The sequence below is a fragment of the Acipenser ruthenus genome, chromosome 28 (assembly GCF_902713425.1).
Source record: "Acipenser ruthenus chromosome 28, fAciRut3.2 maternal haplotype, whole genome shotgun sequence".
In the NCBI taxonomy this organism is placed as follows: Eukaryota; Metazoa; Chordata; class Actinopteri; order Acipenseriformes; family Acipenseridae; genus Acipenser; species Acipenser ruthenus.
This window is the reverse complement of record NC_081216.1, coordinates 6,070,199-6,191,298: the sequence shown is the minus strand read 5'-3', so window position 1 is coordinate 6,191,298 and position 121,100 is coordinate 6,070,199. Positions and strand designations below refer to the sequence as shown.

Genomic DNA, 121,100 nt, shown 5'->3' with positions numbered 1-121,100 from the left:
TCAGTAATATGCTGAGGTGAAATTACCTATTTTTCTGAGAATAAGGCATGGAAACACCCTGTTCCTTTGTAAATAACCCTGCATCTACAGTGAAGTTTCCATGTAGCAGGAGCATAGACATGTTCTTCATCTTGGGGTGCAAAGACAGACTGTCACACTAGAGAGCAGCAAGCAACTTCACCATTCAGGTAAGTTGGCATGAGGTACATATTTTTCTGTTTTCCAGTTTTGATTTTATATAATTAAATACTGTGGGCTAGTTGGAATTTAATGTTGTCTATAGAAAATATGCATGATTTATTATTTCTTCACTCCACACACAGAGTGAACTCCCAGTCTCCATGTTAAGGAGGCTGTGTGGTCCAGTGGTTAAAGAAAAGGGCTTGTAACCAGGAGGTCCCCGGTTCAAATCCCACCTCAGCCACTGACTCATTGTGTGACCCTGAGCAAGTCATTTAACCTCCTTGTGCTCCGTCTTTCGGGTGAGACGTAATTGTAAGTGACTCTGCAGCTGATGCATAGTTCACACACCCTAGTCTCTCTCTCTGTAAGTCGCCTTGGATAAAGGCGTCTGCTAAATAAACTAATAATAATGAAATTTGATATGGTAAACATTATCTATCAAATATGCAATTCTTGAGTCAGAAAAGCCGATCTCTTTCCCAGAGATCCTTGATATAATCCTTTTTTGGCACCAGTTAATGTCCCTGCTCCATAACCCCCCACCTCTTCCTGGAGTATCAATGTCCAAATTTCTCCTGTGTATACTTGGGTAAGGACTCGGTTAGTATTGGCGTTTACGTACTTATATTTTTTGGTTTTGTTTGTGTAAAAAAGCTCCCCACATTCATGATCTGGCTGTGATTGATGTTGGCCCTCGCGGCAGAGGTGGCTGTGCCTATACAGAATGATGGGAGGGGGGGGGTAGAGTCGAGGAGGGAGGCCTGCTCTGGAGGCGAGGGTGGAGAGGTGGGTTGAGAATCAGTGACGAGTGAGAGGAATCAAGAAGCGGGGAAACTAGAAGCAGAAGAAACTGAATTCGGAGCTTCTGAGGAGACCGAAGAAGGCTGAGAGGCAGATGATCTCCATAGGTAGATCCCTGTAGGGGAGAAGTGGCCTTTCTGAAGAGTAGAATGAGCAAATGGAGAATGTCCTTTGATCTAAGACAGGCGGGAAGGTGAGGCAGAGGGAAAGCTCTTAAGAATCCCACAGAGGGTCAGACGAACTGCTGGTATGGAAAGAATCCCTAGCGTGGACGATGAAAGGCAGGATCCGGTTTTGATTGAAGGAATAGAATGAATCCGATTCTGGGCACAGAAGGTTGAAAACACTGACCAAGCTATAGAATATGAAGCTCTTGAAGAGACGAGGGTTACAGACATGAAATGCTGAGCAGATTGAAGGAGGTTACTGAGAGTAGGATTTAGTCAGATAGCAGCTGGTGAAGCCGGGGAGTCTGGAGGGGTTGGGGAAGCAGACGGGACCAGCTGATGGAACTTGGATACTGAAAGTAGAGGCAGAAGGGGAGCTGAAACTGAGGGCTGAGGTGGCAGCTGGAGCTGAATGAACATATGTAATCGAATGCTGGGGAAGCTCAGCACCCTTTGCGCTCCGTTTTCTGGAAACGAGGGCAGAGATGAGATGTCGACCATCCTATGTGTTAGTTAATACGGGATTGATCAGCGGTTTGCTACTATCATGTCTGCTTGAAATGGAGAGATTTGGGTTTCACAACTCCAGTCATTCTCCTAGTACTGTAACTCCTTAACTCCTTAACCTTTCCCCTTCATTTGCATGACGTCGGGTGAAAAGCCCGGTTTACTCGAGTAAAATAAACTGAGCGAATGGAAACTGTGGCGGAGTGTCCCGCCCCTATGTATTATTATTTGTATTTTTGTTTGCGGCGCGGATAAAAGCGCCGCGTCTTTTACTATATAGTTAAAAACCCTGTGAGGATGCATGGCTGATCAGCTACTGATTATTTAACTAGCTGACAGTCATGCATTATTATTATTATTATTATTATTATTATTATTATTATTATTATTATTATTATTTATTTCTTAGCAGACGCCCTTATCCAGGGCGACTTACAATTGTTACAACATATCACATTATACATTATTTCACATTATACAGATATCACATTATATTTTACATACAATTACCCATTTATACAGTTGGGTTTTTACTGGAGCAATCTAGGTAAAGTACCTTGCTCAAGGGTACAACAGCAGTGTCCCCCACTGGGGAATTGAACCCACAACCCTCCGGTCAAGAGTACTACTCCACACTGCTGCCATGCACTCATGCATCCTTACCAAACGCGTGCAGACTCTGGCCGAGGGATAATAAGATAATTAACTACTAGTTAATCCCTCGGCCAGAGTATATAAACCTGCAGCTCTGTGCACTCGTGGTGGGGTGTACAGAGGAGAGTACGGGGAGCGGAGAGAGCGAGCAACATTGGAAAAACAATTGCTAAAACGTGCTGGATTGTCCAGCACGACACTTACTTGTTTGTTTGTTTATTCGTTTGGCCCTCGTGCCCTTTTGTTTGGTGTTTTGTTAAACCTTTTGTTTTTGTTTTGTTTATTAAATACACTGAGTGCACTAGCACTCAGCTTCAACCGCCCATCCATTGTTTTGGTGTCAGTTACTTCCTGGTCCGTGACGTCATCCACTTCACCACTGCGAGCCAGACTGCCACAGAAACCCAAAAAAGTATTTTACACAAGACATTTTTCTCGAACTAAAAAAAAAAGCACATGGAAACTTGTGGCAAAGTGCCCCGCCCCTGTGTGCATTTGTGTGTTCTGTGTATGTATGTTGCGTGCGTATGTTAATGTTGGTGTATAGTCATTGGTACACGGGATATAAACGGGTCTGTGTTTCACGTATATTTAAAAAGTGTAGATTTGTATTTAGGCACGAGGAGAGCACAAATCACTTCACGTGCTGGTTAAATGTAATATGTGAGCACGGGGTTGCACAGAATTAATTCACGTGCTGGGATTCAAGTGAATAATTAATTAGTAATTGAATCCCAGCACAATAGTATATATAGAGACACGTAGCATGCACTCGTAGTTAGGTGTTCGGTGAGTGGAGAACGGGATTGGAGACGGAGGTAAAGAGAATAGTAATAATAATAATAATAGTTAGAGTATCTGCTCACCGTGTTTGTTTGTCTGTGTAGTCCGTTTTGTTTGTCTTTTTATTTTGGCGTGTAGTGCCGTGTCCCAGTGTTTTTGTCTGTTCCAACCTTTTATTTTCTGTGCTGTTAATTATTAAATGCTGAGCGCGATCACGCGCTCAGCTTAAACAAACCACATCTCTCTGTTTATTTACTTCCTGCTTCTGGTCTGACACCACCCACTCCGGCCGTCTTTGCCACACGTGGTGTCCTGCGTGGGATCGACAGCGCCTCCAGGACTCAGGCCAGAGCAGGAACCGCAGTTTTGGATTTAAAAAAAAAAAAAAAATAATAAAAAAAAAAAAATGGCAGAAGACGCCATCAAAGTGCGGGACTGGATGCTGGAAAATGCTGGGCTGGAGGCCCAGTCTATACCAGTAGTCGTCCAGTTCCTGCAGTTTATGGACAGAGAGCGATGGGAGGCATATGCAAGGGAACAGACTGTAAGCACCTGGGAGGAAGGTGTGGGGTTGGTCCTCAGCTACCTGGAGGCAATTATAAGTGGAACAGCAGCCCAGGTAGCAGGTCCACCAGCAGAGGAAGAGTACCTGCTGTCCCCATCTCCACCAGCAGAGGGTGAGTACCTGCTGTCCCCATCTCCACCAGCAGAGGGTGAATGCCTGCTGGTTTTGCCTCCACAGCCCAAGTGGGAGGAGCCCGAATGTCCTACGCCTGAGTGGGAGGAGCCCGAACGTCCTACGCCTGAGTGGGAGGAGCCCGAACGTCCTACGCCTGAGTGGGAGGAGCCCGAACGTCCTACGCCTGAGTGGGAGGAGCCCGAACGTCCTACGCCTGAGTGGGAGGAGCCCGAACGTCCTACGCCTGAGTGGGAGGAGCCCGAACGTCCTACGCCTGAGTGGGGGGAGCCCGAACGTCCACAGCCCAACAGGGAGGAGTCGGTGCGTCCACAGCCCAACAGGGAGGAGTCGGGGCGTCCACAGCCCAACAGGGAGGAGTCGGGGCGTCCACAGCCCAACAGGGAGGAGTCGGTGCGTCCACAGCCCGAAGAGAGGGAAGTCGGGGCTTCCACAGCCCTAGGACCCAAGCTGCCAGCAGAGGGTGAATACCTGCTGGTCCCACCTCCACCGGCAGAGGGTGAATGCCTGCTGGTTCCACCTCCACCGCAGTGGGAGGACTGCTTGCCCCTCCCACCTCCACCAGCAGAGGGTGAATACCTGCTGGTTCCACCTTCACCGCAGTGGGAGGACTGCTGGCCCCTCCCACCTCCACCAGCAGAGGGTGAATACCTGCTGGTTCCACCACCGCCAGGAGCAGAGGAGCTGGAGCTGCCTCTGCCTCCACCACCGCCAGGAGCAGAGGAGCTGGAGCTGCCTCTGCCTCCACCACCGCCAGGAGCAGAGGAGCTGGAGCTGCCTCTGCCTCCACCACCTCCAGGAGCAGAGGAGCAGGAGCTGCCTCTGCCTCCGCCACCACCACCGCAAGGAGCAGAGGAGCAGGAGCTGCCTCTGCCTCCGCCACCACCACCGCAAGGAGCAGAGGAGCAGGAGCTGCCTCTGCCTCCGCCACCACCACCGCAAGGAGCAGAGGAGCTGGAGCTGCCTCTGCCTCCACCACCGCCAGGAGCAGAGGAGCTGGAGCTGCCTCTGCCTCCGCCACCGCCCGGAGCAGAGGAGCAGGAGCTGCCTCTGCTGCCCGTACCTCCGCAGGGAGTATGGTGGCCGGAGCCCCAGAAAGGGGAGCTGCCGGCCACGAAGAAGGGGGAGGAGGTCTGGAGACCACTTTCCCCAGCAGCAGTTTCGCTGCAGGAGTTCTTGTGGCCGGAGCCCCACAGGAGGGAGCTGCCGGCTACGAAGGAGGGGGAGGTCGGGGGACCACCTGCCCCCGCAGCTTTTTCGCTGCAGGACGGGACCAGCATGCTGTCAGCCGTGCCACTACCGGCAGGGGAGCTGACAGCATTGCCAGCCATGGGCCTACTGAAGCCTCCCTTCCCAGCCCGAGACTTTGTCCTGGACTGCTGGATTTTTAAGGGGGGAGGTGGCCGTTGAGGCCATGTGTGCTGCGCACAAGGGGGGGTATATGTGGCAAAGTGCCCCGCCCCTGTGTGCATTTGTGTGTTCTGTGTATGTATGTTGCGTGCGTATGTTAATGTTGGTGTATAGTCATTGGTACACGGGATATAAACGGGTCTGTGTTTCACGTATATTTAAAAAGTGTAGATTTGTATTTAGGCACGAGGAGAGCACAAATCACTTCACGTGCTGGTTAAATGTAATATGTGAGCACGGGGTTGCAAGGAATTAATTCACGTGCTGGGATTCAAGTGAATAATTAATTAGTAATTGAATCCCAGCACAATAGTATATATAGAGACACGTAGCATGCACTCGTAGTTAGGTGTTCGGTGAGTGGAGAACGGGATTGGAGTCGGAGGTAAAGAGAATAGTAATAATAATAATAATAGTTAGAGTATCTGCTCACCGTGTTTGTTTGTCTGTGTAGTCCGTTTTGTTTGTCTTTTTATTTTGGCGTGTAGTGCCGTGTCCCAGTGTTTTTGTCTGTTCCAACCTTTTATTTTCTGTGCTGTTAATTATTAAATGCTGAGCGCGATCACGCGCTCAGCTTAAACAAACCACATCTCTCTGTTTATTTACTTCCTGCTTCTGGTCTGACACCACCCACTCCGGCCGTCTTTGTGACAAAACTCCACCAATGTTGATTCGAAATTAGCCAACTAACATATATTTCCGTTTGGGTGAGCGACAATAATATAGTATAAAAAAATGTGTGTTTGAAACTATCCATGGAGCCAAGCCGTGCTACTGACCTCACACACAACGAAAGACAGTTATTATTAATTAACTCAGTTAGCCAAACAAATGGTGTTCAAAAAGTAATAGACCAATGGTACAGCTGTATCTTGTATCACTATATTTTGTAACTATATTTAGGAATTTCTTTACTTTCTTTACATTTTACTGATTATTCCGACTTACTAAAGTTCAATTAGTTCTGCTGAAGGGGGAAAAAAAGGGGGTTTTAAAAATATGATATAGCAAAGATATCCCATTTAAGGATAGTTGTTGTTTTTTGTTTGGGTGCTTAAAAATAAAGGCTGCGTGAGCGCACGAGAGCCACAGTTGTATGTGGTACAGCTGTACAGTCTTTTATTTGACTGTTTTTGTAAATAAGTTTAGAATTGTTTTATTTTCCCCATTTGTTTTCTTTATATTAAGATAATAAAGAAAATCCTTATCGCTGCCCCTGGTCCAGCTTGGCTTAGAGCCATATTGTGACAAGCAGGCATCCCCGGGCGATGGCGAACTGGTTCCCCTGGCGTTGCAGGCTCGGTAGCCCTAGGCGGTGCAGTCTCGGGCAATATGCAATATACGTTTACAATACTGTAAAGACATACCTATACATACTGTAGTTAATGGCTGATGAATGAATTTGGGTGCAGCTGCTATTGCTAGATGTGCTTAAAAAGTAGATTGTATTATCCTCTGTATTTCTCAATTTGAATGTACAGAACAATTTACTGTAAAAGTATAAATGTATTCACAAATCCCGAATAATTTCTAACAGAGGCACTGCAGAGAGAGGCAGACAGCTTAAAGAATGAAAAATATTTGGCTGAAATACATGCAAGCAGGCATCTCTTGTATCAAAATTCATATTTTTATTAGTAAAATTAAACACAACCCATCAAACAAGTTAAACTCTCAAAATAAGTAAAATCAGTAATAACAATGCAATTCAGTTCCTTTAGCTGGTAGGCAATAGCCACTGGGGATGAGTTAATCTTCAGTTTTAACATTCTCAGCACACCAAATTACTTGTAATGAAGAGCATTACAGGATCCTGGAAATGCATGTAGACCAATAAAAATGATGACCAGCCGACACTGCAAAATCATTGTGAAGTTTGATATATGCAGGTAGCCTATCAGATAATCTGCAAATTATATATACAGTACAGTTTACTTACTTTTTTTACAACATGTGCAGTATATTTATGCAGTAAGGGAATAGAGTCTCATATATTATGGGCAGACTAATGTTGAAACATAGTAAAATTCCCAGTAACAGCCTAGGGTACAGTGAATACAGTAGTACTGAAATTGATGCTTAGGGTATTTTAAAGTTATTTTATCCTTCCATCATTACTGTTTAAACTACAATTCCTTGGTTTCTAAATATTATACTTCATTTTAGTCTTAGACTCTTTAGAATCACTGCAGTAATAGGGTGTTACATGCTGCTGTCGGTGCTAAGAGTCAGTCAGTTTTAGAAGCTACCTGCTTTTCTGATGTCATAACCCTGCTGCAGAAACATATTTCAAAGCGTATTTTTATAGAACATGTCATTTCTATTTTTTAAAAGTTTTCTACTTGCATCATTATTTCTACTTTATAGATCAAATGTTTATTGGGAAAATAGCTATTAAAAGGAACTGTACTGTATCATAAGTTAACAACCACAAATTATATACAAGTTCAGATTTTAAACATTGGGAAATAAACATGAATAAAATGTATTAAGAACATACAAAAGTTTACAAATGAGAGGAAACCATTTGGCCCATCTAAACTTGTCCCACTCCTAGTAGCTGGTTGACCTCTGAACTTTACCAAGTTGGGTCTTAAAGGATCCAGATGTTTCTGCCTCAGCATTACTAGGTAGCCCATTCCATATCCTCACCACACTCTGTGTGAAAAAGTGTCTCCTTCCCTCTGTCCTAAGTCTATCTCTGCTTAATTTCTAACAGTGTCCTCTGGTCCTGGTTTCTGTACTGTGCTTAAAGTATTGGTTTGGGTTAACTATGTCAACTGCTTTTTAGATTTTAAAGACTTCAGTCATGTCCTCCCTGGTTCTTTGTTCCAGGCTAAATAGATTAAGTTATTCAGCCTTTCTTCATCGCTCAGTCCTTTAAGTCCTGGGATTAGTCTGGTTTTATGACTCATAATGGTGGAGTGGACAGAGCCTAAAAAGTCAAGGGGTGCCCTACTTAAATACCTTCAGATGAGAACAATTATAACAATAATAATAATAATAAAAAAACATGTTTTAAACTAAATTGATTAAAGATATCTATTCTAAAACGTTATGCTGTTCATATTTTTTGTTTGGAAGACTTTTATACAGTGATATTTTTAACTCGGTTTAAGAAAATGTTTTTTAACTTGGCTGCCGTATGCAATTAAATGAGAACATATTTAGTATTGCAGTTGCATCGCTGTCTTCTGTCTTGAGGCGGTATTCAATTGCAGGAACAAGGAATGATAACCAAGGCTTTAGAAGCAGAACTAGGAGGCTGTGTGGTCCAGTGGTTAAAGAAAAGGGCTTTTAATCAGGAGGTCCCCGGTTCAAATCCCACCTCAGCCACTGACATTGTGTGACCCTGAGCAAGTCACTTAACCTCCTTGTGCTCCGTCTTTCAGGTGCGACGTAATTGTAAGTGACTCTGCAGCTGATGCATTGTTCACACACCCTAGTCTCTGTAAGTCGCCTTGGATAAAGGCGTCTGCTAAATAAACTAATAATAACTCTTCCTTCTAGTGAACATCCTCATTAGTGGCCAATATTCAGAATGCTAGTGTAATAGCCTAGGGTATGCAATCTTTTATTGTTGGAGGGAGTTTATTGCAGCTCATTTATTTATAATTGTGAAGTATGTGAAGTATATCGACAATGCATATGCTTTCCCTGATTTGTTTACAACTACCTGTACATCTATCTGTACAGCAAAGGTAACAAACCTTCTACTGTGCACAGTATGCTAAAACGTGGCTAGTCCTAGATAAGGCTCAAGCAGTGAATCTCTTTTTAGTTCTTTCTTTAGTCTCCTAGTTCTTTCTGCAGCAGTGGATGGCTGTGTAAATGAAAAGGTGCATTATTCTCACAGGATCCCTTTCAACGGAAATACAGGTTTTTAAAATTAGTTTAGCAATTTGCAAGTGGTCATGCAAATCTATACAAGCTTTCTAAACATTGGTATATTTGAATAAAAAAAACAGTAATATACCAATAATTAGTAAAAGCACAATACTGATTTGTAAAACATGCTTTGAGAGTGAAAACTAATAATACTTTGCCACAAACTAAGGCATCTACTCCTGCAACAGACACACATTGCCACCAGCAAACTCTAAATTAATTGGAAAGTGCCAATTTAAGATGGAATGAAACTACACAATATAGTGAAAAAAACCTATACAAGAAAAATGAAACTGTACAATACAAGAGAAAAATCTAATGATTCAAAGAGACTGCTAAACTGATCCATGTGATCCCTGAATCTGTGTCAACCTGAAAGGTTAAAATGATAAATTCAACAGCTTGTGTCTCATCTACCATGAATGGACAACATCATATCCTTAACCTACTTAACTAAGAGACAATTCTACCATCGGATGTTATTTGTGAGGGAGAGAGCTGAAGCCCTCGAGCCCCTCTGTTCATGTCTCTGTCTCTCCCTCAACTTCTGCAGCAATTGGAGAAAACAATATTGATATTTAGGTGTGTATCTGAGGAGCAGAATAAAAATAATCAATCTGTATGAAACTGTGGGATTGCTCACACATGCTTTTTGATCATCATTGACACTGAGCCTTTATAGTTGCCTGATTTGAAGTATGGACCTTTAATCGGAAAAGACTAGGTGAGTCCTGATGAACAGGCATGCCTAAGAAGAGAATCCTATGTTTTAGTATTTTGCAGTTAAGTAAATCAACCCCTGCATTAGAATCTTATAGCATCTGCATGCCTTGGGTTATAGTCGAATGCAGGGTGTAGACATTGTGTGTGTTTGTGTCCAATGGAAACCTCTATTAACCCGTGGAAGTACATCTTTTATATATAGTTCTAATAAAAAAATGTTCTCGCTAAAAGACTGGAGCACTCAATGGATATTGCACATGTAAAAGATGTGTGTGTATGTCATTGTTTCAACAATGCATTTTCAGCCCATTCTATTCATACACATTTTCGCTCTGCCTCTGCTATGCTGGATTGGTGTTGCTAGTGGTAACTCTCTCTGTCTCTCTCTCTCTCTCTCTGTCTCTCGGGGTAAGAGCTGGGTCTGGTGGGATGGCCATGTCTCCCAGTCTGCACTGGGGTGCAGTTATAAGGAGATATCTGAAGAGACTTGAAGCTGCTGTCCGTTCAATGGCTTTTTCACACTGCGACGGCCTGCATCAGCGCGCCTGTATGGTTGATTCCTCAAATCTGCAAACGAGATTTAAACTAATTAACACAAACGATGGCAATTGAAGATTTGCGATTCATTTTGTTTTGGTGAAAGGGTCCAAATTAATAGGGCTGTGATGAAGTACCAGTAGAGGTTTGTTCTTGTTTAGTTTTTTGTTTTTAAATATGAGTAATTGTGTTTTATGATCATTTTTACCCCATTTACAGGTGCAATTAGGGTTAAGCCTATTTTCAAAAAATCCTTGGGCTTGTAGAGAGTATAAATAATATAAAATAATGCTGAATGTTCTGGTAATGGTATTAATGAATACATAAAAAAAACTGTTTGAAATGATATGGAATTAATGAGTATACCCAAAAGTTGCCCGTATTGAAATGGGGTCAAGAGGCTTTTATTATGAATTCACAAGAAATGCAGCATCTTAACTGTGACATAAATTACTAATGAAACTGAAAGGTGTTCACCACATATTGACAAGCAGTCACTTTTAATTTCCATTTTTCATTTTAAAATGTTGAAACTGGTAACTCTTATATTCTGCATTTTAATTTTCTTCTTTAACAAGGCAAAATATAATTACTTCTCCATAAAATAAACAGATGGTAAATGGAACCAATTGAGAAAAACAAAATTATTAAAAGATAAAGTGACGTCAGCTGGAGAGAGATGAAACCCCTCCTGAATGTTACCTAGAGAAAGGCACTGGCCGTGCTACGTCACTGAAGGGAGCGTCACACAAGAGGCGTGAAGAGCGCTTGCCAGTACGTGCCGTGAAGGGGACCGTCTTTAAAGCTGAGCGAAATCAGGACAGTGAGCAACAGCAAGAGAGTGAGGGAAGGGACAGGAAACAAGGAACGTACACGGTAATGATATAAAGAGCTGAGATAATGGGAGATCAAATTAAATGTGAAGGAAATAGGGGAATCCAAAAAGCATGACGGAGACAGGCAGAGGGGGAGATGAAGGAGGAGTGAAGGAAAATGGCAAATAGAAAAATGGGTCAAAGGGAGGAAGTGATAAGAAAAGAAGAATGTGTGAGAGAGGGAGAGAAAAGTGAGAAACAATAAACACAGAACCCTTATACAATCAAGCAGTTCACAGTAAGAAAATGACAACAGAATTGGCAGAGTCACTTCTAAAATAGGCAGGGGGCCTATTTTTGGCGTAAATCTCAATATATATATATATTTTTTTTTTTTAATGAAAAATATAAAAATGTGATTTTGCTATTTTTAATTCCAGAGCATTATCAGGTACTAAGCTCTGAAAACCAGGCCCTTAGTGTGATGCAGGGGAAATGGGGAGCTGAAGCAATACAGTTCTCAATCTGTCATTTACCCACTGCACGTGTTTCTTCCTATGGTGTGCAGGTATTCTGCCCCGTGAACCAACCTAATAAAGTTTAGCACTCCTGCCAATGAAACTGAGCTCCCCTGCACCCAGCCCTTCGATAGACCCTTACCAGTGATGATGTCCTCGATGGCCCCGTCCTTCCCCTCTCTCATCAGGGGCTCCTTCACCTGCCGCTTCTTGAGCTCTGCAATCAGGTCCATCTGCTGGAGCTTCACCTTGGGAGGCTGCAACAGGCATGAGACAGGACAGGTCAGGTGTGTCAGGCTTGTTTCTACTGTGAGCTATGAGTGGCAACTACACTTCATTTAGTCACTCTCAGAAAATCAGACACTGCAGTGCGTACCTTCTGTGTGGACTCTTCCTTCTTGTCAGCGGTGGGGGGAACCTCGCCTCCTTCACTGGGCAGGGCTTCCTGCTTCTTTCGCAGCTCGATATCCTGTTCTGCTTGCTGGGGAAATCACAAAGAAAAGTCACAATATAACTCTCCGGTAAACTGGTAAACTAAATGTTCAAAATAATATATAGGGGGTCATTTTGATGGTAGTGTAATAGGGAGAGTCAATATTATATTATTTCTTCACTAGGTGTCACTATCCTAATATTGTAATCATAAGTAGTCATTAGTGAGTGATACTAAGATACATGTGTGTAACGGGGGGAGATCTGTGCTGACTATCTGGCACATGCGTGGTACTGCAGGAAGAGGGCAGCAGTCTCATAAGATCCGCCTGTCAGTCATTGCGATGACACGGAGAGGTGGGGAAGAGGGTGTGTTGGCTTTCCCTCTCTCTGAGAGACGGGCCTTGGGAGATTGCTCGGCCCATAAGAACTGCGCTTGGTTGTGCATTTGGGTGGTCATGATTGGAAACACACAGAGACACTGGCTGAGAAGGCCAGTGGTTGGAGCGAGCGACCAAAACAGGCAAGCACAGCTGAGGAAGACAGCCAGCAATAAATAAATAATTTCATTAAAATCTATTGTTACGTACCCGAGGGGATGTGTGTAGTGATAGGTGAACCTTGGCCACCCCAGTGTGTAATGCATAACAACGTAGGACCGAGATCCTGAGCTGACCGGCTTAGCGGCAGTGGGGGCACTGCGTAAGCAGCACCTTTATTTTGTAGTTTTATTACTGTGTTTTATTTTCATTTTGCCTTTTCATTATTATTTTGAGCACCTGTGAGTGCGCCAGTTTGTTTTACTGTTTACCAGTATTGTTATTCCTGTGGTCCTGTATACCATTGCTGGTACTCAGGCCACGGACAACAGTGCGGGCTAAAAGAAAACGTCAAAAATAATAAAACTGGGCACCAGTGTGGTGTTTTCAAATGAAACTTCTGTCTCCCGTGTGTGTCAGTGAATTGCCCACCACCCTTCCACAGAGAGATTGAATACCTACTGTAATTAAAGGCTGAAGTTCTGGTTGAAAAAAGGGAAGAAATGTCACCATTGCTATTGTTTGGTTATCGTTACTGGGCTGTATTCTGGTAATCGCTTGTTATCCAATGCCTTAGTCTAAGAAAATGTACACCTCCTTCCTAACACCTTGTTGGGACATTTTTCTACTCCACAGGAGTTATATTTAAGAGTAAGAACCCTGTAGAAGCAAACTCCCATCTTCCAGTAGTTTGGTTTTGGTAATTGTTATACTGAGATGCGGTTAAAAGCTCTAGAGCCACAAATGCAGACAAGCCTGGCTCTTTTGCATAGTGGTTTAGTCGCTCGATTACGGTGTGCACAGTCACTGGTCCTGCTACATTTATAGTAAGTCAAATGTTTTTATCTCAATTTTTATTTCAACCAAATATTGTGGGTTTTTTTTGTTTTTTTTTAACAAAACAAAGCATCCCCAGTGGCACGCTGTAATGTGAATTTTAGTGTGTGTGTGTGTGTATATATATATATATATATATATATATATATTACATACATACATACATATATATACATATATATATATATATATATATATATATATATATATATATATATATATATATATATATATATATATAGCTCCAAATTGTATAAACTTTGGATAGAATGTTTCCAGATTGGGACCTCTACTGCCGGAGTTATTAATGGTACCATCGTAGATACCAATTGAAGAAGTAGCGCAGGTGGTAGTAGATATTATAAACAGATGATGTCAAATTACAATTTGTATATCCTGATGGCGTATGTAGGTCACGGTGATTTACGCGTAGCATGCATTGTACTAGGTATGCTACATGGAAAATGCAAAAAAAAAAAAATATATATATATATATTGTTATAAAGCTTGCATTGTGCGCTTGAAAAAAAAAAAAAAGTTATTATTTCTGAGCTGTTACTAACTTCAAACACTACTGACATGGAAAACATCCAATTTTAAGAGGGCTAACCAGGAAACACTCCCTTATAGCATGATGCCCTTATATTTTGGGGGGAAATTCCCCTTTAAGTCCAGATGTGTCCTTGCAGCAATGTGACAGTGAAAAGTACATTGTGTTTTTTCTCTCTTACCTTGTAAGCCTTAATGAATCGTACAATCACAGGGAAAAAAACTGAGGGCGGAGTTGTTTTGGGATTCTCCCCAAAATATTCCACTAAAGACTCGTATGCCTCCTGCAGGGAAGAAAAATAATATCAATTAAATGGAGGGGGTGGGGGTGGTCACTATTGTAAAACCCTGCAGAATGTGTCCCACAGTATTAAGTACAGGGATCCCCACCTGGCCAGTTTTGCTGTCTGCCTGCAGTGTGTCCAGGACCTTGCTGTTTTTCTTCAAGAACTCCTTCAGCACAACATTGTCATCCTGTACCATGAACTCCTTCCGGGTTAACTCCATCCCACGCTGCAGGGAGCGAACATCCTGCATTACACTATCCAGGGACACTGCGGGGAGACAGAACCACATGGAGAGAGTGAGGTGTACTATCCCACGCTGCAGGGAGCGAACGTCCTGCACTACACTATACGGGGACACTGCGGGGAGACAGAACCACGTGGAAAGAGTGACGTGTACACAGGAGGGGGGGGGAATACAAACCAAGAAGAGAATGAGAAGTAACAAGCTTTAAGAGTGAGGGAGGAAAAGAGGAGAAAGGTAGAGGGAAATATAAGACATTAGAGAATGAGAGGTAACAGGGGCTTTAGGATTGGGGGAGGTACAGTATAGAGGAGAGAAGAAAATGGAAGAGATGGAAAATATAAGGGATGGGGATAAAGACAATACGAGTGAATGGGAGAGAGAATGAGGTAGGGATATAAAGAGTAGTGGGGTTCCAAAAAATAGAGTTAAACGTCCCCACGTGTTGCTACAACTGTTTAAATAACATACCTGGAACTTTTTTTTTATTTTCATTGTTAAAACCCTGACAACTTTTTACACGTATAACTTTAAAGTCTGTTTCAAAGCTTTTTTCAAAACGACCACTCTAATGCAGCGATAAAAACAAAATGGTTTAATAGATCAATTTAAAAAAATATTCAGCGAAAAAAGGCACTTCACAGAGCGTTTAAAAGGGACCAAAAACAAAGTACACAGAAAGAGTACTTGGAACTGCAAACACAAGTCAAAAAGGAAGTTAGAAAGGCCAAGAGAGAGATAGAAATCAATATTGCTAAGGGGGCTAAAACCAATTCCAAAATGTTTTTCCAATATTGTAACAGCAAGAGAACATTCAAAGAGGAGGTTAAATGTCTAAGAGACACAAATGGCAAAATCATAGACGAAGAAAAAAAATATAGCAAATATAATAAATGATTACTTTTCACAAGTTTTTATAAAGGAGAATACGGACAACATGCCCCACATGTCGACCTGTTCCTATCCAGTTTTAAATAACTTTAGCATTACAGAGGCAGAAGTGTTAAAGGGACTAGGAGCTCTTAAAATAAACAAATCCCCTGGGCCGGATGAGATCCCCCCAATAGTACTCAAAGAAATGAAAGAAGTTATTTACAAACCGCTAACTAAGATCATGCAACAGTCTCTTGACACAGGGGCTGTACCGACACACTGGAAACTTGCAAACGTAATACCGATCCACAAAAAGGGAGACAAAACCGAACCAGGACCAATAAGCCTGACTTCTATTAGATGGAAACTATAACTATAAAAATTACCTATATAGTAACAATATCCTGGGAGACAGTCAACATGGTTTTAGGAAAGGGAGATCGTGTCTAACTAACCTGCTTGATTATTTTGAGGATGCAAAATCGACAATGGATAATTGCAAAGCATACAACATGGTTTATTTAGATTTCCAGAATGCTTTTGACAAAGTCCCACATAAAAGATTAATTCTCAAACTGAACGCAGTAGGGATTCAAGGAAATGCATGCACATGGATTAGGGAGTGGTTAACATGTAGAAAACAGAAAGTACTGATTAGAGGAGAAACCTCAAAATGGAGCGAGGTAACCAGTGGAGTACCACAGGGATCAGTATTAGGTCCTCTGCTATTCCTAATCTACATTAATGATTTAGATTCTGGTATAGTGAGCAAACTTGTTAAATTTGCAGACGACACAAAAATAGGAGGAGTGGCAAACACTGTTGCAGCAGTAAAGGTCATTCAAAATGATCTAGACAGCATTCAGAACTGGGCAGACACATGGCAAATGACATTTAATAGAGAAAAGTGTAAGGTACTGCAAGCAGACAATAAAAATGTGCATTATAAATATCATATGGGAGATACTGAAATTGAAGAAGGAATCTATGAAAAAGACCTAGGAGTTTATGTTGACTCGGAAATGTCTTCATCTAGACAATGTGGGCAAGCTATAAAAAAGACCAACAAGATGCTCGGATATATTGTGAAAAGTGTTGAATTTAAATCAAGGGAAGTAATGTTAAAACTTTACAATGCATTAGTAAGACCTCACCTAGAATATTGTGTTCAGTTCTGGTCACCTCGTTACAAAAAGGATATTGCTGCTCTAGAAAGAGTGCAAAGAAGAGCAACCAGAATTATCCCGGGTTTAAAAGGCATGTCGTATGCAGACAGGCTAAAAGAATTGAATCTATTCAGTCTTGAACAAAGAAGACTACGCGGCGATCTGATTCAATCATTCAAAATCCTAAAAGGTATAGACAATGTCGACTCAGGGGACTTTTTTGACCTGAAAAAAGAAACAAGGACCAGGGGTCACAAATGGAGATTAGATAAAGGGGCATTCAGAACAGAAAATAGGAGGCACTTTTTTACACAGAGAATTGTGAGGGTCTGGAACCAACTCCCCAGTAATGTTGTTGAAGCCGACACCCTGGGATCCTTCAAGAAGCTGCTTGATGAGATTCTGGGATCAATAAGCTACTAACAACCAAACGAGCAAGATGGGCCGAATGGCCTCCTCTCGTTTGTAAACCTTCTTATGTTCTTATGTGTTACTTGTAGCCAACCGTACGCTGCACATGTTTTTATGTACAGTTAAAAATGATTTATTTCTGTAAAGTGTGTGCAGTATATGTAAGGTACTGTATAGTATCATAATGTGTTAATGCGGCACCATGATCTGTTTTGTGTACTAAGTAGGTTAAGGTAAAAGAAAATGCGCTAACATTGTTTAGTTTCAATTTAACATATTTTTTTGTTGTTTTTTAAGCATTATGTGTAATGCAGCAGCATGATTTGTTTTGTGTTATCAGTAGCCTATACACCAAAGTAAAAAGAAAATACACTAAATTATTCATTTGATTTTACTACTGTGCTGTACAGCTTCAGCCGAAAGTTTTGCATCACCTGGAATTGTAGGATTGAGACATAATTAAAAAACAATATGAACATAATTTTGATCTCTTATTTAACGTCATGTAACCAAAGAAATTACAAAATGATAAGCCACAATTCTGTGCTTGTCCTAGTAGGCAATATTTACAATTTTATTAGCTTACTAACTTACTAGCATTGTATTCTAATAAAAAAACTTCTTCATTTACTGGTGACAAAGAGACAACATCTTTCAAAGTGTAGAAAGCCATTATCTTTCAGAAAAAAAGGTGTTTGGAGTATTAAAGACAAAGATTTCCTGTAAACATTTATTAATCTTCTGCAACTGGAACTGTTACAAATGATCAAAGTGAATTACATTTGTAGTAAATAGTTGCAATATGCTAATACTTCTTTATTTTAAGGGGGGGGGGAGAACCACTTAATACCTTCAACCTGAATGCAAGCATTATATATACATTTTCAGATTATATATCATGTTTGCTAAATTACTAAAGGTTTAAAGGGCTGGTGGTCTTGTTCCAAATACTTAATGGGGCTCTCACTGTTATTTATCACAAACATCTTTCTCTTCTGTGTGAAAGCAGTGTCAGCACAATCATATTTATAAGCTTTGAGTTGTCAGCAGTAACTGAAAGCCTTTTACCGATGCTCTCTGTCTGTGCTTCGAGAAGCTGAAAGGGGCTCTTTACCTGCTGCCGCCTTGTCCACAAAGTGCAGCTCTGTGTGGAAGCTGCTCAGCTCTGGGTACTTCTCCTGGATGATGTTCACGATGAAGTGCAACAACGTCTGCTTGCGGTCCGTTGACTTTGTATCCAGCAGCTAGGTGGGGAAACCAAGATTACAACATTACAGTACTTCAGGACAAACCACCAGGACAGAGAGATTGTAATAAATGCTATATATTTGCAGATGTTATACATGGCACATGCCACTCCTGTATGTACAACTGAAATGTTTCTATCCTAGAACTTTATAAACATGGTGCATTGGGCCCCTGACTAACTAGGCTCTAAAACAGCACAGCTACTATTGTTAAAGATAATCCCTGTTTACTCAGAACCCCTCACTGTGCTCCTTACCAGGTCGAGACTCTGTAACCGGAAGCCATATGCTGCCCCTCTCTTGCTGCTGTTCATGTAGTTGCCGAAAGCCAGGATAATCTGAAATGGAAAGGCATAATTTCACGTTAGGTGTATGAAAAGGATGAGTGTCTGTGTTTTACAGCACTAAAATACATATCAGCTGAAATATATACAGGGTATATTGTAAATTGTTATAGGGTGATTGTACAGGGCTAGCAATCACATTTTAAGAAAGACATCTTGTCTCCTCTCTTATTCCTTCAGTTGTCTTCCCCAGTGGTTAGACATGGTTATTCTTCTTCTGTGTGAAATGCTCTGTTTGCACCTGTTTTAATATTGTCATCTTCCGCCAGTGTGGAACTATTTGTCCAGATCATCTTTTTAATATTCAAAACTTGAACCTGTCATCACCTGTGGCTTGCTTATGTTTGAATTTATTTATTTAATTACATGTGCACTTTGTAAAACAAGCAGTGCCACTAAAAAGATAAAGGTGGACAAATGTGTAGGGCTGGAGACAAGCCGTTCCAGCCTACAGGAGGTGACCCCGGTATAGTTTCTGCAGAGCCCTGTTCAAGAATAATTCTACACCTAACTATTCAGGCAGTTTTAAAGTTTTGCTAAGTGCATGGTCAAGTCGAACACCGACATCTGGAATTGGAAATTGGAAAAAAAAGGGATTGCACTAAAGCTTACCTCAAGGATTTTTTTTAGTTTGGCAGAAGATTTGATGGACATAGATGCAGCAATAATAGCATTGAGGTGCTGAAAGGAATGGGAAAAGGTAAGTTACAGTGCACTGCATATTCTTTAAACTTAACTGCATTGTTAAGAATGTGATAATGCAGGGCCGCCCCTTAATAACGCTATAGTCAGAAGCCACAGTCATGAAACCGTGCCATTTGTGTTCCACCTCATAACAAGAATGAAAGTGCAGTGGCATTATGGGGCAAATGAGAACCACAATCATTCTGCTTTATACCTGGTTCTGCCTATAAAGGGGCAGCCCTGTACATATTTAAGATGCAGAATTCAAATATGAACCTGACTCACAGGTTTGAGCAGCTGCACCGTGTCGCTGAAGTTGCCCATGAAGGTGAGGATGTTGATGTGCTCAGAGAGTCGGGGGATCTTGCTGAACCGCACCATGAACTGGTCCTCCTCAGAGAGCTCGTCCAGGGGCTTCCTGTCCCGCTCGTACTTACTGATCAGCTTCTGCTCATACTCCGTGGGGATGAAGCGAGCCAGCAGCTCCAGGAAATCCAGGCTAAGACACTGCATGTTGAACCTGGGGACCGGACGCAGAGACACTAGCACTCTGGGGACGGCACTGAGGCAATGCAACAAATTCTGATTCTTCCACTTCAGAAATTCCAATTTTTCAGTATTTATTCATTAAATACTTCAGATTTAATATGCAATATTTCAACCCTAACTTTTTCTTTTTTTTTTACCTTTTGTATATTACCACTCATTTTTCCACAATAACTTCTTACCATGCAGTTTCTATAAATCATTGAATTGGGAATTTTATAAATATGTAATAGATTTTTTAAAACTTATATTTTGAATATGGTTTGTTTTAAGGACCACGTCTTGTACAATAGATTTTATTTTGTATCCCCCAAACTTTCTTCACAGTATAATAATTACAAAAGAGCAATCCACCAGGCCTAGAAAGCAACAAGCTCTAATTGTACCAAAGAAAAACTACCAGTGATAGCTGTCAATTAGTGCCTAACTTAAAGCATTACTGACAAAAAAAAATAAAATTAAAATGTGTTGGAAGCGTACGTTTCAATGGCAGTGCAGATCTCTGGCACGTTGAGCCCGGCCTTGCGAAGCGTTATGGCCAAGTTCTTGGCCCGGTTGGATTCAATGAGCGTCACTTTGCTGGGTGCCTTCTGGACAGCCTTGACCTTGATGGTGCTGATGTTAAGAGAGGGGCCCTGAGCCTTTGTCTTGAACTCCTCCTCAAACGCATCCATGTTCAGCTCCTGTTGATGAGGACACAGCAAGCAGAAAGTGAGCACAGTGCACCTCGACAGTTCATTATTCGTTAATTAATGATGAATCCATGATGATGATACAGTACAAGTCCTATATTTTACTGTATGAAGTCCTAATTCACTGTAATGGCTGTCTTCATTTGAAGCCCATCTTTTTACTGGTATCATAATTTAAATAGAGCAGATGGGGTCAGATTGACAATGATTTATCACCTAGACTGCAATAATCACCTAATTCACCCTTTCACAATTCATGCATAGAAAACTTAATGACACATATAATTGCCAGATATATGGGCAGACACCAGCATCTCATTTCTTAGCAGACGCCCTTAGCCAGGGCGACTTACAATTGTTACAAGATATCACATTATTTTTACATACAATTACCCATTTATACAGTTGGGTTTTTACTGGAGCAATCTAGGTAAAGTACCTTGCTCAAGGGTACAGCAGCAGTGTCCCCCACCTGGTATTGAACCCACGACCCTCCGGTCAAGTCCAGAGCCCTAACCACTACTCCACACTGCTGCCCACAGTTCTGATTGAGTGACAGTTTTCTAAGCATTATTTAAAAAATATATTGTAGCACTAGTCTGGTTGAAGCACTATGGTTAACCAAGCAAAAAACCCATTCGCATTTCCACTCAGGGAATGCAGTACTGAGCAAAATCTTGTGGCAGGGGTCTTTTTAGCAAGGGCTGGAGTTGCTTACTCTCACCTGTAATGTACTGTATTTAAATTACATTTATTGATTCTTCTGGCAGACACGAACCTGGTCATAAAAATGTATATTGTATGTGTATATTGTAAAATGAAAACATACAAAATACAAATACGGTATTCCAGTATAATAAACAAAAACAAATAACTTGAGTTATAAAACTCTCTGAGTTTCTCAGCTCTGGGAAATGATTCTATTAGAAAGCGACTGCATTAAACATAGACGATCTTTGGTAACCATAAGAGTTCTTCTGTTTAAATCTCAAGGACTGGCACGGGGCAGTGAGACCTTGCCAGTTAACTCCTTTAACACTCCCTACTGGCTTTGGACTCTCTGTGCTCGACACAGCTCCCGGCTGGAGCATGCAGCTCTACTTTCTATAGTCGCAATTTGGGTGCACATTGGACCAGATTCTCAAAGCTATTTACTCCAAATCGTCATTGGTGCAAGAAATACCAATTTCAATTTTAAAATGAACAATAATCAACTTCCACTTCCTCACAAGCCTAGAAAAAGTCTGAGTTGTTTGAGTTGTTTTTTGTTTTGGTACATTAACAGTATGTGGTGCGTCTTTTTTTCCTGAAAAGACAATTAGCATTGGAAACAGACCAGTGTGACAACTATACATCCAAATCTTAGTGCTCTATTAGTATTGCCTTTTCCACATGGAAATATATTAACATAATGCACTATAATAATAATAATAATAATAATAATAATAATAATAATAATAATAATAATAATAATAATAATAATAATATCTGATTATTTTACCCCTAAGATGTGCTCATCATCAATCTCATTGAAGATGGTTCCTGTTACTTGGTTGGGTTTCAGAGCCACCCAGTTCAACAGCGGCATGCGGGACTTGGTCTTGATGGGCTTCTTAGACTTCACTGGAAATGAAGGTGTCATATACATATGATATGAGACTCCAGGCTTAACTTCCAACCATTACTAACAAAACAGAATCAATCTACAAATCCATGCCAGCATCACCACATGAGCACCCAGACATAGACGTAGAGACAGAGCTTCCTCAATCTATTACTCATGACCACCCTTGGTTCTAGACAGGCAGAGACCTTTTATAGTTTTTTGTAAATATCAGATATCGCAAATTTGAAAATAAATAACATTTTTAAACCAATACTTATTTATCTTTTTTCGAATTATTTTATCCCTGATTTTCTACCCAATTTAGAAAGTCCAACTACGTTGCCTCACAGCCGCAAATCCCCACACAGCACAGGAGAGCTGAAGGTCAAGGGACATGAACTTCTGCTCACCTGACTGCATGACTCACCCTGCAAACCACATATCTGTGCTTTTACTAGGTGAGCCACTCGGGGACCCCATTTTTAATAACCCTCATTCTTGTTAGAGCCCAAGTCCAATTTTTACAAAAAACTCAAATTTACAATGATTAAATTCAATGATTTCATCCTGTGCTTGAGAGTTAGATGCATGCATTTAGGGTCACTAGCTCACAGTCGTTTTTTGCTTTAAACTAATAAAAAGTCAATTTGTTTATCGTTCATGCAGAAATGTTAGAAAGAAGATAACAGTAAATTGATACACTGGCATGGCCACCAGGGGTTTACTACAATAAAACAAATAAAAAAAGTCACACTAAATATCTTTACTGATGTTAAAAAGAAATTTCCAAAACATTGCTTTACATTTACACGTAGTACTTTCGTTTTCTGCTGCCGTGGTCATTAATCAACTGGGACATTGCTTTCAATTTCATTTAACTTCCTAGTAGCTGTTGTTGTTTGTGTCTTAGAAGGCATCAATTATATTGTAAACGATGGTGGCTAAAAATACAGACATCGTTTAAATCATTGAAAGATGGAGACTGACACAACCCACATCTCTGACAGGATGTGCAAGTCTCCTAATTGTATTTATTATTTGATAAGTTAGACAGTTTTGGTCCTCATTTAATATTTAAACACTGCCAATCAGAAAGTATTATGCACTATAGACAATGGAAGATAATTAGAAATATAGAAAAAAACCACTGTTATGTTTAAAGGAATCCCAGCTATACAGAGCACAAGGGGCTTTGAGGGGAGATCATGCAACACACCAGAAAGGAAGGACACTTATCCCAGCTATACAGAGCACAGGGGGCTTTGAGGGGAGATCATGCAACACACCAGAAGGGGAGGATCCTTGCACAAGAGGTGGGAACACAATCAAACAATTTCACCTCCCTTAAGCACTTTAACCCTTTAGATCAGGGGTGTCCAATCCTGGTCCAGGAAGGTCGGTGTCCCTCCTGGTTTTTGTTCCAACTATGTCCTAAATTACTTAATTGGACCAATTATTACCAATTATTGTTCTAATTAAGTCATTTAGGGCACAGTTGGAACAAAAACCAGGAGGGACACCCCTGCTTTAGACACATAATCCAGCACTGAGGACATTCAGGTGATCCAAATAATAGAATAACCAGCAAACATGCCCCCCCTACCCCTAGGACTGTAAAACAATTAAGGCAATTAACAATTAACTGAAACCTATTCAAGAATATTTGTCAAATATGGGGGTAGAATTCCAAATACCTGTACCAAAAAAATTTGTTTTCATCAAAAGATATATTGTTTTAGAATATTGTAATAGAACACTATTTATCTTCAAATTGCCTTTGGATACTACATTTTTCTAACTGGGTGGATAAAACTCTCTTTCAAGTGTTTTTGTATCACTTGCACCCAACATTTTTTATTCAACTCATTATTAAAAGAGTAATGTATTAAATAATAAACAAACAGATTTATCAAGAAAAACAAAGATATTCAAGTACTGTACGTTAAGGACACATTAAAACAGGACCACCTAATTCAATGTCCAGTGTTCTGGGTGCAATGGAACATAAAGGTATATTTAGGTATTTTGCAAATTTGTTTTTCTTCAATTGTATTTTTAGACCTGCTATAAAGGCATTGTTTCGCTTGAAATGGGAATGTGAAATGTGAATGTACTGTACCCCTTCCCCTTTCTCACCCAGGTTACCTTGGCAGTGCTCTGTGTGGTCAGGGTCTGTGCTGGTCTCAGTCTGAGCAGAGACCCCAGGCTCAACTCTCAAGCACAGCGCTGCTAAAGACCGTCCATCTGGTTAATATTAACCTCAACATTTCCACAATCAGAACAAATACACACACAGGCTTATATGTAACTACAATAAAGCAGCTTTTTCTTAGGCAGATGTAATAATCGGTTGTGCAGATGGGTGGATTGTGTAGAAAAGTATCCAGCTTGCAGACAGAGATGTTTGACAGACATAATATAGATAATAATAAACAGATTAGTTAAACAAATAATAAGAAGACCATCTAGCAGCCCAGGTATGGACAAGTCATCTGCCATTTGTGAGCAGTTGTATGGGCGAACTTGAGCACATGAGCAACAAACTGTCGTAACTATGCCATTTCCAAGTCAAAATTCAAGTGACACCACTGATATACATAAAAATCCAATTAATTTTGTTTATATACACCTTTGTAGCCTGGAGAAGCGTGTCTAACACAACACGTAACTGTACTTTACCTGAAGCAGATTGTGAATCTGTGCTGCCACTCAAAAATCCACCTGGAGGAGGAGGGGGAGGGGCCGGTCCATTGGCTCCACCTAGAGGTGGGGGAGGGGGAGGGGCAGGAGTGCTAGCTCCACCCAGAGGAGGGGCCATTGGTGGACCTGGGAGAGGAGGAGGTGGGGGAGGGGCCAGGGGTGGTGTTTGATGGGAAGGGGTCTCCTCTGAGCCAGGCAGGGGTGGAGGAGGTGGAGGAGGTGGGAGGGGCACTGATGTGGATGAGGTGGGAGCTACGTGGGGAGGTTGTGTGGAATGGTCTCCAGCTAGTGGGGGGGGAGGAGGAGGGGGAGGGGGAGGAGGAGGAGGAGCTGAGGTAGGCACCAGAGGGCTGCTGAATTCCTCTGATACAGCCTGTGAAGCTGGCTCGAGTGGTGGACCTGTGTAGAAACAATTTGTTCTTTTAAAAATTGATCATTTAAATGGATCCTTTTTATTATTATCAATTAGTCATTTAGCAGACACTTTAATCCAAAGCGATTTACAGAGACTAGGTAGTGAATTATGCATCACAACTGCTGCTGTAGAGTTACTTACAATAAGGCCTCGGTTTTACGTCTCATCCGAAGGATGGAGCACTAGGAGGTTAAGTGTCACACACAGTTAGTCAGTAGCGGAGCTGGGATTGAACCAGGAACCTCCTGGTAACAAGCCCCTTTCTTTAACCACTATTATCTTCCAATTATTATATTACCTATATAATATCCTATTTTACCTGTTCAGTATGATTCTCTATTGTTTTCTACTTTATTATTTGACATGCTTACTAACTATTCCATCAAAAATTGTTTCTGAAAAGGCTAGTATTTTAACTTCGTGCCGTGCAGTCCGTGAAGCTGTATGCACTCAACCCTGCAGCATTTAAATGCTTCCCCACTTCTCTTGAGACAATTGTAACTTTTTTGGATTACTTGGTTAAAGTCTATTGATGATTATTATTTAAAAAACAAATTGTGGCACTGTCAGAAGGCATGGAATCTGCTACATAGCCTCTTATCTCAGACAGAACAACAGACAATATAAATGTAGTGCTTATATCAGTGTTACAGTACATGGGCCTTCTATTAGCACTACTGAGACGTGTAACCCAAAAGCAATATTAGCTATTACACTAAAACATGAGGTGGTGACTATTTGTTTTATTACAACCCTGAAATCCCATGATATAAACACTCCCTTTCAGAAGCAGCAGACTATCAGAGACAGGAAACAAAGCTACTCCACTTTTACAGCACTATTTTCCCACTAAAAATGTGTTTTACCTCACCAGCCTTGGCAGTTACCATAGCAGAAAAAACAAAAGGAGTAATAAAAAGGAAAAAATAACCCAACCAGTCTTTCTACATTGGTAGCATACAGAAAACATTTGGGTACCACTGCATGTGTGCAGAAAACAGCACAATATTTGGCTTATTTTTTAATAGGGATGATGGATATTTGTGTTGTTTGCTGACCCTTATAAAAGTTTAATTTTGTAAATTTGCACTGTGATTTTACAGTTTGGTTTTCCCACAGTTATACGAAGCATTATAGTTTACCATGGTTTGACATGTTTTTTTTATATATATATATGCTTTTACTCTCTGGGCTTTACAAGGATTTAACTGTGCTTTATTACACTGCTTTTACTGGGTTTCATTGGGGTTAAAAGGACAATAAATTAGCAGAATATATCATAGGCCAAGATAGCAGAATGTCCAAAATCTTCTGGACACAGACTCAAAAACCTTCCAGAAATTCTAAACCTTTCGGAACCAAATAATTATACATTTATAATTAACAAAAAACTAAAGTTATAAGCTAGGCTTAATACTTCTATTCGATTACTAATCTGATAAACATTTGATTAACTCAGCAAAAAATAGCTAAGAGGGGAGTTTCCGGCAGCAGCTGATGCTGATGCTGACATGAGAATGTTCCTGTCGGGTTCCAAAAAATTACAGCTGGAAGAAAATCTTTGGGTCTCGACCAAATCCTTCAGTGCAAACTGTGCACAGGTGCAGTTATTCTGCAGTCCTGTTATCGGCTATCAATGAGATGTAGTAGTGATAGTAACCTGTGTGTGCTGCAGGGGGCGCTTGGATGATGGTGATGGGGATGACCTCAATGGCCAGCTCTCCCTGTGTGCTACTGCTCATGCGGAGGAGGCCCTGGTCCTGCAGCTCTGCCAGTCTCTGCTTCAGCTCTGAAGAGTCCTGCTTCACCCGCTCCCTGTCCACCTCCTGCTGCTTCAGCATGCTCACCTGCGCCGCAGACTCCCGCAAACTCTCCTGGGCTCAACACAGAACAGCTTCCCAGTTAGAGAAAGACTGAGAACAGCTCTCCAGTTAAAGAGAAAGGCTGAGAACAGCTCCCCAGTTAAAGAGGAAGGCTGAGAACAGCTCCCTAGTTATAGAGACAGACTGAGAGCAGCTCTCCAGTTAAAGAGCAACACTGGGAACAGCTCCCCAGTTAAAGAGGCTGAGAACAGCTCCATTATTATTTCAATTGTTTATTCTGGGAAGAAACATGTTGATGTTTTACACATTGATATTAAGTGTGTCTTAACTAGTAAGCATTTATAGAACACAATAAGCATTTGCCATTCATAAATGAATTACTCTTTGCTTCTTGTTTAGTTTTGCTCAATGCCTGTATTATATTACTATGTAGTATATGCACATGCATATTTTAAGTTGTATTTGAAGGCCGAGATATAAAATGGGTTGCTCAAAGAGCAGTTCTAGAAGAATATGTCACAGGGTGACTGAAATGCCACTCATGCAGCCCTTTTATAAGCACTTTTATTTTGAGCAAGTTTCTAGATAATGTACAGATGTGCTCAAATTTGTTGGTACCCCTCCACAAAAAATGAAGAATGCACAATTTTCTCTGAAATAACTTGAAACTGACAAAAGTAATTGGCATCCACCATTGTTTATTCCATATTTAATAGAAATCAGACTTTGCTTTTGATTTTTTATTCAACATAATATTGTAAATAATAAAACAAATGAAAATGGCAAGGACAAAAATGATGGGACCGCTAACCTAATATTTTGTTGCACAACCTTGCACAAGAGGCAATCACTGCAATCCAACGTTTTCTGTAGCTCTCAATGAGACTTCTGCACCTGTTAACAGGTAGTTTGGCCCACTCTTCCTAAGCAAACTGCTCCAGCTGTCTCAGGTTTGATGGGTGCCTTCTCCAGACTGCAAGTTTCAGCTCTTTCCATAGATGTTCGATAGGATTCAGATCAGGACTCATAGAAGGCCACTTCAGAATAGTCCAATGTTTTGTTCTTATCCATTCTTGGGTGCTTTTAGCTGTGTGTTTTGGGTCATTATCCTGTTGGAGGACCCATGACCTGCGACTGAGACAGAGCTTTCTGACACTGGGCAGTACGTTTCGCTCCAGAATGCCTTGATAGTCTTGAGGTTTCATTGTACCCTGCACAGATTCAAGGCACCCTGTGCCAGGCGCAGCAAAGCAGCCCCAAAACATAACCGAGCCTCCTCCATGTTTCACTGTAGGTATGGTGTTCTTTTCTTTGAAAGCTTCATTTTTTCGTCTGTGAACATAGAGCTGATGTGACTTGCCAAAAAGCTCCAGTTTTGACTCATCTGTCCAAAGGACATTCTCCCAGAAGGATTGTGGCTTGACAATATGCATTTTAGCAAATTCCAGTCTGGCTTTTTTATGTTTTTCTTTCAAAAGTGGAGTCCTCCTGGGTCTTCTTCCATGGAGCCCACTTTCGCTCAAAAAACGACTGATGGTGCGATCAGAAACTGACGCACCTTCACCTTGGAGTTCAGCTTGTATCTCTTTGGCAGTTATCCTTGGTTCTTTTTCTACCATTTGCACTATCCTTCAATTCAATCTGGGGTCGATTTTCCTCTTGCGGCCGCGCCCAGGGAGGCTGGCTACAGTTCCATGGACCTTAAACTTCTTAATAATATTTGCAACTGTTGTCACAGGAACATCAAGCTGCTTGGAGATGGTCTTGTAGCCTTTACCTTTACCATGCTTGTCTATTATTTTCTTTCTGATCTCCTCAGACAACTCTCTCCTTTGCTTTCTCTGGTCCATGTTCAGTGTGGTGCACACAATGATACCAAACAGCACAGTGACTACTTTTCTCCATTTAAATAGGCTGAATTGACTGATTACAAGATTGGAGACATGTGTGATACAAATTAAAGAAACTAATTAGTTTGAAATATCACTATAATCCAATTATTTATTATCTTTTCTAAGGGGTACCAACAAATGTGTCCAGACCGTTTTAGATCTTTGTACAATAAGCAATAATTCAACTCTTTTCACAGCTTCTTTGCTTTATTCTATGCCATACCAAAGGCATGCAAGTATACATGATAAAATAGCTTTTAATTTCATCACTTTTCAGGAGGAATGAAGCATTATTTCAATGAGCTATAAGGGTACCAACAAATTTGAGCACGTCTGTATGTTTTTTCTCACTTTTTGATTTATACTATATTGGAGCACTTTTTATAATTGTATGTTTTATTATTATTATTATTATTATTATTATTATTATTATTATTATTATTATTATTATTATTATTTGCATTTTTGATTTTGCACGTTTTGCTTTGTCACGAAGAGTTTAGGCACGGGCTGTATGAGTTGGGCTAGATGTGGTGAGCGTGAGGCTTTTGGTAGGTGCAGTTTTGCTGTCATTACTTACGAGCCAGGGTTAGACTCGAGGGTGAACGCAGGTGAACGCCGTCTACTCACTTCCACCCACTTTTTTTTTTTGGGGGGGGGGGGGGGGCGTGTGAGTGCAATTTTTCATTACGATTTTTTTTAACAAAAATCAATGAATAAAATATCAAATACTATATGAAGTGCACCCTCCACCATAAATAACTTCAAATTGCATCGATTTTCCGTGCTGCCTTCTGTATGAGTCTTGACAAAGTGAACACGCCCCCCCCCACACCAATAAGAAATAGAACAGTCCAACTTTTATCTTTGTCAACAACCGTAAATCCGCCATCGTGTATTTTATGAACGTTAGAATATTTAACTGTTACGACCATTAATATACGATGAAGAGGAGGAGTATAGAAGATTTTTTTGTTCCTGCCGGTAAGACGATAGTCGATAGTAACACAATCATATGCTTTTTTGTATATTTTGTAAGGCACAGTTAAAGTTATCAATTTTATACAACAGGCCTATTACTAAGACTTTTTTAGTAATTTGTGATTTGCATAGCAGGATTTAGGGGAATTTAACAGTAAGAGGTTTTTTTTTTTTTTTTTTTTTTTTTTTTTATGTAGCAAGAAATATTGGTGTGTCCTCGTCCCTGTATTATTAATTGTGTTCTTTTGAGAACTGAATATTGTATTTGGGAGGATTTTTTTTTTGGTATATTGTGTTCTGTATTCTGTCAAAGGATAACAGTATTTTTTGTTTTACTCTTGTCTCAACACTGCTTTTAACATTATGTGGTAATAGAATTACCTCTGTTCTCACTTTACAGTTAACTTGTATGACATACTTACCAAACCAAACAGTAAAATAATAGATTTTTTTTTTTAACGTTTACCAGTTCCATAGTAATCATTATTGTTCAAATTATTCCATGTTGGTGTATTGGATCAGATATAGCTTGCATTTTTAACCACCATGTGACGTAGTCGGCTACAATTGTTGGGTGTGAACCGTGACACCCTGGTGGCATATGAACTTTGGAAGTTAGAATATTCTGGGAGGCCAACCACAAAACGTCAAGGGAGTTGAAGGTGTACCGATTCAAAATATCTAAAGAGGTAACTTTGAAGTGAGGGAAAGCCAAGCGTTCCATGTGCCATACAGCTCAGCAAAGAGACAGCTGTGAGAAAAGGGAACATTTCTGTTACATCAAAAAAGCAGAAGATTGCAGTTGCAGTTTGCCAAAAAGCATAAGAGCTCATTTATTGTCAAGTGAAACCAAGATCTCAGAGGAGAGGAGTTACACGTATGCCATGAGTGAGACACTCTGTGGCTGGTTCTGTCACAGTTCTAGCATGATACTGATCACACGCACACTGCTAACTCAGCAGCACAGATTCCACCGGATTTAGAAAATGATTTAGCAATGCTTACTTTGAGACCTAGAAACTAGACTGCATCCAGCGTCTTTTTATTTGGTCCAATGCTTCTTGGCCACTTTGAGTAATTAGAATCATCCAAACGGGTGGATAATTAGCAACAAAGAATAGTCAATAGTAAAAAATCTAAAACTTTAACAAATAATCTTTGTCAGATGTTTGAAACAATTGCTTAAAAATAGTATTTTAAAGCAGGATAAAATAACTTCAGACTGAGTTCTGAAAGAAACAACCCTAGGTATAGAGCATTGATGTCTTCTGTCCTCTAATTCAATGTAAAGCCAGCTGAATAGCCACTTCAAATGATATGTTTAGAAACACAAGATGGATAAAGAAATGGTCTATTGAAAGGTGTGAGTAGTCCTGTATTTGTCAGTTTGTCTTGTGTATAAACTGTGATAGCTTTCTGTTTCTGTAGCCCCTGAGTTTTTGGTATTGGATCAAGCTGGCGGTACCCCTTGTAACTGTGTATAGTTAACATATGTTGCAGGGCAGGCCCTTCTCTGTATCGTCAGGGGTTGAGCTTCTCTGGAGCAGTTGCTGCTGCCTAATTTTCCCAGTCAGCAGCAATCACCTCATCAAGCCCCTTCCTTTTAAAACCAGCAGATCTCCATAGCAAGTCAGTTTCACCTGGAGCTCTGCACGTTGTTCAAAGTGTTGATCTGCACTAATTCTCCTGGTTGCTGTCCTGAAACCACCACCAAGTATGGGACAAGTGATACAGGAAGCTGGACAGGGCTGTGTATACTGGCTGGAACTTCCAGTGCTACAGGAAGCCAGACAGGACTGTGTATACTGGCTTGAACTTCCAGTGCTACAGAAAGCCAGACATGTATGTATCTCTTACTGTATTTACTGTAAATATACACTGGATAGCCTTATATGCTGCCCCAAAGCAGTTTATTCCTGGCGCCCAACCTCAGCTTTGTAGATAAGTGTATTGTATAAAAGCCCCTGTATATTGTTGCTGTAGGCAGGTTTGCTTGGTGACTGTGTTTCTCTCCTCACCCTCAGCACCTCCACCTCCTTCATGGCCTGGATCAGCTGCTTCTCCAGCTCTGCCATCTTCTCCATTGACACACTCTCACTGTCCTGCAGCTTCTCTGACAGCTGGGAGGGAGGGAAACCAACACGTCAGGAAGCAGCTTTTCAAACATTCAATAAAGAAATGCTCACTTGTGACCTTCTTGTATGCAAATTGATAACTGTGACACTTAAGGAATTCAGCAGTGTTTCACAAAAAATAGTGCCATCTATTATAGTTGTAAGTTCAAATTAGGTATTTATTTTGCTTATTTTGATTTAGTTTTTGTAAAAATGAAATGATAACAGGCCTTCGAAGGTCTGGCCCAGTTGTTACAGTCAGGTACCATTATAAGTCAGTAGGTGTTAGTTTTCACTAGGCACAGATTATCATCACTTGTATGCACTGCATCCCAAAAATGACTAGATTATAATATAAACACTGTTCTGTGACCACATTTCCCAAAGGCTGTTATGTTTCCCAATTAAAATAAATAAATACATAAATAAATGGAACACCTTATACGTGGATTATAAGTGACATAAATGTGGAGTGAATGTAGAGAAATATTGTGAATTCAATTAACCCACCTTCATAAATGTGTGTTTGTTGCTTAGTTAACACATTACATTAAGTGTCTCTACTGTGTATTTACATAGCACAGTAATCTGTCGTGTATCCGCCCGTCCGTATCTGCCCTAACCGTTTATCCGTCATGATCAACCTCTTCAGCAACAATAGTTTGTTATTCAACAGAGAAGATTAGTTCAGATGTTGTAGATCCTACGAAAGTTTTCCTACACTGTGTTGTATGTGTTCCGTGCGCTGCCATCGCTGGTAGTGTCATGTGAGCTGTTCAGTAAATAAATCCTGTTTGCCTGTGGGGCGTATCAACTTCAACCTCCGTCTCGATCTCCAGCTTGTCATTCAGCAGCGAATGCACACACCCACACAGCAGACGGCTATGGTACAAGCATTAATACCCAGTATCTTTCTAAACAAGGGATTTAGGGGGATCTCCCTAATAAAAGCTGAATCTCAAAACCATTTGTGTGAATCTCAAAACCATTTGTGTGAATATAGTAATTGTTACAGCTGTGTATAATAGTATTTAAAACAGGATTCATTTATCTGACTTTTTACATATCAACCTTTACTCTGGTCCTACCGCAGTTGGATACGCGACGGTTTACTGTAGTTACTTAGTAAATACATGTGTACTTATACATAATTACAATGTTACTATGCATAGTTACAATGTACTTTATGTGTAAATCTTTTTGCACGATATAACCCTAACCCATCTCTAACCCTAACCCTAACCCTTTTCTGATACAATTGTCTACTTATATATCATACAAAAAGATGTACACATTAAGTACATTGTAAGTATGCCTAACAACATTGTAATTATGTGTAAGTACGCATGTATTTACCATGTAACTACTATGTAAGTGCACAGTAATTAGAGACACTCAATGCTTGCTCTGGGTATTGCAGGTCATTCACACATAGTACAGTCTGAAGCTGCAGGTGGTGCTGTTGTGTTTCTGGTACCTGTGTATTGAAGTCCTGCAGCTCCTCCATGTGCTCCAGCAGGGCATTCTTGGTCTCCGCATCCTCCAGCAGCGCCCCCACATCAAACACATTGTCCAGGTATGCCTGGATCTGCACCAGCAGCTTGTCACTCTCTGTGTGCTTCAGCTTCTGTTGAGAGACCAGTGCAAGCATTTATTACACTGCAACCACATTGCCCTTGCCCCCCCCCACGATGTGTAGTATTGGAATGTATTACACTGCAACCACATTGCCCCCCCCCCCACCACCCACTGTGCATACCATTGGCTTTCCAATTGGTTTTGGGGCTAGTGGCAGAACGTGCACCCCCTACAGGCAATCACATCACTGCATTCTCTAGACAGGATACAAAGATGGCAGTGCCGATAAATTTGACACATTTTTTTAAATTAAAAAGAAAACTCAAATCATTGCAGGCAGCACAGTGACCCAGTGTCCCTGCCCCTGCTGGTTTGATAAGCTAAATTGTCAAGTATTTTTTCTTTAGAGTCAGTTAGGTGAGTAATAGGAACTAGTCTCAAACCAGAAAACGTACAGTGCTAGATCCTCACCCTTACAAAAGGTAAATCTGCATGGCAGTTCCCCAGGCTTTAGTTCAGTTTATATGATTTTCCTTGTTTGTTAATGTGCTTTTCCATATCTCTCTGCCTTACAGTGCTTACCTATGCTTTCACTATGCTTTATTTACTTTGCTATGCTTTTACTTTGGGAAACTTTTAAAGCTAGTCCAAATCATCATTTGAGCAATTTTTTCAGAAAGGAAAAACGCAACCAATAGAGAAACCAAAATAGAAATAAATAATTTTGGAATTTGTAAGTACACTGTATTTATTTTCTGTAATGTTTTTCTTTTTGTTTATTTTACCTTTCAAAAAAAGCTAATGACCATTTGGAGTAAAAATCTTTTAGAGTTAGCCTTTTATTTTCCCTTCAACACATGTTTCCCATTGTCGTAAGAATTAATTGTTTTTAATGGGCCTGTTGATACGATTCGGCTCCTCTGTAGGAGGTCAGCTCAGGAAACAGGAAATACTGAAGCTGACACCATAAACATTGGGCAAAATCATTCGTCGCTAAATGTGAAGAAAACCCCAACAGATTGGGATCTGTTTTCAAACAAACAGAACCCATATGAACTGAGCTCACCTCCAGGTACTCATCCAGCCCGTGCTGACTGAACTGGTACTGTAGATGCACCCGGAAGTTCATGTTTTCCACAGAATGGACCACGATGTTGATGAACTGCATGCAGGCCACCTGGGGAGGAGACAGCAGACTAGGAAACTGAATCAACGTGGTGCTGCAGAGCAGGGATGTCCAATCACGGTCCTGGAGGTCCATTCCACTCCAGGTTTAACAGGTACAATGAGATACATTACTACAGTAGGATGTGGATGGAGGTTATATTGGTTCAATTAAACAATTCAAAACAGGGTTGGAACAAAGAGCAGGATTGGAAGGGACAACTTTGTTCATCCCTGCAGCATAGCTACTGTAGGACTGACACAGTAGGCAAATTAAATAGTCCAGTTTCTCCTAGCAGAAAGTAGACCCTGCAAGCATCCAACCGCTTTTCAAACTTTTTTTTAGATCTGCTATAATTATAATTTAATCCTGGGGCTTGCATTATTGTGTCTGTTTTTTTTGAGGTTTGTAATATGCAATAGATTTAATTGGATTATTGTTTTGTAATGTATGAAACTGTGCCACTCCCTTCCAGGGTCATTTTGGAAGCACTTTGCCATGTTCATTAAAGAGTAATAGCAGGGATCCGAAAAATATAGTTACATGTCCTACAACTGTGTAACTAATGTATCTGTTATTTTTCTTTTCATTGTTAACATCCTGACAACTTTTTACACTTATAACTTTAAAGTCTGTTTCAAAGCTCTTTTCAAAATGTCTGCTCTAGTGCACTGGGGTTTGAGATTTGTCCTCTAAACCAGTGGTCTGCAAACTTTTTATATGACGGCCCCTTTTCTTAGCAGACATTTTGTTGCGTTACCCGTTTGACAATGTGGGCAATAATCCTTACACTATCAGTGCACTAGAGCGGCCATTTTGAAATGAGCTTTGAAAAAGACTTTAAAGTTATAAGTGTAAAAAGTTGTCAGGATGTTAACAATGAAAATAAAAATTACAGATAAATTAAACAGTTGTAGTAACACATGGGGATGTATAATGCTATCTTTTTCGGAGCACCGCTACTTACTCTGACCATACCTCACTATTTACAGTGCTTACCTATGCTTTGTTACACTTTACTATGGTAAACTAAGGTAAACTTTTAAAAGGGCATAAAAACAATTGAAACTGTTTACTTACAGTACATGAGTTTTGTTGGCAAAATGTCATCTTGTGGCAATGGCTTGTGTGGTAGCTAGTAGTGAAGGACCTGCCATGGGTGTATAGTGATGGCTGTCCAGTTTATGAACACTCACCATAAAGTCGATGTTGCTGTCCTCATTACGAAAGTACTCCATCAGCTTCTCGAATCGGTTCTTCTCACCACACACCTGCCAAGACACAGACAGAGATGGACAGATGCACAGCTGCTTATAGGCAGCCCCGGGCCTTATACCGGCTTGAACTCCTGGCAGCAAGATTTAACAGCTGCTTGCTTACTTAAACCAGTGCACTCACAGTTTGGTTTGCTGTTTGGTTCACTGGTTAAAGAAACAGGCTTGTAACCAGGAGGTCCCCAGTTCAAATGCCAACTCTGTCACTGACTCATTGTGTGACCCTCAGCAAGTCACTTAACCTCCTTGTGCTCTGTCTTTTAGGTAAGTGACTCTGCAACTGATGCATACACACACCCTAGTCTCTGTAAGATGCCTTAGATAAAGGAGTCTGCTAAATAAACAAATAACAATAATGATAATAATAATCACCACTTTAAGCATGTTGGGTAACTACATAAGAAAGTTTACATTTGAGAGGAGGCCATTCAGTCATCTTGCTCGTTTGGTTGTTAGTAGCTTATTGATCCCAGAATCTCATCAAGCAGCTTCTTGAAGGACCCCAGGGTGTCAGCTTCAACAACATTACTGGGGAGTTGGTTCCAGACCTTCACAATTCTCTGTGTAAAAAAGTGCCTCCTATTTTCTGTTCTGAATGCCCCTTTATCTAATCTCCATTTGTGACCCCTGGTCCTTGTTTCTTTTTTCAGGTAAAAAAAGTCACTTGGGTTGACATTGTCAATACCTTTTACCATTTTGAATGCTTGAATCAGATCGCCGCAGAGTCTTCTTTTTTTAAGATTGAATAGTTTTAGTGTTAAACTGCTTTTTGTTTGTATTGGTGCTGTGATTTCTGATTTAAACTGCTTTAAACACAGTGTTTTCAGTGTCAGCTTTCACTGACGTTGCAGTCAATCCACTCTGCTTGGAAAACAAAAGCTTCAGATTTATCCTGAGTTGCTATACCACAATTTGCCACAAGGTGGCATTTTGCCTGCATTTAGATCTCTTGGTAGCGCTTCGCATGCTTTATTACTACCAATATGAATCTTGTTTGAAAATGTATTTTAAGTGAAGTGCACTAACTTTGAACCGTAATACCTTAATAATGAAGCTCTTTTTTTTTTTTTTTTTTACTGTTTTTGTACATGTTGAATGAGGTCTAATAGCAAAATGTCAGGGTCCTATTAAGTGATTTAAAATATGGCAGGATTTAGATTTGCCACAGTTTAGATCAATTGAATTGACCCCATACTATAGTCTTAACAAAAGAAGACAAACCATAAGCAGGCAATGATGCAGCGGGTTGTGTTTACTTTAAAGACATGCTATTGTTAGTGTTTTAGTCAATCCTTTGTGGCAAAGTCATAGAAGGCGCTATATAAATTATAGGAGGTTGGGGCTGAAACCTCCGGCCTAGAATAATTTATATATATTGGGATTTTAAAGTTTTTTGTTGTTAATTTGGTCTACCCACCACTACTGGCCATTAGTCTTGGAAAGACAGACATTGAGTGGATTCTAGAAGCTTCTGAGACAGCCTCTCATGATTGGTTTGGGGAACAGGATGTTCCACCTCTTAGAGAAAGAAGCTGTCATAACCCAGGAAGGGGGAAGTAACAAGGAAGGATCCTGGACGTAGACAACTTGAAGAATACTCTGTATTGGTCTTTAAATCACCAAATTACTTACAATTGCATCAATTTGTTAAGACCTTTTGAAAGCACGTTTTAATGATTTATAGGATGAGGAGAGAAAGGGTATTCTGTACCCGCATTACCCTCTTTTGATTTAAATGAAAATCAAATTAAGCACAGGTACAGGCTCGGTAGCCACATAATTCTTGAGCTGCTGTCTGAATTAAAAGATGACCTGGAGTCTGTCACCCAGAGAAGCCATGCTATCCATGCAGTGGGCAAACTATTGTCCACCCTGCATTATCATGCCTCTGGGTCCTTGCAGGGGACTGTAGCAGCTGTTGCTGGCATTTCCCAGTCTGCTTTTTCTCGTGCGTTGCCAGTTGTGCTCAATGCATTTTTGAGGCAAACGCCCAAATACCTATTTTTCCCTAAAAGCAGGGTGTACTTACAAGCCTTACAAGACTAGAGACTAAAAATCACCCTCTGTGACGGTCGCCACAGTCTTGAATCCTCAATATAGCAAGTGCAACACTTTGGATACTCAAAAGCATTGCATCACCACAGATGACTTATGGTCTTTGATCTTTTTTGCAATTTAAACTTGAATATCTCCAGGAGTTCTCAAAAGCCCAAGATAAAACTTGAAGAGTACTTTATTATATATTATATTTAATAATGTCTCCACAAAGCTAACACACACTGTAATTTAATGTGAAACTAAATCCAAAGAACCTATTTTGTGCTGCCAGTATGTCCCCACCCTGCCTACTCAGTAAAAGTAATGCCCAATAACCCCCCTTCCCTCCCTACATCCTTATTTTCAGCTTGCCTCCTCACACTAAATAATGCAGACTTGTCGCCTGCCTGCTGTAGCCCAGCACAATACCCCAGAGTGCCTGTCTCCACTTACTGAAACTCAGCCCATGCTGCCGAAACCTGAGCCCTGCATTGGCACCCACCCATGCTACCAACTGCAGGCTATCCACCCTGCACTGGGGTTGACAATCCTGTCTCTTTTGGAATATGACTGTCGTCTTGTGATAATAAAAAAAATAGGTGATCAAAAATAGTTTAAGAACAATCACCTCAAATATGCAAACCATCTCAAATCACTCAAACATTCCCAAATGAACCATTTTTTCCAAGAGCGTCTATTCTTATATGTGTTATGGGCAAATCCCGAAACTGGGCAATCTGTGGATTGCCCGTGCAGAGTCTAAAATTAATCTCAAAGATCTTTCATTTTATGTTTTCAAGGGACAGAGACAGAGCTACGATTGAAGAGCTTGTTTGACCCGCCTACCTGAGTAGTGTCATTCACTCACTCATCTCATTCATAAAAACTACACAGGAAGTCCGGTTTCAGAAAATAGGCATATATTAAATGAATTTTAAAAAGTGTTTTTATTGATGACATTACGATATAAATTTTTTAATGAGACATAAGATGACTTTATTTTAAACAAATGATTAAAATCTAGATATGTACATACACTCTGTCATGCCGTGGCAGTACGCTCTCTAACTCTCAGATTGCTTATCATAAACACTGTCAAATGTGAATCAGCTAATCATTCATGTTCTACCCAGTAACTGCATCCATCTCTCTGATTGGACATTATTATTATTATTATTATTATTATTATTATTATTATTATTATTATTATTATTATTATTATTATTATTATTATTATGTTATTAATAATACTGTCCTTTTTTTACACAAGTGTTATTATTTATGAGGGTTGGGGTTTCTCATGTTAATTCCTTGTTCCGAAGGTCTGCTTGTCACTCAAACAGGAATGAAAGAACAGAGGGAGTGATTTGGACTGCCAAAGCCCGAAATAAGTTATTTTTATTTTCAGTCTTCGCCCAAAGTCAACAGGCAATTCACGAATAGCCCGCATTTCAGGCTTTACCAGTAACACATGCATAGCATCAAATCTGGGCATTTCCTTACTCTTGCTGTCCTGTTGACATGGTGGTACATTGTCTAGTCCTTCCTAGACCCTAGCACAATGCACCAACTAAAAGGGGTGTAACGACTCATCATGTATCAATGAATCACAATACTTCTTTACGTGCTATACTGTATCATAATAGAGGTATGTATCGTTTGTATTGTGCTGCAAGACCAAAAGCACATTACTTATTGTAGTTCCCCACTAGCTTCTTGACTGAAGAGCAAGTGTGAGCAACTCATTTAATTGTTGTCTGTCATTAAATGCTAATTTGATCTTATTATGTATCATACAAGTAGCCTATCAGGACCATCACATGTATCGTGACACATTATAGCCTGACCCACATATTGTGCCGCGTATCTTATCGTTACATTTGTGTATCGTTACACCCCTACCAACTAAGAAGGAATATTTGGGTAGTTTAATCTGTTTGAATGTGCTGCATTATATTCCATGTGATGTTTCTTTGTACCCGTTTAAAACAGGATCGTATTTGAAATGAATAGTGTGCTACAATGTAAAGACTGAAGCATTCAAAGATGCCTGCTGTGCAACACTCTGGGAATCTAATACAATCTGAAAGCTGGCTGCTTGCCACATGTGTAATTGGATTGAAAAGAATCAATTAATTTGTTAGTCCTTCCAGGATTCTGCGATTTGCAGAAAAAATCATGGAATTTGCTCTCTTTCGCAGAATTTTCTATTTTTTGCAAAACAAACCTGAAAATGCAAACATTTGCTCCCTACTATCACTGTACATGTCACTAGAGCGCATATACACTATTTGTATAGTGAGAAGTGTGGCAGGGTTTCAGTGCAGTCTTGGACAGATTCCTAAGGCCATCAGTGAGCTCCGGAAACAAATCGAAATTAGCACTGAATATAATGGCAAAAGATAGGGAACAAATGCAAAATGCACCATCATCGCTTCTGTTAAAACGGCAGAAGACTGTGACAACAACCATGGATAGACAAACCATGACTACTGAAGAACTAAATAAGGTAAGATTATTATTATTATATACCCCTTTCCCATTCATTTGCATGACATCGGGTGAAAAGCCCGGTTTACTCGAGTAAAATAAACAGAGCGAAAGGAAACCCAAAAAAGCATTTTACACAAGACATTTTTCTCGAGCAAATGTCTCGAGTTAAAAAAAAACTCCACCACTGTGGCCTTGGTCAAAGAAACAAAAAAGCTAGTTTATCAGCCAATCAGTGTCGCCTGTCACTCTTTCCAAACTATTTCTATGTGCTGTCTTGATGTGGAAGCCTTGTACACATTTATAAAACTGTGCATTTGTAAAATGTGCCAATGCTAATTTGAATCCCAGTGCACCACTACAATCTTAGTCTGCTAGGCAAATGTTGTTGTTGTTGTTGTTGTTATAGTCATATGTTTTGGCCATAACTGTACTTAACTTATTTAAGAATTGTTATGTTTTATGTATATTTTAAAAATGGCATCCAATAGTCAGTGCTGTAAGAGTTAAAAAAAGAAACTCTCTTTGCTTTATTGTATGTGTTTTTCTTCTTTGAGTTCCATAAAATATGGCAAACATGTTTGTTCTGTGTTTTTAACCAACTGTGATTTACTTTTTCTGTGGGGACTAATTTGTACAACCCACTCATTAACAGCCTGTGTGAGGTTACATACAGTTTAAATCAATAACAGCCTGTGTGAGGTTACATACAGTTTATATGTAGGATTTAAAACTCCCAGCTTTCAAGCTATCCCTTCCAGCATGAGTTTAACATTTTAAACTATAATGGAATTCCTAGGTAAATACAGCATAAACAAAATAATTCCAGTAAATAAAATATGTATTGTAATAATTCTCACATTTTCTTATTTTGGTAAAGGTATTTTTCATTTTTTTTAATGGTATAGTGTTCTCCGCTATTAATGAAAAAGTATTGATTGCCACACTTCTGAGATACTATATTCTACCACAAGAGATATTTCCTGCAATTTGCTCATAAAGGAAAATATAAGCCAATTAGCCTTTGCTCTGATGACTTTGAGAGCGTACACAAGCCCAGGACTGAATAGCAGAATTGAGGTCTGCTATAGAATGCATATCTGTGGGAGAGGAAGTGGCTGGTGAATGTATATTAATGTATGTATGAATGTACGCAACCCGCCCTCATGAAAAATCCACACCTGCTCAGTTCCACAGGGAAAAACAGTTGTGTGTTCGGGAGAAGGGAAAGAAGTCGGTGGCTTGGTATTAGCTAGCAGAGTGTCTCTGCAGGAAAGCCCCTCCAGTCCTGGTGCTGCCACTGTGCATGCCTGGGGAACAGCTGGGATAACAGCAGTGGGAGGTCAGCCTGCCCCACTGGGAGAATAACCACACTGACACAGTGAGGAATGGCTAGAATCTTAACCATCTCATTCTTGACATGTATTAAGCCGGGTCCACACCTGAGCGATCAGTTGTGCAACCAAATCGCTCTCGAAATCGCACAACTTAATCGCCAGCAATGTGTGTAGTTTTATTTAGTTTATTTTTTTGGCCATTATGCTGACCCTGCCGGTGCTTTTGGTTGTTTCCTTCAGTCTGTCATTATCTTTAGTAAACTGTGGCTTAACTAATTACCGATGAAGAACTGGCTGTTATAGTCCTCTCATCTGTAGTTATTTTAAATGCATTAAAAGCAGAAGCAAAGCCATGTAAATGCTGGACAAGACATTGGCTGAGGCATCATCAGAAACACGGGGCATATAGTTGCCATCTTTTTAAATATACCGCCTCTTTACCACAGGAAAGTAAACAACAGGAGATTGTAACAACCAATCATATTTCGAAAACCGTGCATGTGATAAACAACGTCACTACAAATCACTCAGCAGATCACTTGAAAGTAGAGCTTGCCTCTACTGTAAGCAACCAGTTGTGCAACTGCTTGCAACTGGTTGCAGAAACATCCACATATAAACGATTCAGCTGCACGCCACCAAGTTGCTCAACTGATCACTCAGGTGTGGACCCTGCTTTAGTTTTAGCACCAAGACTGGCCTAGTACCAAGACCATAGGACTGTGAGGCATTGTGTCTCAGAGGGTCTGGGCAGGGAATGTAGCTTGTGAAAGCTTAAAAGCTGTGTGGTCCAGGTGCAAAGTTTGCATTTCAAATGCACCTACTCGCAAAAGGTTAATTTGGAGCAAAAACTGTTTGTGGTGTATATATACACTACATAGCTCCTTGCGCATTGTGTCCTATCTAGTTCAAGGTTGCTGTAGCACTTGTCTTTTGCTTGTCACAATACACTGCACACATCTGCAGGCTCAATTCATCACGACTAGAGTTGTTTTTTTCCCTGAACCCGTCTTCCCTTGTACAAAGTGCAATCACCTTTTTTGAGTGAAAGGTATATGTGGCAGAGATGTCCCCAATAATGCGATCCAAGTCATTATTTTATTACTATAACATCTAAAAAAAGCTCTGCAAATGTCTGATATTCTTTGAGCGCTGGATGCAGAAGCAGCTATCTTGTTTGATTATGTGGTATTTACAGTATGTGGTGCCGGGGCTATCTGTTTTCATGAGATACGCCCCTTTTTTTCGTCTTCTCTCGGCTCCTATCATTCTCACTCGGCCATTGAATGGTTTTCTCTGCTTTTTCCGGAGAAAAAACTATTAGAGACCTGTTTTTTTACGTCTTTTTGATGATGTTGGACAGGGTCCGACATTGGACCGGAAAGGGTTAAAAAAAAAGGTTATTTTTTGAAAATAGTAAAGAAGTATGGTTTCTTGGACACTCACCTCCTTGAGGTTATCGAAGGCAGACAGAATAATGTCGTGTCCTCCTCGCACCAGACACACCGCCGCAAGGAGCTCCAGCACCAGTGCTTTTGTCCTAAAGGAAAGAAAACAAAGGTAAACCATCTGCAGACTAGAAGACCTCACAGAGTTAACCTTAACCAATACTCTAAATAAAGTACAGAAACCAGGACCAGAGGGCACTGCTGGAAACCAAATGGAGACGAAAGGACGCTTCATGCAGAGTGGGGAGTGGGGGCTATGGAATGGGCTTTCTAGTCCTGTTGTTGAGACAGAATCACTTGGATCATTTAGGAGCCAACTTCACAATGTTTTGAGATCAGTCAGCTACAAGGAACTGGATTTTAGATGGGCTAAATGGTCTCCTTTCTTATGTTCTTATGTTTTTATAAGCACATATCACTGATAAGAACTGTGGACATAATGAACCTTTGTTGAATGTTTTCATGTTGTATTGCAAAACCAAACCAAGACAAAAACTGAATGAAGTAATGAAGATGCACTCTGATCAGAATGTGAGGACAATATTTAATGGCCTTTCCCCTCCTTGTATCGAGTTTCTCCACTTATGCACCCACTCAAAACTGGCACTCAGTCAAAGCTGACCTGTTGCAAGTTCCTGGAATAAGACTTCTGTTCTAAGCACCCAAACCTGGACTCCATTTCTCATCACATCAGACTCAAACTCGGTCTCACATTGTTGAATTTGCTCACTGACCTGGCGTTCCTGTTGTTGAGGCTCAGCGTAATCTCATTCACACAGCGTGGGTGGGTCATCACCAGGGTAAACCCTGACTGGGGAAGGGGAGAGAGCACATTCTTACTGCTTAGTAGTTGCACCCAAAATCCCCAAATGAGGTGATGTTCATAAAAATCATTAGAGGTAAGAAAACATATTTTAATGCCTTGGTTACTTAGAGTGACTAGACATCCCAGTTTGAGCTGGACCATCCCCTTTTCCCATCAGCTATCCTGGTGGTCCAACATTTTCCCCAAAACTTAAAAAAGTCTAGGTTTCCAGTGGTGCCAGATAGCACCCCTTACATTAATTACGTAAATAATTGGCAATCATAATGGTTCTAGTATAATATTTTTCATATAGGTTACTATACTAAATATAAAGTATGCAAAATGATAGAAATTAAATGTAAAATCACAATACATAAGTTATGACAAAGGGAAGGTGCAGTGTTTGAGCAGCCGTCAAGGGTTTTTTTGTTTGCTAGTTTAGTGTGAAAATACTAATAGTGGCAAATATTCAAATAAGAATAAAAATAAAACCTGCGTTCCTGTTCTGAGGTTTAGAAATCTTGTCACTTGTCATAGCTAGTGTGCCAAGAAATTAAGTTTAGTATCGTGGATTTATCAGGGTGTGTAATTTAGGTAATTTTTGTGTTCCCATCTTGTTTGGTGCCAGTATATGCCACAGCATATGTAGATACACCTCAGATATGTAGGCTATTCTAACTAGAACCCAAGGCTGCTGCCCCTCCATTGGCAGGGTTGTACCTGGTAGTTCATGATGGCACGCAGGCACATGATGCAGACGTGGACGTCATCCTTTTGGCTGACAATGCGAGAGTTGCGCAGGGCCTTCCTGTTGTGCATTGAGTTAATCCTGCAGGGGGAGTAGGAGGAGGAGGTGACACGTCAAAACTGAGCTATATTAAACACACCTGAGCTGCATTCCACTGCACTCTGTTGGCATCGGGGCGGGGATTCAAATGGAATTTTTGAATACTCTTTGCATTTCCAAGAAAGTCTTATGAGTATAATTTGAATAGCATGTAAAATAACAGACACAAATTCGTAATTCAATTCCTATTCCATTTACACTGAAGCAGATTATCAGGACTACACCAGACAGAAGATGGTTCTGAAAGCCATTAACCCAAACTAATATTAGATTGTGAGAGTTCAATAATTACTGGACACAGCTGAGTGTACAAGGAAATAACACCAACTCTGTATCAGTTTCATTCAATGGAAGCTGAGTTTAAAAAGCCTTATGACATACCAATTCTGTACTGAGTTGGTATAGTGTAGGGTATACTGACTTGGAATCCCTATAGAAGTACACTGGGTAATCTGTGACACTGTTAATTAAAGATTAAAGTATATATAGTCAATTTGCATTAAGACAAACTCGGATTAAACACATTTGCTGATACTATGAATTCTCTACATGGTCCCAGCCAAATTTAGCAGTCACTTACTGTAAATTACTTCTTATAATACAAATTCATTTAACACAAATTTCCTGTTTGTGTGAATTATTTTGGAGCCCATCCAGGGAAGGAAAATGTGAATAAAACAACCTGATCTAGTTCAAACAGATGAGTGTAAAGAATATTGGAAAATGTATTAACTTGCATCCAGCAGATTAGCACCTCTATACTATATTTTAGTGCTATTTTGGGACTACTGTTCTTACGATGCACTGTGTCTTTCTTATTCATCAATATAACTTCCATGGCACATAAAAATGATTGCCCAGTGCAAAACAACATGCATTATCCTTGCAGACAAAAGTAAAGGTGTCAAAAGCGGAGTATAATGCACCACCATACATAAAAAATAAAGATGTTGCTATAGATTTCGACATTCCTGCAAACACTTTCTCAACCATTCTGAAAAACTGGAATATAACAGCACAGGCATAGGATGTGGATGCAAGTCATCAGTGTTTCCGATTTTCTCAATACCCTGATGTTGAGTACGCCTGTAAAATGGAGCATGCCGATTTCAAATTGCAATGTATACTTTTTTGTTTTTTAAATTTAGTCGTTGCCAATGATTTTTACCCCAGTTTTCTCCCCAGTTTGGAATCGCCAATTGTGTTATTATTAATCCTGGTTCACCGCTGCAACTCGAGAAACGGAGGCTGAAACATGTGTTCTCCGAAACGTGTTCCTGCCAAGCCGTCATTTTTCGCACTGCGGATCCACAGTGAAGCCACCAGACCTATAGTGCCGGAGGACAACACAGATCTGAATGGCTCCACTGCAGACCCGCAGGCACCCTATCAGCCACAGGAGTCACTTGTGCGCGGTGTACCGTAGATTGCCCTGTCGACATAAGCCCTCCCTACCTGGGTGGCGCTCGGTCAATTTTGCGCTGCACCCTGGGAACCCCTGGTCACAGTCGGCAATGACACAGCCTGGCTTCGAACCTGCAATCTCTAAGCTATAGGGCACATCCTGCACTCCACGCGGAGCCCCTTTACTAGATGCGCCACTCTAATGTATACTTTTTAAAAGTTCACATTGAACTGTATTTTCAATAAAATAAGCAGTACTTTTAAATGTATAATACTTTTCATTGTACTGTAATTGAAATTTGATTTCAATGTTAGTGTAACGTCAATAAAAACTGACAGTATGCATTTGGCTTAGACTACTGATAATAAGAACTACTGATAAGACAATTATTTTTGCCAGTCCCTTGAAATTAATATTAATGAGAGTTGACTGTTTTTGGTTTACATATCTCTGTATGTACCAACTGTGTCCTTTCATACCAACAGAAACAAGTATTTTAGCCAAATATGTGTGTTTTCCACTGTTATAAATAATATTAATATTAAGTCATGTTTTTAGAAGCCATAGATTACACTGTAAATATGCGTTGCATGTTTGTTATTGTTCATGTACAGTAAGTACCTGGGCAAAGCATTTATTCTGAGAAAACCCAAAAGTTCACAGCAATTTCAGAATTCGCTCTAGAGACGCACACACACAGTATGCATGGCTTTGGGTGGGTCAGCCTTTGATGGAGATGTTCCACCCTTCACCACAGAACAGAGATGCAATATTATGTAGGAAATATTGTGAAAAGGAAACCAGTTTCAATTACTACCATTTACTATAAAGCGTTACTAGATTCTTACACTTTTAGAGAAAAGTGTAAGGTACTACATGCAGGCAATAACAATGTGCATTATAAATATCATATGGGAGATACAGAAATTGAAGAAGGAATCTATGAAAAAGACCTAGGAGTTTATGTTGACTCAGAAATGTCTTCATCTAGACAATGTGGGGAAGCTATAAAAAAATACCAACAAGATGCTCGGATATATTGTGAAAAGTGTTGAATTTAAATCAAGGGAAGTAATGTTAAAACTTTACAATGCATTAGTAAGACCTCATCTAGAATATTGTGTTCAGTTCTGGTCACCTCGTTACAAAAAGGATATTGCTGCTCTAGAAAGAGTGCAAAGAAGAGCAACCAGAATTATCCCCGGTTTAAAAGGCATGTCGTATGCAGACAGGCTAAAAGAACTGAATCTATTCAGTCTTGAACAAAGAAGACTACGCGGTGATCTGATTCAAGCATTCAAAATTCTAAAAGGCATTGACAGTGTCGACCCAGGGGACTTTTTCGACTTGAAAAAAGAAACAAGGACCAGGGGTCACAAATGGAGATTAGATAAAGGGGCATTCAGAATAGAAAATAGAAGGCACTTTTTTACACAGAGAAGGGTCTGGAACCAACTCCCCAGTAATGTTGTTGAAGCTGACACCCTGGGATCCTTCAAGAAGCTGCCTGATGAGATTCTGGGATCAATAAGCTGCTAACAATCAAACGAGAAAGATGGGCTGAATGGCCTCCTCTTTGTAAACTTTCTTATGTTCTTATGTTCTTATGTTCTTTTAGTTTTGACTGTCTACAACAGATAAACACAGAAATCTCTCACAAAAACATGTATCAAAATACAACAAAATACAATCCCCACTGTAAGTTGCCCAAAAGAATGTTTTAATTTAAAATCCCATTGGGTTAGTAGTATACATTTAAAAGGTTTGGGTTGTCTGCTAAGCCATTTAGCAACAATTATATTTAACAATATAATGGAATGCATTGTTCCTAGTTCAGAAGACATCTGTTCTTTCAAACTTTCAGGGGTTTCTGTGTTTGTTTTCTTATACTCACCATGTACCCATCCAAATGAAGCATTATAAAGTAGAAAGTAGAGTTATGGATACATGTACTATAGTCACACAGGCCTGGATTAAATTATATACAGAACACAGGCATTATATAGCAGTGTTACAGCACCATTAAAATACATTGGTCGTTCTGTTTTTGTATTTAAATGAATGGTAGATAGACTCCAAAATGTTATCTGGTAAGAAAAATATTCACACAGGAACACCAAATATGAAAAAGTTATTAAATGCCAGTGCAGCCAGGTTTCTACCTACAGCCTGCCTGTTCAGTTTTGACAGACCGAGCCAGTTCTTATTAACCAGGTGCAGCTCATCCAGATGTTGTGGTGAGGGCCTGTGACTGTCAGAGAGGGACCTCAGCAAATAGGACTGGTAGGCTACCAGAATACTATTAAAGTTGCCCAGCCATGTGGCGAATGCACTGGCTGAATAGGCATGCTTGAGGATCACCCCGAGACCCAGGACTGTTTGTCGGGGCAAATAGCATCCTTGGACAGGAGCGTTAAATTTGGCGCCTGTACCAGGGAGGCAATTGAAGCCTCTACTGGCAGAAATTGGGACAGGCCCAGCTTCTCAGCATTGTGCACCCTATATAGGGTGTCCATAGACCAGGAAACAGCAGGAGCTGTAGCTGGATGACCCCAGGACAACTAGATCTCAAAAGGATAGTCCGGGTGCACTGGTGGGGACACGGGAGAGGTGGTAGGCTTGTCATCAAAGATGCACAACCTTGTCTCACCTTCTATAGGCCAGGGCACTTGCAAGACTGCAGTGGCCCTCTTGATCAGTGGTAGAAGCTCTGACAGGTAGAGCAGGGGATGTGCTGTCTGACTTCACATCCTGAAACGGGAACACCAGCTCCTGTTCGCCCTCCTCCTCAGAGGCGGCAATGGACAGCATGTCATCCTGCTGCTAATCTGCGCTCATAGCACTCGTAGCCCCCTGAGACCCCAAGGGGACAGGCGGGGCAGGCGGCGCCAAACGTTCATGCAGTAACTCTGCGAGCTGCTCCAAGCCCGCCGATCACTTGGAATGGCGACTCTTTTTCCTCTTCCTTGGAGAAGAAGGAGAAGCAGAGAAAGATGAGGAAGACCGTGAGGATGGCTTCCTGCGTGGGATACTTTCCCGGGTGGGAGGATGCAGCCACCTCTCTAACAGAGGGTGATTGGGAAGAGCACTGTGCAGGAGTGAGGGATGCAGAGTGCTCTGTAGAGCTGCGGGAGAGACGTTTCTCCAGCGTGGTTCACCAGTGCCTCCTTTGCATGCTCTGGCCCCAGGCAGGAAGAGCTTCTGCCGTGTTTGTCCTCAACAGGCAGACTGGCCTTACATGTCTCACAAGGATAAAACACAGTCATTATGCAGGTAGAAAAGCAGTGTACAGTAACACTGTACAGGTGCTGCCTCAGTCTGCTTAAAGACAGCAACACGGCTGTTCAAGACCCGAACAAGACCGGAACAGTACAGGTTCACCAGTTCGCAGTTACTGTGGGTAGCACTGTACAGGGATGCCCACCTGTGCAAGCTACTGGCAAAGCCACTCAGTCAGTACTCAAATGAGACTGCTTGTTAGGCTAAACTAACAGCCCTCATAATGGTGATGCAGAGCTGTCAAAACAGCATCATGATGCTGTGGGAGGGATTGCAAGCAACCACAGCCGAAGCAGCCTCTTGGTCCTGCGCAGCGCTGCTGAACCCAGCAGCTGCTCTCACTACACATGTGCCGCAGCACGCATTGCAGGCAAGCCTGCGCTTAATCTCTAAAATTACAGAAAAATACAACGAGAAAAGAAAATATTTCTCTCATATAAAATACAGTAATAACAATTACTTTAATTATACAAACCGTCTCGTTATTTTGGCCGAAGCCAAAACGAGAATAAAATAACTCCAGCCAGAGCTATTGCAGTCTGGGGAGAGAGCACAAAGCCAGCCGACTTACACTGCTTGATCCCTGGGAAGGGGCGACTCAAGCTGTCGGCTTCACGCGGGGTACAAGGCCACAGTGGGATGTAAGAAACAACAGGCTGTACTGCACAATATATGTGTAATACATTTTTAAAAAAACTATTACAGCGTAATAAATTATCACATAAATTATGTAAAATACAACAATTTGCAAAAAATATACAGTCATAAGCAACAAGTACTTATGCAATAGGCTCCTGTCAGGTCAGTTCTTTAAAGGGCGTTGAGGTCTGTGACCGCAGTGTTTTTATGTCCTCGGGGACGGGCCATGACGAGCAGCTTTGATATATCTTATTCAGGTTTCGGGTCTTTAAGAGGTAAATACCCATTCAGTAATGATTACATTTCGTACTTGAAAGGGAACAATATCTGTAGATGTGATAGGCTCTCATGCCCTGACTCACCTGACAGTGAGGAGCCGGGTGGATTTGGACGAGCTGTGGGTGGGGGAATTGCCGGCTCTCTTGCTCAGGTCTTCAACTGATCTGTCCAGCGGCTTCCCCTTTTCAGGAGTCAGGCTGCCGTTATCCACACTCTCAATGTCATACCTGCAGAGACACGCAGGAAAATAAAAAAAACAGAGTATACAGAACACACGTTTGCAATTTCTTTTTAAAGTGATTGTATCTAATCAGATAAAATACATTTTATCTGATTAGCACTTCCTTTAGCTAAATACTTCTCAAATGTATAATTTTGAATGTAATACAAACACATTTTAATTTTAAAACATCATATCTGGGACTACAATAGTCTAAAGAAAGTTCTCAGTTTCCATGCCTTACTCTCAGGAAATATGTTACGCTTGCATTTCCTAAGTCATTTCACCCCAGAAGTGTCTTCTGGGTCAAAGCATGTTACTGGCTGAAAGCATATTAGTATATAGGGGAAGCAGCTGAAGTGCATAACTAGAAAGATTTAGGCAATTATTTTGTTATCGACAATCAGTTAAACTGGGAGATGTGTCCCAGCTTAAACTTTGGGGGTCACCCTAAGTGTCGGCAATCAGCTGACAAGGCTGACAAGACCACACAAGACCACACAAGAGGAGGTTTCTCAGGGGAGGCTAGGGAGGCAGCGCCTCCCCATTTTTAAAGTGTCTTCTGGGTCAAAGCATGTTACTGGCTGAAAGCATATTAGTATATAGGGGAAGCAGCTGAAGTGCATAACTAGAAAGATTTAGGCAATTATTTTGTTATCGACAATCAGTTAAACTGGGAGATGTGTCCCAGCTTAAACTTTGGGGGTCACCCTAAGTGTCGGCAATCAGCTGACAAGGCTGACAAGACCACACAAGACCACACAAGAGGAGGTTTCTCAGGGGAGGCTAGGGAGGCAGCGCCTCCCCATTTTTAAATATATATAAATATATAATATTTATATATATATGTGACAGGATTGAAAGGAGTCCCTGTCGTATTTCGCCCTCCCGACCACCGGCAGTGTTGTGTAGGGTTGACCGTGATTGGGTCAGGAGGCTGAACTCTGACCATACAGGAAGTTCCGGCCATCTTGGACCAAGGTGGAACCATGCGGCCATCAGGTCCCATCATTGCAATCAGCTGTGCTGTTCTCGTCGATTGGCTGAGACTTGGCAGTATTTAAGCAGTATGGTTTTGCCATTCGGCTCCTTGTCCTGAACTGAAAACACGCGCTGTGCTTTGTTGTTTTGTTTTATTAAACTGCTGTAATTCACAGAAGCTTGAAACTTTGGGAAACTTTGGTGGATTTGACGCAGTGAGGAAAGCCCAGGACAAGCCAGTAATCCGTGGAAGGGAGCCAAGAGGCGGTGAGAGGAAACCCACTGAAGTAGCACGGAGAAACCCAGTGCTTCCTTTGTTGTTGTTTTGTAACAAGACATTTTTGTTTATTCTTTTTATTTTGAAACCTGAGTTTACCATTGCTGGTATTCCAGGTGGTTTTCTTGTTTATTTTCTGCAATGCTGGACTGTTCTATTTTTTGTGTGTTAAAATAAAATCCTGCCTGTTACCATTGATGGTACAGGGCTCCAAGGACTAAACGACACTTCCGGCTCCTGTGTGCTGTCATTTCTGGTCCTTCCCTAAAGCTCACAATAGTAATATATAAATTGACCACAAAACGTATAGTACAATTAATAATACAAGTATAAGTCTCTGTGTGTATGTGTGTGTGTGTGTGTGTGTGTGTGTGTTAACAGTACAAAAATAGAGATTGCAAGCAATATATTCCCCTCTGCAGGTGCAATTCTAATGGTGGCGCTTCCTCCATGGGCTTTGCCTATGTTGTCATAACATTTGTGCTTAATTGTTATGTTTATTATTGTTATTATTTATTATGAAATTATTACAATTCTACTGAGATGATAAATTATACATCTGTATGCTTATTTCTGGACATTTGTATGTGATCTACATTATAGTTAAAATACATTTATAGCTGGGGGGATTCTCTTTTTTCTTCTAATTACATTGGTGGTTAAATGCAGAACAAGGAAGCACTAGCTATGGTGTAGCTCATATAATATTAATATATCATTTAATTATATTTAATTAACTATAATTCTCCAAAAAAACTATTTAAAACAAACAAGCAAACATGCAATTTTTATTAATTAATACAGTAGATTACATTACATTATTATTTTGTTTATTACAGTAGATTACCAGCAGTGAAACAGTAAAGACAGGGAGACAGACCAGAGAGAGAGAAAAGGAGGGATTGAGAAAGACAGAGCAGACCTCAAACAGCCATCCACCCAGACTGCCCTGCTGTGTGACGTCCTGTGATCAGAGAAAGGGAGGGAGAATAATACGTCTTCAGCTAACCACCCACCTAGGGAGCCTTTTCCACACTAACACCATCAACCTGTGAGCTGCTCGGTGACACCCTTATATACACAGGTAGGCTCCTCTGACACACACCAACACACATAAGAGTGCCGTTCAGCTGGGTTCAGCCACAACTCAAACTCACTAATTCTCCAGCCGCCACTGGTGCACATGGCAGGTATATCGTACTGGCATGCACACATCCTGCGGTTATTTGTTACTGGCTGACATATCTCCAAAGAGACTACATTAATATCTCTTAATTGTAGAGGTGCCAGCAAGCTATTGAGCAAAGTGAAACTGAAAAGATAAAGTAAGTATAGAACTGATGGCTGTCATAAAGACAATTAGCAAATGAGACAAGAAAATGCAATAGAAAGTCAGTCAGTGAACCATTGATATACAGTGCCATAGAAGCCAGCTCTGCATGGAAGGGTTGTGCCAAACTGTTAAAGGAATTCATATTTAAAACATTGGCTCTATAATTGGCTCTTAGATCACTGATCAACGTCTGCTTTACATTCTACCAAGCACTTAAAAATGTGATTTTCCACTGAACCAATTTATAATATAAATATATACATCATTATACATCACGCACAGGTCAAGTCTAATGCCTTTAGTGTGGGTGACACACACACTTACACGTTAAAACAGACAAGTAAAATGCATCACAGACATATAGTGGCAATGTGTTACATGGCACTAAAGCGCACATGAAAATATCAAAATAAATGCAGTTGCTTACAAATAAATTGCTAAAGCAGTTTAGCAGTGCACAGTTTAAATGTGCAGAGTGTGCCAGTGTCCCCGCGGTGACAGAAACTGCATTGAGGATCACCACTCTCTCTTATCAATAACTCCTGTGCAGCACTGCAGTCTAATCTTGTTTACAGAAAGCCTCCATCATGACAAATGACAGCTGCCATGATTTATGCTTTACTGTGATTTCACTGTGCTTTGTTATACTTTGCTATGCTTTTACTATGAGAAACTTTTATAAGGGCTGTGCTGGGTTCCACTTAAAATAAACTAAAACTAGACAAATGTTTCGACTGAAGTATATTATTTCTTTATATAATATTATAATTTAAAACTTTTAAACAAGTCAAGTTGAGAAATGTTTCGGTAATAACTTTGTTCCTTACAGTTAAAAAAAGTGGTAATGAAATTAGTTGTGAGAGAACATACAGTTAGACACAGACACTAACCACAGAATACTTGTGCATGCATCTATGACTTACAAAATATTCGGAATATAATCACATACCTAAAAGGATTATGAATTCTGTTTTTGTGTACTGTAAACCCAGTAGAATATGAAAAATAGGAAAATCAAAACTGATAGCATACAGTCAGCAATATTGGAGAGAATGTCCTGTGATGTCAACACACTGGTAAATGCATAAGACTACATTTCACTTTTTACATGCTAATGTTATTCATTATTCAGTCAATATGGCTCCCAATCTCCCAATGCACCCTGTTCTCCCTGCCATATATGTGCCTAGTATAACAATAGTGGCTGCCACATCCCATCTTGAGGTTGAACATAATAGCCGCAGTATACTCACGTGACAGAGCACTGAGCGAAGGACAGGTAGTCCACCAGCACATCGAGGCCTCTGTTCTCTTCATTGAGGAACTCCTGAGCCCACCTAGGGAAAAAGGGAGGGAGAGCTGTCAGGGAACAGCCAGTGCAGGAGGACAAAGCAAAGGGCATTCTAAAAAGGTTCTGTCATCTAAAACAAAATTGCCAAAATGATTTAATAGATCAATTAAAAAAAATATTCAGAGAAAAAAGGCACTTTACAGAGCCTTTAAAAGGGACCAAGACCAAAGTACACAGAAAGAGTACTTGGAACTGCAAACACAAGTCAAAAAGGAAGTTAGAAAGGCCAAGAGAGAAATAGGAATGAGCATTGCTAAGGTGGCTAAAACCAATTCCAAAACATTTTTCCAACATTATAACAGTAAGAGGAGGTCAAATGTCTAAGAGATACAGTGGCTCTCCCAGCTGGGAGCAAAAATGGGTTCCAACGTATTAGGGGAGAGAATTGACAAGCTAGTACAGGACTATTTAAACTACAGGTATGGACAAAGGTTTTGCATTACCTAGAATTTTAGGATTGAGACATAATTTTAAAATAAAAAACTATATGAAAATAATTGAGACCTTTTATTTATCATCACGTAGTCAAAGAAACTACAAAATAATATTGCAAAAGTCTACCGGTAGAACTAATAGTAGTACAGTATTTTTAGGTTAGATTTCAATTTTTGTCAGTTTTTTGTCAAACTAGAAAGCGGTATGTAATTCAATATGTTAATGTAACATTATTAAGCAGGTTTCATTCGACTTTATGAAGCAAAATTAGTTAATTCTATAGGATAATGCAAAACGTCAGGCCAGAGCTGTAGGTGTGAGTAGGACAGGGACTATTTACAAGCCCTACAATCAAATGACTTTCCAGCCAGAAAATTTGGAGTAAAGAGCTTTGGGAATCTCTTTCTCTTGTGGTGCAGATGAAAGTACGTTTGTGTCCTTTCGTGTCCTCTACTCACCCAATGTGGTTAGTTCGAAGGGAGATCTCCAGCTCTCTAAGAACCTGTGTTGATTCCTGCGCTCGTGTTTTAAACTGAAATAGAGGAAAAGTGTTGTTCTTTGCTTTTTCAATTTAGTTTCCATGAAAGGTGAGGGACAGTAGCACAGGAGCACCTCAGAACTGACATGCAGTATTTAATCAACCTATGCCTGGGGGATCAACCACTTATCTGTGGTTATCACTGAATTACCACTAAAACTAAAAGGATATTATAAACACTCTTATGAAAAGCTCTGACAGCATAAACCGTGCTGGTAATATACTGTATGCAATTTCTACCTCTCTATTACTATTAAAGGAAAACAAACATAGAATAATGAACTTCTGCTTTAAATACCATAAACTTGGGGCATTCTTTCAGATCCTGTGATGTAATTTATGATCACATTCTTACAGCCATCTCTTTTAACCGTCTAAAATTACCATTAAGGAGCTGTGTAGTCACAGTGTTCAGTCACCATGCACATGTATGGAATTCCCTTCCTAGTGTCATATTCACAGTGCTAGGGACAGTCCATATTTATGGCCTATCCTTTTTGCTTAGTTACTACAGTACTTTGGGTTTATAAAGCGCCCAGGGATTCTTGTACTGTGTATACAGCAATATTGTAAATGGTGCTGTAAGATACAAGCTGATATCCATTCTACAATAGGGTAGAGTGGCTACCCAAGAGTGGACTTACTGACCTTAAGTGGTTGAAAATCAGCTTGTATCTTACGCAGCACCCTGTACTGTATTTTTTATAATATATAGTTAAGCAAGAAGAATTAAACAGTATAGCTAATTTTAATGAGACATTATTTCCATCTAATACAAACTATCTGATACAAAGACATTTCAGATGGTTGTACCACATCAGGTTCTACTATGTTTTATAAGTGAGATTGGTACAGTACAGTATACAACCCACCTTGCGGCCCAGCACCCCCTGGTCCAGGTAGCTCTTCAGTTTGTAGATGTAGGCAGAAGGGGGGTTCTTCACCTGAAAGCGCTCCTGAGAAGAAGAGGACAGTCAATGTGAGAGAGGATTCGACTCCCCTCCCCCAAGAGGCAGTCTGCTATGGAGATCAGTGTGCAGAGTCCAGTCAGCATGGCCTGCTGATCAAAGATCATTATCAGTTTCACCCTGATGCTGTGCTGAGTGAATGAGCATTTTACTCTGTGATGCTTTTCCCTTCTCCTCTGCAGTTAGCTTACAGAGAGTTGTCCAAGCCTCAAAACTCATGTCAAACTCCTTAACCTACAATTGGTTGCTGAAATTTCTGGCAGTGACAGCGGTACTACAGGAGTGCTGAAACATACATTACTTGTTAACATTTTACTGGTGCTCCTTTTATTGTACTGAAATCTTCACTTGCTTTTTTAGGATATGCAAGTATTTCAAATACAACGCTAAGGACAGACTGCTGAGCAAAGTACCAAATGATCTCCAACTGAAGATAGGGAAGGGGGGTGATAATAAAGCTAGTGCTAATAATATGTAAGAAAATTGATTTTAAAACCTTGGTTAACCAGGGGTTAATTTGTAAAGAAAATAGGTTAAAATTAAGGATAAGGATAGCATTTTTGTTTATAGATCTAATGTACTGAGCTTGATTTACAGTAGCATCCATATATGCTTCAAGTTCATCTGCTTGTGGGTTTCATGCCTTATTGTCGGGAGCTGCCTGCCGATCTTTGTCTAGCCATGTTTTAACATAATCTTCAAGTTTGAACAAGACCAGTGGAGGGGCAATCTAATCTCATGAACAGGAGTGACGACCCTGTTGTTGTTCAGAGTGCTCATTTTTTGGTGTTTTGCCATTTGGGATGTAAAAAAAAACGTATTTTTCTTACTTCTACCGTAGATGTCGCAGCTTAAAATATATCGTTACAGTACACTTTTGTCATTCAATTCATGGAACAGGAAAGCATTTTTTTATTGTACATATTGTGTATACAGTGTGTGTGTGTTTTTTTTATATGCACTTCATAATTTTAAAACTGTGCAATTATCGCCTGTCAGATAAAAAGATACCACTTCTATAATGAATCAGTGTGCAGTATCTGAAACGGTGCTGGATTTGATAAACCTATAGCCACTAGGATAAGGGACAGCTAGAGAATTTGTTTAGGTTTTATTCTGGCATAACTATGGATAGGTGTGTTGATGAACTCCAGGGTGATTACCCAGTAATGTAACATGCTCTAAAACATCCAGCTAGGGCTTATCCTGGCAGGGTAGAGGATGAGCAGATTAACCAAACGTGTTTTGAAAAGCTGGTATCAGTCAACTAAACATCTTATTGTTATTGAGTATAACAAACTTACTGAACAACAATAAGAAGGTAAATTCTGCAGTTTATTGGGAAAATAAAAACCATATGATATTACTCTAAAAAATGTAATGGGAATGAAGAAGTGTCTAATAGCGCAGCTTTTGATAAAAGTCAATAAGGCCTTAAAAGCACAGGCTTCAGGTTACCTAGCAACAAACACCTGATCTTGAAAACTCAGAATTCATACATGTCTCTAAAGAAGAACATTAAAAAATGTAAAGGAAATGCAGGGGGGTGAGGTATTTTTAATCTCTCAACTCTCTGACATATACATTTTCATGAAAGTTTTAATCTTTGCAGAGGTCAAATCTAGGCCTTGTCATACTTTTGGGCTATTAACATTATGAGTATATGCATAATGCAGTTGAGTTGGGGGCCGTGGATCAGTATGTGAAAGGTATTAGTCTCAGTAGTAAACTCTGGGGCAATTTCAGAACCCCCCTCCCTCTAGCTCATTGTCAACCATAATCAAATGCTTGAACCCACCCCCATAACGTTTCTGTCAGTGACAACCTCCTGTGAAGAAGCTATACTTGAACGGCTCCTTTCTTCAGAGAGGATTTTCCCCTTTTCTGTGACACATCATTTTCATAGCTGCCTTTACAAAACATCAGCTGCCTACACATTAGTGACACATGCATGGCATTTAGGAGTGAGAGAAATCAATTCAAATGTTATAGGGCTGTGTTTTTCCTATGCAGTCAGAATTAATATTTATTGACTGGGCTGCATAAACAAGCATTTACCAGATACAAAATGAATACTGAGGCCACTCCAACTTTGATGCACTCATAAATTAGTTTAGTTATTTATGTCAATACATTGAGATGTAGCATTTTTTTTAATTTTCATAAAAATTTGCATTTTATAAATATATTTCACTAAAAAACTATAAAATAAAATAGTTTTGCTGTTGGTCATTCAGGAAAGCAAATGTTCATATTATCCAGCATCTGCAGTCCATTATTGAAAGCCACTAGAAGTAAATACATAAATCTAATTTTAAAACATACATTTTAAATAATAAATCTTATTTTAAGCATTAAACCAATTTGCTGTCCACAGTGAATGATACCACTATGTAACACAATTTTTGTTCCTGGCTAGTAAGTGTTATTTCCTAATTGCTTATGCCTCAAAAGTATAGAAAATGGCTATTATTCCCCACAAACTTTGCTTTTGTGACCAGGACAGTGATATTTTGAAATTTACCTATTTCCAATGAGAAAACGGGCGAATTTGTGTCTTTTCGTTCACATAAAGTCAGAAAAAAACAACAGATGAATCCAAATTAACATGTATTTATACTAAAGTAATACAAAAATGACTACAAAAGATTTAGAAGTGAGTAGTTTTTCGAGATTTACGATTATACTGTAAATCACTTTCACGAATCAGCCCCCAAATGTAGTCTCCCATCATGTTCTCGTTATACTGTCCTTCACTGACAGCTCATCCAGGAGCCTCAAAGCCGTGCTGCTCCATAATGGTAACAAGTACCCGTCTCTTCCCCTGGCTCACTCGGTGCACCTCAAAGAGGATTACAACAGCATCAAGACCTTGCTGGACGCCTTGAAGTATGATGAGTACGGCTGGGACCCCCGGAAGGTGCTGATGCCACCACTGCACATCAAATTGGGCCTTATGAAACAATTTGTCAGAGCTCTAGATAAGGAGTCGGCAGCCTTCAAGTACCTTCAAGACTTCTTCCCTAAGCTGTCTGAGGCAAAGGTCAAAGCCGGTGTCTTCGTCGGACCACAGATAAAGAAGATCCTGGAGTGCAATGAATTCCCCAAGAAGCTCACTAGTAAGGAGAAAGCGGCTTGGAACAGCTTTGTCGCAGTGGTTCGGGGCTTCCTGAGCAATCACAAGGCCGAAAACTATGTGGAGCTGGTTGAGACTCTGGTGAAGAACTACGGCACAATGGGCTGTAGGATGTCCCTCAAAGTCCATATCCTTGATGCTCATCTTGATAAATTCAAGGAGAACATGGGAGCGTACTCGGAGGAGCAAGGTGAGCGCTTCCACCAGGATATACTGGACTTTGAACGCCGCTACAAAGGACAGTATAAAGAGAACATGATGGGAGACTACATTTGGGGGCTGATTTACAGTATAATTTACAGTATAATCGTAAATCTCGAAAAACTACTCACTTCTAAATATTTTGTAGTCATTTTTGTATTACTTTAGTATAAATACATGTTAATTTGGATTCATATGTTGTTTTTTTCTGACTTTATGTGAACGAAAAGACACAAATTCGCCCGTTTTCTCATTGGAAATAGGTAAATTTCAAAATATCACTCCTGGTCACAAAAGCAAAGTTTGTGGGGAATAATAGCCATTTTCTATACTTTTGAGGCATAAGCAATTAGGAAATAACACTTACTACCCAGGAACCAAAAAAAAAAAAAAAATTTGTTACACTGTGTACTTATGTGTTCATGTTTTAACGTATTGCGGTCCAAGTGTCAGATGATACAAGACTGACAGCTGCTCCATAGGCTACACTTCAGTGCAACATGTAGATTTTTTAGCTTTTCTCTGCTGTACAAAATGTGTATTCGTGGACTCATTTTAAATATGGTAAGCAGCTGTACATAACATTAAGAAGCGTTGTTAGAAATTGTGTTATTTGTAGAATTTGTAAGGTAATAACTTCCCTTATAACAGTTGACCATAGTAAAAGCATATCAAAGTGTAATAAAGCACAGTGAAAGCATGGTAAAGCATTGATAGAGGTTAAAAACATGGCAAACCATGGTAAGCAATGATAAATGCAAAGTATAACCATGGGAAAATGCATGGGAAAATTAAAATTACTGTGCAAATTTACTGTGGTAAATATTTATAAGGGTTAATACTGATCTCAATTTTATAGCTAAAGCACTGTATAATTATCTTAGAAAATTGAATAACAAAAACAGTTCTACTTACATTATCAATCCTGAATTTTAAATACTTAATTATATTTTGCACAGCTGTTAGGGACAGATGTTTTCATAAATGGCAAATATGCAGGATTTTCTGTAAACTATAATCTAGTAATATTTATGTATTAGCAATTTATAGTATTAGTAGTTTATCATGCTCTCCCATGCTGTGGATATTGATGATTTTTCATGTAATGTCATCAATTTCATAATATTTTTTTAATGTGCAGTTTTGAAAGAAACACATGTCGTAGCTAACAGGTATTTTTGTTTAAAAACATGACCACTGGTATTAAACTGAGTTAAGGTTCTTAGTTTGCTTGTCTTCCAAAAAGTTATTTCTGTTTTACCTCCTAAGGCATTTCATCTGAATAGTGTATCTGGGGTCAATACATCTAACTTACCTGTTTGCTAAAACTTTCAAAACTGTACATTTGAAACATAGTGAATAGATGTGCATGGAAACGTACTGAATTATGTTAGTTACAATGACTTTAACATGCTTTCACTTCTTTTACAATAGCTTAGTTTGCTTTTACTTTAGGGTCCTGGGGCAGGGCTGAGACTCTGCACATGTACAAATGAAGGGTCTGGATGGTGTTTTAATTGGTTCAGTTAAACCACTTAGAACATGCTAGGAACAAATACCAGGAATGGAAAGGCCAATTTTGGCCACCCATGGTGTCAGTATGTTGTAAATAAAGTTAGACATGTTTGAATTTAAGTTTGGTAAGGATGGGGTTAAAATCCCATCCCTGCAAAATCTATGTGTGGATCGTGGTCGGACTCAAATGGGATAACTGCTTGGAGCGAGTGGCTTTGTTCAGAATACATGCCGGAGCAGCAGGTTGTGTTCTGGATCGTTGAGCCCTGTGATTGCTTCAGCTCCAGTACTTTATTTTGGGTGATTTTTTATGTGCATTTTATGTTTTGTTTAATTTGTCTCCTGGGTGCGCTATTCCTGCAGCGAGCCAGCCTTGACTGTCCACCCTACCACAAGGCACATGGCTATAAGAATGAAACAGTGTGGGGCTCCCGAGTGGCGCATACAGTAAAGGCGCTCCGCGCGGAGTGCAGGATGTGCCCTATAGCCTGGAGATCACAGATTTGAATCCAGGCTATGTCACAGCCGACCGTGACCGGGAGTTCCTAGGGGGCGGCGCACAATTGGCTGAGCACTGCCCGGGTAGGGAGGGCTTAGGTCGGCAGGGGAATCCACGGCTCACCGCGCATCAGCGACCCCTGTGGCCGATAGGGCGCCTGTGGTTCTGCAGTGGAGCCGCCATATCTGTGTTGTCCTCCGGCACTATAGGTCTGGTGGCATTGCTGTGGATCTGCAGTGCGAAAAATGACAGCTTGGCAGGAGCACGTTTCGGAGGACGCGTGTTCCAGCTGCCGTTTCCTGAGTCGGCGGGGGGGTTGCGAGTGGTGAGCCGAGGATACAGATAACCGTCACCGAATTTAAGTTTAATTTGGTATTTCTCGCATTATTGCCAAGAAACCCAACAACAAACAAAGGTATCTATAGTGTCATAAATTTTAAATTATTTCAGACTTTTTAAAGCAGCAGTGTGGAGTAGTGGTTAGGACTCTGGACTCTTGACCGGAGGGTTGTGGGTTCAATCCCTGGTGGGGTCACTGCTGCTGTACCCTTGAGCAAGGTACTTTACCTAGATTGCTCCAGTAAAAACCCAACTGTATAAATGGTAATTGTATGTAAAAATAATGTAATTGTATGTAAAAATAATGTGATATCTTGTAACAATTGTAAGTCTCCCTGGATAAGGGCATCTGCTAAGAAATAAATAATAATAATAATAATAATATAAAACACGTATAGGTGGCAGTATTGTTTGAACTACCGACATGCAGCTCCGTCCTGAATTTCAGCAGCACAGCACTGGATTGGAATGCAAACAAAGACACATTCAAAACTAGTCCCAGTAAGCATGTTTCCCCCTCATGTTATCCCACTCTATTGAGATAACAAAAATATATCCCACGCTAGATATACCCACTCTTGTGGTCTAAAACCCTGTACACAGACACTTGTAGTCATATAACTATATTATATACTGTTTTATTGTTAATATACAAATGAAAAAATCCAGCTATATTTGTTTTCTATTCATGACCAACCATTATTAGTCCATTGTGATTTTCATTGAAAAGTTGAAAAGAGGGAAAAGGTTGATGAAAAGAATAGCGAAATAAATGGCTGAGGTAGGTGGCTGATTGTGATGTCACCGTTTTGAATGGACTTAGCAGTTGAGTGGAATTCCGAGAGGTGCCTCAGGTATAACGTTTTAAAGCAGGTGACGTCAATCGTACCGATATTGAGAATACAGCTCAACTTGAAATGCTGTGGTTGATATCATGAATTGGGTTTCTCCATGATGTAGAATACAGCAGCTGAAAGGTGCACTCTGATTGGCTGAAAGATCCTCCAATAATAACTCATTTTAGACATGTCCTGTGTACACACACCAGCAACTCTTACCTGATCACAAACCAGCTCCCATTTCTTCTCATTGTCATACTGGCTGAGGAGTTGCATTTTGTCTGGAGGCAAATTCATTGAATTCTGTAAAAAGAAAGCAGAAAGAAAATCATTAGCTCTCCCATTCAATCCATAGTTATAGGTCCATTGGTATTGCCAGGGCACCCATCTCACCTCTCCAAGCCGACCTGGCTTTTGAGCTTTATCAGGGTGGATATTATTGCTAGGAGATCAATTTCCTCTCTCCAACACCAGAACTATAAGATTTCTGATGTAAAGCTAATTTCCCAAGTTCAGGGGTTCCCAAAAGCTGCCCAGGGGCCATATCAGACCCGCCTTATGATCACATAAGTAGCCTACTGGAGCACGCACTGTTCAAATATCAAGTTTATTTAGAAGAAAAAAGTGCCAATTAACGTCAAGAACAGAGAAGGACAGTTAGAGTGAAAGTTGAGTGTTGCGCGGTTGGTACAGCTAGTTGAGGAAAGTGAGAGAATAATACGGTTGCAGAGCAGTTAATTCGAACAGCAGTTAAGCAAAATAAAACTTACTTTTCAAGAAATAGCTTTCAAACGGCATAAAGTTAACAATGAAAATCGGCAGTTTAATTCTGAGAGGACAGTTTGTTTATTTTCCCAGACCACAACAATGCAAAGCCAAACTGTTTAATATGCACGCAAACAGTTGCAGTCTGCACATTTGCGAACATACTGAGGTACTTCGAGACAAAACATGGTCATTTTAAAGGTATCTTTCATTTGAAATCTCCAATCCGTCAAGAAAAAATTCACTGTTGGATTTTGTCATACCAGCGTTCTACCCTTATGATCAGTCGAACTGCGTCTTATCAGGAAAATGCAACTGCAGCATCCCTCCGTAGCGTGGCTTCTTGCAAACTACAAAAACCCTTTACCGAAGCGGTATGGTTAAGGCCTGCGCAGTAGAAATGCTGCATGGTGTTCAGTAATTATGAGAAAACTAGAAAAGCAATTCTAGACCTTACCAAAAAATATCCTTAATTGTCTGACAATAGCTCAGTGTAAGTGCTTAGTGAAGAAGTGCTTCTGTGAGTCCTGTGACATAAACGATGTTGCCCAGTTGTCAACTTTTGTTTGCTTTTTTGATGGCAAATCTTTTTGAGAGGAGTTTTTATGTTTGCTGCCTTTGCATGGACAAATCACCGGTGAAATCGTTTTTTGTCGAAAATTGAAAACAATAACCCGGATTTGCGTAAAATAAACTCGATTGTGACTGACGGTGCTCTGTCTATGCTGGGTTCACAAAAGGGTTTAGCGGTGTTGTGTCAATTTATTGCTTAATTCACCAGACCGTACTCTGCGCAAACCTATCTGCAGAACTGGGAGACAAATGGATTGTGTAATGAAACTGGTAAATTATATTTGGAGGAGCTCTAGTCTTCAGCATCGACTCTTCAAAGCATTCTTGGAGGACCTGTCGGCTACATACGACGCCTTGCTGCTACACAATGATGTACGTTGGTTAAGCAAAGGTAAAGTGCTTAAGAGGGTATGTGTGCGTCAGAATGAGATTTGTGTTTTTTTTTTTTTTTTAACTAAACACAGTAGCCAACGGAGTCGTATCACAGACGACCACCTTCAACAGTGCCTGTGTGCTGTAAAACACAACTGGACGTTCCAACACTGGAACCATTTTGCATGGAAGAATGGTCAGAAATCACTAAAGAATCATACCTAAAGCTCACTGACAAATATCCTAATCATTATTATTGCTAAAGGTGCCTCAACTAGCTATTAATGTCATTTTCCTTGTCGTATGAATACTTTTGAATTAGCATTTTTTGAGTTTTGCAAAAAAATTGCTGAAATAAATAATTGTAGATTCTATTTCATTAACTTTTTTGCCTCATCCACAAAAGCAAAACTTTTGCTACAAAATATTTTTCCTATAATTCTTTGTTTTCGAGAACTTTCTAGAAATTATACATTTCCATTGGGCTATGTAAACTTTTGACTACAACTGCATATGTAATATTTTATAGCAACATTTTAATCATAACAATCCCTAGAGTAATCAAAATTGTGTTTGGGGAATGATGTATTCCTCAGCCACCTCAGTCCTGGCCCTTGGCTTTGTATGCATCATTTAAAGTGGCCTGCTATGGAAAATAATTGGGGACCACTGCTGTAGTTGAATGCAATCCAGTGAAACTCACCTCCTTCCTAATATCACTTCCCACTTGATGTAAGGGGAGGAACTACACAAACCATACTGGTTGACACAATATGAAAATTACACAATTATTATTTTTATTATTTATTTCTTAGCAGACACCCTTATCCAGGGCAACTTACAATTGTTTCAAGATATCACATTATTTTTACATACAGTTACCCATTTATACAGTTGGGTTTTTACTGGAGCAATCTAGGTAAAGTACCTTGCTCAAGGGTACAACAGCAGTGTCCCCCACGGGGGATTGAACCCACAACCCTCCGGTCAAGAGTCCAGAGCCCTAACCACTACTCCACACTGCTGCCGCATATGATATGATAACCGTGGCAGTAAATATCACAATAAAAATAACTGAATATGAAAAATATTGCACATTTCTGCTCTACTGTTGTGTTTTTGTTTGCCCCAGCTCCTTAACACTGCAGATCTGTATAGAGGTATCAAAACTCAGAACAGCAGACCAGTACACTTTTTATTTTTTTATTTTTTTCAGTATGAAACTGGAGCTATTGTATTAGTTATTTTAGGGTTATATTTGTAAAACTATTATTGTACATATTAATATCTTGATTAATTAATAAATTATATTATTGAGACATCTCAACATGTTTTTTTTTGTTTGTTGCTGCTATGATGCTCAATATTGTACATGATCAATTGAATAACTAATTAAGCTACAGGGTGCAACCAGTGTGCCAGGAGATATTAGTCTTCTGAATGGATACAACTCAACAAAACTCTGTGTGAAAAAAATATATATTTGACCAGTGTGTGGGTCTTATAAACGGGGTCTTAGTTGTAGAGAATAGAAAATAGTTTAGGGGATTTTTAATCCCTGCGAGAGTCTGGGAGAAGGTTGCCTGTTGGGCCAACTTTTCTTTTTATTAGTTACAGGGATGGCAATAAGGCATAACAGTTTGATCCATTCCCAGTATTACTATGAGTTTAATAAGACACACCTGACCTTGTTACCTACAGTATACACTGTGGCTAATCAGGCTCATAGTAAAACCTGGAATGGGGGAAACTGCTATGCAATAGGAGTCTTATTTCCATCCCTGGTTAGTGTTTCCCCACTGTGTTTATTTTTGGTGCACTGTCTGTGTATCTGTGTGTCGTTCCCACTGTTGGTGTACAGCACAGAGCCACAAGTATTCAACCTCACACTGGGGCTGCCATTGCTGGTACCCTACTGCCAGCTCCCGCAACTGCAACCGCTGCTGTGTAAAACTTGTACATATCTTGTAAATGCATCCTGGGTGTCTGTGTCAACTTCTGTCTCTCCTATATGTTGGTGGACACCCACGAACCCTATTACAATGTTGTTATGTAACTTATCGTTAGTTATTATTGAACCGGAAAGCTGAATTCAACCAGAAATAACTATGGTTTCATCAACATGAATCATGTATGGAATGCTTCATTCAATAAATATGAATCACAATTACAGTGTAAAGAAATCCAGATAGCCTCATCTCTACTCCTCCCCCACCCCAGCCTCTGGTGTCACTTCCTGCTGAACACAATCCATTGTGACATAATTTCCTTTTTTTTTTTTGCAGGTTGAGTAAAGGTGCATTTTAAAGGAATTAAGCACAGACTGCACACTGAAATAAATGGCTTTTGTTTTACAGGTACATCATACTAATTATATCTTTGTAACAAGAGGAACTGCAGTAGCGGTATAGTGCTCTCACTATAGTTGCAGATACAATACGTGTGCAAATAAATGGGTTTGAAAGCAGAACCCATTAACTTCATTACCTAAGTTCCTTCTATACAGTGTGACTCATGCCCTTCCCTGCTCTCCTTTTCATTGATTTGACTGGTTGTTAAGGAAGCATTCTAAAACACAATGACCACATTATATGTAACTTCTGTGTCAAAGATCCTTGCAACCTAATACACTCTGTTTTGTAATGAGATATATGGTTACCGCCCTGCTTCATTAACTTCTGTGGCCAGCAATATTTTAATTGAGTGTCTGTGAGGTAACTAGACAGCGCATAAATGGTTCCTAGGAAAAGTCTATAAGTAGGAGCTGCCCAACAGAGTATGTCTGTTTAAAAAGCCCCAGCACAACAAGCAACAACACACTGAGACAGAGTGGCCCTGTTGACTACATTGAACAGAGTATGTTTAGAAAACCCCTTACATATACAACAACTTGTAACAGACTGCAGTAGATGTTTGTAGATCATTTGCCAGAGAAGTACTGCATAACGTCTTAAAATCACATATAAAAAACTTATTATTATTATACGTATTATTTGTATTATTGAATACATCAACATTTTTTCGAGACCTCTCAAAGGGTTGTTCATATAGAACATGCAGCTATTGTTTTACACATAACACAGGCCTAAACAGTTGCTAAGTCTCCTGACATGTCTGGTTTAGCGAGGGACAGTATTTTCTAATAGAGATTGACCGGTAGGTCTGTCCGGCCTGGGCTTTTCATATCTAAATATCAAAACCTCACCTGACATGTTAATCTCAGCGGCAATTTCTTCAATTGCCTTGCTCCTTTCATTTTTATCATGATACTCTTTCTTTTTCGTATTATATAAACATGCATATTTCTCACAGAGATCAATCAATTTCTCAATGCACTCCCGTTGCCACATAACTACAGACACCATTTCTCCGTGCTTACTGGTTGATTCCGAGCGACTTGTCGCCCAGAATAGAGGGGAGCTCTATTCTCTGACAACCCATCGTTTCTCGCAGACGAGAGGCGATTTATCATCATAGACGAGGTGATTTTGTCTGACCGACATATCGCAGGCAACAAAATCGCTCCTTTCCTTCTTCCGCTCCTTTCCATCTGCCTTCAAAACTGCTCGTGCCACCCCTATTCTCAAGAAACCTCTTGACCCTTCCTCTGCCCAGAACTATTGCTTTGTCTCTTTCCTCCCGCTCCTCTCTAAAACTCTCGAGCAAGCTGTCCACTGCCAGCTGGCATCCTTCCTCACTGAACACTCTCTGCTTGCCCCTACAACCCGGGCACATTCCAAGGAAATCGCTCTCCTCTCTGCTCGGGCTGTCTCTCCTGCATTCTAATTCTCCTTGACATCTCACTACATCTTTTCTCACTACATATTCCACTCAACTCCCAAGCTCTTGTACTTTCCAGACTGGACTACTGTAACTCTCTCCTTGCTGGTCTCCCTACTTCACCTATCTGCTCCCTTCAGCTCATTCAAAATTATGCTGCTCGTTTAGTTTTCTCCCAACCTCGCTATGCTCATGCTACCCCTCTGCTTTGCCCCCTCCACTAGTTACGTATCTCTGCTCGCATTCAATTCAAACCCTTGTTCTTGCCTACTGCTCATTTCACTACACAGAACCCTCCTACTTCCAATCCCTCATGTCTCCCTACACCCCCTCTACTGGCCGACTGGTTATTCCATCCTCCCATGCCTGCTCCTTCTCTTCCCTAGCCCCTCAGTGGTGGAACAAGTTACCGGTGAACCTCAGGACTGCTCCATCTCTCACTGCCTTCCGCCACCTCCTCAAGACCCATCTGTTTAGACTGCACTTCTAGATCTCTTGATCTACTATGCACTGGACTTCCCTGATCTGTGCATCATGATACTGGGTGCACTAGCCTTGCACTGTTGCAGGGGTGGTCAACCCTGGTCCTGGAGAGCCACAATCCAGCATGTTCTATAGCTAACCCTTAATAATCAATTTCTGAAGTTGAAGTTGTTGATCAATTTAGCAAGTTAATGTGTTCAATTAAATCAGTCAGCTCTGGTTCATGAGAGCTGAAGGGTGGTCAGGTTTTTGTTCCAAATTATCTCAAAATTACTTAATTGAACAAATTACCTGCTTAACTCCTCAAAATGAAATTGTTCTTTAGAATCTTTAGAATTGTTCTTTAGAGTCTTTAGAATTTGATGATTAAGGGTTACCTATAAAACTTGCTGGATTGTGGCTCTCACACCCCTGCCCTATTGCACTACTAACTCAGTCAGTGTGTTTACATGAGCATAAGAATTCCGATATTTCCTGGAAAACTAAGTTTTCCGAAAACTAATTCCAATATCAAAAGTCATGTAAACACAGTTTTCGGAAAATGTATCGGAATATTCCGAAAGTAATGTTTTTCGGAAAAAGCACCTAGAAATTTTCGATTAAACTCAGAAAACTAACAAACTGTATAACATGTAAACACAATTTTCGGAAAACTTATTCCGATAGCTTACTGCACATGTGCACACTTTGACCTTCATTCCTGCACGTGGTTTTAGAAAACAGAGAAAATAATAATAATCTGTAGTCAGTCTGCATGCATCCATTTGTCTAGTTAGGGATAAAGTAATACATTTGTTAAAGTCTGTATGTATTTGTTAATAGCCCATACTGAAGCAGCAAATGTTTTCCAGCTTTAAAATGACGTGATAATTTAAAATGATGTCTGCAAAAGAAACTGGTAATATAGAACAGGATGAGCTGTTGAAAAGGCTGATTGCACATTGTGGGGAATCTGAATAGAGGTATAGGATAGTAATCTTTGAATTTAGGACTTGACACTTCAATAAAGCACTTGAGTTATTGGGTTGGTCTCCGATATCGCAGAAATGTCCGGTCTGTTCAAATCATGCGAAAATATCCTGCGTTTTCCGAAAACTTCAATCCATGTATGCAGTTGAATTCTAATTAGATTTTCTATCGTTAATCATGTAAACACAGAAAAGTGACGTTTTAAGAAAAACAGTTTTCTGATTCAGTTTTCCGAAAACATTAGTTTTCAGAAAATGCTTTGTCATGTAAACGTACTGAGTGTTGCTATAACTTGTTGTAATCCTATCTTGCTGCATCCTTGTTCATATTGTATTTTACTGGTATGCACTTATTTTCACTTATTGTAAACTATGTTGTATTATAATTAAGCTTGCATTGTAACCTAGAAAGAGTGCAAATAAGAGCAACCAGAATTATCCTGGGTTTAAAAGGCATGTCGTATGTAGACAGGCTAAAGGAATTGAATCTATTCAGTTTTGAAGAAAGAAGACTATGCGGCGATCTGATTCAAGCATTCAAAATTCTAAATGGTATTGACAATGTCGACCCAGCAGACTTTTTCGACCTGAAAAAAGAAACATGGACCAGCGGTCACAAATAGAGATTAGATAAAGGGGCATTCAGAACAGAAAATAGGAGGCACTTTTTTACAAGGAGGATTGTGAGGGTCTGGAACCAACTCCCCAGTAATGTTGTTGAAGCTGACACCCTGGGATCCTTCAAGAAGCTGCTTGATGAGATTCTGGGATCAATAAGCTACTAACAACCAAACGAGCAAGATGGACCGAATGGCCTCCTCTCGTTTGCAAACTTTCTTATGTTCTTCTTATGTTCTTAAATGTCTTCACCTAGACAATGGGTGAAGGCAGTTTTTTGAGAGAGAGAGAGGAGATTAGAAGCTAAACAACTGCTAAACCTTATTTGTTTATTTGTTTGGCCAACACGCCTATTTATTTTGTGTTTGTTCAAATCGTTTGTTTTGTTTATTTAATAAAAGCACTGAGCGCCGTAGCGTTCAGTTTCACCACCACCATCCATTGCCTTTGTTTACTGTTACTTCCTGGTCCGTGACATCATTACCCACATGTCACTGCAACAACAGCTCGGTCACAGAGCGATAAAAATGTCAGTTCAGCTGAATGCAAGGGCTCAGATGGAGGGTTCATGAGTGCATCAAGCACCATGTTAAGCCTCCAGCGAGAAACAATATCCTTTATAGGCAGCCGAAGCCACCGAGCTCCTTTTAAAAATTGCCCTGCCAGGAACTGAGCTCCTGGGGAGACCGAGTAAATTTTGACATGGCAAGCCGAAATGGCTGCCAGATAGACCTTTAGTGTAGAGGGGGATTCCCACTCATCAAACAGGCCTTGCAAAAATTGCAGTATTACTGCCATGGGACAAGTCGTGGGGTCAAACCCACGAGGCAGACACCATGTCTGAAAGACGCTCCACTTGTACACATACTGGGAATGTGTGGATGCTGCTCTGCTCTTCCAAAATGAGGCTCACCACCTCGGGGTGAAGCTTCTACTCTGAGGCTCTGGGAACTCTCCTTAGAGGTTTGTCACCCCGGGCCGATGGCTGAAAAACCCTGCTGTTGAACCAGGCCTGCAGAGGGTGAATGCGCAGGAGACCCAATGAAAGGGCCTGGGAAGCTGCTGCCATCAAGCCCAGAAGTTTCGGGAAAGTCACTACTGTTGAGCTGAAAGAGCTCCAAACAGACAGCTATTCTCTACACTGCCATCTGACAGGTGAACTGGCTCTTTGCATGATTCACTGTAAGACCCAACCTTTGAAGGTGGGCCTCTGTCTATGCTAGTTTCTGGGCATAAATGAGTCAGTCGTCCAGATAATTGACCACTCTGATGCCTTTTAGTCTCAATGGGGCCAAAGTAGCTTCCATGCACTTCGAGAAGGCACAAGGAACTAGAGAGAGGCCAAAGGGTAAGGAACTGAAAGGTGAACCGCAGGTACTTCCTGTGCACCGGTTTTATGCACAGAACGTTCACGCAGTAACTCTACGAAAGAGAGGCAGAGGAGGTTGAGGAAGACCGTGGAGACGGCTTTCTGCATGGGCTACTTTCCCAAGTGCGTTGTCCGATCCCATGGGATGAAGACGCAGTCACCGCCACTGCGGGACGTAACAAACAACAGGCTGTAGTGCACAATATACACATAATTAATTTTCCCAACAATATTGCAGCGTAAATAAAATATTGCATAAATTATGTAAAACACAATAATTAGAGAAAATGATACAGTCATACGCAACAGGTACTTATCTGATACCAGGCTCCCCTGTTAGGTCAGTCTTAAAAGGAAAAATATGCGCTGAGATCTGTGCGCGCAGTCCTTTTGCACCCTCGGGGGCGGGCATGACTGCATCACAGGCTCGGCCGAGCAGCTTTGGTATATAATATTCAGATTTTGGGTCTTTAGGAGGTAAACACCTATTAGGTATTATTATTATTTATTTCTTAGCAGTAATGGTTACATTTTGTACTTGAAAGGGAATCAACCCTGTAATTTATATGCAGTGATCACTTCCCACAGATAAGTACAGGTGTACATGGCCATCTGGTTGTAGCCAGGGGTGTTCCGTTAAAAAATCCATATTCACTGTCACTGTCAGTTCCAAGAGGAATGACAGGCAGGTTCCAAGGGGGGGGGGGGAGCTGTATCCCCACAGATTTTCATTTGGCATTGCTAATACACATTCCAATGCTGTTTGCAATATTGTATACAGGTCATGCAGTAAAGGACAACAGCCCTCTCACTGGCAGGCTTCCCCTCCCCCTCACATAGCCACTACCACACCCAGCTCACAATCAATAATGTCCACGGTATTACCCTAAAGAAACCTTTAACTGAAAAACTATTGCACATTGGCCCTAATACAGTAGCACACTGCTGGTGCCATGCTACTGCAATAGATTACCGGTGTGTACCCACTCATATAGCTACAGGTATTCCCATGCTACCATTTCCTCTTAATACAGAACTATTGCATTGCTATTGAAAATCAGTTGGCAGGTGCTTGTCAGGGTGACAGCCTGACATTTTTTTCAGGTATTTTCTCTCAGGAGGGAGTTAACAGCACAGAAGCATGCACCACTTCTTTTTTTTTACCAACAAAATGCAACAGATAATTTCTAAGAATGTAATGACACACAGTATATTTTTAAGCACTCAATTACAACAGCCTTTTTGCTAATACTGATTAAACATTTTGGCCAGGAAACTGGCAAAAAAGAAAATCTGGAAAATGTTGGGGTACATAGGTTATAACCTAAATATTTTTTAATGCAAAGTGAGAACTAATGGCAGACAAAAACAGAAATAATAACAGCTAGAATCTGTGTGGAGGATTGTGAATTGTATCTACGCTAATGAAAGGGATAAGGTGGGACACTTTTTTTAAAAGTTTATCTGGCCAGGATTATGCTATCCAGTTCCAATGTTTGTAACTAGTACCTCTATGGAATTTAATATTAATTTGCTAATTGAAAAGGTTCATCAACAGCCTTCTGAGACTGTGTATAGCAGAAGTATATTGGTTTGTTTGTGATATCACATTTAGACCACTTACAAAGAATCGCCTATACTGTAATTCTCTCATGAGGAATGAGTCCCATTCACTTGTGGTGGTAAATTAGTTATTATATACAGACCAACCATTGGTCTCTTCTTTATTCAAACACCATGGTACACCCCCCTTCTGGTGTGTGTGGTGCTCAATAAACCGTTCTCTGAACTGCTAGACCAGGGCCTCACAATTCTGGTCTTTATTGCATATATTCACATTCAAATGTAACCTTAGCTTGTCAAATGACTGAATCCAGTTGATGCCCTGTGGATCCTGAATCCCAACCTACAGTACTGCATAGTTTTTCTGAGACTTATGTGGATGAATCGAGATACTTAAGCTATCATTTCACATATCTGATACACAATTTCAGCTTTGAATTGACTTTCTGACAGCCATATGCAAAATTATTACTGATATATGATTGAAATACACCTTGAGTCTAACAGTATAAACAGGGAATCTATGAATAACAAGACATTGATGAACATAAACAACATCCCTGGGGGCATAGTGCAAGGAGAATGGTAACTCTGATAGAATGGTTTGTATAAATGTAGTAAACTGAATGCATAGATAAACAGAAAAACAGAGGCATTGACAAAGTTAGCCAGAACCAATACCTCATATTTTGATGTTGTTGATGCTGAATAACTTGGATCATTTAAGACCCAACTGACAATGTGTTGAGATCAATCAGCTCCTAGGAACCGGACAAGCATACTGGACAAGCATACTGGACAAGCATACTGTAGATACTGTGGGCTGAATGGCCTCCTCTTGTTCATATGCAGGAGTGGTTAAAGTGAGGAGGGCCCCTAGCTATATGGAACTAGGGGCGTTAAAACAATATTATAGGATAATTTAAGTTTGTGGAGGAACTACAACGAGGAGCATTCGATTATACACGAATAATCATCAACAGCATATTCCGTCTGATGCTGCAGAAAACTGTATGATCCATCACTTAGAAAAAGAAATAAAGTTTTCTAAGAGGAATGATCAAGTGGATTAGGCAGGTACAAAGCCAGATAAAGGTCGCTGATACATTTTGTTGTAATATTACTAAATGTTACTGTATGTGGTCTGAATCTTCTTTACATATTGCTGCAGTCCTATATAGCACGTATTTAAACTCACATACCGTACACACATGCTGTACATGTATATTTAGATATACAGGGTTGCAGATTGGTTTGGTATTTCAGCGCTGTTTCCGTTTAGGTCTACCATGACATTGTGAAAAGATACAAAGTGGCTTTCACATGCTGCTCTTCAGTTTCCTCTTTTGCATCTTGCTTCTAGTTTTGTTTAAAACAGCATATATGTTAATATAGAAACATCTGTGCAAATATTATTATATCTCAGACCTCAGTGGATGGGGTCTAGGGTTTTTTACAGCCTGCAGCATCCGTCTCAGATAAGATCTGGATTAAAGGCGGTGAACAAGGGCATGTAATAAAGATGACATCACTTTAAATTCAGAGTAATAGAAAAATTCAAGATGTACATTATACAAATATGGACTGGAGTTAAGGCATATAGTGGGAAACTATATAGGCATATAGTGATTATATTGCTGAAGCCAAAGTGATGGCATTTTAACGAATCACAAAATTCATTTTAAAACTACACAATATCTATTCCATGTTGACTTGTGTTCACAGCATTGGATTAGACTTCTTATTTAATTATTTTTTCTCTCTTTCTCTTTGCAGTCTCCTTGCTTGTAGTCACTGGCATTCGCTCTAATCTCTGAGGTACCAAGCTTCAGGTGAACTCACACTGTTCCAAATGTAGCTCAGAATATGCTGCAGAAAGGAATGTGATTGAAGGGGAAGGTAACGGAATACACTGTACATTCATGTCAACCCGGCAGGCTACAGCACTGAGCCTGAGCAACGACACAATCTAAAATCCATTTCTAAATGTGACGATGTGGTGCTACAAATGAATGGCTGGTGGTACTTTGTATTTATTTATTTTTTTCTTATACTGGTTCGGAGTTAATGTTTTAGATCCACAAGAAATATTGTTCCTTGAAATTACTTGGAGTTCCTTGAAAATACTGTCAGGGAAATCAGTGTCTGATGTTATGGATGTGTCTTTAAAGGAACATGGCTAATTGAATTACCATACACTGGTGTATATTGTTGTACAGGTGACACGTGATTGAACACATGACGTTACTATAATAGTAAATACCAGTCACTTAAAAATCCTGTAACACCCCAAACCCCCACTCCCGCACACACACTACTGCAAGTCCCCTGGGTATTTATTCAACTAACAGCATTAAAGCTCTAAATATCATCAATAGTAGCAGTCCAGCAAATCAAATATCAAATAAGAATATTGGTCTTGATTAAACTGGTGTCAGCACAGTCTCTTTTCTAGACGAGTCATCACTTTTGTGAAACATTAGTAATTTGACAATCACTGTTGGAAGCACCTGCCAAAAGAGCATCTACTATCAGCCCTCTGTCAAAGTCAGAATCGGATCTGGTATCTTTACTGCATGATTGAAGGACATTTTTAAAAACAAAAAAACAAAGAATATTTAAAAACGAGAGAAGACCATCAGTGCTCGTCTGGTTCCTAGTAGCTGATCAAAGTATAATCTGGTCTTTAAGAATCCCAATGATTCAGCATGAATAACATGACTAGGTAGCCCATTCCATACCCTCACCACTCTGTTTAATGAAGTGTCTCCTTCACACTGTCCTAAGTCTATCGCCACTTAATTTCCACTTAGTGTCCTCTGGTCCTGGTTTCTCTGCTGCACTTAAGGTATGAGTTAAATTTCCTTTTTTTATATTACATAATACACAGGAATGCCATTTTTAAGAACAAAGAACGAGAGGAGACCATTCAGCCCATCACTGCTTGTCCGACTCCTAGTAGATGGTTGATCTCAAAACTTTGTCAAGTCATGTCTTAACAGAGCCCAATGGTTTAGCATCACTGGCTAGGTAACCCTTTCTATACCCAAACCACTCTCTATGTAAATAAGTGTCTCCTAGACTACCCTTTATCCTAAATCTCTCTCTGATTAATTTGTAACTGTGCCTGCTGGTCCTGGTTGATGTGCTGCTCTTAAAGTATTGGCTTAACTTTGTCAATTCCTTTTAAGATTATAAAGATTACAATCAAGACCCCCTAGTTGTTCTTCGTTCTAGACTAAATACAACCTCTTAATTTATCTTCATAACTCATTCCTTTAATCCCTGGGATTAGGATATATACAGATTTCATAAGTGTGCAACATACATAAAAGAACATGTGGAGAGCCTTTCTGATTTTCGTAACCGTTTCTTTATAACATTGCTGATGTGGTGTTGGGTGGGGCAGTCCGAGGTTGTGATCTCGCTGAAGGAAGCTTGGTCCTGTGTTGTTTCAGCAGATGAAGCGAGGGGTTTGTGGTTACCTTGCTGCACAGTGTCCCCCCTCCCCTCCAGTTTCAGTTTCCTGTCACCAGTTCTGTCACCAGAGACTCACTTCCCGGGATGTGAAGGGCATGATTAATTGTGCAAGACTAAAAAGGGGCGGAGTTTCAAGATGCCACTCTGTTTTAGCTGATGAGGGATTTGAAGGCATTCACGTTATTGTAACAAACAACAGGGTGCGGCAGACAGAATAAAAAGGGTTCAATAAAGGTCGTTTGCATTTGGTTTACATAACTGATTGTGGTGTGTTGTTAACTTATAAATACATAACCAAGGGAGGCTGTGGTTGAAATAATGTAAGTGTAATTAACATGTAAAACAGAAAACATGGCTGCTGTTAGTGTTTATTGTAAGAACATAAGAACATTTACGAGCAAGACAAGGCCATTTATTGAGCTAGGTTTGTCTCTTTCCTTCTTTGATCCTAAAACTTGATTGACTGACTGATCTTAAAACTTTGTCAAGTCAGGTAAATGCTGATTCAGTATCAACAACATAGCCTGTCCTAAGACAGTCTCCACTTAATTTCCATTTGTGTCGCCTGGTCCTTGTTTCTGTGCTGTGCTTTAGCATTGTTTTGGGTAAACGTTGTGATCTCATTTTAAGATTTTAAAGACTTCAATCAAGACTCCCCTAATCCTAAACCTAACCCTTTTTTAAACAATTGTGTACTTACATATAGCATGCAAAATATTTACACATTAAATACATTGTAACTATACATAATAACAATGTAATTATGTGTAAGAACACATGCATTTACTATAGAACTATGATGTAAATGCACAGTAATTAGTGTTACCCCAAGGACTGGATGGAGACTACTCTCTTACCTTCTTATAGAAAAGATATTAACTCTAAGAGGCCTAAGCCACTGCTTTCTGGTTGCGTATACTATTCATAATCTAGGCTCCCGAGTGGCGCATCCGATAAATGCAGTCCGCGTGGATTGCAGAATGCGACCTATAGCCTGGAGATGGTCGGTTCGAGTCCAGGCTATTCCACTGCCGACCGTGAACGGGAGTTCCCAGGGGGTGGTGCACAATTGGCCGAGCTACGCCCGGCTGGGGAGGGCTTAGGTCTGCCAGGGTGTCCTCGTCTCTCCACACACCAGCGACCCCTGTAGACTGCCTGGGCGCCTGCGGGCCTGCCTGTAAGTTGCCCAGAGCTGCGTGGTCCTCCAGTACTGTAGCTCTGAAGTGGCTGCATGGTGTACCTGCAGAGTGAGAAAAAAAAGCGGACGGCTGACGGCACACGTTTCGGAGAACGTGTGTGTCTGTCTTCGTCTCTCCCGAGTCAGCGCGGGGGTGGCAGCGGTGAGCTGGGTTGAAATAAAATTAATTGGGATTTCCAAATTGGGGAGAAAATGAGAAAAAATAACTGGCGATTCCAAATTTTAAAAAAAATCTAAAGAGCGGCAAACCAAACCAAAATTCTTCAATAACTGAAAAAACAGTGTATACGCTAAAGCACAACCTGTGTTCCGGTGACCTCACTGGTAAATGCAGGCATGTGAGTGTTGATGCTGCGCTAAAATGTAATTAGATTTGTATTGAATAAAATGTTCACAGTCTCCCGTGTGGCAGTCGCTCAGAGATGAAAGCCTGTCTCACTGGAGCCTGCTGCAATGTGGAGTAGAGAGCTATCGAAAGACCTGTGCAGCAACTGGAAATATCTCCTCTAAAGACACTCAGTCTCACAGGTGGGTGCCAGTCAAATATAAGGAATCCAGAGTTCGCTTCTGTGATTCTCTTAAAAGAAGTGAGGTGCTAAATAAACACCTTCCCAGTTACTTAAACCCACTGCCATCCAAACTGCAGCCCAACACTCTAACCACTGAGCTACTCAAACCCACTACCTTCCACACTGCAGCCCAGCACTGTAACCACTTAGCAGCTGAAACCCACTGCCTTCTACACTGCAGCCCAGCACTGTAACCACTGATCTACTTAACCCCACACCCTTATAGCTACTGTGACCTAACACTCTAACCACTGCGTGTACCCAGGAAAGCAGAAGCACATGACGTGATTGTTTATAAGTAGAGATGAGAACCAGCTACATTTCCTGTGTGAGTCCACACCCTTTGCAATGAGTACAGGGGAGGGGCTGGGAAGGAGGAAGTGTTACGTGTGTGGTTCGTCACTGAATAATAATGAGGCAGACACAGAGCATTGGGTGTTCACACACTGCGCAGGCAAGCAGATTTAATTCAACACAGGCTGTAACTAGGGTAGCAGCAGTGATAGCCCTAGTGTCAGATTTAATAAAGAAAACAAAACAAAACAAAGCTAAAAAAAATTAAAATTAAAAAAAAAGATGGCCACACAAGGCGAGCGCTAGTCTCACTAAAAGAGACGTCCCGCTCCAGGAACCTACTACTCTACGAAAACCCTCTCTATACATTGTTTGGGATCAACCTCCCCTAAACTAACCTACTGCTGTTGCTCCTGAAGTCCCGGCATCCTCCTGGGGCCTCCAGTTTCTTTCTGACGGCCTCGGCTGGGCAATGCCTTCACGAGCACCTTCTTGCAGTTGAAGGGTTCCGTAGCAGTTAATCCTGTGGAGCGGACGATCTCCTCCTCAATGTCAACAAGCGCAAGCTTTCGCTCAGTGCCTGTCTGTGTAGCAATTCGCTGTGCAGTAGACTAGAGTTGAGGCGCAGACACGCCCTCCATCCAATCCGGACCTCCCGATCAGCTCACTGCTCAATTGGTTGCCCAGCAACGAGTCTCCTGTTCCGTGTCCCAGCCAGGGTTGCCAGGTTGTAAACGTGGTGGGAAATATTTTTCAAATAGGGGGCTTCAGCTAAAATTGGGGGATTTTATGTCCTCTGTAGCGAGCTCCTTAGTACTTTCCCAAAGTGTTCTCATGATCTTTTAAAAATATTAACCCTGCCTTCTGACAGCGACGGCCTACTGCAGTAGCCAATAGTACATGTCTTGTACCATAAGTCCCGCCTTACGCTTGACTCCTCCCCATCCACACAGCACACTCCTCCACTGCATTGAATATAGTAGATAGTTAGAGCTTCTGTTTTTCAGGTTTTATTAATTGTATTTTTCGGTGCTTATTTTTAGCTATTTTCGAGTTTTATGTAAATCGTTTTTTTTCCTGGGGCTTTCGTTTTTGATATACTGTATGAAATTAGTGTTTTCGGTTACTTTCCAAAATGCTTGAGTTTTGGGGGTTTTTTTGCTGTCAAAATATGTAGTAACTCGACTTGCATTAGTAAGACCTCACCTAGAATATTGAGCTCAGTTCTGGTCACCTTGTTACAAAAAGGATATTGCTCCTCTAGAAAGAGTGCAAAGAAGAGCGACCAGAATTATCCAGGGTTTAAAAGGCATGTTGTATGCAGACAGGCTAAAAGAACTGAATCTGTTCAGTCTTGAACAAAGAAGACTACGTGGTGATCTGGTTCAAGCATTCAAAATCCTAAAAGGTATTGACAATGTCGACCCAGGGGACTTTTTCGAACTGAAAAAAGAAACAAGGACCAGGGGTCACAAATGGAGATTAGATAAAGGGGCATTCAGAACAGAAAAAAGGAGGCACTTTTTTACACAGAGAATTGTGAGGGTCTGGAACCAACTCCCCAGTAATGTTGTTGAAGCCGACACCCTGGGATCCTTCAAGAAGCTGCTTGATGAGATTCTGGGATCAATGAGCCACTAACAACCAAACGAGCAAGATGGACCGAATGGCCTCCTCTCGTTTGTAAACTTTCTTATGTTCTTCTTATGTTCTTAAATGTCTTCACCTAGACAATGTGGGGAAGCTATAAAAAAAAAGGCTAACAAGATGCTCGGATATATTGTGAAAAGTGTTGAATTTAAATCAAGGGAAGTAATATTAAAACTTTACAATGCATTAGTGTGGCGGAGTGTCCCGCCCCTTTGTTTATTATTTATTTTATATTATGATTTATATGCTTATTACGGCAAAGCGCCACTTATTTGTTATTGTTTTTGTATTTTTAAAAACCTTGTGAGGATGCGTGACTGATTAGCTAGTGATTTATTTAGCTAGCTGACAGTCACGCATCCTTATTAAACTCGTGCAGACGATGACCATCTCCCGAGTTAATTCATTGATTAATTGTTGCTAATCGGGAGATGGTCACTGTATATAAACCTGCAGCTCTCTACCCTCGCGGAGAGTGTACAGAGGAGAGTATGAGAGAGCGAGCAAGGAGAGCTAAAAACAACTGCTAAAAACAACTGCTAAGCGTGCTGGTTTACACCAGCATGATACTTATTTGTTTATTTGTTTGGCCAATGCGCCTTTTTGTTCTGTAGTGTTTCGTTTTGTTTAAATCTTTTGTTTTATTATTCAATAAAATAGCTGAGTGCCGTAGCGCTCAGTTCCACCACCGCCATTCCATCCGTTGTTTGCCTTTGTTTACTACTCCAGCCTGGTCCATGACGTCATCACTACAACAGCTCGGTCACAATTAGTAAGACCTCATCTAGAATATTGTGTTCAGTTCTGCTCTAGAAAGAGTTGCTGCTCTAGAAAGAGTGCAAAGAAGAGCGACCAGAATTATCCCAGTCTTAAAAGGCATGTCGTATGCAGACAGGCTAAAAGAATTGAATCTATTCAGTCTTGAACAAAAAAGACTACGCGGTGACCTGATTCGAGCATTCAAAATCCTAAAAGGTATTGACAATGTCGACCCAGGGGACTTTTACGACCTGAAAAAAGAAACAAGAACCAGGGGTCACAAATGGAGATTAGATAAAGGGGTATTCAGAACAGAAAATAGGAGGCACTTTTTTACACAGAGAATTGTGAGGGTCTGGAACCAACTCCCCAGTAATGCTGTTGAAGCTGACACCTGGGGTCCTTCAAGAAGCTGCTTGATGAGATTCTGGGATCAATAAACTACTAACAACCAAACGAGCAAGATGGGCCGAATGGCCTTCTCTTGTTTGTACACTTTCTTATGTTCTTAATATCCTTTTTGTAGCAAGGTGACCAGAACTGCAATATTCTGTTTTCTACATGTTATCCACTCCCTAATCCATGTGCATGCATTTCCTTGAATCCCTACTGCGTTCAGTTTGAGAATTAATCTTTTATGCAGGACTTTGTCAAAAGCTTTCTGGAAATCTAAATAAACCATGTTGTATGCTTTGCAATTATCCATTGTTGATGTTGCATCCTCAAAAAACTCAAGCAGGTTAGTTAGACATGATCTCCCTTTCCTTTTAAAAAGAAAAAGGACATTCGAAAGTACATTAGTACATAAAAACAATATAAACAATAAAAACAGTCAAAGAAAAGAACTAAATGAAAACACAAAGTATTTATTTAAAAAATATATTTTTTTTTCTTCTAAATTATGACATGTGCTAAATTTTCGGAATCAGGTTTTGCAAACTGCCTGTGGCAGCTGCCACCCGATACGCATGCCAGCGTCAGTGACACACTGTCGCTGAAGGTGAAAAGCGCTCAGTGCCTACTGTATAACACCTGTAACATGTTAAACCAGCGCTCAGTGCCGCACCGCTGCAGACCAGCAGCAAATTGCAAGCTAGCAAGCCAATATAGAAAGTGTCACATGACAATTGTTCCTGTGGTGTTTTAGCTTGCTGAAATCATCTTCTTTAGAAACTTTATTTTTGATGGCGCACATTGTAAGTGATATTCTGGAAGAGTCTCCCTTTTCAAAGCGCTTAGAAACAACCAATCAGCAGTGACAAAGCACGTAGAAACAACCAATCAGCAGTGACAGCTTTTGTCGAAATTCTCTTTTTATATTTATTTTCTGTTAACATTAGTTTATGGATAATCTTGTTTGCTTTTAAACCAATTAAATTTTTACAAAAAAAGAAACAACTATTCTATAGTCCATTCATTTTAATTCTGTACATGGTCTTGTTGTACTAGTGCTAAAATATGCACTCCCTTTTTTCTTTATATATTTACCCGAAACCTCGCTTAATATAATTTTATAAAATGACATGTCAGCTCTGTACTTGCATCCATCGCACGTCTGCCGATGAAAATAAAAATACGGCTAAAAACAAAACAGTACTCGGTTCAACAGAGACAGTTAGTAACTTAAAAACAAATAAGCGAAATGTTCCGTGTCTGTCTGTGTAGTTTGAAATTTGAATGTGACGCTCAGCCAATAGGCAGGGACGGGACGTTGAAAAGAATTGTGGGAAATGTGGGATCGAGGCATAGAAGCAAAGGTATATTTCAAGGTCTTAAAATGACATTTCCCACAATTATTTTCAATGTCCCGTCCCTATCACTTACAAAGTGTGCCATCAAAAATAAAAATAAAGTTTCTAAAGAAGATGATTTCAGCAAGCTAAAACACCACACGAACAATTGTCATGTGACACTTTCTATCTTGGCTTGCTAGCTTGCAATTGGCTGCTGGTCCGTGGCGGTGCGGCACAGAGCGCTGGTTTAACATGTTACAGGTGTTATACACCAGCGCCAGTAGGCACTGAGCGCTTTTCACCTCCAGCGACAGTGTGTCGCTGACGCTGGCATGCGTACTGGCTGCACCTGCAGACTCGGGTTTCGGTAGTAGGCTGCTGTCAGTGGATTCTATTTTTCTTTTTGCAGCAGCTACCGACACCACCCAGGGAACATTAATAATGCTGATGATGTCATCAAAAAGACACAGATTTCCGTTTTTGAACAACTGAATACCCATTCATAAAGTGCTTTGCGACAGTTGCCCGTATTCTCAGATCACTTTATGAATAGCAATATGGACGACTTTCGTTAACTTTAAACAAAATTAGTTTTATTACGCCAGTCGGCAAGTACTTTTATGAATAGGGCCCATCATGTTTTAAAATATAGATGTTTACAATAATATGTGTTTCTTTCAAAACTGGGCATTTGACACATACACAACAAATGGAAGTGTACAATAGGCAAGCATTCTATAATTATTTTGTTAGACACAATCACTTTCATTCGAAAGAGGCTTTTAGGTTGTAGTTTTAGGTAGTAGTTCCGTTCATTCTTTTCTTTCAGATTTTTGTTCTACAGATAATAGACTTCATTAAAGGGCACCAATAACACCTTTACGGGTAACACTTGGAAGGCCTGAGGCTGGTTTGCTTTTTGAATAAGCTCTTTATGCAGTGCTAATAAAAGCTTTGTCAAATCTGCTGTGCAAATTCAGCTAAAGGGTACTTATCTTTAGCTAGGCTTGCACAGAAACAATACTTCTGCTTGTCTAAATGACTCCTCTGCATAAGGGTGAGAAATGCCCATGATTTAACTTGACTTGGCAGGTGATGCTCAGAGTTGAATAGCTTCATGCTCACACTCTCTGCTCCAGCATAATGTCTGTAGGTTGGTATACTGTACCTATGATTTACCATGCTTTCACTACACTTTCTAACATGTTGCTGTGCTTTTATTATGGAAACTCACATGGGAAACTACCTCATCTAACTGTACATCATGATCTGTGAAACCAGCTTTAGCAACACCAAAATAACTTTTCTACTAGAAAGGTCCATGTCTTCAACTTATTATAGTTACTGTCATGTTATCAGATTGTGTTTTTATCATGATTTAAATATTGTATTTTGTATCTTTATGGTTCAGTTTTCCTTGACCAAACACATAGCAGGCTTTTACTTCAGAGATCCTATGATACAGACCTGCACAAGAGCAGGTTGCATGTCTAATACTATCTAATCTAATAATAAAACTAGCGTGCTCATTATAAAATAGAAAGGTTGTTCTTTGTATATTAAGTTCCCTATTTCAATGAGTCACTTTAAATGACTATGAGCACAGGAGAAAACTGGAAGATCTGCCTGATTATTTATACAGCCATGTAGAACAGAGATGTGAATATAGAGCCCTGAATATGATCTACTAATTGCTTTAATTAGTCATCCAATATATATATATATATATATATATATATATGGAGAGAGAGAGAGAGGGGAAGGGAGAGGATGTCTAGTTTCATAGACCCTGATAAACACTAATCTTGGACTGCCTAATGTTATTTTAGGTAAGGTAATTCAAGATTAGTATCAGGGTCTGTAAAACCAGCCATAGGTAGTATAATGAAATCGAAATCATTTACCTCTACAACTCCAGTGAGGAAAAAGCCTTATTAACCCAGAACAAATAAAGCTCACTCATATGAGCTCTTGTCATGACACCAGTATAAAAATAGGATTGACATAAGGGTTAAGGAAGATATTGCAAAAGCACACATACTTACCACATTTTAAGTGACAGAACTTAAACTGTCTAGGAAGGTGTTTTGCGATAACCAGTGTTCACAGTAAAACCTAGAGAGCTCACATTGCTATGCAACACTTATTCCATATTCATAGCTGAATTGGGATTCCAATACACAAGGGGCATGTCATTATACCTCTATATGTAGGGCTTTTTTAAATAATACCTTTAATGGACAAATTATGATGGTACAACGCTCCTTCTTTATGTGCTATTTTCCCTATAATGCAATTTCACTAGCACTTTCATTCTCAGAACACAAATAGCACTAAGGGTCCTGACTATAGCATTATTAAGGGGAAGCATTGTATTGGCAATAACAGATATACAGTATAGAATGAATACTTTATACAGGCTTCACGAGCCACAAGTCCACATGCTTTGCTAGATGCTAGTAGAAATCAAATAGAAGTACTAAGTGGACTGGGGGCTTTCAAGACATACAAATCTCCTGGTCCAGACAGAATCTATCTGAGAAACAAGGGCTGTCCTCATGAAGAGATTCAGGACAAAACAATACAGATGGGAGATGTAACACTTGACTAGCAGCTTGCAAATGTGGTACCAATATTTATGTAACCTTTATTTAAGAGATTAAAATCTCTTTTTCAAAGGAGACCTGGTGAAGAAGGTGGCATATAATTAAATAAATAAATAAATAAATAAATAAATAAATAAAAACACAAATTCAAATTAGCAAAACCAATGGCAAACAATTTCATCAACTTTTTTTTTTTATTTTTGAACTCATTTAAGGGAATCAAGAAAGTACATTTCAGTTCTTCCTTTAAATTGGGTTTCCCACGTTATATGGGATTTTAAATGACTGTTTTAAAAATACAAACTTGTAGAAAAACTTAGCAGAAAGGGCAACACAGACGTCACATCAACTACACCTTCCCCAATACTGTCAGTCTAATTACATACAGCACTATAATTAAACTAACTTCATGCTTTTAGAATACTTTCACAAGTCCCAGTGCATACTTTTTTCTTAATTCTTAAGGGTAAGCACATATTATTAAACATGAAGGCAGCAAACGCTGTCACAAACACAAACACGCAATACAGTACTTCACAAGTTAATTATTATTATTATTATTATTATTATTATTATTATTATTATTATAATACATGAATGGCTTATCAGGGATCAATTGAATAATTCTTATTGGAGAATAAAAAAATTGGGAGGGAAACACCGAAAACCAGAAACCCTATACACCTGTCTATTAAATGCATTGGTGATGAACTGGTAAACATAAACTGTCTCAGCCTGTCCCGGTGAACACATCTAGTCCCCCTAATAACAACTTATATGGGTAAGTAGGAAGATTGGAATGTGACAGTAGCTTAGCTAGTCAGGTTTAAATAAAAACCAAAAACATTTTTACCCATGAATTCAGCGCATGTCCGGGTCCCATTTAAATAGTATTACATATCTATTTACAGATTAGTAATATTGCCAGTCATTGTGATATAGGCAAAGTTCTGATTTGTATATCTTTATGGGTTGACTCTGGACTTCAGAGGTTGGAATAGAACACATTTTATTAACATTAGTATTTACTGTAAAAATACCATAAATTCCGATAAGTTTAAATTGATGCCTGTCAAGTGGCTTACTTCTTGAAGCTTTGCGCTTCCATTTTGGATGACGTAAGTCAGTCATAAAACCATTTTCTCTATAGAACAGCATAATAGATAGAATGAATGCAATGTACTATCGATCACGCATTACCATGCAAAAGAGCATTTTTGGATAGGATTCTTCAGTGCAATGTCAGTTACCCTGGTGCTAAACGTCACGGGAGTGGTGCTTCGCACATAATGCAGATTCCATGCTTTCTAATTTTTGGGGGTTTTGGCACCCCCCTGAATTTGCCATCCAAGGCAGCTGCCTAATTTGCCTAGGCCTTCCTCCGGGCCTGTCCAAAATGCACAGATTATAATAACACAGGAATTACTACTGGGATACAGAAGTTGGCAGAAACAATTTAAATTAAATGTTAGTAAATGTGTTGCATGACTGTCACTTTAGGGGAGACTAAATTGAGGTTGACAAGGTGAACCTTAGTCACTTTTTCAGGCACAGCACAGAGACCAGAAAGACTTAGGACCCAGAGTAGGAGACACTGAATGAGTTACCAAGCCTTGCTGTGCTGCTGGATTGTGATCCTTTAAGAACTGGCTAGACAAGTTCAACAAAAGCTGCTCTGGCTCCCAGCAGTGGAACACCACTCACTCACACCAGTCAAGAGTGGTTATACTTTAAAGCCACATTTTCAGTCTGCTGTCTAGCAACTGTTGTCATGTTGTAAAATTATTTTGTTGCAATAGTTCTCAACCAGCACTTCTCTCATTTAGTTAGTAATACATTTTAAAAATGCATGGTAGCTGTCCCAATGTACAGAAAATGTAAAGAAAGGAAAAACAATGATTTTGATGCATTTATTTCACAAATATGTAAGCTTAGCAGCGTGAGAAGAAACATTATTGGTCACATAAATGTATCAAAATGTAAAAAAAATGATGTTAAAAACAGATTAGGCTAAACTCTCAAAGCTATTTACTCCAAAAGCAAATTATCTTTAGTAGGACAAAAAAAAATGTCTTCCCATTCCAATGGAACAGTGTAGCTGTTCCTCCTTCACTGAATGTGTATCCAACGTTTCCATAAAACTACCGACGGGAAAGCACAACTCCGGTGGTACACGTGTGTCACAGAAATATAATGAATCTTGGTTGTAAATCTCTCTCCTGACCTGTGAGGGTGCTAAGCAGCGAGGACTGAGTTCTTTGGACGGGCTAGCCTGACAGTTCTTTCCCCAGGTCGGGAAGTCAGTCAGTCTGGAAGAAGGCGAGACTCAGTTGCAAGAACGTATTAACCCGGAAGGAAAACAATGTAGCAGCCGTAGATTGTAAAGGCAGCTGCATTCGTTTACCAAGGGGTAATGCGTGATAGCATATAAGGGGGAATCGTAATCGGTTTCTTTGCTTGGTTTGTGGTTTTTAAACCTAGAAGGACGGCGAGAGACTCCAAAAGGACTGTAACAGTATCGTGAGTGTTTTTGTTTGTTTGTTCTGTCTGTTAGTAATTGTCTTGTTTGTGAATCACCAGACAGCTAACACGATTCTGGAGCTGTCGCCTTGGGCCAGCACAAAGCCGGAACAGCACTTCACCACTGTCACGAAATAAACTGTATCACTCACCACGAGCACTACTGCACGCACCCAGGACTGGTGACCGTGTTAGTATATTGTGGGACAGATATTTGTGTTTATTATTTGGGACTGCAACCCTGTTGTTATATACTCCGTGCACTACACATTGTTGTGTATTGCAGGTCACCAGACCTGGATACAAATAAAAACGGTTTAAAACCGGATTATAATGTTTCATTACTGCACTGCATTACCCCTGGACCTGTACTCACCACTTACCACTTTGCCACAGCGTGTCATGCCTGATTGAGCCTACACACGTATGCAATGTGTGGTGACAAGCAACAGATGCGGTACAGTGGCCTAAATCACTGAAAAACTACACGAGACACACCCTTTTCCACTCAACCAAGTAGCCTTTCTGTTGCCATTATATTCAAGGTATAAGTATATAAGTATAAGGAGGCTGTGTGGTCCAGTGATTAAAGAAAAGGGCTTGGTAACCAGGAGGTCCCCAGTTCAAATCCCATCTCAGCCACTGGCTCATTGTGTGACCCTCAGAAAGTCACTTAACCTCCTTGTGCTCTGTCTTTCGAGTGAGACGTAATTGTAAGTGACTCTGTAGCTGATGCATAGTTCACACACCCTACTCTCTGTAAGTCGCCTTGGATAAAGGTGTCTGCTAAAGAAACAAATAATAATAATAATAAGTATAGAAAATGTGATTACAATGTTAAAGATGTTCCTGAGCTATTCCTATTTAAATAGAGATTAATTGAATTAACCACACACAACGGTACACCCCATTTTTCAGGGGTACCACTCTCCTGTCTTTACATTCATGCTGTCTAACTAGACACATTCAGAAAGGGACACCACATGGTCACAAGCTATTCCTGTCCACTCCCGAGCAGATCAATAATCATTACTATTGTGGACGCCTGTATTGTACAGTAAATATTATGGTAAATACTATAAGCTATTATACTGTGAATTATATATTATGTGTAATATATTATACTTTATATAACTGATATATTTTTGAACAATATATAATTAAATTTCATGTTTTTAACAGGCAGAGTTCAAGTGTCATTTACAGGATGTTGTCACACCTAGTTGAAATATGTGTTTTTAAATGGTGTACAGTAAATACTGTGTTTATGCACTTAACATGTATAACAGTGCAATTCCCATTCAGTTATAGAACTGCTTGTGTTCAGAGTACAGCTGTTATGTCCCAAGTAATATTTAAGGCCTGTAACAAAACGGCAACATTTAAAAAGTGTATTAAATATGAAACATCATGGTTTTGCAATTTGATTACAAAAGTTGTTGTAAAGTTTTTGGAACTTAGTATGAATATCTCACACATTTCCATACCAGTGCTAAGAACATATTTCAATAAAACCTCTGCTGAATAATGCATTCTGACATCAGAATACATTATGAAATAGTAATTGATGTGAAGGATACCCCTAAAATGGTTAAATTCCTGACTTCAGAATATCTGTGGTTATAAATATACAAACCACACACACACCCAACACACACCTGCTAGGGCCTCAGATAACAGAAAACAACTGTTACTGATTTTTTTACAGATAGAAATCCACTGCTACATACAGAATAAAAAGTAAACTATATATAGGCAGGCTTGGTGGTCCAGTGGTTAAGGAAAGAGGCTTCATACCAGAAGGTCCCTGGTTCTAATCCCCACTCAGCCACTGACTAACTGTGCATGACCCTAAACAAATCACTTAACCTCCTTGTGGATAAAAGTGTCTACTAAATGAATAATAATAATATACTGTGTGTGTGTGTGTATATATATATATATATATATATACACTTTTCTCTTACTAAGCAAGTAAGAACATACAACAAATTACAAATGAGAAATCAAAACTTTCTTCAGCATCAACAACAACCCATTCCATACCCTCACTACTCTCTCACCTGCCCTCTGTCCTAAGTCTATATCCACTTAATTTCCAACTGTGTCCTCTGGTCCTGCGTTCTGTGCTATGCTTAAAGTATTGCAAGGGTTAACTTTTAAGACTTCACTCAAGACCCCCTAATTCATATTTGTTCTAGGCTAAATTCAGTTCCTTCAAACTATCTTCAGAGCTTATAGTATATGTTCAGGTCTTGCCCCCCCTCCACAATCCCCTCCCTGTGGGGCCTGGACTCACCAAGACAATGTTGAACCTCTCCTCCAGCTCACCCACAGCAGGCATGGGCAGTTTAGGGGGTGCTGGCTGCTTCTGTGGCGGAGTAGCCACTATTGCAGGTGGTGGGGTTTTTACCTCCTTACCCTGGGAGGAAACTTCCATACTCCCGGCTGCGTTGCCCATTCTGAGTTTCTGTAGAGCACTGAAATCCAGAGTTTAAACTCGCTCTTGAAGTTGAGATGTCCGTAAAAAAAAGAAAAAACAGAGAAAGCTCTCGTAAAAAACAAAAATTAAGATCAGCCAAACAATTTATATAAAAAACAAACCACTTAGGTTGAACAAAAAAATGTTGTGGTGTACTTCAAAACAATTTCTAAGAAGCTGTATGTCATAACTGCTGTAGCTCTACACATTTTATGCTTTATCTTCCATCTGTAGGTATATCTCCTAATCCTGGAAGATGCATCTTTTTAACAGCTTTGGGTCCAAGCCCTGTCCACCCAATACTGTCTCTCAATACCACCATTTGTCAATGGTAGATTACGAAGATTGCCACAGATCCGATATGTTGCAAGAGAGGAAGTCCTCTTGCTACATACTCTAGGGGCGTTGAAATAGCAGTTTGAAATGTACATTCAAACTAAGCTGCAAAAAAAAAAGCGCTTACTTCCTGTACGTTACCACAAGCTCAAAAGCAAACAACATAGGTTTCAGCCACTTCATCTGCTGTCTCTGCAGACTTTTGCAAGGGGACTGTATGCTTCATAGAGGTTGGCTACTGCACCAGGAAGAATGAATAGAGCAGCAGCAGGGAAGGCAGTCTGACCTGCAGCTCCAGGATCCATGGTCAAAGGGAAGAGACTGGTAGAGAGAGAGTCTCAGAGACAGATAGGGATGTACAGTAAAGGCACAATCATCTAATGGAAATAGGAACTCGACAGCAGCACAGGCAACATGAGCAGGGACAGTGGAACTAGATGAGCAGGTGGCTTCTGGGTCTTAGTGCCTGCACGGAGCCTGTGTGAAATTGCAGGATGCATTCCCTTTGGATTTGACAGAGCTGCGTGCTGCTGGTTGAATCTGGGGCGGATCTGGGTGTACAGTAAGATACAAGCTTCCTTGTATCAGCTCTCCAGCACTGTCAACATAATTGAGAGCGCTGATATTGAGCACTTGGTACTTTAAGTAGTATTTTTTCCAAGTTAATTTATTTCATAGTTCTTGCCTCTAATGTGATCATTGAGTTAAATATATTTTTCATATGTGAATGAATGAGCATTTATATTGATCTTAAAATCATTATTTAAGAATTGCATGCAGTGGAAACTGAAGCTGAAGGTTTTTCACTACAGCACCAATTGAAGCAAGGATTTATCTGTATATTCACCAGGTATTTTCTCTCGGTTTTATAACAGTGCATTGCAATTGATAGAATCGGTATGAGTTCACTCGAGGTGCAGTTCATTTTGCCCAATCTGTAAAAGGTTGAAATAAAGTGAAAAAAGAGAAACTGACAAATTGTAATTGTGCCTGGCCTTTGATGAGAACACTGATGATGCAATTGACCCAATAAGTTATGTAATAATGAGCACTGTGTAGCTAAGTTGTGCAGCCGGAATCTTCACAAGTGAGTTTAGTGATCTCATTTCAGCTTATAGTGGACATGACAAAGCCTTCATGATTCTTATCTCTCAAGCACTGTCCCTCTTCACCCTAAGAATTTCTAAAACACTGCATTCTCAGCTCTTCAGCACTGTCTTAACTTCTTCAAGGATGGGAGTGCTACAGAAATGGTGATTATTCAATTAATCTGTTTCAGGCCTCAATAATTCTTCCTTTTAAGATACCCAAGGTAAACTTGGTACACTCTTAACCTTTTTGGTGCCAATTGTTTTTGGGCATAATGTAAAGAAAATGTATTTTCTGAACATTTGTGGACATATAACTGTATACATTTACTCCCTTGGAAACAGGCCATGATGGTACATTCCATTAAAAAACATAGACACATAAATAAACTAAAAAACACACATCTAATTGCATTCCCTAGTTCATCTCAATCCACACAAGTATCCTGAGATTCATCAAGATCCATCTTCATGTGTGCCCAATTATTTTACCCCTGATTTTCTCCCCAATTTGGAATGTCCAATAATTTTTCCCCTCACAGCTCAGGAGACCCGAACGTCTAGTGAGCATCCTCCGATTCCACAACTGAGCCCGCATCCTCTTTTACATCCAGGAACTCGAGAGCATATGTCAGCAAGCTACAGATCTCTGGAGGACAAAGGCCTGCTCTGCAGGTGTCCGCTTTGAGCTCACTTGGCGTCTGGCCAGAAGGGTTGGCTGTAGCGTGATGAGGAGAAACAGTAACTGCTGGTTTTGCTTTCCTAACCCATGGGAGCGCCAGAGCCAAAGCGATGCTCCCTTCTGAATCCCCAGCAAAGACAATCCACTTGGCACAGCCATGGCGCAACCCTGCGTTGTATGACTCGCCCTGCACACCATGCAGCTGTGCTTTTACCAGGTGAGCCACTCAGGGACCCTCCGTGGTGTGTTATTTTTGAACATATTGTCGGCTCTTTATTATTATTATTATTATTATTATTATTATTATTATTATTATTATTGCATTTATATATTGTTTTTTATACAAAAGTATCGCAAAGCACTGTACAGTACATAGCAGAAAAAAGAACAAACCACAATATATTTGTATAGCATGTCACGCATACCACAATCATAATATTTAAATAACAGATTTAAATAACAGTATACACATCATAATAATACAAAAACAGCTAATTTCAAAGATATATTAAAACCCACTAAGATAAGAAAGCCATTTTATAAAGGTGCGTTTTTAGTTTTGACAAGCTCTGCAAGGAAAAGCCCTTCCTCCCATGTTGCTTTTGTTGACCCTAGGAAAAACCAGCAGGCTGGCATCCTGTGATCTCAGAGTGAGGTTTGGAAGATATGGGGTCAGTGACTCCTGCAAATAACTAGGTGCTAATCCATTCAGGGCCTTGTAAGTTAACAGCAAAATCTTAAAATCAATTATATACTGCACAGGGAGGCCAAAACAGGGGTAATATGTTCACTTTTTCTGGTTTTAGTCAGAATTCTAGCAGCGCTATTCTGAACAAGCTGCAAGTGGGATACCACATGTTTTTGGGACACCAAAAAAAAGTGCATTACAATAATAAATTCTAGATGGAAAAAAGACATGCATTAGTTTTTCGGCATCAGATATGGAAATAATTGGTCTAAGTTTGGCTATATTTCTCAAATGGTAAAAAGATACTATAGTAACTTCCCTAATATGAGTATCAAATGATCGATCAGGATCAAAGATGACCCCCAAACCCTTAATTTCTAATTTAAGTTTTGATGAGAGACTGCAAGGGTCGAGCTCATGTAATCCCGCATTTCCTTTTAGTTGGTTCTGTGAGCCCACTAGCATAACCTCTGTTTTATCTGAATTCAACATTAGAAAATTCTGTGACATCCAATGCTTGATGACTGTAAGGCAAGCAGCTAATAATGCCCAGGCAGAAGAAGTTCCTGGCTTTAGGGACAAATATAGCTGGGTATCATCAGCATTGCAATGGAAGTTCACTCCATGTCTACGGATAATGTCACCTAACAATAGCATATATAATGAAAACAACAAGGGACCTAGAATGGAGCACTGTGGAACACCACAGACAACTTCTGATAATGCAGATTTTACCTCCCCAATAGAGACGAATGAAACCTATTAGAAAGATAAGATTTGAAGGCCAGACAGTCCAACTGTGCTTTGATATCTGTAATCATGCAGAAGAAAATAAATGTCTTTGCAGTGTAGACCAACAATACTAGTTTTCTGTTCCCACAATATGCCATTCATTTCAATCAGAGCTCCAGCATTGTTGCAGGAGGGAGCATGAGATGGATACTGCGATATTTGGAAGAAAAAAATATCTTTCTCTTGGCGAACGTTGAGTAAAGTTTAAAAAAAGTTATTCCCTAGTTCATTTACCTATGATGTGTGAATATATATATATATATATATATATATATATATATATATATATATATATGTGTGTGTGTGTGTGTGTGTGTATATATATATATATATATATATATATATATATATATATATATATATATAGCTCAAAGAGCCAGCTGCCCAACGTTTCGATATGTTGTACATATCTTTCTCAAGGGAGCCTGTGCTTGAATCAAAACATTGGAGGTATTTATAGGTTTTTGACGGCATGACAACTATTTGTTATTGTTTACATTCAAGATTTATTCTTACATGATGTAATGGTGTTCTATATATTGTGACATCATTTTTATTTCTATCTTTGAATCTGTATTAATTCTAATTAACACTACTTTATATAAACTTATATTTTTATTATATCATGCAATGCTGGCTCTAAGGACACTATGTAACACAATTTTTGTTCCTGTGTAGTAAGTGTTATTTCCTAATTGCTTATGCCTCAAAAGTATAGAAAATGGCTATTATTCCCCACAAACTTTGCTTTTGTGACCAGGACAGTGATATTTACATATTATTTACATATTTCCAATGAGAAAACGGGCGAATTTGTGTCTTTTCGTTCACATAAAGTCAGAAATAAACAACATATGAATCCAAATTAACATGTATTTATACTAAAGTAATACAAAAATGACTACAAAAGATTTAGAAGTGAGTAGTTTTTCGAGATTTACGATTATACTGTAAATCACTTTCACGAATCAGCCCCCAAATGTAGTCTCCCATCATGTTCTCGTTATACTGTCCTTGATAGCGGCGTTCAAAGTCCAGTATATCCTGGTGGAAGCGCTCGCCTTGCTCCTCCGAGTACGCTCCCATGTTCTCCTTGAATTTATCAAGATGAGCATCAAGGATATGGACTTTGAGGGACATCCTACAGCCCATTGTGCCGTAGTTCTTCACCAGAGTCTCAACCAGCTCCACATAGTTTTTGGCCTTGTGATTGCCCAGGAAGCCCCGAACCACTGCGACAAAGCTGTTCCAAGCCGCTTTCTCCTTACTAGTGAGCTTCTTGGGGAATTCATTGCACTCCAGGATCTTCTTTATCTGTGGTCCGACGAAGACACCGGCTTTGACCTTTGCCTCAGACAGCTTAGGGAAGAAGTCTTGAAGGTACTTGAAGGCTGCCGACTCCTTATCTAGAGCTCTGACAAATTGTTTCATAAGGCCCAATTTGATGTGCAGTGGTGGCATCAGCATCAGGTGGCATCAGGTGGCATCAGCACCTTCCAGGGGTCCACCAGTGGCTCCCACTTGAAGTTGTTCCTCCCCACAGAGAACTCGGTCCGCTGTGGCCAGTCCCGCCTGTGGTAGTGTGCCTTGGTGTCCCTGCTGTCCCAAAGGCAAAGATAGCAGGGAAACTTGGTAAAACCGCCTTGGAGACACATCAGGAATGCCACCATTTTGAAGTCTCCTATGACCTTTGATGCCATCTCAGAAAAATGCAGATATGTATCCACTTAGGCAGCTGGAACTAAACTGAACTGGTTGGCTTAAGGCCCCTGTATTTATACTACTATTTATATTACTGGAAAGTTCTAGAAAGTTCTAGAAGTTACTCCAAGTTTACTCAGCACTGAATCTATCTGGAATGTTCTGGAAAATAGGTAAATTTCAAAATATCACTGTCCTGGTCACAAAAGCAAAGTTTGTGGGGAATAATAGCCATTTTCTATACTTCTGAGGCATAAGCAATTAGGAAATAACACTTACTACCCAGGAACCACGACCCCAGATTGAACAGAAGGATGGTGCGAATGGTAGAAAAAGAACCAAGGATAACTGCCAAAGAGATACAAGCTGAAGTCCAAGGTGAAGGTACGTCAGTTTCTGATCGCACCATCCGTCGCTTTTTCAGCGAAAGTGGGCTCCATTCTGGAGCGAAACGTACTGCCCAGTGTCAGAAAGCTCTGTCTCAGTCGCAGGTCATGGGTCCTCCAACAGGATAATGACCCAAAACACACAGCTAAAAGCACCCAAGAATGGATAAGAACAAAACATTGGACTATTCTGAAGTGGCCTTCTATGAGTCCTGATCTGAATCCTATAGAACATCTATGGAAAGAGCTGAAACTTGCAGTCTGGAGAAGGCACCCATCAAACCTGAGACAGCTAGAGCAGTTTGCTCAGGAAGAGTGAGCCAAACTACCTGTTAGCAGGTGCAGAAGTCTCATTGAGAGCTACAGAAAACATTTGATTGCAGTGATTGCCTCTAAAGGTTGTGCAACAGAATATTAGGTTAGGGGTCCCATCATTTTTGTCCATGCCATTTTCATTTGTTTTATTATTTACAATATTATGTAGAATAAAAAATCAAAAGCAAAGTCTGATTTCTATTAAATATGGAATAAACAATGGTGGATGCCAATTACTTTTGTCAGTTTCAAGTTATTTCAGAGAAAATTGTGCATTCTTCGTTTTTTGTGGAGGGGTTTTTTGAGCACGTCTGTATATACATATTATATATATATATATATATATATATATATTGTAAAAGATCTCACCCACTCGGGTTCGTTGCCCCTTTAAGAATTGACCCAGCACACAGAAATGGATTTTCACAGCGCGGTTGCGCTAATTTTAATAAACACAAAATCAAAACACACAAAACCAAATAAACACCTAGCTCTTATCGAGCACTAACTACACACGCAGGAACCTAACTAACGCAGGACGGCTAAGCCGTTTCCCTGCCCCAAACTTAATTAAACCACGCAGGTTTACACCGTACCTTCTCATCCGACTGCTTGGAAGCAGAGCACCTTCTCTGCCTCCCTCTCCTCAGCAGCCCCGAGCAGACTAACTGCTTTACTTTTATACTGCCCAATAACGCTCAGGTGCGGATAATCATTACTAATAAAACAATTAAACAATCAAACCAATGTGCATTCTCACATGTTTCTTTTATGCAGGGAGGATTAACCCCCTCCCTGCTGTCTCACTCCACCTACTTCCTCACACATCCCCCCCCTTGTCTTTTCAAGACACAGGCCACGAGACGGCCACCTCCTCCCCTAAAACACAACCACCCAGCCTCAAGTCCAGCAATGTCCATTGCCGCCCTCTTCCACGGGCGGGCTTGAGGATGGGTCGGTCCTTTCGGCGCTGCCAGGAAGGGACCGCAAACCGGCGACACGGGACCCCACCGGGCTAACAGGGCCGACCGAAGCGTAGGCCGGGGCACTGGAGGATGCCGCAGTGGACACAGGTCTTCCCCTGGGGACTGGCGCAGTGATGCCCGACCACCCAGGGGGAGCGAAGCAGCGAACAGGGGGAGCGACAGCGACGTCTGGCAGCAGCCCAGCGACGTCTGGGTGCTCGGGAAGAGCGGAGCAGGTAACCAGGGGCAGAGCTGTGGCCAGTGCTGCAGACCCCTGGGCTCCAGGTCCAGCACAGGGAGGTCCAGGAAGACCGGCAGGGTGTCCCGGAGCAAGGGGTGAGGGACTGGACGCAGCGGCGCCGAACTGGACTGTAGGGGTGGTGGTCGGGGCTGTGGTGGAGGTATGCTTTCCACCTCCTCCCCGGGCTCCGGCTCCTCCCCTCTGGGCTCCGGAAGCGGCGGCTCCTCCCCTCTGGGCTCTCGGAACAGCTGCTCTACCTCCCATTTCTGGAGCAGCAGGTCCAGCTCTGTAGGCTCCGGCTCCGGCAGCCCTAGCTCCACTCTCCACTTCTTGGTCTGCTCCACTTGAGCAGCGGTGTTTCTCTTAATTTCCTCGATCAGTTCCTTAAAATCCATTTTTCCTTTTACTGGGTCGTAGGGGCACCCACACTTCTGGTACCATATGTAAAAGATCTCACCCACTCGGGTTCGTTGCCCCTTTAAGAATTGACCCAGCACACAGAAATGGATTTTCACAGCGCGGTTGCGCTAATTTTAATAAACACAAAATCAAAACACACAAAACCAAATAAACACCTAGCTCTTATCGAGCACTAACTACACACGCAGGAACCTAACTAACGCAGGACGGCTAAGCCGTTTCCCTGCCCCAAACTTAATTAAACCACGCAGGTTTACACCGTACCTTCTCATCCGACTGCTTGGAAGCAGAGCACCTTCTCTGCCTCCCTCTCCTCAGCAGCCCCGAGCAGACTAACTGCTTTACTTTTATACTGCCCAATAACGCTCAGGTGCGGATAATCATTACTAATAAAACAATTAAACAATCAAACCAATGTGCATTCTCACATGTTTCTTTTATGCAGGGAGGATTAACCCCCTCCCTGCTGTCTCACTCCACCTACTTCCTCACAATATATATATATATATATATATATATATATATATATATATATATATATATATATATATATATATACAGTACATATATAAGAAAAAAGAAAAGGATAATTGATTACAAATCACGTTTCGGACTAAAAGTCCTTCATCGGCTGAATACAAAAAAACAGTGCTTTAAGAGGTTGATAAAAAACAAACAAGTAGTCTTTTAAACAAAATTCCAGAATGTTGATGATGATGATGACGATGATGATAATGATGATGATGACCTCAGGATAGAATGTTCATTCCAAATGGCTCCAAAGTGCCTATTTTGAAAATAAGTTCACATTCCTTTTGTTTCCTGACAGCATTAGTTCCGTAGCATTGAACCATCCCACAAATTGTGATGTCTTCTATAGTGTGATCATTTCTGTTCAAATGTCTGGCGACAGGAAAGGTAGAGGTGTTAATTCGTATACCTCTCAGATGTTCCACGAAGCGATCAGCCAAGCGTCGTTTTGTTTCACCAATATATAGCTTGTTACATTTGATGCAGCCAATGCAATATACTATTCCTTTACTAAAGCAAGTAAAAGTATCATGGATAGTAAATGAGGATTTTGCTCCCTTAACTACTGTGTTGCTGTGAATGTATTTACAAGTAGCATAGCGTGACCTATTGCATGGAAACGTACCCTTAAGATTGGGTCGAATGTTACTGTGGACGAGATGCTCTCTTAGATTTTTGTCTCTTCTGTATTATATGTATATAATTATTAATTATCAGGAATATGCTGAACAAAATTGCTGTGAATAGGACAACACGGAATACAGCAAAGGAAAAGTAATGTGTTTCATGTTAACACTGCACGGGATTCTGGAACACTTAAATAGCTAGTTTCACACACCCCGATTATTACTAATCTTGGACAAACTAATGTTATTTCAGGTAAAGTATTCTAAGACTAGAGCTAATGGAGTCTGTGAAACTAGCCATACAAGTGTCTGGTAGAATGGCATTTACACAATTGGGATAATTAAGGTGATGCCATTATTCAGCGAAAAAAAAGCACTTTACAGAGCATTTAAAAGGGACAAAAACAAAGTACACAGAAAGAGAGTACCTGGAACTGCAAACACAAGTCAAAAAGGAAGTTAGAAAGGCCAAGAGAGAGATAGAAATCAATATTGCTAAGGGGGCTAAAACCAATTCCAAAATGTTTTTCCAATATTATAACAGCAAGAGAACATTCAAAGAGGTGGTTAAATGTCTAAGAGACACAAATGGCAAAATCATAGATGAAGAAAAAAAAGTAGCAAATATAATAAATGATTACTTTTCACAAGTTTTTATAAAGGAGAATACGGACAACATGCCCCACATGTCGACCTGTTCCTATCCAGTTTTAAATAACTTTAGCATAACAGAGGCAGAAGTGTTAAAGGGACTAGGAGGTCTTAAAATAAACAAATCCCCTGGGCCGGATGAGATTCTCCCAAAAGTACTCAAAAAAATGAAAGAAGTTATTTACAAACCGCCAACCAAGTTCATGCAACAGTCTCTTGACACAGGGGTTGTACCGACAGACTGGAAAATTGCAAACGTAATACCGATCCACAAAAAGGGAGACAAAACTAGGAGGAGTGGCAAACACTGTTGCAGCAGCAAAGGTCATTCAAAATGATCTAGACAGCATTCAGAACTGGGCAGACACATGGCAAATGACATTTAATAGAGAAAAGTGTAAAGTATTGCATGCAGGCAATAAAAATGTGCATTATAAATATCATATGGGAGATACTGAAATTGAAGAAGGGAACTATGAAAAAGACCTAGGAGTTTATGTTGACTCAGAAATGTCTTCATCTAGACAATGTGGGGAAGCTATAAAAAAGGCCAACAAGATGCTCGGATATATTGTGAGAAGTGTTGAATTTAAATCAAGGGAGGTAAAGTTAAAACTTTACAATGCATTAGTAAGACCTCATCTAGAATATTGTGTTCAGTTCTTGTCACCTCGTTACAAAAAGGATATTGCTGCTCTAGAAAGAGTGCAAAGAAGAGCAACCAGAATTATCCCAAGTTTAAAAGGCATGTCGTATGCAGACAGGCTAAAAGAATTGAATCTATTCAGTCTTAAACAAAGAAGACTACGCGGCAATCTGATTCAAACATTCAAAATCCTAAAAGGTATAGACAATGTCGACCCAGGGGACTTTTTTGACCTGAAAAAAGAAACAAGGACCAGGGGTCACAAATGGAGATTAGATAAAGAGGCATTCAGAACAGAAAATAGGAGGCACTTTTTTACACAGAGAATTGTGAGGGTCTGGAACCAACTCCCCAGTAATGTTGTTGAAGCTGACAGCCTGGGATCCTTCAAGAAGCTGCTTGATGAGATTCTGGGAATCATTAAGCTACTAACAACCAAACGAGCAAGATGGGCTGAATGGCCTCCTCGCATTTGTAAACTTTCTTATGTTCTTAGATACATGTCAACTTTAAATTAAGAAATACTAAAAGAAACCTTTTAAATGATTTGAAGACAGAAAGTCTTCTATTTGAAAAGCTTGTCAATCAGTATGTTTTCATGACTAAGTGTTTTCCGTAAACTGAATCAGAAAACAAACGATAGAAAGTCTAATTAGAATCCAACTGTATACATGGATTGAAGTTTTCGGAAAACGCAGGATATTTTCACATGCAAAGTACTGTAGTACCCTAAGTACGATGTGAACAGACGGGGCATTTTTTTCTGCGATAGAACGGAGACCAATCCAATAAAAAGTGCTTTATCGAAGTGTCAGGTCTTAAATTCAAAGATTACTATCCTATACCTCTATTCAGATTCCCGACAATGTGCAATCAGCCTTTCCAACAGCTCATCCTGTTCTATATTACCAATTTTTTTTGCAGACATTTTCCAGCTTTAAAATTATCACGTAATTTGTAAAGCTGGAAAACATGTGCTGCTTTAATATGGGCTATTCAAAAAATATATACGGACAAACATTACTTTATCCCTAACATTATTATTATTATTTATTTCTTAGCAGACGCCCTTATCCAGGGCGACTTACAGTCATAAACAAAAATACATTTCAAGACACAGTACGAGTATTAATACAATTACGAGTAAGATAAAATACAATGACATCTCTCAGCACCCTACAGAACCTACTACTGCAGCCGCTTGCCCTGGAACGACCATAATGAACGTGCAACGCCCTCTTTTATAACTTTGCTCCGCCCCTTTATGCTAATCAGGTGCCAGAGCGAACAGCTATTCCATTGGTCCCCAGCCGCACACTAGGACCAATGGGCACACACAATCAACAGCCAGTGACAGGGACCAGAGCGCACCATGCGTGCAGGATAGCTCGCACAGCCACAGGGACAGAGCGAACCCGCAACTACAGGTAATACAGACGGGGGAAGAGGAACACAATACAGCGGTATTAACAGCACAGACAGTAGAACTTAGTTTTCCGAAAAATATCGGAATTTTTACTCATGTAAACACACTGATTGACTGTATTACGTTTATTTTAGTATTTCTAAATTCTAAAGAGTATTTATTTCATTACATTTTTACCTTCCTAAAATTTGTTTAATGTAAAAATGTGTATCCTCTTACATTGTATTATTATTTCATTTCATATCAATAACGTGACTTGAATACATTTCTGCTCTTGGGTATGTTATAGAGTATACTTAGAGTTATAGATTCCAACAAATGTTCAACAAGGAGATGCAAACTTTGGACTGGAGAAAATGCTTAGTGAATCCGGCCTAATGTTTTTTTTTTCACTATCACTATAAGGGTACACTATCTTCTCTCCCATCCATGTCACTAGTCTGAGGCACAGCTCAGTTTTATTTCGGTCAGTTTCAATGCCTTTGTTTCTGTTATCGAGGAAATTTGAGAGGGCAAGTGTATTGATGCTCTTGTCACCTCTGCACATCTGTGTGTGGAAACCAATGATAAAAAACAGTGATAAAACCCACTATGACTGAGCTCTATAACAAAGCACACCTTTAGCATGTTTGACTGAAAGTAGCTAGCAACATTATTTCACAAATCTTACACTTAGGTTGAAGGAGTATCTGTTTCTATGCCTTATTCTCAGGCTATCTGTCCCCACCTGTACATTACAGGCTAGACCATTTAATGACATGGTTGGTTAATGACATGAATCAAGTAAGTGCAACCAGGGCGACTTACAATTGTTACAAGATATCACATTATTTTTTACATACATTTACCCATTTATACAGTTGGGTTTTTACAGGAGCAATCTAGGTAAAGTACCTTGCTCAAGGGTACAGCAGCAGTGTCCCCTACCTGGGATTGAACCCACGACCCTCCGGTCAAGAGTCCAGAGCCCTAACCACTACTCCACACTGCTGACCTTTAAAGGCACCTTTTCCCCTCCATTTTTATTAACAAAGGGGGCAAGAAAATATAAAAAACACGCTTCAGGCTTCAGCCCTGAGGTTAAATTCCTGCAGCTGTCTTTGTGGGGTTTCTTACTGACAAGTACAACGTGTACAGCAATAACCTCAAAAGATGTGCTGCAGGTGGATTACTGACTTTAGACGCTGTTAAAATGTACTTAATTTTATACATTTCAAAAGTAAATTATGAAAGCGTCTTTTTCATTTCCAGAATGTCATTAACAGATATGTATTAAACGTAAATCACCAATTGCTTAAAATCTGACGGTACGGTGATTGTTGACAAGAGACTCAAGCATACGCGTTTTCCTCCATGACGTCACAGTCCTCCTCTGAAGTAAGGGACAGCTTAGCAAATTGACAAATAATTTAAAAACTCGTTAAAGCCAGTCCTTGAAAAACGAGAGTTACATGCTTGGGCTAATGTAATACGCAGACAACAAAGTTAAAACACATACAAAAAATGAATGCGTGTGGTAGCTGCTCTGCCCCGGGCTCAGCCATTCCCTCATGTAGAGACCGTTTTCATTTTTCACAAAATTCTGAAACTATGCACGTTGATTATTAACATGGACTGGAACACGGGAGTCTTGGGAGGTTGGTACAAGTATTATTATTATTATTATTATTATTATTATTATTATTATTATTATTATTATTATTATTATAGCTGCTGTTGTTTTTGTTGTTGTTGATTGAATTGATTTATTTTTTATAGAAAATGTTAAAACAAAAATTATTGCTGGTGTGGTCGTGTTTACACATTAAAACGTGGTACACCGTGCACTGCGCTTGCCGGGCATCGCAAATTATTTGAAATGAAGGGGGTACAATGTACAAAGTTTGGTCCTTAAAGTTATTTTCATATATATATATATATATATATATATATATATATATATATATATATATATATATATATAAATAGCTTTTTTTCACAATTCAGCAAATTTGTGTAACGTTAACTGATGCGCAACAAATTGGGGTCTCTAAAATTGACCCAGTTTGTCTTGTTCGTAGTGATTTGTGCAGCCATCAATCACAGCATTGACAGCGTACCATTTTCGGGCATTAAACAGGTACGCGTAGCACATTCTGAAGATGTGCCACTTTCCGGCCCAACACCATTCGCAAACTACTTTAGAAAAGGACAGAAAGAATGACTAAAGGATAACAAAATAACCAGCTTATAAAATACAGTATAGCAACAATTGACACCTTATAATTAATAAAAGATTTATGAAGAAATAATTTAGACAACGGTACATTTACAATACCATAGATTAATCCAATGCTACCATATACTGACACCTAATAAACACTTTGAAATAATATAAATAGCATAAACAAATCATGTCGTTGCTTTTTAAGTGTATACCACAGCAGTCATCTTAAAAAATATACTCATTCAGATTTTAAATTCAATGTATCTACGTATATAAAATTAGTGTAATAGGAGTATATACTTTTCCTCCTATAGTACAATACAGTAAATACTATAGTAACCTATGAGGTGCCGTTAGGGACATAATTCAAACTGACGTACGCTACATACGCTACATACTGAAACCTCATACACTACATAGTGAAATCGCATACACTACACAGTGAAATCAGATACACTACATACTGAAACCGCATACACTACATAGTGAAATCGCATACACTACACAGTGAAATCAGATACACTACATACTGAAACCGCATACACTACATAGTGAAACCTCATACACTACATAGTGAAATCGCATACGCTACACAGTGAAATCAGATACACTACATACTGAAACCGCATACGCTACATACTGAAACCTCATACACTACATAGTGAAATCGCATACACTATATACTGAAATATCATACACTGCCTGTTAAAATTGGCAAAACAATTATAATAAAGATTATTTGAAAGTCAAGGTGACTCCCCGGGATCCTTCAAGAAGCTGCTTGATGAGATTCTGGGATCAATAAGCTACTAACAACCAAACAAGCAAGATGGGCTGAATGGCCTCCTCTCGTTTGTAAACTTTCTTGTTTTTATGTTCTTATGCAGTTGGTAGGCTGAATTGCAAACCAAAACCCCTTTGACTCATCACACATTCAGTTGCGGTTGCCCTTCAGTTTCAGTAAAACAGGAGTAGTGTTTTAGGGCAGCAGAGTGGAGTAGTGGTTAGGGCTCTGGACTCTTGACCGGAGGGTTGTGGGTTCAATCCCTGGTTGGGGACACTGCTGCTGTACCCGTGAGCAAGGTACTTTACCTAGATTGCTCCAGTAAAAACCCAACTGTATGTAAAAATAATGTGATATCTTGTAACAATCGTAAGTCGCCCTGGATAAGGGAGTCTGCTAAGAAATAAATAATAATAATAATATCTCAATTGTACTTTCTCTGCACATTCTTCAGGTCTGTGGAAGTTAATCTCATCTTTCTGCTGCAAGACAGGAGAGGGGGTAAAAAGGTAAGTGCTCGTAGTTTAGTAATGTGTAGCAGTTTTCTCAATTCTGATACAGCCCTGTTCCCTGTCTCTCTGAATTGAGAGTAAAGGAATCTGCCAGCTGCCATAGGTTGCCTAATTGAACAGGTCCGCAATGCACTTTATTATATAGGTCTTAAATGTGCAGTTTTGAAAGAAGCCCACGTTTTCAGCATTTTTATATGTTTAATTGATTTTTGTTTGCAAGCCATGCTTTTAGAATGTCTTGTCATTGCTGGGTTGCTTTACCTGAAGAGTGAAATTGTCCTCACCCCATCACTGGCTTCTTTTCTGGCAATAGCCAATCAAGTGCACCCTATGGACTGACTTGTTTTCAGTCCATAAAATGCTTTGACCCTTAAGATACTGCTGGGGTGAACAAGGAGGTACAGCAGTAACACACTTCCTGGAAGGCAGGGCAAGCAGAGTGAGAGCTTTCTTTAACCTGGCGTAGTGGAGATGTCTGTTTTAAAATGAAAATACACGTTTGTATTAACATCTTTCAAAACTGAACAGTTGAGACCTATGGAAAATGGCTAAGATTTATTGAAATTATTTTGTTGCTTTAAATTAAACCTTTTTTTAGTTTTTAATTTAAGCTGTGTGTGATTCTAGAGATAGGACTATGGCCCTCATAAATTAATTAAGTCTTTATTCCTCTATCCAGTAAGTTGAAGGTTCTTCTCCCCCGAGTTTCAGTTCATTGTCCACCTTCACAACAGCCCCTGTCACACTTCCTCAAGGGGCCAAAATCATCAAGCACACACAAAAATATCATTTAGATGTTGTCCTGTTTCTAGATGTATTTATTTTTTGCCACAGGTGATGTGCAGTAGTTGTAAATGTGTCAAGCAGTGACATTTGCATATAGAGCACATAATGATTGGAGTGGTCTACCAGAAAGTAAACTAAATCAGAAACTCAAATTCAGAAGCACTTTGTTTAAAAACAAATTGTGTTTGTAATGTGGTTCTTGTTTTGATTCGCTGCTTTTTTTATTTGATATATTGTTATATTCTGTAATATTGTGTATGAGAGGGTGTAACTGGATTGTGTGTGGCTGCTGTCCCTAACCCCCCCCCCCCCCCTTGTAAATGAGAGCAAAAGTTTGAAATAAATGAAGTATTGGTCTCAGCTTTCCTTTTCTGCTCTTTTTCAGTGACGCTTCTATTGTAAAACATCACGTTGTGACACCACATCTGTATGAGGAGTCACCACACCCGCAATGCTTAAAAGCCCAATTAAGTGTATCAGCTCCAGCACTGAATCAGCTTTGCTCTCCTCTGCTGCCATCAGAACCCGCCTCTGACACAGTCCTGTCACAGAGTACGTCTGCAATACTAACCCTGCCATCACTGACTCAGCAGCCAGAACCCAACAAGAAAGAGAACAAGGCAATACCAGTAGGTACCTGGGCTGTATTTAAATGTGTTCTCTCCCATACAATCCCTTCATATATATTACACTGCTGTTTTCTATGTTTCATTTGCTTACAGTATTTGAAATTGTAATCAATTCTCATCATTTGACCAATAATGCTATGTGACAATTAAGACAACCGAGACTGACTGCATTGAATATTGCACCACAAAAGATGCTATGGGCTTGAAATGGAAGTTTCTTTCAATATCTTCAAGACTTTGATAAAGACTTTGTGTCAAAATATTTGTCATTGGACTTATTGAAATTTCTTTTAGTATTTTCATGTTTAGCACTACTGAGGCCCAAATTTATAAAGGGGAAACAACGACTGCAAAAAGCCACGTAATGTGCGTGTTCAGTACAGCCGCACTCAGCGTCAAAATAACCACCTATTTTATAAGACTAATTAGGTAAAGCAGACGATTCTGCAATCAAACAATTTAAATACCCCTCACCGCAATTAGTAATGGAGAATTATACACCTCTCACAATAAATAGCGGGTTTGGGTCAACCCTGCGTGTGTAGGCTACACATTCCAAAAGAAAATGAATGGCACACAAAGACCTCAGCCTGGTACTAGCCATGGTGATGAGGATGCTCAGAAGCAAAAACAGAAATTTACCAATATTTGAATTGGAGATTTTAGTACAAGCAGTACTTGTAACACATGTACATGTACACCCATCCCGACCCTAAGCCTAACCCTGTGTAACCAACGGTACTTGCCACCATTCCTATATTCACCTGTTTGATTAGGTTATCCCAAAAACTATGTTATATTTTTTGTTGGACACAGTATGTCATGTTTCCTTTGATCACGTTGGCTTCAGAACCTCCAAGTCCACAAGTTAGTGATTATACAAAGCTATCTGGTTATCTATCTGTGTCTTTCACTCCTTAATCAAAAAGGAAGAAGTTAAAACCCCTGGTTATCAAAACCAACAGAAAAGAGTACCCCATACATGTAACAGCACACTGCCCCCCAGAGGAAAGAGCACTGAAAAGAGAAAGGTAGCAGCCAAAATCTGCAGTGAAGAGACGTGAGTAAATCACTACTTCTGTACAGTCAAGACAACTCTTGTGATTTACAATTTTTTTTTTTATTATAGGATGAAAACAGTTGACATAAGCATGTATCACAGCATTTTGACTTGGGCTATTTTGGCACTCTGCCTTGCCTTTCACCAAAATTGCAATTTGCAAAAATAAATTGTGAATGTGAAATCAAATAGTTAATTTAAAAAAAACTGGTAACAAAATCTTAAACCTTACAAGTGAGCAAATTGCATTTTTGTCTGAAGACCTTGATAAATTAGGCCTATAGTCCATAACCTCTGTCCTTCACTATTATTGCAGTCATGTGTAACCTTCATGTAATGCAACCCTATGATGTTGTTGAGTGCTGGATCTGTGTTTTGTGCAGGAAGGATGCTGGGGCAGACGCAAAGAGAGGACGGAAGAAGGAATTGACAGAGCAACAGGTCCAAGGTGAGCGCACCTGAGTTAGCGCTGGAGGGTTGTAGCTGATACATGGAAACAATGGGATTCAATCAAATGTGGTATTCATGAAGCATTTCTGTTGTTGAAGAACAGCACTGATACAGTGTGGCACAGAGGCAGAGGGCTTTAGGCATTTACTTTAGGCAATTTTATATAGTTTTACTATATTTACATTCGTTAGTGTACATACACTACACCTATACCAAATTTCACTGCCCTGTTATGGTAATGTTTATTCTACAGTTTGCTGAACTGCCCAGCCCATATTTTTAACAATATTATATTAATACTACTAATAAATATATTTTTCCCTTCAAATGTGCTTGCAGCTTTCCGTGAAGCATTTGGCCTCTTCAATAAGAACAGGGAGGATTGTATTGATGTTCATGGCCTGCGGTCCAGTCTGAGTGATGTGGGCATATCTGTGGGTAAAGAGAAACTGGACAGGGCAATGCAGAGTGCTGATATAGACGGTGAGCTGTTGGCTTAGGTATGTCTTAGGTATGTGATTGTGTATTTAGTAGTGCAGATCTAAACACTAAAAAACTTCAGATATCTTGTTCAATACATCCCCTTACTGTTTTACAGTGTTTGCAATTTGAGAGGTTTGAGTTGCATCAATATTAGGTTATTTTAATTCTCTACCTGTACCTGGCTTTGAACTCCTCTGAGGTTTTCTATAGAAGGCCCTCGCTTGCGTTTATCACAAACTCTTAAAGATGATAGTCACAGGGAATGCATATTTCTCCTGGGGGATTGTGGCAAAGTGGCTGATTGTGTAAAGCTGCAGGAGTGATGCAGTGCGCAATGAACAAACAGAATTGTAATCCAGTTGGAAACAGGTTTTATTGATTAATCCTGGTCTGGTGACCAAACAATAACTCCAGGCAATACACAACAATGTGTAATGCACTGGAAATAAATCAACGGGTTACAATCCCAAATAATAAACACACGTATCTTTTCCACAATGTACAAAACACGGTCACCAGTCCTGGGTGCGTGCTGTAGTGCTCGTGGTGGGTGATACCAGTTTATTCGTGACAAAAGTACAGTGCTGTTCCGGGTTTTGTGCTGGCCCTTGGAGACAGCTCTGGAACGTGATAGCCGTCTAATATTTACAAACAAACAATTATAGACAAACAAAACAAAACACTCATGGTACTTTTATCCCTGGGTCTCTCACAGGTCCTTACAGTTTAAAGATTCAAACCAAACGAAGGAACAGATTGCGATTCTCCACCACCTTTTATGCTGTCACATATGACCCCTTGGGAAACGAGTGCAACAGCCTCTCCAATCTGTGGCTGCCACATCGTTTACATTCCGGGTCAATGCATTCTTCCAATGGAGTCTCGCCTTCATCCATACTGGCCGACTTCCCGACCCTGAGAAAGAACTGTCAGACCAGCCAGTCCAAAGAACTCTGTTCTCGTTGCTTAGCACCCTCACAGTTCGGGAGGGAGATATACCACCATGAATCATTGTATTTCTGTCACATATCCCACCGCTCAGAGTGGAGCCGAAGGAACACTCGGCTGAATCTAACTTTCCTATTACTACCCCCTCCTGGGAAAAATAATCTGCATTTTGGTGGTCTTTCCCCACACAGTGTACCATGTGGTACATGAAAGGTTGCAACGCCAGATACCACCGAGTTATCCGAGCATTGCTGTCCTTCATTGTGCTTAACCACTTGAGTGGGTCGTGGTCTGTGACAAAATCAAATGAATGTCCCAACAGGTAATATCGTAAAGAGTGAGTAGCCCATTTAATGGCCAAACACTCCTTTTTGACCATGGAGTAGTTGTGCTCCCGAGGTAGCATCTTTTTACTGAGCTACAGTATCGGGTGTTCTACTCCGTCTACCTTTTGGGACAAGACAGCACCCAAACCCACGTCCGATGCATTGGCGTGGAGGATGAATCTCTTGGTGAAATCAGGTGTGATAAGGGTGGGGGCCTGGCAAAGTTTACGCTCAGCTGACCATTTAATTGAATTTGGAGCACTCTTTTTGGTGAGGTCGACTAAAGGGTTAACCACTGTGGCATACTCGGGGATAAAGCGGCGGTAATAACCAGCTAATCCCAGTAGTGACCTCACCTGAGTCTTGGTTTTGGGGATCGCCGCGTCGACCAAAGCCTGGATTTTGGTGACCACGGGTATCACACTTCCATTTCCCACAAAGAATTAGTTTTAGGTCGGCCAGGGTGTTCTCGGCTCACCGCGCGCCAGCGACCCCCGTAGTCTGGCCAGGCGCCTGCGGGCTTGCCTGTAAGCTGCCCGAGAGCTGCGTTGTTCTCCAACGCTGTAGCTCTTGAGTGGCAGAGTGAAAAAAAAGCGGTCGGCTGACGGCACACGCTTCAAAGGACAGCGTGTGTTCGTCTTCGCCCTCCCGAGTCAGCGCAGCGGTGAGCTGAGCCTAAAAAATAATTGGCCATTTCAAATTGGGGAGAAAATAATAAAAAATAATTGGCAACAACTAAATTATTTAAAAAAAAGTCTCTGTCTTGGCAAACACACATTTTCTCAAGTTAACTGTTAGCCGGGCTACCCTTAGAGACTGAAGGACGGCTGTAACCCTAGCTCTCGCCAGGTGGAGCTGTAAATCACCACATCATCAATATACGCTGCTGCATAGTCATGATGTGGGCATAAAACCTGGTCCATCAGTCTCTGAAAGGCAGCGAGGGCACCATGTAGCCCAAACAGCATGGTTTTAAAGTGAAACAGCCCTTCTGGTGTCGGGCTGTCTGGTGTTGAAAATGCGGTTTTATTATTATTATTTGTTTATTTACCTTTATCCAAGGCGACTTACAGAGACTAGGGTGTGTGAACTATGCATCAGCTGCAGAGTCACTTACAACTACGTCTCATCTGAAAGACAGAGCACAAGGAGGTTAAGTGACTTGCTCAGGGTCACACAATGAGTCAGTGGCTGGGGTGGGATTTGAACCGGGGACCTCCTGGTTACAAGCCCTTTTCTTTAACCACTGGACCACACAGCCTCCTATGTTTTTCTCTCTAGAAAGGGAGTCTGCCAGTATCCCTTTGTCAGGTCCAGAGTCGAGATAAACTTCGCCTTTCCCAGTCTATCTAGAAGTTCGTCGCCCCGAGGCATAGGTTACTCATCGAACTTGGCAATAGCATTTACCTTCCGGAAGTCCACAGAGAAGCGATTGGTGCCATCTTTCTTGGCCACTATGACAATTGGACTGCACCACTTGCTCCTGGAGGCTCAATCACCCCAAGTTCGATCATGTCCCATACCTCTTTGCGAACGCCACTTCGGCGACTTTCTGGGATCTTGTAAGGTCTCTCTCGTATTGTGACACTTGAGGGAGAGACAATGTCATATTCAACCAAGTTAGTCCTGCCAGGTACATCAGAAAAAACATCGCTGAACTCCTCAATAAGCTTACGCAGCTCCCGTTGCTGATCTGGAACCAATTGTTCCCCCATCAAAATTATTTTTGTGCTAGGAGTTTCTTGGACAGGGGTCTAAATCATCCTCTACATTGCCTGGGGCTACATTCCTTGTCTGCCAGGGCTTTAATAAATTTACATGATAAATTTCACGTTCATTATTTTTAATATTTGATATACCTGCTGCAACGTGTTAGACAAAAAGTTGGTTCCATGATCAGTCAAAATCTCCTGGGGATCCCTACTGTAGCCATAATCTCTACTAACTCTGTGGCTATTGCAGCGGCACTAGTGGAATCCTATGAAAAATATGAAAAGTGCAGTAGGCCTTCTAGCTTCCTGCGCACAGACATGATCAATATAGGAACAGAAAACAGCGTGTTATTTTTTTTTACCTTCAAAAATTCACTAACATCAAATCCAAATCATGCATTCATTATACAGGAACAGCCTTGTTTTAGCAGTTAAACTTTTCAGATGATGTTTTAGTTCTCCACAAAGGTGAGTAATTGTGCTCCTGCTGAGTTGATACCTGCTCACATCAGAATAATCCAGAGGTTCAAGTCGCAGCTCAGATCTGCGGGGTCTTCTAGGAGGATCGTCTTCCAGTATATCTTGATGTACAGCCCACACAAGCCTGCCATTTTCTCCACTTAGACAATGAATAGGCTACAAACCTGATTTTTATGATTTCCAACCAGTAAGCAGCCTATCCTGTTCGGACGAGTTAACAATCCAATAACGTATGCATTACAAATAACAAAATACTTAAATGACCTAATTATTGGTTTATTAAACAAACATGTTTGTATTATTGCTATAGGCTTACATACATGTTCCTAAACACAGAAATTATGCTAGAAAATGATACCGTTAAGACGCATCTTATTCTCCACCAATTATGATTCCTGTATGGGTCAATTAACGGCACAAGGCAGATTTAGGAATCAGACAAATAACAGGAAATTGGTCTCTAAGGGCGCGTTATTCTAACATCGCGATGAGTGGTGTTTTATGCATATGGGCCAGAGAGTTATAAATACATGGAATAGCCTAAAAGATGAAGTAACATCTCAAATAACTGGATTCTGACCTATTAAAAAAGATCCTCTTAGCACACCATTTACCCCAAACTTTCCTTATGTTCTTATATATTGCATCTTTACTGTAGCGTGTAAGCATGCAAATTGTGAGGGTCTGGAACCAACTCCCCAGTAATGTTGTTGAAGCTGACACCCTGGGATCCTTCAAGAAACTGCTTGATGAGATTCTGGGATCAATAAGCTACTAACAACCAAACGAGGAAGATGGGAATGGCCTCCTCTCGTTTGTAAACTTTCTTATGTTCTTATGTTCTTATGATAGACAAGATTTAGAAATAGTTTCATGCCATTTCATTAGTTAAAGAAGGAAGCAGACTTACGTTTCACCCCTTAAGATCCAATGCCCTCTGCATTGTTTAAATCAATGAATGGCGTCTTGGACTCAGTGGCTCAGCTGTGGGTCAGTTAAAGTTTTGGTAAATTATTGTAATTTAAATTCTATGTAATTTACTTGCAGGTGATGGGAAGGTGAATTTTGAAGACTTTTTGACAGTGCTAACAGACAGCAGAAGATTGTCCCAGTTCCTGCATGGTAATTAAAACACACAGTATTAAAGTATTGTGTCTGGGTTCCCTGATAAAGGCATGACTGCGTGCTGTGCAGGACGAGTCACAGTCAGGGCAGTGCAGGTTCGTTTCCTGGCAGTGTGAATTTGTCAGTCTTCGCTGCCCATTGGCTCTCCAGCTCCTGGAAAGGATGTCCACTGACTTTCAGATTTTTGGGGAATTGCAGTGATGAGGAAGTGTAACTGGACATTCTAAATTGAGGTGAAATGTGGGGTAATTATTTTTGACAAAATGAATTTGGCACATGAATATCAGTATGTTTTTCTTTTGTATGGTGTTTTAGTTCCAGCCCCCACTACCAGCACACGCTCTAAATCAAAAGAAGACAGTGAGACTGTATTCTTCAGTGCAGTAACAACAATGATGGGCCTGGGAGCACTTCCTTTCCACTCCATGAGGGAGATTGTGTGGTGAGCTGGGAACTGGTTTGGGATGTCGTTAAAGCTACATTTAAAAAAAGCAAAGTACTACTGAATGGTATGCTAACGAAGTTAGACCAAAACATGAAGTCGTATAGATATAAACTACATATATATATATTAATTATCAGCACACTCCACCATATACAATAAACCCAACAAAATAAAGTCAATAAAGTCTCTTATTAAACCCCCAGTTCAAACTCACGGCCCTTTGCTCCGTAACGATTTCCTGTAGACATCCAGAAATGTTCCAAGGTAGAAAAGAAACAAAGTCCTCTCCATTGAATCAGAATCAATTGTAATCCACAAGGTTATCTTCACTCAGTGCTTTGCAGTACGCCATGGAACGAGGAATGCTATTTTCAACCAGCAATTCCTTAGAGCAAAGACAAAAGTAATGGATAAAGAGTTCAGCAGCTTTTGTTGGATAAAAAAGCAAACATGCACCAAGGCCTGTCTCGTAACGTCCTCCTGATTGACCAAAAAGGGTTTGATTTATAGACACCTGTGTATGGTCATGTGGCCTGGTGAGGGAAACCTGGGTCAATTAACCTATTAGCAAATGAGATAACTATGAAATTACTCAGTTGGTTATATTATGTTCTATAATAGAACATTTAAACCTGTGTAACAAATCAAAGTACCATAGCAGTAAGCATTTACTTAAAAACATGTAATACACTTAATGGCAACTGTTACAATATACAGTAGATGCCGCTCATTAACAACCTCTCGGTTCGCAGCAAAAAGTTGTCATTAACCGAAAGTTGCCTGTAACAGGGCGAGGAGCCCTGTACAGTGTTTTGTTTATTTATTTTTAGAGCGGGGTCTCCCCCTCCGCCCCTGTGTTACTTTGTATTTGTTTGATTATAGAGGACGAGCGAGGTGCCGTCCTTCAGTATTTTGTATTTGTTTTGTTGTATTTGTTATGATTTATTTTATTGTATTTATATGACGGTGTGATAAGGATGACTGGTGCAGTGCAAAAAGAGTGTAATGTCCAGGCTGCCGTTTCCCAATAATAATCCGTTTTTATTAAATCCAACAGAAAGTTCAAAAAGTAATCCAGAAACAAAACAATAATAAGCCCCGCTACCAACGACGGTATTGGGGCAAAACAACAAAAGGTTCAGGGTCCAAAAGGTAAACAAAAAGACGCAATCCTCCATGCACGAAAACTGTGCTCTTTTCCTCCGGTGATCGTGGTGCGTGCACTGTGCGTGCGGTGTTGTGCTGTGTGGTGAGGGGCGTGCTCTGGGGTTAAAGCTGGCTCTCCGGCTACAGCCTCCCGTCCTCCTGCTCCTCTACAAAAACACAAACAAAACACGGAACACAAAATAGAAAACAAACACTAGCTCCGGCCGGTCGTTTCACTTTTTCAGCGCAAGGGGAGGTACTGACGTAGCTGCTTCCCCCTTGTACCCAGCAAACTCCTCCCTGCAATCAATGCGTCGCCATGGTTTCTCCAATAGAGGGCTGACTGCAATGGAATCGTCCGTATTTGCAGCTACGCGCCCCAGCTAATATGGTCACCTTCCGGTTTCCACCTACCACCGATGTGGCAGATCTAGGAGGCATCATACCTTCTCCCCTTACACAGCGCCCTTTCTAGTTGGGAGGGAGATTTACAGCATTGATCCTTTCTCTCTCTATCACAGACGGTGAAGCACTGTGTCATTTATTATTGTATTTAAATATGACGGTGTAGCTGTGCATTTTGTATGTTTATTGTTTTATTTAAAGTATGTTCTGGCAGAGGCGAGAGTGGGCACTCGTCCTCTGCCAGGAATAATTTAAAAACCTTGTGCAGAAAGTGTCCATCTCCCGAATTAATTAGGTGGTTTAATTTGTTGCTAATCGGGAGATGGTCACCTGCATAAAAGCCTGTAGCTCGCTGCACTCAGTGTGGGTGTTAGGAGCGAGAGCGGAGACAGGAGGAGAGAGGATCAAAAACGAAACGAAACTCCAGGATCAGTGAAGGCTACTGCCCAGCCTGACCTGGACCTTTAAGTGTATTATTTTGTGTTTGTGATTTGTTTTTTTTTAAATATTTATTTTGCTCTGCTAGCACAGTTTCTTTTTGTTTAAACTTTTTTATTTATTTTTGTATTTAAATAAAACGGCTCCGCCGCATCATTTATTTTAACTGCAGTACTTGGTGTCAGTGTTTTTAGTTCCTGCTCCTGCCTTGACGTCACCGCCCAGCCACCCTGTCACATTGCCAATAAGAGAAAAGCCACCGTTTTCAAGAGTATTTATATGGAACAACGATATATACTGTAGTTGTACAAATATGGCACTGAAATGCATGTGTTTTAAATGTTACAGTGTTAAAAAATGAACATGAGAAACACAAAATACCCAAACATAAAACTGTTTACTTCACACGTGTGTAAAACAAACAAAAAAAAGGGAGTAGGCTTAAATAGTAACACGATCATGTACTACAATTGTCCTTACAATGAATAAAGCAAACATAAAAAATATGTATTGTACTTACAATCAATTCTAAAGAACACAATTTTGAAATAAGAAATTGTCCAACATTATCTGGTATTTACAATGTACCACCTCCTGCTGTAAATCCATATAAATTTTGCGTGCAGCTTCGTAGCCAGTTTCAAAGCCACGATTCTGCCTCAGTCCGCCAGAAATACGCAGTTGCGAAGTCAGTGTGTTATAAAAACTGCATGAAGTTTGTGCATAAATCACGCAACTGTGTACTGTAACACTGGCAACTCGTAATAAAGCTGTCAATAAGCAGCATGCAGTTGCTAATATCAGAATTCCATTAACATTAACGTCTATGGGATGGGATTGGTTCCTGGGAAAATGTTGTTAATAACCGAAAGTTGTCATTATCAGGGTTGCTAATAACCAGCATATACTCTATATAAAAATGCAAAAATACAAAAAAGGTAATGTAGGTCAGTTATTCACATTTTTGTGTATCTACATTACCTTTTTGTTTTTGATTATATATATATATATATATATATATATATATATATATATATGTATATATGGTATATAAAATCTAATTTCTGCCAAATCCTGGTGTAGAATGTGGCTGGTGCTTAATTGATTCAATTAAGCCCAGCCACAGGCGACAGTTTGAGGAGAGAGGGCTGAGTGTTTGGAGAGGTGCTTGTTAAACTGAAAACCATTGAAAAAGGTCTGATAGTTTCTCTTTATTTCCGGTTCACTGTTAGCTTGTTTTATTTTCCATTTTGTTTGAACTGAGTGCTCAACTTTTGGTTTGGAGGTAAAGGGATTAGTCTTCCTCATTAGGTAGGGTAATTATGTGTTTAGTTCAAGCCTTGCATGCCAAGGGTTTTGTTTGTTTCTTTTCTGGTTGAAAAGTATTATTTTGTTACTTTTGGAGCTGCACTGAGTGTGCCATAGTAAACATGCGTGAGAGCACTTTATTCTACCTCTATCCGCACACATTGGTCCCTACTTAAAGGAAGCAGCTGCCCTACTCACTATCCAATAGCGACGCCCTTCCACTAATATATATATATATATATATATATATATATATATATATATATATATATATATATATATTAGGGCTGTCATTTGATAAGAAATTGATTGGTTAATTTATGGGCATTAGTTGATTAACCAGTAGATTAATCTGTCCACAGTTTAAAATAAAATAAAGATCTTATAGCGGTTGTCCTGCATAGTAATACTAAAAATTCAATAGAATTTAAAAAAATAAGCCAAGTGGGCATTTGGTATTTTTAAAATTAAAATTTTTGGCTGTTTCATTTTAGTAAATGTAACACATTTTTTCAGGCCACTGTCACATACCTGAAAACACAAGCCAGCTGTAGTCTGTAGTCAGAAATCAGAGAAAGTAATTTCACATATTTGAGGAAATGGTGCCTTCATCTTGCCCTCTGAATGCCAGTTCTTACTGGTCAAGGTAAACAGAATTAATCAAGTGTTTAAGAACCTCAAATTTTTTTCCTAGTTGCTCATTGTGATGTATTGTATCCCTACGCTTCTGCTCATCCAGTTTTGAGTGTAACAGTGGCTCGCAAGTGACTTTGGGAACGCTCCTGTTTTTGTGCTCTTCGTTATACATTTTAGATTGCTGTAGTCAGTGCTGTTCCATATCTCCTTTTCTGTACTGAACAAAAGACAGTTCCAGCAGTATTATTTTTTTAATTGACAGCTACCGGTAAGCCACGGATACCTTTTATAATTTGAATGGTGGAAGTGGCGAGTATATTCCTTCCCTTCCTGTGTTGGTTCGGTTATTTGTGGTGTATACCTCCCTTTTGTAACAATCTCCATTTTTTTCTGAGAAAGTTCTTCTTGAAAATTGATTTGTAAACAAATTGACTATGATGTCTCTGTTGTCAGACCTTTTTTTAAATTTGTAAAAAGTAATTTGAAATATTACTTTGAAGTTCTCAATATAATTCTCAATAACGGTCTCTATAAGCAGCAACATTGTGTGAAATTCAGCTACTTCTTACACCGCTTACGCTAGCATATAGGAGGCTGTGTGGTCCAGTGGTTAAAGAAAAGGGCTTGTAACCAGGAGGTCCCCGGTTCCAATCCCCCCTCAGTCACTGACTCATTGTGTGACCCTGAGCAAGTCACTTAACCTCCTTGTGCTCCGTCTTTCAGGTGAGACATAATTGTAAGTGACTCTGCAGCTGATGCATAGTTCACACACCCTAGTCTCTGTAAGTAGCCTTGGATAAAGGCGTCTGCTAAATAAACAAATAATAATATTTATGTCCCACCTCTGCTCACTAATGATTGGAAAGCTGCAAAACCAGTACAGATCTTTGACTTTCCCATTGGTTGAACTGACTCAAGACCTGCAGCCGAGGCAGAAAATACCTTCAACTGTTCACGTTCATGCCTGTATATATATGTGTCTGTGTGGGTATTTTGGTGACAGTACACATTGAACCTTTTTATTTTCACTAGGTATTACCATAAAATATACACCAGACAAGTGGATGGAGCCTACTTCAAAGGGGCTTGCCTCCTGAGCTTGACGGACACACAGCTGAGGAAGTACCTGCAGCAGCTCAGTGCCCGTAGTAAGGGGTCTTTACATCTCATTGACACCTTACACACACTCGACCACATCCTGGAGAATCAGCTATGCTTGCTAAACAGCATCTGGCCACCTGGTGGCAAAAAAGAGATTTAATGTTGTCTTATTATTTATTTTATGCACATGCTTCTCATTTTACACCTAGTTTGTGATTTGCACTTCCATTGGCTAAATAGGTGTCAAATGTACAGTTTTGAAGGAAACACATGTTATAGGACAGCACACATGCATTTTAATTTTAAAACATGATATCTGGTACTAGTTGCTTTTCCTGGGTCATTTTACATCAGCAGTGTATTCAGGGTCAAAGCATGTTTCTGGCTAGCAAGTAAGTAGGGGAAGCAGCTGAAAGGTTAATGACAGGTAGGAAGCCATTGAAGAGGTAGGGACAATGCAAGGTGCAGTGACAAAGCATGGCTTGCAAGAGATTTGTTTAATTTGGTGTAGTACAATACTGTATATCATGTTTTGAAATAAAAAAGTTTACAATATGTGTGTCCAAAACTGGACATTTAAGATTTATATATGAAATGGAATTCGTTGACTTTAAGGGTTATGGAATTATTTTGCTTGGCTAAAAGCACTTTCAGTTCCCATGTTTCTCTCTGGCTCAAGTGAAGCTAAGCGAGATGTTATTTCCTATAGTACTGGTAGCAGCAGCACACTGTAGCAGAATCTTGACTTTTTAGTTTGCATTGTACTACTGGTGCAGTACACTGACAATGCGGATCTGTTGTGTGTGTAGGCTTGGCACACAGCCCATACTTGTTCCTGCCTGAAGAGCCAGGGAGCAGGAGACTGAGGAGGGGGTGCAGGGTCACGGGACACCCCTCCATGAGATCACAGGACACAGGGAAAATCACAGTAAGTACAGTAAGCCACCAGCTCTGAGACACAACTTTAGTGCATGTATTTATTCCCATTTAAGACTATTTAATTAGTTATTGTAGGGTTACCTTTTTGCAAATTTCTTGACAGTTTTACGATCAGTCAGCTAAGGACAGCAGTGTGGAGTAGTGGTTAGGGCTGTCGGCTCTGGACTCTTGACCGGAGGGTCGTGGGTTTAATCCCAGGTGGGGGACACTGCTGCTGTACCCTTGAGCAAGGTACATTACCTAGATTGCTCCAGTAAAAACCCAATTGTATAAATGGGTAATTGTATGTAAAAATAATGTGATATCTTGTAACAATTGTAAGTCGCCATGGATAAGGGCATCTGCTAAGAAATAAATAATAATAATAATAATAATAGGAACCATACAAGCTTAAATGGGCTGAATGGTCTCCTCTGGTCTGTAAAATGTATTATGTTCTTATTAAAGTGTCTCATACAAGGCTCAAGAACTATATTCCAAATATAATACAAGTAGCCTACAGTATTAAACACTATTTCAGAAGTTTGCTTTTTTAAACACGTTTGGTATACAGCTGTATTTAATGTTTCTCCCGATGGTCTTTGTTCTTTAAAATAACCATTTTGCGGTCAACCCCCTGTGTCAAATT

General features: G+C 40.1%; 2 protein-coding genes and 1 long non-coding RNA gene across 4 annotated transcripts in view; 2 read left to right on the top strand and 1 right to left on the bottom strand.

Moving 5' to 3' along the window:
* Nucleotides 1–10,183: 10,183 nt before the first annotated feature.
* On the bottom strand, nt 10,184–91,516 carry LOC117435113 (formin-like protein 1). 2 transcript variants are annotated; one of them, XM_034058062.3, is made up of 27 exons: nt 90,877–91,516; nt 63,497–63,580; nt 56,653–56,736; nt 55,701–55,774; nt 54,710–54,793; nt 50,729–50,872; nt 44,917–45,025; nt 44,126–44,202; nt 43,390–43,483; nt 36,002–36,076; nt 34,707–34,817; nt 33,540–33,689; nt 31,967–32,068; nt 26,913–27,126; nt 24,817–25,236; nt 24,283–24,363; nt 22,033–22,154; nt 20,320–20,522; nt 19,579–19,813; nt 19,222–19,290; nt 18,523–18,603; nt 18,133–18,262; nt 14,431–14,594; nt 14,223–14,324; nt 12,060–12,164; nt 11,826–11,940; nt 10,184–10,380 (listed from the first exon to the last, which is right to left on the bottom strand). In XM_034058062.3, the coding sequence occupies exons 1-27, from the start codon at nt 91,036–91,038 to the stop codon at nt 10,277–10,279; spliced, it is 3,495 nt and encodes a 1,164-aa protein (XP_033913953.3). In that variant the 5' UTR covers nt 91,039–91,516; the 3' UTR covers nt 10,184–10,276. The 2 variants fall into 2 exon arrangements, with proteins under 2 accessions (XP_033913953.3, XP_033913954.3); XM_034058063.3 differs by lacking the exon at nt 24,283–24,363 and having other exon boundaries at nt 90,877–91,515.
* A 127-nt stretch (nt 91,517–91,643) lies between these two features.
* On the top strand, nt 91,644–114,500 carry LOC131701928 (spermatogenesis-associated protein 21-like). Its single transcript, XM_059002766.1, has 9 exons — nt 91,644–92,648; nt 93,026–93,382; nt 105,998–106,052; nt 107,227–107,470; nt 108,400–108,530; nt 108,914–108,978; nt 109,320–109,463; nt 113,977–114,051; nt 114,370–114,500. Exons 2-9 carry the CDS (start codon nt 93,253–93,255, stop codon nt 114,498–114,500), a joined length of 975 nt encoding a protein of 324 aa, XP_058858749.1. The 5' UTR covers nt 91,644–92,648; nt 93,026–93,252.
* A 4,940-nt stretch (nt 114,501–119,440) lies between these two features.
* LOC131701950 (uncharacterized) overlaps nt 119,441–121,100 on the top strand; it is a 2,075-nt gene continuing 415 nt past the window's right edge. The window contains exons 1-2 of the long non-coding RNA XR_009309184.1: nt 119,441–119,580; nt 120,343–120,461. This is a non-coding gene — a long non-coding RNA (uncharacterized LOC131701950). The remainder of the gene's footprint in view (nt 119,581–120,342; nt 120,462–121,100) is intronic.

Excerpts from the sequence above, each read along its gene's own strand:
- LOC117435113 (XM_034058062.3), bottom strand. The coding sequence starts at position 91,038 with ATGGGCAACGCAGCCGGGAGTATGGAAGTTTCCTCCCAGGGTAAGGAG. Across the intron at positions 36,077-43,389 it reads CCTTCGATAACCTCAAGGAG|GTGTGTGGTGAGAAGAACCG; the intron begins GTGAGTGTCCAA and ends GTGTCTTGGCAG. Across the intron at positions 14,595-18,132 it reads TGTGGACAAGGCGGCAGCAG|TGTCCCTGGATAGTGTAATG; the intron begins GTAAAGAGCCCC and ends GTCTCCCCGCAG.
- LOC131701928 (XM_059002766.1), top strand. The coding sequence starts at position 93,253 with ATGGGAGCGCCAGAGCCAAAGCGATGCTCCCTTCTGAATCCCCAGCAA. Across the intron at positions 106,053-107,226 it reads ACAGGAGAGGGGGTAAAAAG|TGACGCTTCTATTGTAAAAC; the intron begins GTAAGTGCTCGT and ends GCTCTTTTTCAG. Across the intron at positions 107,471-108,399 it reads AAGAGAACAAGGCAATACCA|GAAGAAGTTAAAACCCCTGG; the intron begins GTAGGTACCTGG and ends TTAATCAAAAAG.